At 44.7% G+C, this 144,179-nt stretch overlaps 2 long non-coding RNA genes and 1 pseudogene across 4 annotated transcripts; 2 read left to right on the top strand and 1 right to left on the bottom strand.

Moving 5' to 3' along the window:
- Positions 1-31,380: 31,380 nt before the first annotated feature.
- LOC134359690 (uncharacterized) lies at positions 31,381-76,993 on the bottom strand. Its single transcript, XR_010021174.1, has 4 exons — positions 76,732-76,993; positions 71,111-71,194; positions 56,928-57,111; positions 31,381-31,971 (listed from the first exon to the last, which is right to left on the bottom strand). It is a non-coding gene; the product is annotated as an uncharacterized LOC134359690 (long non-coding RNA).
- A 107-nt stretch (positions 76,994-77,100) lies between these two features.
- On the top strand, positions 77,101-123,634 carry LOC134359689 (uncharacterized). 3 transcript variants are annotated; one of them, XR_010021173.1, is made up of 4 exons: positions 77,101-77,330; positions 102,299-102,511; positions 121,703-121,750; positions 122,170-123,634. It is a non-coding gene; the product is annotated as an uncharacterized LOC134359689 (long non-coding RNA). The 3 variants fall into 3 exon arrangements; XR_010021171.1 differs by having other exon boundaries at positions 77,113-77,315; XR_010021172.1 differs by having other exon boundaries at positions 77,281-77,350.
- Positions 123,635-142,280: 18,646 nt separating this feature from the next.
- LOC134359688 (P2Y purinoceptor 4-like) lies at positions 142,281-143,260 on the top strand (annotated as a pseudogene).
- Positions 143,261-144,179: the final 919 nt, after the last annotated feature.

Here is a 144,179-nt window from a genome sequence, read left to right as displayed (position 1 = left end):
TCTCTGCCAAGCGCTTTGACCCTGCTCCGGCTGCCAAGCAACAGGCAAAGCCGAGGATTCGGGGCCTTCCCCTCCGGAGATTTTGGATCACACAGTAGCAGCAGCAGCGAAAGAGGCATTTCAAAAGTTTCACCAGATGTTCCTCCGTGCTCTCACATCTGCCTCCATCAAATCAGGACTGTGCACGGCATCCTACTTGACAAATAACAGATATTCATCATCAGAGTGGCCGCGCGCGCTGAGTCGCACCACCATCTTTTCCTCTCCTCTATTTTCTATGTACATTAACAACTTCGATGTTTATGGAGGAGAATGGTTAGTAAATCTGTAGATTACACAACAGCTGTCAATGTTGCGGATGATGAGGAGGGTTGTCTCAGGCTACAGGAAGTTATCGATCAGTTGGCTTACTGGGCTGAGAAAAGGCAGATGGAATATAATGTTGACAGGTGCCAGGTGATATACATTGAGAGTAGAATATTCATGATGAATGGGCAGACTCTCAGGAGTATTGAGGAAGAGACATATCTTTGTCTAAAGATCCCTGAAAGTGACAACGTAGAATTTTTGTTCCAGCTTCATAATCCATTGGCATGCCCATTCCTGGAACATTGCATAGTTTTGCTTGTTACTGTGTAGAAAGGACACTGCTACTCTGGAGAGGGTGGGGCAGAGGTTCAGAGGATATTGCCTCCAATCGATTGCCTTAGTCATGGGGAGAGACTGGAGAGGCTAATTCCATCCTCCCTGGAGTAGGGGAGACTGAACGGTAACCTGTCTGAGATTACAAAGAGTGAGATTAAATATCATTAGTTTAATTAATTGGGCACAGTATAGTTGGCCAAAGGTCCTGTTCCTGTATGCCATGTTCTATAGATAGGACAAACAGCAGTAATCCCTACCCTTTGGCAGAAGTGTCTGTAATCAATGTATAGATGTTTAGGATAGGCCACATGTAACTTTGGGAGATTTAAGCGGAAGTGCTTTTATCCCAAAGGTGGCCGGTGTTTGGGATTAGGATTAAGGTGCTGGGGAGTAGGTACAGAGGAGATGTCAGGGGTAAGTTTTTTACCCAGAGAGTGGTGAGTGCGTGGAATGGGCTGCCGGCAATGCTGGTGGAGGGGGATACGATAGGGTCTTTTAAGAGGCATTTAGATAGGTACATGGAGCTTAGTGAAATAGAGGGCTATAGGTAAGCTGAGTAATTTCTAAGATAGGGGCGTTCGGCACAACTTTGTGGGCCGAAGAGCCTGTATTGTACTGTAGGTTTTCTCTGTTTTTAAGTTTCTATTAGTATAGGTGGGTAGTGATAGTCAGTATGGACAGGGAGGGCTGTAGGACCTGCTGCTGTGCTGGGTTGGGTTCCTGCAGTGTGGGATACACTGTTGGAGAGGCTGGTACTTCCACAACATTCAGGGAGCACCTGGGTGAGCACTTGAACTGTCAAGGCACAGGGGGCAAGTGCCAAGACCTGGTTAGTGAACCTAGTGGAGGGAGGTATCATGGACTTGGTGTACTTGACTGTACTAACCCCTCCACAATACTGACTTCTCCAGCGTGCATTTATTTGCTCCAGATTCCAGCTTCTGCAGTCACTTGCGTGTCCATTTCACAACATTATGTCAGCTATTACTCTGAGCTTTCCGGGCAAAAAATTTTAAGTTTTAGATTTTATCCCCTGACAGAAGTGAAAAAAGTTTGCGGGAGCATGGACCCGATGGGCTGAACGGCCTCTTCCCATGCTTTGTGACTCCATACGGGTGTTCTGCTCTGTTTCTGAAATTCACTTCCTTTGAACGAAAGGGATCAAATTGGAAAGGCAGGACACACGTCCCTGTTGCTGCTACTACTATATGTAGAATAGCTATTGCTACAAAATGGTTAAACTTCCCGGAATCATCTCTGAAAATTTCTGTATCATTAGTATTAGTCCGAATGGTCTACAGGTTTTGGGCCAGTCCCTCTTCTCTATCTTGAGGAGGCTGTGACATTTGCAACCCCCTAGATCTCTGGCATCAACTCCTTCTCCACCCAGGATTGGAAGATTTTCACCAAGCTCACTCCCTGAGGTGTAAGGTGTCTCCTCTCTGCATTGGACTACTGCCACTAAGGACAGACAAGCTTCTCTGTCATCTGCCTGCACACGCCCTTCATCCTTATCTCAGGTACTATCCTTCTCCTCTTCCTTCTGTCCATTTCCTTCCTTTCCTCTTTTCCCTTCACCTCCTCTCCCCATTTCTGTCCCTCACTCAAAATTGTTCTTCCCCTCTACTCTCCCCTTCTCCTTTCTCCTCTCGCCACCCTTCCTCCTTTCCACCCATCATCAGGCATACCTTCCCTCCTTTTACCTTCTTCTCCCAATCGTCCTCCTCCCCATCACGCCTCACCTTTCTTCCCTTCCATGCTTCATCTTTCATCATATTCTTCAGCCATTCCTCCTTGCTTCTCCTCTCCATCCCTCCCCCCTCCCCTCCCCTTCCCCTCTCCTTTCCTCCACTCCTCTCCTCCCCCCTCCCCTCTTCCACATCTGGCCTCTGTACTCCATGTCCAACCACCCAGTTAGAGGTGGCATCCATGGTTGCATTATTCACTCTGAGAACCAAAACAAAACCAGTCCTGATCCCAAACTGAGTCAAATATTATCAAGACTAAGTAAGAGATTCAGGTTTCCCTGTCCGCAAATCGTCAAGAACAATCAACGATGTAGGGTTTTGGGGGCTGTGTAGGAGGGAAAGGTTAGACTGATTGTGGAGTAGGTTTACATAGTCCAGCACATTGTGGGCTGAAGATCCCATATTGTGCTTTACTGTTCTAAGTTTTGTGTTCTGTGTTCAATGTGGCCTTTATAACAAGAAGCCTAGAACCAGAAGATGTGGGATCTGTGTGTATGACCTGCATAAGGTGTACTGCATTCATCTCTGGGCAGGATGTCTTAAGGGTATTTTGGGTTTTGCAAAATATCCTTTTGGATTGCGGCATGGATTTACCAGATACATGCACTGTGAAGGTGAAACTGTAGTTGGTCAGAGAATCGGATAGCCCCTTGTTCATGCTGCTCAGTGAACCCACCTGTACTAATCCCAATTACACACTATAGGTCCGTAGCCTTGGATGATGCCCCAGGTCCTATCTCCAGTGATTTACGTGCTTGTCTAGATGCTGTGGGAGACCCTACCTCCACCTACCCTCTAAACCTCCTACCCTGCACCTTTAAAGATGCCCTTTTGTCTCAGACACCCCCCCCACCCCGATGGGAAAAAGATTTGACCCATCTACCCCATTTTGTACAACCCAACCTTCACATTAGAGGATACAGAGGAAGCTTATACAGCCTCTCCTTTTTGCTGGAAGGAAGGAAAGAATGCAACAATTCTTTATGCTGCAGAAGGTAGTGGTTTGAAATAACATTGACATTCAATGTTGGATCAGTCATTAATATCGGAATAGATTTTCATTAAGCAAAGAAATTAGGGATATCTGGCAAAGGTGGGTTCAGGAAAATAGGTCATAGGTCAGCCATGATCTCACTGAATGGTGGAATGGGATCAAAGGGCAAGAAGGGCTCCTCCTTTCCTGAAATCCTAAAATTCCTAAAATTAAACAAAGTGATCCCACAGCTTCCTGAGTTTTCAGCAGTGACTGCCTCTGTACTGAAGCTTTTTGCTGTTTGGACAAACCCTTGGGCACTTATTGATAAGGTCCCAAAAACAATCCCAATAAGTCACTGATGAAGAGCGGTCTGGCCATTGGTAATATTACAGCCAGACTCCACAAGAATGGAAGTCACATGAACTTTGGTGTAACGCTGGGAAAGGATGTTGATACTTATCAGGGAGCAGTTGGTTGTGTGTGGCTCTGAGGAATGGGTCAGAATGTTATCCAATCTGCAGTAGCAGCTGTTTCCGTTCACTCCACCCTATTCTTCTGTTGATCCTTTTTCTAATAAATTGCTGATTCCTGTAGCCCGTTCTGGAGAGGAAAAAGGAACCTGTGTTTTAAGGTTAATCTGCCAAGGCCTGTGCAAATGGAAACAGACACTCAGACGGTCTTCCTGTAGCAGCTACACTGATTAGACATTTGCCAATTCTTCACATTCCAGAGTGAGACAACAGCAAACTTCGTACGCCTTTGGGAGTTACAGCTTTCCTTGTTTTGCAGTGTTAAGAAACGCAAAAATATATGATGTTCCTTTTCTCTTAAGTTAGGACTTCTTTGAGGATGGTTGACGTAGGATAGTTTGAGATCAGTGGGACATGCTTTCAAGGTGTAGATTTTGAACTTTCTCTGCCTTCCGCTGCCCTGTCACGGCTTGGCATCAGGTCTTGTTTCTGGTTCACTTCTGCAAAATTAGGGACATGAAGCACACACAAACCTTGGCGGCTGCATAGGCTGGACCTCATCACCTTGCACAGATAATGGGACTGTTCCTAGAGTCAGAAATGGGAAAGGTTAGTCCTGAACAACATTTCAGGTTAGACCTCCCTGCAGGACAGAAGGCATGTGGGCATGTTCGCATAAAAACATTCTCATAACTGACAATGTAATAAGAGGGAGAAGCAGAGCGGAGGAAAGTGAAATGATCAGAAATTGTTTGTATATTAACACAGTTTTTGCCCTAGCATAGAAACAGACAATACACCACTGAGTCTGATACATACCAGCCTCCTGCTCACCAACACCACCCCCCACCCCCCGACCCCAGCACACCTCTTCACCTAATGCATCTGTATATCCTTGTAATTCTTTCTTACTCAAGTACATACCTGGTTCGCCTAGGATGTATTTGTGCTACTGGCCTCCACACTTGTCAGTGGAAGTGAATTTCATATTCTGCCTGCCTCCCTGAGTAATTTCTCCTGACTTTTGTTCAATTCCGGTATTCTCCTAAAACATTTTCTCTCGACCTCTTCTGTCCCTCTCGCAATGTGGTGTTTCACTCATGTTCATCATGATTCAGCCAAGGTTCAGTACAGGATTAAAATCCGTTCTTTACTGTTTAACCCTACCCATATAAAGATTACTTTTTTAAAATTTATTTTTTATTGAAGTTCATCATCAAACAAAACCTTCCTTAAGATGCATTTCAGATACTGTACATATATATCATATATTTGTCACAAATCTCCACATAATATTTATCTGAGGTATACACTTATAGAAAGGAAAGGAAAGAAAGAACAATTGAAAGAAGAAAACTATGTACAAAGTAGGGAGTGATCTTTTTTTTTACAACATATTCAATGTCTTGTTTTTAATGGCTTCATTAAGCAGCATCATGTCCATGACCTGGTGATACCACAACCATAGCTCCTTTTGTGCTTCAGACCAGTTGGATACAGCCAACAAGCTTCAATCAGAACGATTAATTTGTAGTTTCTCAACTATTCCTTTCAAAATACAACACCTCGCGGCTACCTTACATTGAATCATTCCCAAATGCGCATTGATCCTGTTTCCTGTTATTTTGCTCCCACCGGTGCCATCCACAAATTTGGAAGTGAATCTGTTGAACACTGAATCCATGTCATTGCTGTAAGTCAGGAGCAATGTTTGTCCTGGCACCAATCCCTGTGGAAAAAGTTTTCCACCGTTTGCCATTCTATGTGACAACCTGAAACCTCAGCACTCTATTTTCTGCTCACTACTGTCTCTGAAGTGTCTGTTCCTGTCCCTTGACTCCATTTGAACTTAGACGAGCGCCCACCTTTATAAAACTTAATCCATTCTGTAATGTGCAGTACTGCCTTAGCCAGGGTAACACTGCATTCTGCTGTAGGGTGAGGTTAGTGGTCTGAACAGCTTATCCCTTTATGAAACAAATATCAGAAACAAGTTATTATTCCGAATGCTAAATATAGCCAAGCACCTGGCAATATGACTTACACTATAGATGGTTTATTTTATTTTTAACCTGTAGTTTTATAACATAACACTAGTTTGTAATTTCCATAATATTCTGTGAAAATTCAAATAACTCTCAGCACTTTTGAGTCTTCGCCGTTGACATCTGTCTAGCTCCCCCTGCAGCTGGAAATGAATTTGATGCTGGTTTCACCCCCGATGTTTCCTCAAATCCGGCTCCCCAAGATAAATGACGCATATTTATAACATCACAGCAATAATGTGCTACAGGAGACTGGAATCCAGCATCAGTTATCAAGCCCAACAGAGCGCCCCAAGCTATTCCAAGCAACTCATCTGGCAGGGAACTCTAGACAACTGGAAGCAAAAAGTCGACCAGACTTCAGTCAGACGGGATCAATGGAAATGGTTACTAGGTGTGAGATACAGTACAGAACAGGTGGTTCAGGCCCAAATAGCCACGCTGCCCAGTTACCCATTAATTTAACTACAGGACAATTTACAATGACCAATTACCCTTCTAACTGGTGCGTCTTTGGAATGCGGGAGGAAACAGAGCACCTGAAGGAACCCACGCATTCCCGAGGAGGACGTGAAAACTCCTCGCAGACAGCGTTGAATTGAACCCCAAACTTCGACGCCCTGAGTTGTGCTAACTGCTGTGCTATTATGACGTGAAAGAGTTGGTTGACCTGCCCAAATTTGCATCTGTTTCACTCATGATATCGAAATATTTGGTAAATGCAGACAATCAATGATCATGAACGTAAGATTCTGCGGATGCTGGAAACCTAGAGCAGCGCACACACACACACACACACACACACACACACACACACAATATTGAACGAACTGTTGAAGAGTCTCTGGCCAAAGCGCTGACTGTTCGTTCTCCTCCAAAGACGCTGCCCGACTTACTATATTCCTCCGGCAATGGGACACGGAACAGGCCCTTTGGCGCACAATGTTGTGCTGAAACAATTAAATTAGTAATCAAATGGTTAACTAATCTCTTCTGCTTACACAATGTCAATATCCTTCCATTGTCCTCACATTTATCTGCATATCTAAGTGCCTCTTAGAAGTCCCTAATGCATCAATCTCTGCCACCACCCCACGCACCCACCACTCTATGTAAAAAAACTTCCACTTCACCTCTCCTTTGAAGTTAACCCCTCTCACCTTAAATGCATGCCCTCTAGTATTAGGTATTTCAAAGTTCAAAGTAAACTTTATTATCAAAGTATATATATTTCACCATATATAACCCAGAGTTTCATTTTCCTGTGGGCAAATCTATAGAATAGTAACCATAACAGGATCAATGAAAGATCAACCAAAGTACGGAAGACAACAAACTGTGCTAATGCAAATATAAATAAATAGCAATAAACAATGAGAACACAAAATAATGAGATAAAGTCCTTAAAGTGAGAGTATTGGTTGTGGAAAACGTTTCAATGATGGGCAATTGAGTGTAGTTATCCTCTTTTATTCAAGAGCCTGATGGTTGAGGGGTAGTAACTATTCTTGAACCTTGGAACCTTGTCTGTCCACTTTATCAATGCCTCATAATCTTATAAAGCTCCATCAGACCTTCGCTTAGCCTCCATCACTCCAGTAAAATCAACACAAGTTTGTCCAAACTCTCATTATAGCACGTGGTGTCTAATCCAGGCAACATCCTGGTAAATGCTTTCTGCACCCTCTACAAAGCCTTGACGTCCTTCCTATAATGGGGACACCAGAACTGTATATAATACTCAAAATGAAGCGTAACTAGAGTTCTATAAAGCTGCAACATAACTTACTGACCTTTGAACTCAATGCCTCGACTAATAAGGCAGGCATGCTAGTTGACTTCTTATCAACCTGTGTAGCCACCTTCAGGGAGCTATGAACTTGGAGCCTAAGATCCCTCATGTCTTTACACTTGACCTACTAAAGTGCAACCTTCACGTTTTGCTGGGTTAAACTCCACCTACCATTTCTCTGCCTGTATCTGCAACTGATCTATATCCCGTTGCATTCTCTGCCAGTCCTCTACAGTATGGATAACACATTAACCTCGTCTCTTGCCTCTCTCAATAACCTGGGGTATATCCCATCAGCCCCTGGGAACATCTACCTCAATGCTCTTTAAGAGACCCATCACTACCTCCTCCTTTACCTCAAAATGCTTTATCATATCAATACACTCAGCACTCCTATCCTCCACTTCCTTCTCCTTGATAAATACTGATGTAAAATACTCTTAAGGACCTGACCCACATCTTCTGCATCCAAGCAAATGTTACCACTTTAGTTTTGAGTAGTCCTAACTTCTCCCTAGTTATCCTCTTGCTCTTGAGGTATGTATGGACTGCCTTGGGATTCTCTTTAATCCTACTTGCCAGGGCTTTTCATGGCCCCTTGCGGCTTTCCTAATTCCCTCCTTGAGTTCTTTTCTGGCTTCTTTATAATCCTCAAGGGCTCTGTTTGATTCTAGCTTCTGAGGCTTGACACACTTTTCCTTTTACTTTGTGACTAAATTCATCACCTCCCTCACCATCCAAGGTTCCCTTATCTTATCCTTTCCCTTCCTGCTTACTGGAACATACCTGTCCTGTACCCCGTCCTGTGAGTCTGTGGGGTCATATACTGTGTCCATCACTCCTGGCGTGGCCTCCTTATGTCGGTGAGGCCCGACGTAGTTTGGGAGATCATTTTGCCTAGCACCTATGCTCTGTCCGCCAGAAGAAGGTGGGATCTCCCAGTGGCCACCCATTTTAATTCCACTTCCCATTCCCATTCCAATATGTCAATCCACTGCCTCCTCTACTGCCGCAATGTGGCCACAATCAAGTTGGAGGAACAACACCTTATATTCCGTCTGGATAGTCTCCAACCTGATGGTATGAACATTGATTTCTCCAATTCTGGCGATGTCTCCCCCCCCCCACCTTCACCATTCCCATCCCCTTTTCCCTCTCTCACCTTATCGCCTTCCCTGCCCATTGCCTCCCTCTGGTTCTCCTCCCCCCTTTTCTTTTTCCCAAGACCTTCTGTCCTCCCCTCTTAGATTCCCCCTTCTTCAGCCCTGTATCTCTTTAACCAATCAATTTCCCAGCTCTTTACTCCATCCCTCCCCCTCCTGGTTTCACCAGTCAGCTTGTGTTTCTCTCTCCTCTCCCCCACCTTTTACACCTACTCCTCATCTTTTTATCATCAGTCCTCTCGAAGGGTCTTGGCCTGAAATCTCGGCCTGTACTTTTTTCCATAGATGCTGTCTGGCCTGCTGAGCTCCTCCTGCATTTTTGTGGGGGTTGCTTGGATTTCCAGCATCTGCAGATTCTCTCTTGTTTATGACAACAACCTTATTGTTTTTACACCTTTCCTTAATCTGCTGCATTTCTGTTCCTGAATGTCCCGGTGGCTACTGTGTGGGGAGAGGGGAGGGGGGAGGCTGTAGCACAATCCCATCAGAGTGATATAAATTCAGTGGACGAGCCCTCCATTACATTCTCTCAGAGTACAGCTGTGATATTGTCCCTGGTTAGCAGTGCAACCCCCACCCTGCCACCCCCACCTCTTCTACCTCCCTCTCTATCTTTTCGAAAACATTAAAACCCTGGGACATTAAGCATCAGTCCGTCTCAACCATGTCTCTGTAATGGCCACAACATCATAATTCCATGTACTGATCCATGCTCTAAATTTATCACTTTTACCCATAATACTCCTAGCATTAAAATACACATACTACAAAGTATCTGACACTTCTTTTCTATTATTTTGCTCCTGTCTGTTTTTACTGGCCCTGGCACCTACCTTCCTCGCCATCCCTCCATTTTCTGACCCAGTGCTCTGGCTCCCATGCCCCTGTCAAACGAACTTAGTGTGCCTGTTCACCAATGGTCATGGCCCAGAAACGTTTGATGGCTGGGAAGCTGTGAGACTTCCTGTGACTCAGCAGGACCCATGTGCAGTGGACATGGCCATTGAATGCAGCTCTCACCCCCCACCCCATGCTGCACCAGTGGTGTATGGCAAGGGTGAAGGCTCTTCAGTCTATCCATTCCCATGCTAACCCAAATGTATGATCAAGCTAATCTTCTTGACCCACATCCCTCTCAATTCTTGCCATCTATATCCTGCTCTCATACTCATTGAGAAAAATGTATATCATGGTCTGCATGGACACACGTGTGCTGAAGGGACTTTTTCCATGCTTAAACATACTTCTTACCCGAGTCAAATGTATCTGCTTCAACTATTTCCTTTGACAGCTAGTCCTTATATCTACCTCCCTGCTGTATTAAAAAGTTGTTTCTCAGGTCCTTATTAAACCCTTCACCTTTTTTTTAGATTATGAGAACACTCAGTCCTCTTTTATTGTCATTTAGAAATGCATACATGCATTAAGAAATGATACAGTGTTTCTCCAGAGTGATATCACAGAAAACAAGACAGACCAAAGACTAACACTGACAGAACCGCATAATTATAACATATAGCTACAGCAGTGCAAAGCAATACCATAATTTGATAAAGAACAGACCACAGGCACAGTAAAAAAAGTCTCAAAGTCCCGAGTCGATCGACTCCCGAGTCCCCGATAGCAGGCGTCAAAAGGGAGAAACTCCCTGCCATATACCTCCAGGCACTGTCAACTTGCCGATGCCTTGGAAGGAGCCGACCCCAGCCGACCCTGAGTCCATCCGTCCGAAAACTCTGAGCTTCTGAGCAGCCCCTCTGATACAGCCTCCTGAGCGCCATCCTCTGCCGAGCGCCTTTGACCTCGCCCCGGCCGCTGAAACAAGCAAAGCCGAGGATTTCGGAGCCTTCAGCTCCGGAGATTACGGTTACCACACAGTAGCAGCAGCAGCAAAGCAGTCATTTCAGAAGTCTTCCAGATGTTCTGCTGTGCTCTCACGTCCGTCTCCATCAAATCAGAATTGTGCACGGTCCCCTACCTGACAGATAACAGATATTCATCACCGAAGTGGCTGCGCGCGCTGTCGTCGCGCTGTTCTTCTCCCCCCTCCTGGAACGTTAAAAACCTTAAAACTATGTCCTATAGTTTTCGATTCCCCAACCTTGGATAAAAGACCAGTCACCTGTTAAGGAGTATTCTGAAATTATGTGAATATAACAAATATGAATTCAAATAAGAATCAGGCTTCAGTAGTGCTTGGAAATGTAAATAAGTTTAGAAAGTTTGCAATTAGCCTTCAGTTTTGCTTTGTAAATTGCAAGCAGTAAATTGAAGTTAAAGGCACAGACTGCTCCACAGACTAAGAGATTGCATATGCAAGAGCCAAACATTAAAACAATGGGTTTGTGTTAATTAGCTTGCATCAGACCAGGCAAAATCTGCAGAGGCTAGAACCCCAAAGCAATACACACAAAATGCTGGAGGAACTCAGCAGGTCAGGCAGTGTCTATGGAAAAGAGTAAACAGTTGATGTTTTGGGCTGAGACCCTTCGTCAGGACTGAAATAGGGAGAAGTCAGAGTAAGAATGTGGGGGGAGGGGAGGAAGAGGTGAAAGGTGAAACTGGGAGGGGGGAGGGAGTGAAGTAAAGAGCTAGAAAGTTGATTGGTGAAAGAGACAAAGGGCTGGAGAAAAGGGATTCTGATAGGAGAGGGCAGAAAACCATGGAAGAGAGGGAAGGACAGGAGCACCAGGGGGAGGGGATGGTCAGGTAAGGAGATAAGTTGAGAGAGGGAAACAGGAATGGAGAATGGTGAAGGAGAGGAGGAGGGCAATTACTGGAAGCTGGAGGAATTGATGTTCCTCCGTCCTGAGCGTGGTCTCATTGCGACAGTAGAGGAGGCCGTGGATTAACATGTCTTTACGGGAATGGGAAGTGGAATTGAAATGGATGAATACCAGGTGATCCTGTTTTTTCTGGTGGATGGAGTGAAGGTGCTCAGTGAAGCTGTCTCCCAATCTATGTCAGGTCTCACTGATATACAGCAGGCTACACTGAGAGCACTGCGTATAGTAGATGACCCAACAGACTCACAGGTGAAGTGTGAACATGGCTAGGATGTGACTTTGAGTGCAAGCTGGCAGACTAGATGGATATTGTCACTAGCATATTAAATATGGTCACAGGTATAAACAATCAATAGTTTGTTTTGTACTCAGAGACAGACCTGACAACATTAATTTTGGGTATCTGGCTCTCTGTCATCAAAAGGATTTAGAATATTTGTTTGAAGACAACAAATCTCAAGGCTGTGTATACATACTTTGATAATAAATGTACTTTGAACTTCTAATTAGTTTCTCCTAAAGGTTTTTGGATCTTCAAAGGTGTCATATCAATTACAATCTATCTCACAGGAACCATTTGCCAAACTGAAGTAAACAATGTCACTGTAACTACTGAAGTTATATTGGATCACCGACTGTGACCTTTGATCTGAAAGGTATAAACATGTGATGTACCTTTGGGTCTGTGAGACTCTACTCAGAGAGTCTCCAGAATGATGCCTGCTTGCTATGGTGAATAAAGACTTTTATATCAACAGCTTCAGTGTCTCTCTGGTGACTTTGATCACAGTCACAACACCAGCCAACCATACCTTCATGCTTTTATATACCTCTGAGATCACCTCTCCAATGTTCTAAGGAGTAAAGGCCTAGTCTATCTAACCTCTCCCCATAACTCAGACCCTTGAGTTCTGGCAAAATTCTTGTAAGTTTATTTCGTACTCTTTCCAGTTTGACGTCATCGGTCATATAATATAGTGAGCAAAACTGAATGCGATACTCTTAGTCTTGTACAAAGGCAGCATAACCTCACAATTTCTATATTCAGTGCCCTGACTGATAAAGGCCAGCGTGCCAAGCACCTTCACTGCCCTAGTTACCCGTGACTCCGCTTTAAGGAGCTGCGTAATGTAAGGTCCCTGTTTTATAACAGTACGCAGGGCTCTTAGGTTAACTGCAAAAGTCCAACCTTGATATGTCCTTCCAAAATATATCACTTTGCACTTATTGCAATTAGATTTCATTTGCCATTCCTTTGCCCATCTACCTAGTTATAAAGTCATTGAGCAATACAGAATGGATACAGGTCTTTGGTTCAGCCAGTCCATGCCAACAACATTGTCCGCCAAGATAGTGCCAATTTCCTGTGTTTGGCCCATATCACTTGAAGCCTCTTGTTCCTCACCCCATTACCCCATGCACCCATCCAAAAGCTTCTTAAAAGAACAAGATTTACAAGGCAGAGCTTCGCAGCAGTTTCTCCGAGTCGTGCTGTGACCAACCAACGCGAGGGAGTGCGTAAGAAGAGCTAACTTTTCAATCAGGTCCACGACCAAGGTTTAAAAGGCAGAGCTTCTCTGAGTTATGCTGTGACCAATCGACGAGAGGGACTCATTAGAAAGGGTGAAGAAGCACAATGCAGGTGCAAGCAGAGCAGCCATTCGTCTGAGCGTGCCGGTCTTTAGAGTGGCAGAGGGTCATCAGGCTCGGGCGAGGTAAACCTTGCTTTCTTTGATTATTGCTCATCCGTCCGGGCAGAGTAGTGCAGTGAGGGTGGCTCCGGGGGCAGCGTTTTGTACTGTGTGTGGGACGTGGGAAGTCTGAGAGGCCTGCAGTCTCCCGACAAACACATCTGCACCAGGTGTGTAGGCTTCCACAAATCAAGTGAAGAGAGGCGGCTTATGTTTAACAAAACCTATAAATCATTTAACACACATCAAAGTTGCTGGTGAACGCAGCAGGCCAGGCAGCATCTATAGGAAGAGGTACAGTCGACGTTTCAGGCCGAGACCCTTCGTTAGGACTAACTGAAGGAAGAGTGAGTAAGAGATTTGAAAGTGGGAGGGGGAGGGGGAGATCCAAAATGATAGGAGAAGACAGGAGGGGGAGGGATAGAGCCAAGAGCTGGACAGGTGATTGGCAAAGGGGATACAAGAGGATCATGGGACAGAGATCCGGGGAGAAAGACAAGAGGGGGGGAACCCAGAGGATGGGCAAGAGGTATATTCAGAGGGACAGAGGGAGAAAAAGGAGAGTGAGAGAAAGAATGTGTGTATAAAAATAAATAACGGATGGGGTACGAGGGGGAGGTGAGTCATTAGCGGAAGTTAGAGAAGTCAATGTTCATGCCATCAGGTTGGAGGCTACCCAGACGGAATATAAGGTGTTGTTCCTCCAACTTGAGTGTGGTTTCATCTTTACAGTAGAGGAGGCCGTGGATAGACATGTCAGAATGGGAATGGGATGTGGAATTAAAATGTGTGGCCACTGGGAGATCCTGCTTTCTCTGGCGGACAGAGCGTAGGTTTTCAGCAAAGCGGTCTCCCAGTCTGCGTCGGGTCTCGCCAATATATAGAAGGCCACATCGGGAGCACCGGACGCAGTATATCACCCCAGCCGACTCACAGGTGAAGTGTCGTTGTTTGCGTCTATAAATCATTTTATTGAACTCCAAAACATACACAACAAAAGCGCGTTAAAAACCTTTTCTCATAACAACGTCAGCACACCAGACCAGACTCTTAAAACGAAACCCCAACTCAATATCGATGGTTGTGAATTGTGTACATTTCTCTCAGTTATGTTACCCTACACACCCCTCTGGAATTCACTAAAAGCAGCACTGGAGGCCTGTCTAGAGCTCTGACGAGTCACCCAGCTCTGGTCCCGTGTTCCATGGGTCGAGGAACCACAGGTGCCTCTGGCTCGTCCAGCGATGCATTGACACGTATGCCACACCGGCCGCGGACGACTGCAGGTCCTCCTTGGGAGCTGTTCCGAGCCCCAGCAGGACCCTTGGGTGCTGATCATGCCAGGTGCATTAGCGAAGGGCTACACGAGCTGGATCATGTCAGGGAAGTCCTCAGGGCGACCTTTAAGGAGCGGTGAAACAGCTCGCGTAGGCCATTGGACTGTGGGTGATATACCATTGTCAAACCATCACTTAGGGGCTTCAAAAGGTGCCAGTGGCAGCAGAACATGGTTAATTTCTGCCTGCTAATATTCCACACAGGCTCCAATCCAATCACGCACGTCCTTTCAAAGGCCGTGCCACACAAACTTTAGTGCAACCAGTTTCTGTGAGGCCTTCCAACCCGGACGTGGGAGGCCGTGTATGGAGTTGAAAACAGTCTGTCTCCAGTTTGCGGGCACGATGGGGTGAGGGAGACCAGTTGAGACATCGCACAGGAGAACTTCCCCGAACTTAATGTCAGCCAACCACAGGCCCGTGACTGCTGTTCAGTAAGCCTGGACCTCTGGGTCAGTAGCTTGGCCAGCTGCCATGCCAGTATAGTCACACGCACGACACGCTGGAGGAACTCAGCAGGTGGGGCAGCATCCGTGGAAATGAACCTGTGGATGCTGCCTGACCTGCTGAGTTCCTCCAGCATGTTGCTTTGACCCCAGCATCTGCAGAGAATTTTGTGTTTATGCTGGTATAGTCAATCCCTATTTGGGAAGAGAAGATGGCTGCACGATGCCTCTTCTGTGAATGATTTCAGTATTTGTAAGTAGGAGGCCGTGCACAATTCCGATTTGTTGGAGACAGACGTGAGAAGCATGGAGGAATATCTGGAATAACTTCTGAAATGTCCAGTTCGCTGCTGCTGCTACTGTGGGATCGAGAATCTCCAGAGGGGAAGGCCCCAAATCCTCGGCTTTGCCTATTGCCTGTTGCCGGGGCCGGGGTCGAAGCGCTCGGCAGAGATGGTGATCGGTGCTCGGTGTCGGAGGGCTGGTCGGAGGCTCGAAGTTTTCGGACAGGCTCAGAGTTGGACTGTGGTCGGGTGCTTCCAGGATGCTGCATCGGCAAGTTTGCAGCGCTGGAAGCTCATGGCAGGGAGAGTTTTCTTCCTTCTACCGTCTGTGTGTGATTTCGAGAGACTTTCAGACTCTTTTTTACCGTGCCCATGGTCTGTTCTCTATCAAATTACGGTATTGCTTGCACTGTTGTAACTATATATTATAAAAATGTGCTTTTTTGTCAGTTTTTCAGTCTTGGTCTGTTTTGTGTTTCAGTGATATCACACTGGAGGAACATTGTATCATTTCTTAATGCATGCATTACTAAATGACAATAAAAGAGGACTGTGTGTCCTCATAATCTAATCTAATCTAATCTATGTGTGAGGTCTCAATGGCTGGCCGAGAGATACGATCAGCCATGGCATTATTTTTCCCCTCGATATGTTGTTTACCTGTTGTGAACTCGGATATGTAGGTCAGTTGGCACTGCAGCTGTGCAGACCAAGGGTCTGATGTTTTGGCCGTTGCGTGCACAAGCGATTTGTGGTCAATGAATGCTGTGAAATGGTGACCCTCTAGAAGAAAGCAAAAGTGGAGGACAGCCAGATAGAGCTGGAGAAGGTCACGGTCAAACGTGGTGCACTTGCTTTGGGGGATGGAGCTGCCGATTGAAGAAGTCCAGCAGCTACTATTTGCCTCTGAGGTGACAGTAACCACCACCTGGGCAGCAACCACCATTGCAGTTAGGGGCCATACGGAGGGGTGAAGCCCAGGGGCTGTTCAGCTGGGTCTTTCCATGTCCGAAAACTCAGCCTTTGCAGTTGCCAGCTTTTTCTGGGTCCAGTCTATGTGCACGGGCATGGACTGGCGGGCTAGTTGTGAGAAGGTACTGCCCAACCCCATGTTTTGTGAGGGTAGTGTAGAATGTGGCCTTGGCAAGGGTTGGGAATTTGCTCAGCAGTTGAGTAAACTCGCATGCGGTTGTGCGCAGGCTTGCAGAGTCGTTGTGGGGAACTTACTGGGGAAGCAGGGTTAACGACCCGAAGTCCTTGATATCCGCAAGCTGGCAGTTCTTAAGATCAGCTGACAGTCCTTGGGCACACAGACAATTTGCATCGAGCACAGCACTAACCACCTTGGCCAGGACGAAGTGCCACGTGTAACGTTGCCAACTGACACAGAGCGTCACCTGTCGTGTCCCGTAAGTCTGGATCTTGCTGCCCTCGGCTGCCTCCAGCGAGGTTTTGTCCCACTTTGCCTTCTCATCACTAGGTGATGCTGGCAGCATCCTCACTTGAGCACCTATGTGTCCCACAGGAAACGTCGCGCTAAAAGGGTGCCCGTCATGAACAGTAGACGTCCCTGGCAGCTGGAACCCGCGGCGTTCACAGACCTCTGATGTTCTGAGGTGCTGGCACTGTCGGAGCTGCAAGGCAGTCAGTACTTCCTAGCGTTCGTACCAGAGCGAGCATGGAAGTACAGGCACAGCGTTGTCTGTTTTGCAGCTGCGGGCGTCCTTATGTTGGGGCCTTGCTGACCAGGCTTGTTGAGGTCGGGAAAGGAGGAGGAATGATGTATCGCTGCCTGGCTAGCAGCCATTTTAGCAAGCTCCCCATAGTCCTTCACAGGTGCATTAGTGAAGGGCTACGTGAGCTGGATCAGACATGATCAGACATTTGGAGCATGAAGAGTTCTTTAAAAATAAAACAATGATGGTGATTTCCCCGGAGAGACAGCATAGCTTCGAAGGCCTAGCATCACCTAGACTGGGTAAGAAGAGCAATGGTGTCGTCTGCTCAGATTCCGATAGTCCAAAAGTCTGTAAAAGGTGAGTTTTCAGCGATTGTTATGTATCGTGTTCAGGTGGGTGTTCAAGCAGACTCGACCCTCTCGCAGCCATGGAGATGCTGAGCGATGCTACCACCTAGAAATACTTGGTGTTGTCGGCAGAGATTTCTCACTGGGCGAACAAGGTCTCTCAGCTTGTATGAACCAAGCAATGGCAGTTTGCTCCCAGAACTCTGGCAGTTTCAAAGTGACCACATTGACGAACATATTCAATAACTCCGGAATTGTCTTAGAGCATCAGGGTCACCAATGTAGGTTCTCGCAAATAAAATGAAGCGAGATGCTTTATGTTTAACGAAACACATTTTTATTGAACTTCGTAAACACGAGGAATCTGCAGATGCTGGAAATTCAAGCAACACACATCAAAGTTGCTGGTGAAACACATGGCATCACGGAAGAGGCTAACTTCCGCTAATGCCCCACCTCCCCCTCGTACCCCATCCGTTATTTATTTATATACACACATTCTTTCTCTCTCTCTCCTTTTTCTCCCTCTGTCCCTCTGTCTATACCTGTTGCCCATCCTCTGGGTTTTTTCCCCCCTCCCCCCTTTCCTTCTCCCTGGGCCTCTTGTCTCATGATGCTCTCGTATCCCTTTTGCCAATCAACTGTCCAGCTCTTGGCTCCATCCCTCCCCCTCCTGTCTTCTCCTAACATTTTGGATCTCCCCTCCCCCTCCCACTTTCAAATCTCTTACTAGCTCTTCCTTCAGTTAGTCCTGACGAAGGGTCTCGGCCTGAAACGTCGACTGTACCTCTTCCTAGAGATGCTGCCTGGCCTGCTGCGTTCACCAGCAACTTTGATGTGTGTTTATTGAACTTCAACACCTACACAACAAAAGCATGCTAAAAAACCTTTTACGCAATAACGTCATCACGTCAGACCAGCCTCTTAAAGTAAAACCCTCAACTCTGTGTCGGTGGTTGTGAATTATGTACATTTCTCCCAATTTTGTTACTCTACAGGTGCACCGAGCTGCAGCTCCTGAGAGAAGGTATTAAGGAACTGGCGCTGCAGCTCGATGACCTCCGATTCATATGGGAGAATGAGGAGGTGATAAACAGGGAGGTCGTCAGCCCTAGGTTGCAGGCAACAGGTATGCTGGTGACTGTCAGGAGAAGGAAGGGAAATGCACAGCCAGTGCAGAGTACACCTGTGGCCTTTCCCCTCATTAATGTATACAACTTTAGATACTGTTGAGGGGGACAACCTGCGAGGGGGTTACTACAGTGACCCAGAGTCTGGTGCTGTGGCTCAGAAGAGCAGAGGTGAAAAGAATTGCAGTGTTGATTGGAGATTCTGTAGTCAGGGAAACAGAGATGAGATTCTGTGGGTGTGACAGAGACCTCTGGATGGTATGTTGCCTCCCAGGTGCCAGGGTCAGCGATGTCTCACATCGGGTCCAGGGCATTCTCAAGGGCAAGGGTGAGCATGCAGAAGTCTTGGTGTATATTGGCATCAATGACATACGTAGACAAGGTGAGGAGTTCCTGAAGACAGATTTCAGGGAGCTAGGTAGCAAGGTGAAAAACAGGACCTCCAGGGTAGTAATCTCTGGATTGGTGCCTGTTGTAGCGTGGATGAAATCACCAGAGAGACAGAGTCACTGGTAGGTACAAAGCAGCTTCTTTATTCGACACAACAAGGTACAGCAGGCATCATACGGATGGAGACGCTTTCAGTAGAAAGGTCTGCTAGCCCAATGTGGGCTCGATATTGATATGCTAAACACAAAGGCAATCGCTACTTGAAAAGTTATAGACAATGCATAGACAATGCTTCCTTTTGAAGCTACATACAAAACATCACACCTCCTGACTTCATCCTTTCCTTCCGATGCCAACATGTCTGGGTTGGTATCCACAGCCTTTAGGAATGCAAGTTAAATCCACAATACATTTATTTGGCATTTTACGTGCTAACATAGAAGACAATTAATATTCATAAAGTATAGATAATACTGTCTTCGAAACTACAGGATCTGGTCAAACTACGGCGCCAGAAGCATCTTGTATTCACACCTTTTTAGGAAGCGCATTGTTGTGACTCAATCCATAGTACTTTGTCAAATAGAAGTCTGGTAGCCAAAGTCATTTAAGTGTAAAGGAATTACCTACCCAAAAAACTCACTCTAACAGTGCCTATGCCACGAGCCAGTGAGGGTAGGAACAGGATGATTTGGCAGGTAAATGTCTGGCTGAGGAACTGGTACAGGGGGCAGGAATTTAAATTTATGGATCATTGGGATCTCTTCGGGGGAAGGTACAAAAGGGATGGGTTACACCTGAACCCGAGGGTGCCCAATGTCCTTGTGAGCATGTTTTTTTAGAGTTGATCAGGAGGAGTTAAATTAATTTGGTGGGGGGTGGGAACCAGCGATAGTGCTGAGGATGAGGTAGTTGGTTTACAAACAAAGGTAATGTGTAGTGAGACTCCCAGCAAGGAGAGGCTGATGATAGGGCAAAATTGCAGTCAGCAGGATGAGTTACAATGTAAAAGGTGGACAGTCGAAAAGGGTGAATACAGGACTGAAGGTGTTGTATTTGAATGCGCAGTATAGGGAACAAGGTAGATGAATTTGTAGCACAGTTACAGATTGGCATGTATGATGTTGTAGGCATCACCGAATCATGGCTGAAAGAAGATTATAACTGGGAGCTTAATGTCCAAGGATAAACATTGCACTGAAGGGCAGGCAGGTAGGCAGAGGTCTTGGTGTGGCTCTGTTGGTAAAAAACTAAATCAAATCATTAGAAAGAGGTTCCCTTGGGAAAGGGAACTTAACCTCACATTACCTACAGAGAAATGGGAAAAATTTTTTCAATTAGTTGATTCTTCCTCTACATGTGCTAAACATGCGTTGATACAGTTTAAAGCAGTCCATAGGACTCATATGTCTAAGGATAAATGAGCTCATTATTATTCTCATATAAATCCTATATGTGACAGATGCCATTCTGAGATAGCCTCATTAACTCATATGTTTTGGTCATGTCCTTTGTTGAAGGAATATTGGAAAGATATTTTTGATATTATTTCAACTGTTTTGGATATTTGATTTACAACCTCACCCTATTACTGCAATTTTTGGTCTACCAACGATAGAACAAACTCATTTGACCTCTTCATCTTGTCGGATGATTGCATTCATTACATTAATGGCTAGAAGATCCATATTATTAAATTGGAAAGAGATTAATCCTCCTGCTACATTTCAATGGTTCTCTCAAACTATGTCATGTTTAAATTTAGAAAAAATTAGAAGTGTCATTTATGATCCTTCTATTAAATTCGAGAGACTTGGAGGTCATTTATTCAATACTTTCATATGATGTAGTTTGACCCTTTCCAAATCTATTCTGCTACTTTTAAATATATGGAGAGAGGAGCGGAGTTAATGGCACCATTGGTTCTATCTGATGTAACATAATAGCCCATTTCTTCTTTTTCTTTTTTTTAGGTTAGTTAATTAGTTTGATTTAGATTAGGGTTTTTTTTCTTATTGGGGTATATTTTTTTTCTTTTTTCTTTTTCCAGAGTATTTTTGTATTTTTTTTCTATATACTATTATATTTGTACTCTGTAAGATTTTGGGAGGTTAATAGCTGTGTATTAACTGTGTTTATATCCATATATACTAATTATTAACAATGTAATCCCAATAACTTTGTATCAATTTTTGTAATGTTTGAGATTTTGATATTAGTAAAAAGATTGAGAAAGAAGGAAAGAGGTGACATGGAGTCAGAAGGTGTTGAATCACCATGGATAGAGCTAAGGTACTACAAGGGTAAAACCACTCCGATGGGAGTTAGAGTAATGAGGATGTGGTCTACAAATTACAATGGGAGATAGAAAATGCATGACAAAAGGGCAATGTTACAAAAGTCACTGGGGATTTCAATATGTAGATAGATTGGGAAAATCAGGTTGGTGCTGGATCCCAAGAGGGGGGATTTCTAGAGTGTTTATGTCATAGCTTTTCCTATAACCATATAACCATATGACAATTACAGCACAGAAACAGGCCATCTTGGCCCTTCTAGTCCGTGCCAAACGCCTACTCTCACCTAGTCCCACTGACCTGCACTCAGCCCATAACCCTCCATTCCTTTCCTGTCCATATAGCTATCCAATTTAACTTTAAATGACAATATCGAACCTGCCTCAACCACTACTACTGGAAGCTCCTTCCACACAGCTACCACTCTCTGAGTAAAGAATCTCCCCCTCATGTTACCCCTAAACTTTTGCCCTTTAACTCTCAACTCATGTCCTCTTGTTTGAATCTCCCCTAATCTCAATGGAAAAAGCCAATCCACGTCAACTCTATCTATCCCCCTCATAATTTTAAATACCTCTATCAAGTCCCTTCTCAACCTTCTACGCTCCAAAGAATATATTTTTTCTTTTTTTTTCTTTTTCCAGGATATTTTTGTATTTTTTTTCTATATACTATTATATTTGTACTCTGTAAGATTTTGGGAGGCGAATACCTGTGTATACCTGGTATACCTGTGTATACCTGTACACAGGTATACACAACCCAACCTGTTCAACCTTTCTCTGTAACTTAGGAGATGAAACCCAGGTAGCGTTCTAGTAAATCTTCTCTGTACTCTCTCAATTTTGTTGACATCTTTCCTATAATTCGGTGACCAGAACTGTACACAATACTCTAAATTTGGCCTTACCAATGCCTTGTACAATTTTAACATTACATCCCAACTCCTAGACTCAATGCTCTGTTTTATAAAGGCCAGTATACCAAAAGCTTTCTTCACCACCCTATCCACATGAGATTCCACCTTCAGGGAACTATGCACTATTATTCCTAGATCCCTCTGTTCTACTGCATTCTTCAATGCCCTACCATTTACCATGTATGTCCTATTTTGATTAGTCCTACCAAAATGTAGCACCTCACATTTATCAGCATTAAACTCCATCTGTCGTCTTTCAGCTCACTCTTCTAACTGGCCTAAATCTCTCTGCAAGCTTTGAAAACCTACTTCTTATCCACAACTCCACCTATCTTAGTATCATCTGCATACTTACTCATCCAATTTGCCACTCCATCATCCAGATCATTAATGTATATGACAAACAACATTGGACCCAGTACAGATCCCTGAGGCACACCACTAGTCACCGGCCTCCAATCTGACAAACAGTTATCCACCACAACTCTCTGGCGTCTCCCATCCAGCCACTGCTGAATCCATTTTACTACTGCAATATTAATATCTAACGATTGAACCTTTCTAACCAACCTTCTGTGTAGAACCTTGTCATAGGCCTTACTGAAGTCCATATAGACAACATCCACCACTTTACCCTCATCAACTTTCCTAGTAACCTCTTCAAAAGATTCAATAAGATTTGTCAAACATGACTTTCCACACACAAATCCATGTTAACTGTTCCTAATTAGACTCTGTCTATCCAGATAATTATACATACCATCTCTAAGAATACTTTCCATCAATTTACCCACCACTGACGTCAAACTCACAGGCCGATAATTGCTAGGTTTACTCATAGAACCTTTTTTAAACAATGGAACCACATGAGCAATACGCCAATCCTCCGGCACCATCCCCGTTTCTGATGACATTTGAAATATTTCTGTCAGAGCCCCTGCTATTTCCACACTAACTTCCCTCAAGGTCCTAGGGGATATCCTGTCAGAACCCGGAGACTTATCCACTTTTATATTCCTTAAAGGCGCCAATACTTGCTTTTCTTTAATCATCTTAGTTTCCATAACTTCCCGATCTGTTTCCCTTACCTTACATAATTCAATATCCTTCTCCTTAGTGAATACCGAAGAGAAGAAATTGTTTAAAATCTCCTCCATCTCTTTTGGCTCCACACATAGCTGTCCACTCTGATTCTCTAAGGGACCAATTTTATCCTTCACTATCCTTTTACTATTAATATAACTGTAGCAACCCTTTGGATTTATTTTCAGAGCAACTGGTGGTTGAGCCCACTAGGGGATCTGCTATTGTGGAACGGGTGTTGTGCAATGAATGCTGAATTGATTAGACAGCTTAAGGTAAAATAACCTTACCTTAAGTGATCATAATATGATCGAATTCACCATGAAATCTGAGAAGGAGAAGCTCAAGTCAGATGTATCATTATTACAGTGGAGTAAAGAGAATTACAGAGGCATGAGAGAGGAGTTAGCCAAAATTGATTGGAAAAGAACACTGCAGGGATGACGGCAGAGCAGCAATGGCTGGAATTTCAGGAAGCAATTTGGACGGCACAGGATATATACATCCCAAGGAGGAAGAAGTATTCTAAAGGAAAGATGACACAATTGTAGCAGCAAGAGAAGTCAAAGCCAACATAAAAGCCAAAGAAAGGGCATATAATAGAGTAAATGTTAGTGGGAAGTTACAGGACTGGGAAGCTTTTAAAAACCAGTAGAAGGCAGCAAAAAAAGTCATAAGAAGGTAAAGATGGAATATGAAAGTAAGCTAGCCAATAATATTGAAGAAGATACCAAAAGTTTCTTCTAATACATAAAGTGTAAAAGAGAGGTAAGGATGGATATTGGACTCCTGGAAATTTATGCTGGAGAGGCAGTACTGGACGCATTGGAGTAGTGGACGAACTGAATTAGTATCTTGCATCAGTCTTTCCTATGGAAAACATTAGCAGTATTGTGGAAGTTCCAAAGTGTCAGGGGTCAGAAGTGTGTGAAATTGCCATCACTAGGGAGAAGATTCTTGGGAAAATGAAAGATCTGAAGATAGATAAGTCACCTGGACCAGATGGTGTACTCCCCAGGGTTCTGAAAGAGGCGGCTGAAGAGATTGTGAAGGCATTACTAACGCTTTTTCAAAAATCACTAGATTCTAGAATGGTTCTGGAAGACTGGAAAATTGCAAACGTCACTCCACTCTACAAGAAGGGACAGAGGCAGAAGAAAGGAAATTATCGGCCAGTAAGTCTGACACCAGTGGTTAGGAAGATGTTGGATATGGTTTGGGGTACTTGGAGGCACATGATAAAAAGTCAGCATGGCTTCCTCAAGAGAAAATCTTGCTTAACAAATTAATTGGAATTCTTTGAAGAAATAACAAGCAGGATAGACAAAGGAGAATTAGTTGATGTTGTGCACTTGGATAGTCAGAAGGCCTTTGACAAGGTGCCAGATATGAGGCTGATTAACAAGTCCAGGGTATTACAGGAAAGATACTATGATGGGACTGCTGCTTTTTACTTTATATGTCAATGACTTGGATGATGAAATTGATGGTTTTATTTTAAAGTTTGTGGATGATATGAGGATAGGTGGAGGAGCAGGTAGTTCTGAGGAAGTAGAGAGGCTACAGGGGTATTTAGACAGTTTAGGAGAATGGGCAAAGAAGTGACAGATAGAATACAGCTTCAGGGTGTACGGTCATGCACTTTGGTAGAGGAAATAAAAGGGTAAACTATTTGAAAAATGGAGAGAAATTTCAAAAATCTGAGTCACGAAGTGCAGGATTTCATAAAGGTTAATTTGCTGGTTGAGTCTATGGGGAGGAAGGCAAATGCAATGTTAGTATTAATAGGATGTAATGTAAAGCACTGGTGATTCCTCACTTGGAGTATTGTGAGCAGTTTTGGTTTCCTTATCTTAGAAAGAATGTGCTGTCACCGAGAGGATTCAAAGGAGGTTCACATAATGATTCCAGGATTGAACGGCTTGTCACATGAAGAGCATTTGATGACTCTGGGCCTGTACTCGCTGGAATTCAGAAGAATGAGAGGTAATTTAATTGCAAACGGCCTTGATAGAGTGGATGTGGAGACGATGTTTCCTGTGGTGGGAGAGTCTAGGACTACAGGACACAGCCTCAGAATAGAGGGGTGTCCTTTTAGAATGGAGATGAGGAGGAATTCCTTTAGCCAGAGAGTGGTAAATCTATGGAATTCGTTGCCGTAGGCAGCTGTGGAGGCCAAGTCTTTATGTATACTTACAGCATAGGCTGATAGATTCTTGATTAGTCAGGGCATGAAGGGATAATGGACTACCCATGATGAAATGGCACAGCGGACTCAATGGATCATATGGCCTAATTCTGCTCCTATACTGTATGTTATGGTCTTCTGGTACTATTGTACTTGCCTCAGCCACATCATCTATCAACTCTTTCTATATACCGTCTGCGTGAAAAAATATTCTCTCAGTTCCCGTTTAAATCTTTCTCCTTCTTGCCCTAAACCTGTGCCCATAGCTTTGGACACCTCTACCCAGAGGAAAAGACTGTTACTATCCACCTTGACTATGTCTATAATTTTAAATACTTCTGTCAGGTCTCTCTTCTTTCTCCCATGTTCCAAGGGATAAAGAACTAGCCTCTCTCTATAATTCAGGCCCTCTAGTCCTGGCAACATCCTTGTAAATCTTTTCTGCACTCTTTCCAGTTTAAATGATAAAGTTTTAAGGGAATTGGGGGATTGTCAGATTCCTGTAAATAATGGTTAAGGTTGAGCCTGTGTATTCTGGTTTGAGAATGGCTGCAGTTTGAGCAGCTGTTGTCCCCTGACTTTTCACACTTTTTGGTTTCGTGTTTGAATTTCAACTTTGGGTTAAGTACCAACTATGTCTGTAACTGCAGTATGTTTGAATAATGCCTCACTTCTGCTTCTTTGGAGCAAGATAAGGATTAAAGCTCACACAGACCCACAAAAGGCATCCCCTAGTTTTCAAACATTTTGGTTTCGACAAAAGGTGGTTGCTGATGGAGATAAGGCAGGACATTACTTTCTTAATTTTGGTAGAATCTCTTATCTAAATTATTAAGATCTGTTCTATTTGAGTAGCTGGAATATCCGTTGATCTGACTGTTCTTATGTATTGAGATGTTAAAGGATCAATCTGTCCAGCTAACGTGCAAATGCTGAGTGTCCAGACAAGGACATGCAGGATGTGAGAATTAATTTTACTCTGTTCTCTGTTTACCTCTGCCTGATGTGATTAAGTATTCTTTGTCAAGTACGTTTACTTCTGGTTTAGGTGATTAAGTGGCCTTTGTCTTGGACTATCACTGTTGCTAGGCTTTCGTGACAAGAATGACATAAAAAACTGTATCTCTGTGTTTCGACAGAGAGACTTCCGTGGCTGACTCTCTGTGAGTGCAGAAGGAGGGGGTCCTCTCTCGTAGCTTGCTACTAATAAAGGTGGAAAGGTATCAACTGTGGTACTTGTTTCATTACACCGTTGACAAGGTCACTCTTCATTCTCCCATGTTCCAAGGAATAAAGAACTAGCCTCTCTCTATAACTCTAGTCCTGGCAACATCCTTGTAAATCTTTTCTGCACTCTTTCCAGTTTAACCACATCTTTGTTATAACAGGATGAGCAAAACTGTACACAGCATTCCAAGGGCAGCCTCAACAATGACTCATACAACTGTAAGATAATATCAGAACTCCTAGACTCATGTCGTGATTGATAAAGGCCAGCAGGCTAAATGTCTTTTTCACCACCCTGTCTACCTGGGATGCTGCTTTCAAGAGCAATGCAAGTGTACACCAAGGCCCTTCTCCCTAGTGCCCTACCATTCATGATAGAAGCCCTACACCGGTTCGACTTTCCAAAGTGCATCAGCTTGAACTTTTCTGTGTTGAAATCCATTTGTGAACCCTTGGCCCACTTCCCTAACTGATCAATACCCTCCTGCAATCTACAATAACACAACAACCTTCTTCATTATCAACAACACTTCATAATTTTGTGCATCTACAAACTTTCAGATCAAGCCTTGTGCACTCACATCCAAGTCATTTATATAAGTGATGAATAACAAAGGTCCCATCAATGATCCCTGTGGCGTGGCACGAGTTACAGGCCATTATTCTGAGAAAAAACTTTGAACTACCACCCTCCGCTTTCTACTTCAAAGCCAATTTAGAATCCATCGAACCAGCTCTCCCTGGATTCCAGGGACCTAACCTTAAAGACAAGCTTACTATGTGGTACCTTGTCGAAGCCCTTGCTAAAGTTCAAACAGACACCATCGACTGCTCTACACTCATATACTGTATCTTTTTGGTTATCTCTTCAATGAGCTCTAAAAGATTCATCAAACACAACTTCCCAAGCATAAAAGCACACTGACTCCTCTCTTTCAGACTCAGTCTATCCAAACGCTGGTAAATTCTGTCCTTCATCATTCCCTTCTGCAACGTGCCACTACGGATATCAGGCTGATGGCCAGTAGTTCCCTGGCTTACCATTGCTATTATTCTTAAACAACAGAATGTCTTTAGTCACCTTCCAGTATACAGTGCCTAATGATTACAGGTGATCAAGATCCCAATTCCTGATACTTCTCTTCACTGTCTACGACACTGCCCATAGTGGTTAAACTCTTTCTTGTTTGAGACGGTCTTTGCAACCACTTTTCTGGTGCAGGTGTTACCTGCCCCAATGCTGTCTAGCTTTTGCTACGTACTGTAACAGTCAGGTTAATTTGCCAAGGAGTTAGACAATAGACAATAGGTGCAGGAGTAGGCCATTCAGCCCTTCGAGCCAGCACCAACATTCACTGCGATCATGGCTGATCATCCACAATCAGTATCCTTTTCCTGCCTTCTCCCCATATCCCTTCACTTCGCTATCTTTAAGAGCTCTATCTAACTCTTTTTTGAAAGAATCCAGAGAATTGGCCTCCACTGCCTTCTGAGGCAGAGCATTCCACAGATCCACAACTCTCTGTGTGAAAAAGTTTTTCCTCAACTCCGTTCTAAATGGCCTACCCCTTATTCTTAAACTGTGGCCTCTGGTTCTGGACTCCTCCAACATCGGGAACATGTTTCCTGCCTCTAGCGTGTCCTTTCCCTTAATAATCTTATATGTTTCAATCAGATCCCCTCTCATCTTTCTAAATTCCAGTGTATACAAGCCCAGTCACTCCAATCTTTCAACATATGACAGTCCCACCATCCCTGGAATTAACCTCGTGAGCCTATGCTGCACTCCCTCAATAGCTAGAATGTCTTTCCTCAAAATTGGAGACCAAAACTGTACACAATATTCCAAGCGTGGTCTCACCAGGGCCCTGTACAACTGCAGAAGGACCTCTTTGCTCCTATACTCAATTCCCCTTGTTATGAAGGCCAACATGCCATTAGCTTTCTTCACCGCCTGCTGTACCTGCATGCTTACTTTCAGTGACTGATGAACAAGGACACCTAGATCTTGTTGTACTTCCCCTTTTCCTAACTTGACACCATTCTGCCTTCCTGTTCTTGCCACCAAAGTGGATAACCTCACATTTGTCCACATTAAACTGCATCTGCCATGCATCTGCCCACTCATCCAACCTGTCCAAGTCACCCTGCATTCTCATAACATCCTCTTCACATTTCACACTGCCACCCAGCTTTGCATCATCTGCAAATTTGCTAATGTTACTTTTAATCCCTTCATTTAAATCATTAATGTATATTGTAAATAGCTGTGGTCCCAGCACCGAGCCTTGCGGTACCCCACTGGTCACTACCTGCCATTCTGAAAAGGACCCATTAATCCCTACTCTTTGTTTCCTGTCTGCCAACCAATTTTCTATCTGTGTCAGTACCCTACCCCCAATACCATTTGCTCTAATTTTGCACACTAACCTCCTAAGTGGAACTTTATCAAAGGCTTTCTGAAAGTCCAGGTACACTACATCCACTGGCTTTCCCATGTCCATTTTCATAGTTACATTCTCAAAAAATTCCAGAAGATTAGTCAAGCATGATTTCCCCTTAGTAAATCCATGCTGACTCAGACCTATCCTGCCACTGCTATCCAAATATGCCGCTATTACATCTTTTATAATTGATTCCAGCATCTTCCCCACCACTGATGTCAGACTAACTGGTCTATAATCGCCTGTTTTCTCTCTCCTTCCTTTCTTAAAAGGTGGGATAACATTAGCTACCCTCCAATCCGCAGGAACTGATCCTGAATCTATAGAACATTGGAAAATGATTACCAATGTGTCCACGATTTCTAGAGCCACCTCCTTAAGTACCCAGGGATGCAGACCATCAGGCCCTGGGGATATATCAACCTTCAGTCCCATCAGTTTACCCAACACCATTTTGTGCCTAATGCGAATTTCCTTCAGTTCCTCTGTTACCCTAGGTCCTCTGGCCACTATCCAGGCTACTGTTTGGGGGCCTGTAGATAACTCCCATCAGGGTCTTTTTGCCCTTACAGTTTCCCAGTCCAATCCATACTGACTCTACATCTCCTGATTCTATGTCCCCTCTCGCAAGTGACTGAATTTCATTCCTCACCAACAGAGCCACCCCACCCCCTCTACCCATCAGTCTGTCCTTTGGATAGGATGTATATCCCTGAGTTGTCAGTAGACCTGAAGGTTATGAAGGAATATCTTCACTTGCCACTTTCCAACAATACTCAGGTTTGATATTAGCCCAGTCAAAATCATGACCCCATTTACCATTCACTCCCTCCACACTGGTACACCTTGGGGGCAGTCTAAAATTTACACTGCAGCAACTTCCCAAGACAGAAGCTCCCAAAGCTCCATCCTCTATCGCCCAGAAGAACAAGGACAACAAATGCATGGGAACTATCTCTCCATTCTCACACTCACTAGTTTCCTGCCCAGCAACCGCTCTGTGGAGGGACCACAGTGGTTCACGATGATGGTTCACCAGGACCTCCTCAAGGACAACTAAGGATGGGCAAAAGATGATGGTCCTGCTGTCAGTGACGTATTCCACAAAAAGGAAGGTCAAAATGTTGTAAAGATGATGTCGCACTCTGGAGGCACCGTTCTGTAACACCAGCTACTCATTTACAAGGTCTAACCATCTCTTTTTTTTCAACATTGCCATCTGATATGTCTTTCACAGTCATTGTACATTGCTGCATTGTCGCTGAGCTTAACAAAACCAGACTAACACTGTTTTTGCTGCTTCTCGTGGAAGTGGATCCTGGCCAATGATTCTGTGGAGAGTACTGCCGAGACCTTGTATTTTAACTTTTTTGGTTTATTTTGTACACTGTCTAAAAAGCTAACATCCTCTTGGATCACCCACAAAAGTTTATGAATTGAGAAAAAGTACTTTAAAACCAGTGAAATGCCATGGGACCTGTGTAGTTCTTTTTGAAGCACTGGGAAGCAGACAAAAACTTTTCCCTCCAACAGACACACAGGACAGCTAGTCAAGCCATAGGAACTAACTGGGTGGAAAACGTCTTTAGGTGTGATTTATGGATGGGGCATGCAACAAAAGTTCCAACTTCATTGCTTAGTGAATATCATAGTTTTAATGGAATTGATAGAAGTCAATCGCCATCTGCAGGCGCCTCAATGAACTACAGACAGGAAGGTGACCGATTGCTTGGACAGAGTTTTCACAGTTCCTGAAAAGTGACCCAGAGGCTGCAATCATCTAAAGATAAATATCACCCACCTCTGAGTACATACAGATACATCATCATATGCTCCTTTACACTCCAACAATAACACAGAACTTGTCAGAACTTGTGTTCAATTCTGGACACCACACCTTAGGAAAGATGGAACACAGAAGATGACACAGGAACTGGTCCGTGATGTTGTGCTGAACTAATGAAGCTAATTATTTAATTTCTTCTGTTTATATCTCTCCATTTTGCACATTCATGTACCTATCTCAGAGCCTTTTAAACACCTCTATCATACCTGCATCTACAACCACCCCTGGCAGCAAATTCCAGGCACCCACCATCTTCTGTGTTAAAGACAAATACCCTACACATCTCCTTTGAATTCCGCCCCCCCCCCCCGCCACCCTTCACCTTAAATGCAGGACATTTGGTGTAGATATTTCAGCTCTGGGAAAAAGAGGCCAGCTGTCAATACTTCTCATAATCTTATTTGAGTTGAGTTTATTACCATATACAATGATACATGTCATGTGATCGGCAACAATGAATATATGGAGTCAGGATTTATAAACGAACAAGCCTTTATTAAACCCTGATAAACAATGAAAAAAAACCAAACAAAAACCCTAACTGGAAGTAAACTGCTATGCGGCCATTCATTAAACTGCTACTCAGTATTAGCTCTTAAAGCAATAAATGCGAAACCAGTTCTTAAAGCGATAAATTTAAACATAGTTCTTCGCACGGTGAATTTTAAAGTCCAAGAGATTTATATAGTCAATTAGGAGAGACTTCTATAAAGTTACGAATTCCTCGAAGACATGACGTCACTGCCACTCCCAGCCGGATCCTGCCTTGTCCACAGGATTCACGACGACGGAAATAAAACGGTTTTAAAGGCACTGACCTTTCCCTCCTGGATACTGCACAGCCTTTTCTGCTGCCTTTTTAGAAGAGGCTATCTCATGCAGATCACTCTTTCTTGAATGAATTCAATAATGGTCGATCCTTTCCAAACCTGTCGAATGTCTCCTTCAGGGTCCCGTCTTCACTCTCCAATGTTACTGAAAAGATACATTGACAAACCTGGCAGCAATTGGTCAAACTGCCGGCCCAGACTTCTGTACCTTACAATAGAACATAAAACTCCATTTAAAATCAAAACTGCATCATAATGCAAATACGCAGCGCAGTGGAGTATCTCGTTGACATTCTAACTGGAAAACTAACTGCGTCATCAGGGGTCTTCCCTTTTATACCTGTGGTGAACATGTCATCACGTGACCTCACATCAGCGGGAAAATTACATCAGGTGACCTCCAAAAGACCATTACATCATTCTCACAAGAAAGTCACAAGATCTCCATGAGGTATGTAACATACATTTATGAAAAACCTACTTGCAGCAACATCACACTAGCATCAGATAAACGACATTCACAAGGAAAACATAAATTAAGCAATTTTTACAAGAGAAAAAGCACAAATAGAACAGAACGAAGTCTATGTTAATGCAAAGTGATCAGAGTACTCTTAATGTTGTGAAACCATAGTGGTGGTTCGAGTTGTGCAGGTTGGTTCGAGAACTGAATGTTCGAAGAGAAGTAAATGTTCTTGAAAATGTTGTGTGGGACTTTGGGCCTTAACCATATTTTCTTCCAAGTCATTTAAAAGTGTGACAAACTGCAGGGGCCTGAGCACAGATCCCTACAGAACGTTACAAGTCGTGGACCTCCAGCCAGAATAAATTCTATCAAACACTACATTCTATCTTCTACAGGCAAGCCAATTCTGAATACCCACAGCCAAGTCACCGTGGATCCCATGCATCTTAATCTTCTGGATGAGCATCCCATGATGGATCTTGTCTAAGCAGCTTACTAAAATCCTTTGAAACAATATCCACAGCTCTATCTTCACCAGTCACCTTCATCCCCTCCTCAAAAAAACTCAATCATGGCCCTGCAGAAAGCCATGCTGACTATCCCAAATTAGGCCATGGTTTTCCAAATGCCCAAAAGATCATCTCTAATGGCTTCCCTACCGCTGATGGCGAGGCTCACTGGTTTATAGTTTCCAGGCTTATCACGATTTTCTTTCCTGAACAACAGAACAAAGTTAGCTACTAGCTGTTCCTCTGGGATCTTGCCAGTGTCCAGAGAGGACACAAAAATATTGGTCAGGGCCCCAGCAATCTCGTCTCTTGACTCTCTCAGTAATCTGGGTATGTCCCATCAGGCCCTGGGTACTTATCACCTTAACATTCTTTAAGAGGCCTAACAGGACCTCCTCCTTTATCTTGAAATACTCTAGTGTACTAATATGCTCCACACTAATCTCCCTCTCTTCTACATCATTCTTCTTGGTAAATACTGTTGCAAAGTAGTCATTTAGGACTTCATCCTCCTCCTCTGCCTACAAGCACAGGTTCCTTCCTTTATCCTAGAGTGATCCTACCCTCTAGCTAATTATCCTCTTGCTTGATATATGTCTGGGGATTCTCTTTAATCCTACTTGCCAAGGACTTCTAATGCCCCCTCCCGGCTCTCGTAATTCCCTTCTTGAGCTCTTCTAGCTGGATAATTTATGCAAAAAGAAACATCTTGCAGACTGAGAGAGAGGACTTCTCTGGACTTTCATACATGGCAGCAAACCAGACACCCAGGCAGCATTAAAAATCAAGTTAACAAAGTTGAATTTATTATTATCTGCACTAGTATATGTATGCACAAATGTAATACAAAGTTCACTGCACTTCCAGCAGCATCACAGGCGCATGGTAAAATATAAGCAATATTCACAGGTAAATATAAATTAATCATAAATTATACACAATTTCTGCAAGAAAAAGCGATTAGAAGAAAACAGAGACTCCCTTTTAGTGCCAAGTGGTCAAAGTGCTCAAAGTGCCGATGTGGCCTTTTATATATTGGTGAGACCCGACGCAGACTGGGAGACCGCTTTGCTGAACACCTACGCTCTGTCCGCCAGAGAAAGCAGGATCTCCCAGTGGCCACACATTTTAATTCCACATCCCATTCTGACATGTCTATCCACGGCCTCCTCTACTGTAAAGATGAAGCCACACTCAGGTTGGAGGAACAACACCTTATATTCCGTCTGGGTAGCCTCCAACCTGATGGCATGAACATCGACTTCTCTAACTTCCGCTAAGGCCTCACCTCCCCCTCCTACCTCATCTGTTACTTATTTTTATACACACATTCCTTCTCTCACTCTCCTTTTTCTTCCTCTGTCCCTCTGAATATACCCCTTGCCCATCCTCTGGGTCCCCCCCCGCTTGTCTTTCTTCCCAGACCTCCTGTCCCATGATCCTCTCGTATCCCTTTTGCCTATCACCTGTCCAGCTCTCGGCTCTATCCCTCCCCCTCCTGTCTTCTCCTATCATTTTGCATCTCCCCCTCCCCCTCCAGCTTTCAAATCCCTTACTCACTCTTCCTTCAGTTAGTCCTGACGAAGGGTCTCGGCCTGAAACGTCGACTGCGCCTCTTCCTATAGATGCTGCTTGGCCTGCTGCGTTCACCAGCAACTTTGATGTTTAAAGTGCTCATGTTGTTGCTCTCCTGTAGCGATTAGGTATTAGGGTGGGGTGTATGGGGTGTCCGGGAGAGGTGGGGGAACATGTCGTGTCCTTTTCAAGGCGGTTAGTCCACCTTTGGTCCCCACCTGGCACTCAGCTCTCACCTGTGGCTCCCTGTACCTGCTTGCATGCGACAGCGGCCACACCCCAGGCAATGGCTTCGACAAGCCGGCTAACCAGGTGAGGGTAGCCGACGGGTCTCAAACCCTCGGTGAGATAGGGAGTTCTCTATCCCAGCATGTGAAGACAGACTCCGGCGGACTGAGCGGATGAGACCAATGGAAGGTCCAACGGTCAAGTAGGCGGTCTTTGCAAGCGTCATGGAACTTGTAGAGTAGGACAAGACACAGAAGACAGCCTAGTCCCATCTCCAGCCGTCTCGACTCTGTCTTGCCACTGGATCCAGAGGGGAATTGGGAAGAGAGAGTGAGGCTGACACTACGCAACTCTCCCTCACTTAAATCCAAATCACGCGCTACGAGGTCTTCATCGACGTTGACGATGGACGAACAACAGATATTAGGGTTGTGCGCGTTGGTTCAAGGACAGAACCGTTGAAGCATTGATGGTAGCTGTGAGAAGATGGCACGGTTTGGAAATGGAGATCTTTAATGATGGCTGATGCCTTTTTGATGCAGTGCCTCCTGTAGATACTACAAATGGTAGGAAAGAATGTGGACAGTTCAGAAATGCTATTTGCTTGCGGTTACTGTTCATAAGATTTAAAAAAAAATTGAACATTGTGTGTTCGAGAGTCTTTTTATGGGCTATTTAATTCTTTTAATTTTTTTGGGTTCCTTTTCATGGGGATGATATGGTTTTTTTTTGCACATTGGTTGTTACACAGATTTTATATATATATATATATATATGTTTTTTGGAGGTGTGTCTTTGTTTCGTGGCTGTTAGGAGATGAATCTCAAGGTTATATAATGTATACATATTTTGATAATAAATGTACTTTGAACTTTAGAACTTTGAAAGTCATTTCTAATTTCTAATTCCTAACATTTCTAATGAAGTTAGGAGCATATACATTAGTGTCAATTTTTCCGTGAAGGTCATCATAGACCCAGTACACCAAAAAGCCTGTTTCTGTGCAATGTAATGTTATGACTAATAATGAAGAGAAATTCCAAGGGAACAATCCATCATCCAGGATAAACCGATATAATTAAAGATAACATCAAACTTCAGGATCAGGCAATAATAGTGCACAGACAGGTAGCTGGTCAGAAGATTGGACTGAATATAGACAAAGTTAAATAGAAAATGTAATTCCTTTTCTCAAAAAAGGAGGGAGACAGGGATGTGAAGCTACTGATTGGTTACTTCACATCTGCCATGGGCAGCATATTTGAAGCTATTATTAAATAGATTATTAAGGCATATAGATTAATTCAAGACAATCAGAGGAAGTCACATGGATTTGCAAAAAGACCAATTTCTTCCAGTTCTTTGAAAAAGTAGCATGCACTCTGGTTGAAAGGGAAATAGCATATGCACAAATTTAAACAGAAGGTATTCTGCAAATGCTCAAAATCTTGAACAATACACACAAAGTGCTGAAGGAACCCAGCAGATCAGGCCACATCTGTGGAAGGAAATAAGCAGTCAGCGTTTCAGACCAAGACATTGACTGTTTCTGTCCCTTCCACAGAGGCTGCCCGATGTGACGAGTTTCTCCAGCATTTTGTGCATGATGTACGTATTTACATTTCTGTAAGACAGTTTGATAAGATGGCACACCAAAGGTTGTGAAAGAAGACAAAGGTTTCTCTGGGAACATAATTGCCATGGATAGAGGAATGCCTGGCTAACAGGAAACTGGAAGCAGGGAAAAGAGGTTCTTCCTTGTTTGCAAGGTAGAATAGATGTTCATAGGTGGTTATAGCATGAGAGCTTCAAAGTAGAACGTACACAAGTGATATGGACAAAGTCACTGAATGTATGATTGCCGACAACACAGAGGTAGGTATAAAACAAGTATTAAACAGTTTCAGTGAGTGGGAAAAGGTCTGAAGTAGAATGCACAAAAGAAATTCTGCAGATGCTGCAAACACTTAGCGATGCACACAAAATGCTGAAGGAACTCAGCAGGTCAGAGTCCTGACGAAGGGACTCAGCCCAAGACATCAACTTTATTTCCTTGATTAGATGCTGCCCAACCTACCACACACACAGCAAAAGAGTATAAAAGGGGAAGTTTAAAAATTGGCAGGAAGATGAAAAGAAAGCACGTTATCTGAATGGTAAGAATGCTCAGAGCAGAATCCAGGACAAGAGATTTGTTTAAAATAAGAGGTCATGAGTATTTGGAAGCCTCTTCTCAGACAAAAGAGGTAGCAGATCCTGCAAGTATTTTAAAGCCACAGATAGGGTATAATTTAAAGGGTATAATTTCAATGGGCTGAAATCAGCACTGGGATCATTCGTTGGTGACACAGCGCAAAGCTTAATAAGAACTCGGGAGCTTTTAGCTCTCTTTCAGCAGGGCCAGTAAAAATAAAGGTGGTGTATGTGGAGCAGCCATTTCTGAGCGACCATTGTTGTAGTGGGCCAGTGATCGAGTGTCCAGCCTTGGCTCAACAGGCCTGGGTAAGTGTAGGCTTGGGTAAGCACAGGCGGAGGTTCTAAGTAAGTAGATAGGAAAGTTTCGAGTAAGTTTGTTTTTTGTTAGTATATAGCTAGTGTGCTGAGAATGGATCCGGAGGTAGTGGTGTGTTCCTTGTGGAAGATGTGGGAACTTTGGGAGACCTACAGTCTCCTTCATAACTACAGTGCCGATAAAAAGTATTCACCACCACCCCCCCACCCCGGAAGTTTTCTTGTTTTATGACATTGAATCACAGTGGATTTAATTTGGCTTTTTTTGACACTGATCAACAGATAAATGCTCTTTCATGTCAAAGTGAAAACAGATCTCTACAAAGTGATCTCATCTATTCCAAATGTAGCCTCACTAGCATCTTGTCTAACTGCAACATACCATCCTAATTCAATACTCTATGCCCCAGCCGACGAAGGGCAGTGTGTCAAAAGCCTTCTTCACCACCCTATCTACATATGATGTCACTTTCAGGGAACCGTGTACTTGCACTCCTAGGTCCCTCTGTTTTACTACACTTCTCAAGCACTATCAGTCACTGTGAAAGTCCTACCCTCATCTGTGTTCCCAAAATGCCCCTATCTTCCCATGCACTTATCCAACTTAAACTGCATTTGCCATTCCTTGGCCCACTTACAAGATGCCTCTGTAAATCATATTAACCAATTGTTGGTCAATGACATCACCTATTTTAGGGCCCAGATGTACATTTATTAAACATGCCTTGTACATTCTCATCCAAGTCATTGACAAACAGCAATGGGCCTAACACCAGTGCTGGGCAACTCAATTAGTCTCAGGACTCGAACCTGACAAACAACCATCCAACATTACCCTCTGCTTCCTACCATCAAGCTAATTCTGCATCCAAGTAGCCAGGCCTCCTTGGATCTGTGTGATCTAAATTTCTGTGGCAGCCTACCCTATTTTTGCTCATGTTTGTAATGAGGTCAGGAGCTGGATGACTTTGCCAGCACTCAAACTGAGATTCTTTGAGCAGGATGTTAGGTTGTTGTTAAGCAAGTGCTGCTCGATGGCAGTATTGATTACCCCTTCCATCACTTCGCTGATCAGCGTGTGTGGGCCTACTGCAGCCGTGATCTCTGCCCTTCAATGTGCTTCTGAGGCTTGGATCACCTTCTGCTGTCATATCAAAGCACTGAAGACCTTTCGTCTGTGCTGTCTGAATCACATTTTCCAATGATCTGGGAGCACTGTCAGTGTTTTCTCATGCCTGAGGTACCAAGTACACATGGGGGTGTGTTTGGATGAAGCGGCCTCGTCTCCGGGTGTAATAGTTTGCCCATGTCCTGTACATCTTGGAAAACGCTGCTGGTTATTAAATATACTGTGCACAGCAATTCCACCAGGCCAGTGAACTGTTGGACTGCAGAGGAGATCTGCAGCTCGGGCATATGGCGCACGCCATTACCTGCTACAGACCTCCGTAAGGGACACAGTAGGAAGAGGTGCGCAAGGAAACAAAAAGAGGAAAATGTGCTGGAATTCCGGGAACGACTTAAGCCTGATTTATACTTCTGCGTCAATGCGACGTCGTAAGTACTGTGTCGCCGCAAACCCTACACAAAGCCGATGTGATTCTCTACACCAGAGCCTGCGTTGCTGCGATGCACACTTCTCCCAAAATGTAACCCTGCGTCGCAGCAATGCAGACCGCAATAGCTGTGATTGGTCCGCTTGGTAGCATCGCATTTCCTCCTACGCTGCAATAGCTTCCCACTGGGTGACTGAAGGGCAGGGAAGGAACCCTGGCTGCAATGCTTTCCATAAAGCTTTACAGACCTCCGAAATTATGGAGGACACATTCAGCTTTTACGAAAAAAGACGCTCGCTTCTTGTTTACCCCGAGAAAGACTACCATGACCATGAGGCCTTGCACAGGCAGGTGTGTGCGCATGCGTGACTTGCGCGAATTGCAGAGCGACGCAGACACACCAACGCACAAGTATAAATGCTCACAACGCGCGTAAGTAACTTGCATAGGTTATGGCGTTGAGTTAACGCAGAAGTATAAATCAGGCTTTAGGTCGAAGCCCTCCAGGCCGGCTGTCCTGTCGTTCTTACTGGCAAACCCACGTTCACTCGACGTACGTTCACTGGACTACCTGCGCTTGAGACTGAACTAGCCAGAGAACATCTGCGCACTAATTCTCACAGAAACTTGGCTTCAGGTCTCCATACCAGACACGGCCATCCAGCTGGAGGGTTTCAGCACGTTTCGGGCTGACGGGAATCCAGTGATCTCAGGCTAGACCCGCAGTGGCGGTATCTGAATTTACTTAAATAAGAACCGGTGTATGTACGTTTCAGCAGTGGCATCCCACTCTTCATCGATGATTAAGTTCACTTTTGTGAAGTGCAGACCGTTCTATATTCCGAGGGAGTTCACTGCAATTGTGTTGGTAGCTGTATATACCCCTCCCACCCCCGCTGGCGCCGGCAAGGCACTGTGTGAACACTACAGCACCGTCACTGACTGCCAAAACAAACACCCCAAAGGTATGGTCATTGTCATTGCCAGGGCCGGATTTAGTGGGGCCGGGGCCTCTGGGCCGGAGGCCCTAATGGGCCCCTGCCCACACCGTAAAATGCTGCTGTACCAAGCAAAAAAAAGGCAAGAACAAGAGCAAAGGTCGTACTGGTCTAAATATCAAAGCTGTGGACCTAGACACTGGTTTAGTACAATACGTAGGCTATACGCTTACAGGCTTTAAGAGGGAGGACAGAGAGTAATGCAGATTCTTAGTTTGAAGGACAGCATCTAAAGCACTCAAAAATTGACCTAGGCTTAGTTGGCTTAGTAAAGTTCTGAGGGAGACGAAGTATGATGTACCCAATCCTAAATCTTTATTTAGCTATTGGTGCACATACCATTGGCCTTATTTCTCGAACAATACCAAAGCATTTTTACCTCGGTATTTTGCTCAGCTATGTGTTCTGAGAAAGTAAAATGGAAATGAGAGACAAAAAGGCCAAGAAAGATGGCACTATGGCAAACTAGGAAACTTGACAATACTCCAACAATCTTTTTGAAAAATGAGATATTGCTGTGCAGTGTGGCTTGCAGAGTAAAGACCGCTTATTACTTACTAGCGCAAACACGAGGAAATCTGCAGATGCTGGAATTTCAAGCAACACACATAAAAGTTGCTGGTGAAAGCAGCAGGCCAGGCAGCACATAGGAGATGACAGGAGGGGGAGGGATGGAGCTCCCCCTCCTGTCTTCCCCTATCATTTCGGATCTCCCCCTCCACCTCCCACTTTCAAATCTCTTACTAGCTCTTCCTTCAGTTAGTCCTGACGAAGGGTCTCGGCCCGAAACGTCGACTGTACCTCTTCCCAGAGATGCTGCCTGGCCTGCTGCGTTCACCAGCAACTTTGATGTGTGTTGCTTGTTACTTACTAGATTTGTAAACAGTCAACTACCAGCTTACTGCCACAAAAACAGGAACAGCACTGACACACAAGCCTAGATATTTACAAAGTCAGATGCTTGTTTTTCAAAATTAAAGCCTAGTTCTTCTGGACTTCTTGGCAGCAAAGTCTTTGATCAGATCACTAGAATCCAGTTTCCAAACGAGATCACTTTCAAGTGACATCAGAGTATGATGATTCAGCCTGTCCTGTCCCATTGTGGATCTGAGCCTATTCTTCAATAGCCTGAGCTTGGAGAAAGATCGCTCACCACTTGCACTTGTGACAGGGAGAGTCGGGTAAAGCCTCAAAGCAACGCTTACATTTGGGAAGATGACCTGCAAGTTTTTTTCTCTGAGGAAGCATAAAAGCTCTGTTGCGGATGAAATATCTTTGCCACATTCCCTGAAATGGACAATCTCCTCCACAAAGTCTAACTCCAGGTCAGCTGAATAACTGACGTTATTTTTTGTGTTTTCTTTTCATGGTAACACGTCGAAGCTGCACCCTCTCCAACATGCTGGTAGAGAGAGTTTTATTTGGGTTTTTAGTGCTGGAAATAGTTACATCCCGACACACGGGACAGAAGCGTGGTCGCATTGTTTATTCCAGGGACCAGCTGCTTGCGCTAATGCTGGCCGGTTTAGCGAGCAGAGCGGCGGACACCCCTGCTGAAATCTGGAGGAAAACACACAGAGGATACAGAGGGGGATCACAAGGTCGAGGAAAGAGGACTGGGTTGAGACAACAGAGACTTATGGAAGTGAGGAGTTCGGTGGGTAATAAAATGGATGAGTTCATGGCGCTAGCCAGGCGTCAGAGGACATTTCGGGAGTGTAGTGTTATGTGTTTCACTAGAACAGGGCTGCACGAGGACATTCCCGATCAAAACTTTTCCATGGACGGCTTCCAGACCATTCGGGCTGACCGGAAGTGCACTGACAGCGGTAAGCGTAAAGGAGTTGGGTGCTTACTGTTCTGGTTAACAACAGATGGTGCAATCCGGGTCATATTACGATTGAGGAGCGTGTTTGCAGACTCGATATTGAACTTTTTACTGTTGGACTTCGGCCACATTCCACCGTGATACAACACTTGGCGGCACGGGAGGTCGTTCCTGCCTGTGGCCATCGAACTTGCAGCTCCTCCCGTGGAGGGTCAGACACCCTGAGCCAATAGACTGGTCCTGGACTTATTTTCCATCTGGCATAGTTGGCATTTTGTTGTTTGATTGCTTGTGGTTTTTGTATTGCTATATTTATGCTCTATTCTTGGTTGGTGCAGCTGTAACGAAACCCAATTTCCCCCAGGATCAATAAAGTATATCTATCTATCTATCTGCTTTGGAGATCAGATGCTCTCTTGCGCAGATCTTGTACAGAGAGAGAAGGGATATTGTTTAGGATGCCAAATGTGTTGTTAAGGTCATTATATGATGCAAATCTGCAATCAATTTCTGCAAGTAATCTATCCATCACGACCAAAAAAAAGTAGCTGAGAATTTTTCTCTGGCTGACAAGCCAACATCAGGTGTTGTGGATTCACCCAGAAAGGCTTTATGTTTTCTTTGTCATTGGGTGTCTTCTTTGTACATTTGTGAGACTGTTGGAGACATTTCTCATTGCCACATTCTGATTAATGTCATCTGCAAAGCTCTTTAACGAATCTTGAATATTGGCATAATTTCCGCACAATGGCTTCTGCATGTGCAACCCATCTAGTATTAGAGAGAGACTTCAGAGTTTCAATGTGCTTGTTCGCATTAGACTGGGAAGTCCTGCGGTCACTGCCTTCCACCTAGAAGTTGAACACATCCTGCACGAAGCTGAAAAAGTCAGCTGTTTCAACACAACAGTTGACACTGTTGATTCCAGCGAGATTCAATGTGTGCGCTGCACACGGAACCCATTCAGCAAGTGGATTGATTTCCTTGATGTGGGATTGTAAGCCTTTGTATGCACCAAACATATTTGCCTCATTGTCACTGCACTGCCCCCTGCAGTTGCTCATGTCAATATTCATCTCTCCCAAAACTTTGAGCACAGACTCACATAAAGCCTCCCCTGTGTAGCTCCCAATGGGTAGAAATTGTAAGAATTGCTCCTGAATGCTTTGGTCAGTTGACACATAACGTAAAATGAATGTGAGCTGATCTACGTGTGCAACATCTGTGCTTGAATCAATGCTAATAGAAAAGTATTTGGCCATTTTGACTTCACTGACGATCACTGACAGAACTCGATCGCTCATGAGCTCAATAAACTCCTCACATGTTTTAGGTGAAAGATATGTAGGGGTGCCTGATCCTGCATTTCCAAATTTCTGTGTGTGCGCCTTCAAAAACAGGTCAAACTCACTTATTGCCTCTAGAATGCCCATGTAGTTGCTGTTATCAGGCCTGCCAGATATGTCACTGGAGCCTCAGATAGCCAGCCCCCTCTTGACCAAAAACTTAACAACCGCCGCCACTCTTCTCAATAGACGCACTCTGACTCGAACTGTTTTTGCAGTTCTGTATCTGTTCTTCCGCTGTCAGACGCTAGTGTAACGTAGGTCAGTCTCAGTTTCCTGTGGTGTTCGCTATTTTCATGCTCTCCTATGCGCTCAGCGGCATGTTTCCGGTCGCTAAAGCCAGTTTCGAAGATGGACTGACAGTTACCATCACTGAAGATGCCGCATGCAAAACAAAACACACAGCCGGTGGAAGGGGAATATAACAGCCATTGTCTTGATATGTACTCACCATTTACGAGCTTGCGTTTGAAGTGAAATTTGGAGGGAAAAACGTCTCGGCTGTTTGCATACTTGTTCCGAAGCTTTGATATCCACATCTTTATTCTGGCAGGACTCTGGCCCTTTCTTAGCCCAGTACGCTCGGACTGAATCATCTAACGTTTCCTTTCCCCAGCGAGCAGGATCAGTGCTGTAAGGATCCTCAGTAGCGGTAACATTAACATTAATGGCCGCCTGACTTGGTTGTTCGGAGGCCTCTGTGGTTGGGAATCCCAAAGTCATGCTCTCTGCCTCTTCAACGTTAGCTGCTGACTGTGGCAAGGACGGTGGTCCTATGTTAACGCTGGTGCTAGCGCTAGCTGTTGAACAAGTCTCCATTTGTCCACCGGTCTCAGACTGTGACAAGAGCACAGGTACTGCTGCATCACCGAGAACAGATTAAAAAAATTCTGTCAATTTCAATGTCTTTTTTAATGTTTCTTTCTCACAGTCCACTTTTTCTTGTTTCTTTTTTCTTTTCTGTGCTCCAGTCTCGTATTTTTTGCCATGATGATAGCTACCTATTTTGGGCCCCTCTGCAGCTCGGGCTCCTGGGCTGCAGCCCAGCCGAGCCCTGCCAAAAGTCCGGCCCTGGTCGTTGCTGATTTTAATCATAAGAACCTAAAAACAGTCCTATCTAAATTCCACCAGAGTGTTGATTTTGCTACCAGAGGTGAAAATACACTAGACCTGGTTTATACTAACATACCAGATGCTTACAAAGCAGTTCTTGGCCCCACATTTGGCTCTCAGATCACTTAACTGTGATGCTAATTCCAGCATACAAACCACTGATCAAACGGCAAACCATTTCTAAAGGTGGTGGAAACCTGGTCTTAAGGTGCAATCTCAGGACTGCTTTGATAATACGAACTGGAGAATGTTCCAGGAGGCTGCTTACTGGAAACTTCCGGAAAGGAGGTCCACCGCAGTGAGCTGCTTATTGTTCGGAGTAGCTGGCCAAGGTGGTTCAGGGAAGGTGAGTCAGCCTGTTGGACCAAGAGAGTTGGGCCGAGGAAGACGAGTCAGGCTGTCAGGCCAAGGGAGGAGATAGACTGGGTTCGGAAGAGCTGACCTGGGTGCAGACCATGCTGCTGTCTGCTACTTGGAGGCACCAGAGTTGGCGTCTTTGAGTTGGCACGAGGGCGGCGTGTAGTGAAACTGTGAGTGACTGTCTTGGATGTTTCTTTTGCGATTGCAAGACCACATTGGACATTGATTGCCGCAGGCCTGCTTCCCTTGTTTGGTGGAGAGACAGGCGACGAGGCAGCAGTGTCACCTCGACTGTAGTGGAGACTCGGCCTTAAGTCGTGGGCTGGAGCTGTAGCTTGGTGTCCGGGCTCAGTTTGTTGGGTTGGGGTGGTGGCCGCTCCCTTTGGTGCTGCCCTCCAGTGTTGGATCGGTGGAATCACAGGCTGGACTGCCGAGGGCCATCAATTTGCCACTCAGGTTCTTGGACTAAAAATGCCTTTCTTAAATGTCTTTCTTTATTGTTTGGTGACAGTAAAATATAAAGTATAAAGTAAATGACTATGTTTCTTTTCTCCCCCTTTCTCGCTATTTTGAATGTGTGAGTATGCTTTTGCACCTTGGCCCCAGAGGGATGCTGTTTTGTATGGTGTGAACGATAATTAAACTTGGTTTGATTTTAATTTGATAGCAGCCACGTTATCATCAAGGAGTAAGTGGATTCTGTGACCAGCCACATAGAGACGTGTACTGAGGATGTTACTATAATGAAACACATCCAGAGGAGGGCAAATCAGAAGTCATGGCTGACTGCAGAGGTCTGTACATGGCTGAGAAATCGTGATGCTGCCTTTAGATCAGGGGATGCAACAGCTCTCAGGGAAGCAAGAACTGTGCTTTCTCACTCCATCAGGAAGGAAAAGCGGGAGCATTCCCAGAGAACTTACGGCCGCTCCTGTGATACCAGGGACACGAGGTGCATGTGGCAGGAAATTCAGAGGATTACTGGTTACAAGTCTGCCCTGCGCCTCAGTGACCAGGATGCCTCACTCCCTGATAGGTTGAATGTCTTTTACACCCAGTTTGATGCACAGAACAAAGTGCTGGCGAGGAAGGCACCCCTCCCCCCAGGGGAACAGACCCTCGGTTTGGCTGAAGCTGAGGTGAGGAAGACTTGGCCAGAGTCAACCCACACAAAGCTGTGGGGCCCAATAGTGTACCATGTTGGCTTCTGAAAGACCACACAGCTCAGCTAATGGAGTTATCAACATCTTTCTGGAAGTTCATTGTCCTCTCAGTTTTCAAGGCAGCAACCATTATTCCAATACCAAAGAAGGTGAGAGTAACCTGCCTAAATGACTATTGTCCTGTGGTATTAATATCAACCATTATGAAAAGCTTTGAGTAGCTGATCATGGACAACATTGAAGCCTTCCTCCTGGCTGCCTTTGACTCCTTCCAGTTCTCTTATCGCTCAAATCAATCTACTGATAATGCCATAGCTTCTGCCCTGTTCCACCTGGAAAATAGAGTTTCATATGCCAGACTGTGGGTTATAGACTTCAGTTTGGCACTTAACACCATCATATCCCAGAAACTGGTGGGAAAACTGTCCTCGCTGGGTCTCAACACCTCTCTCTGCAACTGGATACTGGATTTCTTAACTGAAAGGACACAGTCAGTCTGTAAGGATAGCAATGTCTCGAGTCCCTTTACGCTAAGCACTGGCGTTCCCCAAGGCTGTCAGCTCAGCCCCCTGCTCTTCACCCTGCCGATGAGCTCAGCCCCCTGCTCTTCACCCTGCCGATGAGCTCAGCCCCCTGCTCTTCACCCTGCCGATGAGCTCAGCCCCCTGCTCTTCACCTTGCCGATGAGCTCAGCCCCCTGCTCTTCACCTTGCCGATGAGTTCAGCCCCCTGCTCTTCACTCTGCCGATGAGCTCAGCCCCCTGCTCTTCACCCTGCCGATGAGCTCAGCCCCCTGCTCTTCACACTGCCGATGAGCTCAGCCCCCTGCTCGTCACCCAGCCGATGAGCTCAGCCCCCTGCTCTTCACTCTGCCGATGAGCTCAGCCCCCTGCTCTTCACCCTGCCGATGAGCTCAGCCCCCTGCTCTTCACTCTGTCGATGAGCTCAGCCCCCTGCTCTTCACCCTGCTGATGAGCTCAGCCCCCTGCTCTTCACCCTGCCGATGAGCTCAGCCCCCTGCTCTTCACTCTGCCGATGAGCTCAGCTCCCTGCTCTTCACCCTGCCGATGAGCTCAGCCCCCTGCTCTTCACCCTGCCGATGAGCTCAGCCCCCTGCTCTTCACTCTGCCGATGAGCTCAGCCCCTGCTCTTCACCCTGCCGATGAGCTCAGCCCCCTGCTCTTCACCCTGCCGATGAGTTCAGCCCCCTGCTCTTCACCCTGCCAATGAGCTCAGCCCCCTGTCCTTCACCCTGCCGATGCATGGCTGTGTCACAGGAGCTAGCTCAAACCATGTCATCAAGTTTGGACTCATCATCAACGATGACAAGACAGGGTACAGAGAGGAAGTGGAGCAGCTGGTGGGTTGGCATGAGACAAACCACCTAAGCCCGAACGTGGAGAAGACCAGAGAAATCACTGTGGACTTCAGGAAGGTGCAGATGAACCATCCCCCTCTGCGAATATATGGCTCTTCCGTAGAAAGAGTTAAGTCCCCCAAGTTCCTGGGAGTCCACATCATGGATAACCTCATCTGGTCCCTTAATATTACCTCCCTGAACAAGAAGGTACAGCAGTGCCTGCCTGCACTTCCTAAGGAGATTGGGGCAAGCGAGGCTCCCCCCGCCCACCCCCACTCCATCTTAACTGCATTTTCCAGAACCAGCACTGAGAGTGTCCTGACGAGCTGCATCTCCATCTGGTATGGGAGCAGTCGAGCATCGGACTGGAAGTCCAGAAAAAAGGACTGTGAGAGCAGCTGAGAGGATCATAGGGATCTCCCTACCTCCCATCGGAGACATTGATCAGTAGCGCTGCATATGCAGGGCCTTTAGTTTTATCAAGGATCCCACCCATCCATCCAGCATCCCCTTCGACTTTCTAACATCAGGCAGGAGACTCTAATGCATAAAAATAAGAACAGTCAGAATGGGAAACAGTTTCTTCCCCGAAGCCATTAGGTTTCTGAATTCTTTGCCGCATCGTATTCGAGGTATCACTGGTTAATCTGTCCCATACCTTTCAATATTGAATATTCAACATTCAATAGTGCTGGGAGCAAGGGAGGACCCAAATGCAAGACACAAAAACACTATGCTCGTTGCAAGGAGGAGCAAAGCAGAAGCAGGAATAACATACTGGACAAGGGCTCAGGCCTTGGACTTGGCTGGGACTAAGGGTCTGGGCTAGGACTAGGAATCATGGACCGCCAGGGCCAGGACTTGAGATTTGGAGCCTCTGGAGCCAGGACGCGGTACTTGGAGCCTCCAGGTACTGGCGAGCTCTAGACTCGGCCCGGGAACAGTAGACAGCAGCTCTTGATTCCCTCCGGCAGGTTAACTGACGGACCTGCCTCGGTGAGGAAACTTTGCAGGCTCGCTTTAGCGAGGTAACTTGACAGAGTTGCTCCGGTGAGGAAAGGCGACTTACTGGCACTCGCTTCGGGGGGAGACTAGGCTTGTTCCGGCCAGATGACACTGGTTCGCAGTACCTTTGGTGGCTTTGCAAATGCTCTCGCGCCGAACGGCTGAAAGCCGGAGCCTATAAACTGGTGGTTCAGCCGAGAGTAAATTGCCTCTAATCACCAAGCCTGAGGGACATGGGAAAACAGGAAACCAAAGAGAAACAGGGAGTCAATGGTCCGGATCATAACTCAAAGTAAATTTAAAGGGTCCCTGATCCGGACCATGATAACTAATGCACTTTAATTTGTTATTTATGCATGATTTATCGGTAGATTTTCTTCTTACCTTCCTAAGTTATCGTGTGTTATGTGTCCTACTGTGTGTTACACCCTGGTTTGGGGAAATGTCTCTTTTCTAAATACATTATACAGTTATTTATGTTATATACATGTACATAGTTAAATAACCATAAATGATTTGACTTGGTTAACTCATTCGACAGGCCTGTTCATCGACAGAGAACAACATTAACTTTTCAAAATAGATCCTCCTTTCTCCTTTCTATTCCAAGCTCTGTCCCTGGGAAGAGATGATCTTGGCAAAAAGAGGAAAGGATTCAAGGATGTCCTCCAAATCTTCTTGAAAAGAAAATGTGGTATCTGAAGTGGGGAAGGAGGATTTGAGATGGCGTTAAGCACCTTACAGCACGTGCCAAGAGTTTTTAAAAATCCGTCATTACTGGGAGAAGGAATAAACTACTCACCAACCTGCTCCACTAATCGCCTAATCGCCGATTATTCTACCAGCAGCAGAGTTCATGGGCCCCATGATCCTTATCACTCACCTCATCAACCACAGGCTGGAGTGAAAGCAGGTCATTCTGAAGCCTGGGAGATCACTGAAGATGTGATTGACAATTAGTGCAGATGAGTTTGACAATGACTGAAAACAATGCAGGTGATAGTATGAGAGAATTTGTTAGTACATCATTTAGGACAGATCAGGCTGAAAACAATCAGATTTATTCCATCGTAAGCAATGGCTGGTAGAGGGGCAGCCTTTAAAAGGAGCATGAAATTCAGTTGTCATGATGCTTTCCATTTATGAAAAATGTATTATATTTGAAATTGTTGCCTTTTGATAAAATTAAACATTAGTAGAAAAAGCGAGGTATGGCTGGTCCCGCGTCCAGACCTCCAAAACTCCCACCAACTTCTGGGGGCACACTGCTTCCAGGGTCTCGTTACCTCGTGGTGTCGAACACCTACGCTCTGTCCGCCAGAGAAAGCAGGATCTCCCAGTGGCCACACATTTTAATTCCACATCCCATTCCCATTCTGACAAGTCTTTCCACGGCCTCCTCCACTGTAAAGGTGAAGCCACACTCAGGTTGGAGGAACAACACCTCATATTCTGTCTGGGTAGCCTCCAACTTGATGGCATGAACATCAACTTCTCTAACTTCCGCTAATGCCCCACCTCCCCCTCGTACCACATCTGTTACTTATTTTTATACACACATTCTTTCTCTCACTCTCCTTTTTCTCCCTCTGTCCCTCTGACTATACCCCTTGCCCATCCTCTGGGTTCCCCCCCCCCGTCTTTCTTCCCAGACCTCCTGTCCCATGATCCTCTCATGTCCCTTTTGACAATCACCTGTCCAGCTCTTGGCTCCATCCCTCCCCCTCCTGTCTTCTCCTATCATTTTGGATCTCCCCCTCCCCCTCCCACTTTCAAATCTCTTACTAACTCTTCCTTCAGTTAGTCCTGACGAAGGGTCTCGGCCTGAAACGTCGACTGTACCTCTTCCTAGAGATGCTGCCTGGCCTGCTGAGTTCACCAGCAACTTTGATGTGTGTTGCTTGAATTTCCAGCATCTGCAGAATTCCTGTTGTTTGCGTAGAAAAAGCGAGAGTCCTTTTCAACGCATTTATTGTATATAACATGGTGTGAAGTCAGATGATGTTCCAGTAAATATATCTGGCAGATCTCCACATCGTTGTGGACAGTTACAGAGGAAAGGCACATAGTTTTCAAGGACACAAACACGAGAAAATCTGCAGATGCTGGAAATTCATGCAACACACAATGTTGGTGGAATGCAGCACGCCAGGCAGTATCTATAGGAAGAAGTACAGTCGACGTTTCGGGCCGAGACCCTTTGTCAGGACTGGCAAAGGGTCTCGGCCCGAAACGTCGACTGTACTTCTTCCTAAAGATGCTGCCTGGCCTGCTGTGTTCCACCAGCACTTTTGTGTGTGTTATTTCTCAAAGATCAGCTTGAGATTTAAACAAAAATATTCTTGGAGCTGCCACTTAGGTTTTGAACAAGCCTCAAGGCAAAGTACACTAAGTCCACAGATCTTGGAACAGTACAGCACAAGAACAGGCCCTTTATGCCAACCATATCAATGAATAAATTTCATCAGTATGTGGTGTATAGTTCTCCATTCCCTGCTTGCTCACATCTGTCTAAATACCACTTAAACTTTCCTGATTATACCTGCTTCCAGTAGCATCCCTTCCAGCCCACTCCAGGGACCCAACACTCACTGTGTAAAAAACTTGCCGTGGACAGCTCCTTTTATCCTTCCCCTTTCACCTGGCATCTCCACTCTGGGAAAAAGACACTAACTATCAATGCATCTCATAATTTCTTAAACTTCCAAAAGATCTTCCTTCAACCAAAAACATTTCAGAGAAGACAACCCAAGTTTGTCCCAACTCTCCTTACAGCATATATATCCTCCAATTGAGGAAACATCCTAGTATAAACCTGTTCTGCACCTTCTCCGAAAGCTCCATGTTCTTCCTATAATTGGGCAACCAGAACTGTACACAGTACTCCAGACGTGGTCTGTCCATAGCTGAATCATAACTTCCTGACAGTAATAAAAGTAAGCATGCCTTTTGTCTTCTTTACTGCTCTATTAACCTGTGCAGGCACTGTTAGGGAGCTATGAACTTGACCCCGAGTTACCATTGTACTTCTGAGGGTCCTGTCATTTTCCCCCTGACCTCCCAAAGTGTAAAACCTCACATTTGCCTAGAATAAACTCTATCTGCCATTGTCTCTATCTGATCTACACTCAGTGGCCACTTTATTAGGTACACCTGTACACCTGCTCGTTAATGTAAATATCTAATCAGCCAATCACGTGACAGCAACTCAATGCATTAAAGCATGCAGGCATGGTCAAGAGGTTCAGTGTTATTTTGACCAAACATCAGAATGGAGGAGGAATGTGATCTAAGTGACCTTTGATGGAGTGATTTGATTATCACAAAAGTGAACTCCTGGGATTTTCACACACAACGGTTTCTAGAATGGTGTGGAAAAGAAAACTTATAAAAAAACAATGAGCTGCAGCTCTGTGGGTGAAAGTGGTCAGGGAAGATTGGCCAGACTGGTTCAAGTTGATAGGAAGGCAAAAATAACTCAAATAATCACATACAGCAGGGGTCCCCAACCTTTTTTGCACCGCAGACCTGTTTAATATTGACAATATTCTTGCGGACTGACTGACCTGGGGGGGGGGGGTGTTCAAGTAGGGTTAAACTCACCTCAACATGTCCATTACAGTTAGGGTTGCTAACTTTCTCACTCCCAAATAAGGGACAAAAGTAGCAGTCAAATACAGGACACTTGGGTTTACCCCGAGAAAGACTACCATGACCATGAAGCCTTGCACGGGCACCTGTGTGCGCATGTGTGATGTGCGCATGTGCATACGTACCGATTTTTTTCCCACAAATTAGTTTTGGCTTAATCTTCCTGACTATACTGTACATACATTATTTCTACTTTATACAGGCTGTGTATTTATCATATCATTCCTGCTTTTACTATATGTTATGTTATTTTAGGTTTTATGTATTATTTGGTATGATTTGGTAGGTTATTTTTTGGGTCTGGGAACGCTCAAAATTTTTTCTCATATAAATTAATGGTAATTGCTTCTTCGCTTTACGCCATTTTGGCTTACGAACGGTTTCATAGGAACGCTCTGTCTTAGTGGGGAAACATGGGACAAGGGCGGTCCCGTATGGGACAAACCAATTGAGACCAACATAAGGGATGTCCTGGCAAATATGGGACAGTTGGCAACCCTATGTTCAAGTTCAACAGTGTGTGACAGGGAATGAGGAAAGGTGCAGCTGACTCGTATCGTTTCCTCGTGGCCCGGTAGCACATGCTTTGCGGCTTGGTGGTTGGGGCCGCTGAATACAGCATTACAACAGAGGTGTGCAGGAGAGCATCTCTAAATGCACAACGTTGAGCCTGGAAGTCGATGGGCTACAGCAGCAGAAGGCCATGGACATACACTCAGTGGCAAATTTATTAGGTACAGGAGATACCTTGTAAAGTGGCCATGGAGTTTATATCCTTATGTACTCTTTATTAACCTTTATCACTGTCCATAGACTCATAGAAAAGTACAGCACCGAAACATGCCCTTCATCCCGTCTAGTCCTTGCTGAACCATTTAGACTGCCTACTCTCACTGACCTGCACCGGGACCATAGCCCTCCATATCTACCCCTATCATCCATGTACCTATCCAAACTTCTCTTAAACGTTGAAATTGAGACTTGGGCAGGCAGCTTGTTCCACACTTTCAGGGCCCTCTGAGTGAAGGAAGTTTCCTCTCATGTTCCCCTTAACCTTTTCACCTTTCACCCTTAACCCATGACCTCTGGTTGTAGTCCCACCCAACCTGAGGGGAAAAAGCCTGCTTGCATTTATTCTATCTATACCCCTCATAATTTTGTATACCTCTATCAAATCTCCTCTCAATCTTCTACGTTCCAAGGAATAAAGTGCTAACCTATTCAATCTTTCCATATAACTCAGGTCCTCCAGACCTGGCAAAATCCTTGTAAATTTTCCCTGTACTCTTTCAACCTTATTTACATCTTTCCAAAACTACACACAATATTCCAAATCAGGTTTCACCAATATCTTATACAACTTCAACTTAACACCCCAACTCCTGTACTCAATATTTTGCCTTATGAAGGCCAATGTGTCAAAAGCTTTCTTAATGACTCTATCAATCTGTGACACCACTTGCAATGAATTATGGACCTGTATTCCCAGATCCTTTTGTTCTACTGCACTCCTCAGTGCCCTACCGTACACTGTGTAAAACCTAATTCCAACCGAATTGCAACACTCCACACTGTCTGCATTAAATTCCATCTGCCATTTTGTTTTTGGCGTGTGCCTGTATGCGTCCATGATGATGTCCTTTTCATGGCTTTTTTTTTATGACAGAGAGACTGTGTGGCGTGCTACACAGTATTTTTCCCTTTATTTTATGAGGTTGCATTGCCAACTCGACACTCAACCTGGCACAGATGGAAAGCGTACTCGGGAGCGGACCCGACTGTTTCGAACCCGGGAACCCCCGCTCCCTTGTCCAGCGCTGATGTCATTGCGCCACCAGCCAGCCCCCATCTGCCATTTTTCAGTCCATTTTTCCCAGCTGGTCTAGATCCCACTGCAAGCCATGATAGCCTTCCTCATGGTCCACTGCCCTCCCAACCTTGGTGTCATCCGCAAATTTGCTGATCCAGTTTACCAAATTATCATCCAGATCGTTGATATAGATGACAAACAACAATGGACCCAGCACCGAACCCTACGAAACTCCACCAGTCACAGGCCTCCAGTCAGAGAGCGAAGCACAGCAGGCCAGGCAACATCTATAGGAAGAGGTACAGTCGACGTTACAGGCCGAGACCCTTCGTCAGGACTAACTCAAAGAAGTTAGACCTGACGAAGGGTCTCGGCCCGAAACGTCGACTGTACCTCTTCCTATAGATGCTGCCTGGCCTGCTGCGTTTACCAGCAATTTTTTTGTGTGTTGCATGAAATTCCAGCATCTGCAGATTTCCTCGTGAGAGAGGGAAGCATCTGCTACCACCCTCTGGTTTCTCCCAGTGCCAATCCAATTTACTACTGCATCTTGAATGCCAAGCAATTGAACTTTCTTGACCAACCTCCCATGTGGGACCTTGTCAAATACCCGGCTAAAGTCCATGTAGACAACATCCACTGCCTTGCTGTCATCCACTTTCCTGGTAACTTCCTAAAAAGTCAAGTCAAGTCAAGTCAAATTTATTTATATAGCACATTTAAAAACAACCCACGTTGACCAAAGTGCTGTACAGATCAGAGCAGATAAGACAAATGTAGGTCCCCTACAGACAGAAACAGATGAATTGATTATGGGGAGCAAGGACATGGCAGACCAATTGAATAATTACTTTGGTTCTGTCTTCACTAAGGAGGACATAAATAATCTTCCGGAAATAGTAGGGGACAGAGGGTCCAGTGAGATGGAGGAACTGAGGGAAATACATGTTAGTAGGGAAGTGGTGTTAGGTAAATTGAAGGGATTAAAGGCAGATGAATCCCCAGGGCCAGATGGTCTGCATCCCAGAGTGCTTAAGGAAGTAGCCCAAGAAATAGTGGATGCATTAGTGATAATTTTTCAAAACTCTTTAGATTCTGGACTAGTTCCTGAGGATTGGAGGGTGGCTAATGTAACCCCACTTTTTAAAAAAGGAGGGAGAGAGAAACCAGAGAATTATAGACCGGTTAGCCTAACATCAGTGGTGGGGAAACTGCTAGAGTCAGTTATCAAAGATGTGATAACAGCACATTTGGAAAGCGGTGAAATCATCGGACAAAGTCAGCATGGATTTGTGAAAGGAAAATCATGTCTGACGAATCTCATAGAATTTTTTGAGGATGTAACTAGTAGAGTGGATAGGGGAGAACCAGTGGATGTGGTATATTTGGATTTTCAAAAGGCTTTTGACAAGGTCCCACACAGGAGATTAGTGTGCAAACTTAAAGCACACGGTATTGGGGGTAAGGTATTGATGTGGATAGAGAATTGGTTGGCAGACAGGAAGCAAAGAGTGGGAGTAAACGGGACCTTTTCAGAATGGCAGGCAGTGACTAGTGGGGTACCGCAAGGCTCAGTGCTTGGACTCCAGTTGTTTAAAATATATATTAATGACTTGGATGAGGGAATTAAATGCAGCATCTCCAAGTTTGCGGATGACACGAAGCTGGGCGGCAGTGTTAGCTGTGAAGAGGATGCTAAGAGGATGCAGGGTGACTTGGATAGGTTAGGTGAGTGGGCAAATTAATGGCAGATGCAATTTAATGTGGATAAATGTGAAGTTATCCACTTTGGTGGCAAAAACAGGAAAACAGGTTATTATCTGAATGGTGGCCGATTAGGAAAAGGGGAGGTGCAATGAGACCTGGGTGTCATTATACACCAGTCATTGAAAGTGGGCATGCAGGTACAGCAGGCGGTGAAAAAGGCGAATGGTATGCTGGCATTTATAGCAAGAGGATTCGAGTACAGGAGCAGAGAAGTACTACTGCAGTTGTACAAGGCCTTGGTGAGACCACACCTGGAGTATTGTGTGCAGTTTTGGTCACCTAATCTGAGGAAAGACATCTTTGCCATAGAGGGAGTACAAAGAAGGTTCACCAGATTGATTCCTGGGATGGCAGGACTTTTATATGATGAAAGACTGGATGAACTCGGCTTATACTCGTTGGAATTTAGAAGATTGAGGGGGGATCTGATTGAAACGTATAAAATCCTAAAGGGATTGGACAGGCTAGATGCAGGAAGATTGTTCCCGATGTTGGGGAAGTCCAGAACGAGGGGTCACAGTTTGAGGATAGAGGGGAAGCCTTTTAGGACCGAGATTAGGAAAAACTTCTTCACACAGAGAGTGGTGAATCTGTGGAATTCTCTGCCACAGCAAACTGTTGAGGCCAGTTCATTGGCTATGTTTAAGAGGGAGTTAGATATGGCCCTTGTGGCTACAGGGGTCAGGGGGTATGGAGGGAAGGTTGGTACAGGGTTCTGAGTTGGATGATCAGCCATGATCATAATAAATGGCGGTGCAGGCTCGAAGGGCCGAATGGCCTACTCCTGCACCTATTTTCTATGTTTCTATGTTTCTATGTTTTATCCTTCAATAGTGCTAACGTCTCCCTATTTATCCTCCTGTTCTTGATATGTGTATAGAAGTCTTTGGGGTACTCTTCAATCCTACTTGCCAAAGACTTCTCATGGCCCCTCCTGACTCCTAATTCCATTCCTGAGTTCAGCAATCAGTGATGACTCCATTTAATTTTAGCTTCCTAAAATACACTTTCTTTTCTTTCCTGACTAAATTCCTCAGCTCTCTCATTATCCATCCTTTCTTTATCTTGCCCTAAGGTCATCACCCTTACCCTTAATACTCTAATTTTTAAAAGGAACACATTTCAATCTAACCATTCCACTATGTCTATTACCTTGTGCCTGTCTGTCCCTCCTTACAGACTTCCTCTCAATCCCTCTATTTTCTGACCCAGTGCTCTAAGTCCTACCCCTTTGCTAAACTAGTTTAAACCCTCCTACATGGCACTAGTGAACATCCCAGCCAGAAAACTGGTTCTGCTCCAGTTAAGGTGCAATTCATAAAACCAAAATACCACAGGACATATGAGCAAAATGAGGTCATTTGGCCCTTTGAGTCTGGTCTGCCGTTCCATCATGACTACCTCTCAATCCCATTTTCCTGTCTTCTCCCTGTAACCTTTGATGTCCTTACTAACCAAGAACATATTAACCTCAAATGTAAGTATACCCGATGACAACCTCCACAGCCATCTGTGACAATGAATCCCACATATTCACCACCTTGTGGTTCCCATCACCAAACCATTCACTAGTCTGTTCTCAATTTCATCAGCTCTAACCTCCTGAACCTGCCAACCACAGACGATCATGTCAAATGCCTTCCTGAACCCCTTGATAAACTACTGATGGTATTCCCTTCATCAACGTGCTTAGTTACCTCCTCAAGAAACTCAACTAAGCTTGTGAAGCAAGTTTTCCATACAAAAACTCATGGTGACTATCATTAAATCAATTCCTGCCTTTCTAAGTGGAGCTAAATCCCATCCCTTAGAATTTTTTCCCAATAATTTCCCCACCACTGGTGTAAAGCTCATAGGCCTGTGGTTAGCCACTGATGTCCTTGAACAATTTGCTATTTACCAATCATCCAGTACTCACCTGGGCAAACAAAGATGTAAAAATGACCAGTGGTGTCCCAGCCATTGCCTGCCCGCTTAACTCCTATAACATCCTGGGATATATTTCTTCAGGCTCTAGGTATCTTTTGACTTTTATACATGCCAAGACATCATGCATCTCTTCACTTCTGAGTTAATACGTTCCAGACCATTGCCATCTCTCACTAAAAAATCACAAAAAAAATATAAATTAAACATAAATTGCAAATACTTTTTACAAGAAAGAACACAGTTAGAAAAAAGTCAATTTTAGTGCAAAGTGGTCAAAGTTGTCAAAGCTACCATACTAAAGTAGTGGTTAGGGTTTCACTACTTGGCTCAAGATTCAAATAGTTAAAGGGAAATAGCTGTTCTTGAACCTGGTGGTGTGGGACTTCAAGCCCCTGCCCAATGTCAGCTGCAAGAAGATTGCATGGCCCAGATGATGGAGATCTTTGATGACAGGTGTTGTCTCCAGCAGACACAACTCTCTTCCTCTTAATGTACAGTATATGTGGAATGTATTGGGATTCACCTAAATCTTATCCTACAGTGATTTCCTTTGGAGCACTGGAGGCTTGTGGGGTGATCTGATGGAAGATTATAAAATTACGAGAGGTGTAGATAGACTAAATAGTCAAAATCTTTCTTCCAGGGTAGAAATGTCGAATACTAGAGGGCATAGGATTACGCTAAGAGAGGGAAAGTTTATAAGGGATTTAAGAGGCAAGTTTTTTTTTTATACAGGGAGTAGGAGGTGCCTGGAACACAGTGCAAAGGGTGAACACAGATATGATAGTGGTGTTTAAGAAGTATTTAGACAGACACATGAATTGTAAGGAGTTCTTTAGTCAATCAACTCATCTGCATCCCTCGTCAAGCAGAGTTCTCTAATCTTGCCATCCTTCCCATTCACCCTCATTTCTCCTGAACCCTCACTGTATCCTTTTCAAAAGATTCTGACTTACTAGACATACTCTACCCACAAGCAGAGGTTCTCGTTACTTTCACCAGGTCCTACCTTAAATTATTGAAATTAGCCCTTCCCCATTTAGGATCCTAACCTGTGGGCTGTCCTTATCCCAATCCATAACTCTTGAAACATATAGACTTATGATCACTGATACTAAAATGCAACCCCACTGTTAATTTCACTCTTTGCCTGGCTCCATTTCCCAAGATCAAATCCAATAGAGCACATTCTTTCACAGTATGATCCACGCACTTGCTCAGAAAAACTCTCTGGGATGCACTTTACAAATTCCTCCCTATCTAATCTCTTTACTCTACTCCTCTCCATGATTTCTCTACACATCTACCCTTCTATCTCCCATTGACTGTCATGGATCCTGCAGATTAACTGTAGCAAAAAGATTCATCCTTTTCTAATTTAAACTCATCAAAATGATACCCTGAGCAAACTGACAAACCTGAAGGTAAATGTCTGCAGTTCCATTGTTATTTATACACACATTTAAAACAAGCTGGTAACTTGGGTAAACCATGTAATGGCAAAGGGAGGGGAAAGTATGCCTGGAGCTAGAAGAAGTGGGTGAGGTCCGAAACGGGGATTTTGCGTTAGCATTCACCCAGGGAAAGAAAATGGAGGATAGTGATATCACTGTTGGGTTTGCTAAGATCCAGAAGGAGATGTTTGGGCTCTTTAGAAACATTAAGCTGGATAGATCCTCAGGGCCTGATTGATCGGTGCTAGATTATAGTGATACATAAGAGAGGAGATCTCTGCAGCATTGAGAGATCTTTGTATCCTCTCTAGCCACAAGTGAAGTCCCAGAGGATGGAAGAGTAACCAATGTTTTTCTTCTGTTTAGGAGCAGCAACAGGGATAATCAAGCAAATAATAGGTGGGTGAGCCTCGCATCAGTGGTAAGGATCCTATTAGAGGTGATACCTGGTGATAAGATTTATTTGCATTTGGAAAAGCATAGACTTACTATATTAGGGAGAGTCAAGATGGCTTTCAGCAGGGGAGTCATGTCTTAATTTCAGAGCTCTTGGAGGAGATGACTGATGTGATAGGGCAGTGGCTGTTGCCTGTATACATATTAGTAAGGCATTTGCTAAGGTCCTTCACCCTGGACTGATCCAGAAGAGTAAGGTTCATGGGATGCACAGTGAATTGGTAAATTGGATTCAAAATTGTTTTGGTGGTAGAAGACACAGGGTTATGGTGGACAGGTCTCACTCTGACTGGACATTTGTGATAATTGGGCTTCCACAGAGATCAGTGCTGGGGTTTCTATTGTTTATGACATACACAGCATAAATGATTTGAAAAAAAACATTGTAAGTGAGCTGATTAGTAAACTTGTTGATGATACAAAAGTCACGCAGTCATGGGGCTCTCTTCCAGGGAAGGTGGGACCTGAACAGAAGAGACGGTTTGCGCCTGAAACTGGAAGGCAACTAATATACTATTGAGAAGGTTTGCTAGTGCTGCACGGGGTGGGGGGATTGAAACTAGAGTTGCAGGAGGATGTGAAACAGAGTGCCAGGGCAGTTAGTGGAGAGTTTGTGGAGATAGATGTTGTTAAGGCCTCAGACAAAGTCAAGAACCACAAGGTTGAGCATGGCATGACTAACGTCCTGAGCTGTGTTTATTTCAATGCAAGAAGTATTGTAGGAAATACAGATGAGCTCGGGGCAGGGAATTATGATATTGTAGCCGTTAGTGAGTCTTGGTTGCAGAAGGGGCAGGACTGGCGGCTCAGTATTACAGGGTTCCATTGTTTTCATTGTTTCAGAGTGGGAGGGATTAAAGGGGGAGGGGTGACACGACAAGTCGGGGAAAATGTCACAGCCATGCTCAGTCAGGACAGAGTGGAGAACTGGTCAAGTGAGGCACTATGGGAGGAACTAAGAAATGAAGGGATGACCACGTCAATGGGGCTATATTACAGGAACTTAGAGGAATAAATTTGCAGAGAGATCGTAGACTGTTGCAAAAATCATAAGGTTGTTATAGTAGGTAATTTTAACTTTCACATATTGACTGGGACTCCCATGCTGTAAAAGGACTAGATGGGATAGAGTTTGACAAAGGTGTCTAGGAAAGTTTCCTTCATTAGTAATTAGAAGTCCCAACCAGAGGGTGTGTAATACATGATCTGCTATTAGGGAATGAAGCAGAGCAAGTGACAAAAGCTTGTGTAGGGGAACACTTTGCATCTTGTGATCACAATGCCATTAGTTTCAAACTAAACATGCAAAAAGGTGGGTCTGGTCTGCAGGTTGAGATTCTAAATTGGATAAAGACCAATTTTTGATAGTTTCCGAAAGGATCTGGCAAGTGTGGATTAGGACAAGTTGTTTTCTTGCAAAGGTATACTTGGTAAGTTGGAGGCCTTCAAAAGTGAAATTTGGAGAGTATAAAGCTTGTATGTGCCTGTCGAAACCAAAGGTAAAGATAACAGGTGTAGGGAACGTTGGTTTTCAAAATATACTGAGGCCCTAGTTAAGAAAAAAATAGGAGGTGCATAGCAGGTAGGAACAAATAAGGGGATTATGGAGTATAAGAAATACAAAAGAAAACTAAAGAAATCAGGAGAGCTAAAAAAAGGCATGAGGTTCCCTTAGCAAACATGGTGAAGGAGAATCCTAAAAGATTCTACAGATATTTTAAGAGCAAAGGGATTGCAAGGGACAAAATTGGTCATCCGGAAGATCAGAATGGAAATCTATGTGTGGAGATGGGGGAGATCTTCAATAATTTTTTTGCATCTGTTTTTACTCAGGAGACGGACGCAGAGTCCACAGAAGTGAAGCAAAGCAGTATCAACTTCATCGACCCTATACAGATTACAGAGGAAGAGGTGTTTGCTGTCCTGACACAAATCAAGATGGATAAATCCCCAGGGCCTGACAAGGTGTTCCCTCAGATCTTGTGGGATCCAAGTGCAGAAATTGCCAGGATCCTAGCAGAGATATTTAAATCATCCTTCATGACAGGTGAGATACCAGGGGATTGGAGGATAGCCAATGTTGTTCCACTGTTCAGGAAAGACTCTAAAAATAAACCAGGAAACTATAGGCCGGTGAGCCTTTCCCGTAATGGAATTATTCTATTATTCTGAAGGACCAGATATATAAATATTTGGATAGACATGAACTAATTAGGGATAGTCAGCATAGCTTTGTGCATAGTAGGTCATGCCTAACCAATCTTATAGAGTGTTCCTCTCCTGCAGGGTCCCACAAGGTTCATCCTAGGTCCCATTCTTTTCTCTATAAACCAGGGTAGAAGGAGTCAATTTTAGAAAATCTAGGCACATTTATTTTTCCTACATTTACACACTTAGTCCAGTGGTCATGGAGCATACGGATCCCTTCTTTGTAGAAGTCAGTGATTTGGACCTCCAGAAGTGGTCCACAGCAAGGGTGTTTGATAAGTCTCGCAGCCTAAGGTAGAAGGAGATGAGTTATTAACTTCAAACTTTCTGCATTTTCACTCAAAGAGTTGAACTGCACGTGCATGTAATGGGAGCTGTATAACTCATCTCCTTCTACCTTAGGCCACAAACTTATCAATCACCCCTGCTGTGGACCACTTCTACAAAGAAGGGATCCATATGCTCCACGACCGCTGGACTAAGTGTGTAAATGTAGGAGGGGACTATGTTGAAAAATAAATGTGCTCGGTTTTTAAAAATTGACTCCTTCTACCTTAGGCCACTAACTTATCAATCACCCCTCGTATATGCTTCCCCTCGGCTAAATCATTCAAAAATACGACATTTCTTTCCACTGTTATGCTGACGACACACAGCTTTATCTCCCTCTGAAACTAAATGACCAGTCAAATCTAGTCAGCCCCATGAACTGCCTTGAGGATATAAAGTGTTGGATGGCACAAGACTCCTACAGCTGAATGAAGGCAAGTCTGAGGTTGTCCTATTTGGTCCCCCTGACTCCATCAAAGTGATTACCAACAGTCTTGGTAACCTGTCCACCCTTGTCAAACCCCATGTTAAATCCCTTGGTGTGATATTTGATTCCACCTTTAAGTTTGACAGGCAAGTTAATGCAATAGTAAAAGCCAGTTTTTTCCAGCTTCGTACTATTGCCAAAATCAAGCAGTTTCTCTCTTTCAAAGATCTCGAGAAAGTCATCCACGCCCTTATATCCTCCCACTTGGACTACTCCAACTCCCCGTATACTGGGATTAGTCAGTCGTCCCTGTCCCGTCTGCAACTGGTCCAGAATGCCACAGCCAGGCTCCTGACGGGTGCCCGGACAAGGGACCATATTACTCCTAGCCTGGCCTCTCTCCACTGGCTGCCAATATGGTTCAGAATTGATTTTAAGGTTCTTCTGTTTGTTTATAAAGCCCTAAGTGGGCTGCCCCCCTCCCCTTTTATCACAGACCTTCTGACCCTTTATTTTACTTCCAGGTCCCTCAGGTGGGCTGACTTGGGGCTCCTGGCTGTCCCGCAATCTAAACTTAAGCTCAGGTGTGACCGCGCCTTTGCTGTTGTAGCCCCTAGACTGTGGAACAGCATTCCCCTCCCTATCAGATCTGCCTCCTCCATCAACTCTTTTAAATCCAGGCTCAAAACTTACTTTTATTCACTAGTGTTTGAATCCCCCTGATGTGGCTGATTTTTGGCTTGTGCCTAAGCCCTTGTGTTGTTTCTTTTGTGCCTGTAAGCTGTTTGCCTTGTTGGTTATGTCTGTGTTTCTTGTATTTGTAATCTTTTTCTTTTCACATATCTGTAAAAGCTTTAACAGTCAGTTTTTATGTTCCCTGCCAGTTTTTTCTCATAATCTTTTTTCCCCTTCCTAATTAACCCTTTGTCCTCCTCTGCTGAACTCTGAATTTCTCCCAGTCCTCAGGTGAGCCACTTTTTCTGGCTAATTTGTATGCTTCTTCTTTGGAATTGATACTATCCCTAATTTCCCTTGTCAGCCACGGGTGCACTACCTTCCTTGATTTATTCTTTTGCCAAACTGGGATGAACAATTGTTGTAGTTCATCCATGCGATCTTTAAATTCTTGCCATTGCATATCCACCGTCAACCCTTTAAGTGTCATTTGCCAGTCTATCTTAGCTAATTCACGTCTCATACCTTCAAAGTTACCCTTCATTAAGTTCAGAACTTTTGTTTCTGAATTAACTATGTCACTCTCCATCTTAATGAAGAATTCCACCATATTATGGTCACTCTTACCCAAGGGGCCTCTCACGACAAGATTGCTAATTAACCCTTCCTCATTGCTCAATACCCAGTCTAGAATAGCCTGCTCTCTAGTTGGTTCCTCGACATGTTGGTTCAAAAAACCATCCCGCATACATTCCAAAAAATCCTCTTCCTCAGCACCCTTACCAATTTGGTTCACCCAATCTACATGTAGATTGAAGTCACCCATTATAGAGAGAATGTGTGGTTGGAGACAGAGAATGTGGGTGAGGTCTTAAATGGGTACTTTGCATCAGTACCAAGGAGAAGTCCATAGAGGATATTGTCCGTCAGCATGGCTTTGTGAGGGGCAAGTCATGTCTTACTAACATGATTGCATTATTCAAGAAGGTAACAAATGTGGTTGGTGAAGGTAGAGCTGTGGATATTCTCTACTTGGATATTAATAAGGCATTTGAGGAGGTCTGTCGTGCCAGAAGATTAAGATTCATGGATCCATAATGACTTGGCCATTTGGTTTCAGAGTTGGCTTGTCCATAGAAGAGAGAGAGAGTCGTGGTCTATGGGATTTATTCTGTCTGGAGGTCAGTGACTAGTGGTGTTTTGCAGAGACCTCTGCTGTTTTTCATATGTATACTGTAAATGACTTGAAAGAAAATATGGATGAGTGTGTTGGTATGTTTGCATGTAATACAAAGATTGCTGGTGTTGTGGATAGTGTAGAAGATTTTCACAGGTTTACAGTACGATGTAGATCAATTGCAAATATGGGTAGAGAATTGGTAGATGGAGTTTAATCTGGCCAACTGTGAGGTGTTGCAATTTGGAAGATCAACTGTAATGGGAGAGTACACAGTTAATAGCAGGTGTCTTAACATTATTGATCTACAGAAGACTTCGGAGTCCCAGTCCCAAGCTCTCTGAAAGAGACTGCATAGGTGAAGGGGTGGAAATAACAGCATATGGCAAATTTACCTTTATTATTCAAGGCACTAAGTTTAAGAGTCAAGAAGTTATTTTGTATCTTTATAAATCTCTGCTTAGACGGCATTGAGAGTATTGAATTCACATCTATTCACCCCAGGATGTTGAGGCTTTGGAGAGGGTGCAGAAGAGGTTTACCTGGATGCTGCCTGGGTTGGTGGGCGTGTGCTAACAGGAGAGGCTGGATAAACTGGGGCTGTTTTCTCTGGAGCGGTGACGGCAGAGGGGAGATCTGATTCAGGTTTATATGAGACATAGAGACGACAGCTGCTATCTTTCCCCCAGAGTCAAAATGTCTAATACATTTATTATGACATTAATTTAAGGTGATTGGGGGTAAGTTCAAAGGCAAAGTGTGTGGCAATTTTTTGTTCCCCCACAGAAAGTGATGGGTGTCTGAAATGCATTGCCAAGTGGTGGAGGCAGGTAGGACAGAAACATATATGAGACTCTTATATACTCTAGGTACATGAATGTGCAGAGAATGGAGGGATATGACATTGTGTAGGCAGAAATAATTACTTTAGTTAGGCATTCAGTTACTAGTTTAGTTAGTTTGGTATATACCGAAGGGCCTGTTCCTGTGCTGTACTGTTCTCTGTTCTATGTTTTATGATCTTTCATCGACATACTGTCACACTGGGGGGGCGGCATTGGGAGCAAGGGTGGACCCAAATGCAAGACACATCTCTTGAGGTTAATTAATTTGAGTTTATTGTTCGATACCAGGAGAGCAAAGCAGAAGCAGGAATAGCGAACTGGACAAGGACTCAAGACTACAGCTAGGCTGGGACAAGGGTCTGGGCTAGGACTCGGAATAGATCCCAGAACTAGAGGAGACGTGAAGAGGCTAGGGTATGGACTCCGAGCCAGGGGCTGGGCAGGGACCCAATACCTGGGTCTTGCCTCGTGCTCAGACCCCAGAACCAGGCATGGACATGACATGGACCAGGGAGAGGAGGAACATTGGAACACAGAGCCTCGGTCTCGGGAGAGCAGGTTAATGGGACCATGAACACATACACAGAACACAGAGCCGGGACCCCTCTTTGGGTACAGGACATAGGGCCGGGACTCACACACAGAACAGAGAGCCGGGACCCCTCCTTAGGTACAGGACATAGGGCCGGGACTCATGACCCCCCACAGGGCAACGGCAAGACGGCCTGACTTACCCCACGGAGGTGAGGACAAGACAAGAAAAGACATGACCCCCCGCAGAGCAACGGCAAGATGGCCTGACTTACCCCACGGAGGCGAGGACCAGACAAGACAAGACATGACCCCCTGTGGGGCAATGGCAAGACAGCCTGACCTACCCCACGGAGGCGAGGACAAGACAAGACCAACACAAAAGAACACCAGACTGTACCTATCTAGCTCCGGCAATAGAACTGTACCGAAGTGCAGACGAGGGCTAGGGGCGAGAGGGGCAGAGAAGGGATTCAGACAGCGGGGTAGGACAGGAATCACAGACCGCCAGGGCCAGGACTTGACTTGGTACTTGGATGCCCCCAGAGCCAGGACTTGACTTGGAACTTGGATGCCGCCAGGGCCGGGACCCGACTCGGAACTTGGATGCCGCCAGGGCCAAGACTTGACTTGGTACTTGGATGCCCCTGGAGTCAGGACTTGACTTGGAGCCTCCGGGTAGTGGCGAGCTCTCAACTCGGCCCGGGAACAATAGACAGCGGTTCTTGATTCCCTCCGGCGGGTTAACTGATGGACCCACCTCCGTAAGAAAACTTTGCAGGCTCGCTTTGGCGAGGTAACTTGACAAGGTTGCTCCGGTGAGGAAAGGCGAATTACCGGCACTTGCTTCGGGCGGAGACTAGGCTTGCTCCGGCCAGATGACATTGGCACGCCATACCTTGGTGACTTTGCAAACGCTCCCGCCTGAACAGCTGAAAGCCGGAGACTATAAACTACTGGTTCAGCCGAGAGTAAATTGCTTCTAATCACCGAGGCCAAGGGACACGGGAAAACAGGGAACCAAAGGGAAACAGGGAGTTAACAGTCCGGATCGTAACATAAACAAAGTAAATTTAAAGAGACCCTGATCTGGACCATGACACATACACTTACTGTGCAAAAGCTTTCCCCTCAGATCCCCTTTAAAATCCCTCTATTTTATCTTTACCTTGTTCTTTTGTTTTGATACCTCTACTATGGAAAAAATATTCTGGTTACTCTATTCGTGCCTCTCAAAATATATACTTCTGCGAGGTCATGCGTCAGCCTCCTTTGGTTCAGGGAAAACAATTCCTTCATATCCAATCTCTCCCCACAACTTTAGTCCTGAGCAATGGTGAATCTCCTCTCCACTCTCTACATTCAACCACATTCTTCCTTTAGAGTACTGATCAGAACTTCACATGACACTCCAGCTAAGGTCAAACCAGTGTTTGTGAAGTTGCAACATAGCCTCCTGATTAATGAAGGCAAGGATGCCAGATGCCTTCTCCCCCACCCTATCTGTCTGTGTGGCTACTTTCAGGGAGTCATAAACTACAACCCAACTGTCACCCCCTAGTGTTCCACCATTTATGGTATTAGTTCTAAATGACATCCAGACGTGTATCATCTTGTACTTTTGTTGAAAGTAAGTTCTATCTGGCAATGCTCTGCCTAACTTTCCACCTAACCTACACTAGTGGCTACTTTATTAGGTACAGGAGTGGGCTCCTTGGTGGCCTCCTGATACTGTAGCACATCCACTTCAAGGTTCTATGTGTTATGTGTTCTGAGATATCTTCTGCAAACCCATTGTGGTAATGTGTGGGGCTATTTGAGTCACTGTTGCCTTCCTAAGTTCAGCTTGGACTAGCCTGTCCGTTCTCCTCAGACCTCTCCCATTAACAAAGCATTTTTGCCTACAGAACTGCCATTCACAGGATGTTTTTTTTTGTTTTTCACACCATTCTCTCTAAACTCTAGAAACTGCTGTGTATGAAAATTACAGGAGATCAGTCAGTTTTTGAGATTCTCAGATCATCTTGTCTGGCACTAACAATCATTCCATGATCAAAATCACTTAGATCACATTTCCTCCCCAATCTGATGTCTGGTCTGAAGAACATCTGAACTTCTTGACCATGTTGGCATGCTTTTATGCATTGAGTTTCTGCCACATGATTGACTGATTAGACATTTGCATTACTGAGCAGGTGTACAGGTCTATCTAATAAAGTGGCCACTATGTATACATCCTGCTGTAACCTCAGACAACCTTCCTCACTACCCATAACTCTATCATCTTTTGTGACATCCACAAATGTACAACCATACCTCCCACATTCACATCTAAGTCATTAATATCTATCATAAACAAGAAGAGTCTCAGGTCCAGTCCCTGTGGTACACCAAAGGTCATAGCATTCCAATCAAAAAGCACCGTCCCACCACTACCCCGTCCCTCCTGTCACTAAGCTAGAGTTGGATCTAATTTGCTCGCTCTCCTTGGATCTCACGTGCCTTAACTTCCTGGCCTAGTCTGTCATTTACAACCTCACCATCTTGGAAACGCCCTTGACTCATTACTACCATCGGGGAGGAAGTACAGGAACTGAAGATGCAGAATTAACTTTTTAGGAACAGCTTCTTGCCGTTCACCATCAGCTTTTGGAATGGACAATGAACCAACTGATAAACATTACCTCACCATCTTGCTCTCTTAGTGACTATTTATTTATTTTTATAAACTTCTTATTGTAACTTATAGTAACTTTTAATGTGTTGCACTGTACTGCTGCCACAAAACAGCAAATTTCACAACATATGTTGGTGACTATAAACCTGACTCTGATTCTGATTAGTTAGCTGTGTCAGCTGAGGATTGGCAAATGGCTATCAATCCAGATAAATGTGAGATGTCACACCATGAGAGATCAAACCAGGGTAGGACTTACACATTGAATGGTAGGGCCCTAGGTAGTGTTATAGAACTGAGGGACTTCGGAGTGTAAGTGCATAGTTTGCCTAAAATGGCATCAGTACAAAGTACAAAGTACACTTATTATGTATGCTACATATGCACAACCTTGAGATTCGTCTCCTTACAGGCAGCCACAAAATAAAGAAACCTAATATAACCCACTAACAAAAAGAAAACTAGTTAAGAAGCTCTTTGGCATGCTCACCTTCATCAGTGAAGGCAATGAGTAAAGGAATTGGGAAGTTATGCTGTACTTACACAACATGTCAGCAAGGCCACACATGAAGTATCATGTACAGTTTTGGTCACCTTATTATTTATTATATAGGAAAGAATGAGTGGAGAAAAGATTTACCAGGATATTGCCTGAACAACTACAGCTGTACAGGAGGGTTTAAATGAATTTGGCAGGGGAATGGGAATTGGAGTGATGGTGCTCAGATGAGATAGTTGGTTTACAAAGGGTGTGTGTAGTGAGACTGCACGCAAAGAGAGGCTGGTGACAGGGCAAAATTGCAATTAATGGGATGAGTTGCAATATAAAGGGGTGACAAAATCAAAAAGGGTGATGAATACAGGACTGAAGATGTTATATTTGAATGCATTCACTACATGGAATAAAGTAGATGAACTTGTAGCACAGTTACAGGTTGGCATGTACAACGTTGTGGGCATCACTGAATCATGATGTATGATTCTGAACATTATAGCTGATGAAGAAGATTATAGCTGGGAGTTTAACGTCCAAAGATACACGTTGTATTGAAAGGACAGGCAGGTAGGCAGAGGGGGTGGGGTAACTCTGTTGGTAAAATTGAAATGAAATCATTATAAAGAGGTGACATAGGATTGGAAGGTGTAGAATTGTTGTGAGTAGAGCTAAGAAACTGCAAGGATGAAAAGACCCTGATGGGACATATATACAGACCTCCAAACAGCAGCAAAGATGAGGTCAGCGGGATATAGAAAATGCTGTAAAAAAGGCAATGGAGGATTTCAATATGCAAGTAGATTGGGAAAATCAGGTTAGTGTTGCATCCCAAGAGGGAGAATTTTTAGAATGGCTATGAGATGGCTTTTTAGAGCAGCTCTCCTAGTGGTAGAACTCACGAGGAGATCAGTTATTCTGGATTGGGTGTTTGCAATAAACTGGGAGGTAAAGAACCCTGTAGGGGGAGTGATTATAATATGATCGAATTCGCCCTGAAGTTTGAGAAGGAGAAGCTAAAGTCAGATCTATCAGTATTACAGTGGAGTAAAAGGAATTACAGAGGCATACGAGAGGAGTCGGCCAGCATTGATTGGAAAAGGACACTGGCAGGGATGACGGCAGAGTAGCAATGGCTGGAGTTTTTGGAAGCAATTCAGAAGGCACAGGATATATACATCCCAAAGATGAAGAAGTATTCCAAATGAAAGATGACACAAGCATGGCTAACAAGAGAAGTCAAAGCCAACATAAAAGCCAAACAGAGAGCAATAAACAGTGGGATTCTTTTAAAAACCAACAGAAAGCAACTTAAAAAGTCATAAAGAAGGAAAAGCTGGAATACGAAGGTAAGCTAGCCAATAATATTTAAGAGGATACCAGAAAATTCTTCAGATATCTAAACTGTAAAAGAGAGGAGATATTAGAGATTGGACCGTAGGAACATTATGCTGAAGCAGTAGTAATGGGGGACAAGGAAATGGCAGACAAACTGAATAAGCATTTTGCATTGATCTTCACTGTGGAATACACTAGCAGTATGCTGGAAGTTTGAGAGTGTTGGGGGGCAGAACTGAGTGAAAGTGGTTGGGAAACTGAAAGGTCTGAAGGTAGATAAGTCACTTGGACCAGATGATCTAAAATCTAAGGTTGTGAAAGAGGTGGCTGAAGAAATTAGTAATGATCTTTCAAGGATCACTAGATTCTGGCATGGTTCCGGAAGACTGGAAAATTGCAAATGTCACTCCACTATTCAAGAAGGGAGGCAGAGGGAAAGAAGTTATAGTGCTTCACTGTTCTGAATAGACAACCCTCAATTCTGAGGCTGTGCCCTCTGGTCCTAGACTCCCCCACTATAGGAAACATCCTCTCCCTGTCTGCTTTATCCAGATCTTTCAATATTGAATAGGTTGCAATGAGATCCTTCCCCCACTCATTCTTCTAAACTCGACTGAGTACAGGCCCAGGTCTATCAAGCACCTCTCATATGTTAACCCTTTAATTCCTGGGATCATTCTCATGAACTTCCTCTGGACTTTTCCAATGCCAGCACATCTTTTCTGAGGAAAACACGTCAGCAAAGTGGACTTAGCTGAGACCTACTTACAGATGGAGATGGAAGAAGATTCTAAAGTGTTTCTCGTAAACACTCATGAAGGGCTTTATTGCTATAATAGGCTAATTTCTGGAGTAGCATGGGCACCTGCACTCCAGCAAAAAGCTATGGACCAGGTACTGCAAGGCTGTCCAGGTATTCAGTGTTACCTGGATGACATCATTGTTACCAGTAAAGATGACAAGGAACATCTCCAAAATCTCAAGACAGTGTTAAGAAGTTTAGAAGATTTATGGGCTCAGAGCATCACACAAGAAGTGTGAATTCTTTAAACCAAGCATCACTTACTGCATTCACACCATTGACGTGCAAGATTTACACAGTGTGCTAAGAAAATTCAAATGGTGATGGATGCCCCAAGATCAAAGGACATGTCACAGTCGTGGCCCTTTTCAGGATTTGTCAGTTACTATAACAGGTTCACAGTCGTAGTCTTTTTAGGTCTCATCAATTGCTATAACTGGTTCCTGCCAAACCTGCCTATTGTGCTCCACCCCTTGAACTCATTTCTACAGAGCGGGAGGAAATGGCAATTGACAAAGAAGTGTGAGGTGGCTTTCAAAAAGGTAAAGGGAATGGTGACGACAGACACTGTGCTCACACATTATGATCTGCATCGTCCACTGAAACTTGCCATGTACTGCTTAGGATGCCAACGCGTCCATAGAAAGTTGTCCAGGGTTGTCACAACCACTTCCTGCAGTCCTGGAGCCAACTCCTACAACCTCCACAGATGAGGTCCCACCCAGAACCTGAGATTGTTTTCACATTCACAAGTCTCACCTGCCAAGTAGAGTGACCTTCAGTTCAGGAAAGACATGATCCTCCAAGAGTAAGAAATCCTCCACAGTGATTAAATCTTTAGGCCTGAATGGGATAAATTACAATTTACTTTGTTATGGAAATCTGTATAGTTGTTGTTTTATACAGAATATTGAGTATATTGTTGAGATACATTCTCTATCGAGAATCCTCCTCCCTACCCCCCATCCCAGTTTCACTCTGCCCCCTCCTCCAGCTGCCTATCACCTCCCTCATGGTTCCACCTCCTTCTACTACCCATTGTGCTTTCCCCTATTCCTTCTTCACCTTTCCTGTCTATCCCCTCCCCCACCCCTTTATCTTTCCCTTACTGGTTTTTCACCTGGCACCTACCAGCCTTCTCCTTCCCACCCTCCTCCCACCTTCTTTATAGGGCCCCTGCCCCTTCCCTCTTCAGTCCTGACGAAAGGTCTCGGCCCGAAACGTTGACTGTTCATTTCCACGGATGCTGCCCGACCTGCCGAGTTCCTCCAGCGTTTTGTGCGTATTTCCTAAGAAATGAACTCTTCTCACTTTAAATGCATGCCTTCTGGCATTAGACATTACAACCATATCTAAACCGCCCCCCCCCCAAAATTTTGTATACCTCTATCAAATCTCCTCTCATATAAAATCAAGGATGCAATTTAGAGGCTTTATACTACACTCTGTCTAATAATCTTCCCTCAGCCTCTGCCACTCCAGAGAAAACAACCCATGTTTGTCCAACTTCTCGTGAAGGATATGGTTTCGGGGTGCTTGGAGGCATATGATAAAATAGGTTGTAGTCAGCATGGTTTCCTTAAGGGAAAATCTTGCCTGACAAATCTGTTAGAATTCTTTGAAACCAAATGGACAAAGGAGAATCAGCGGATGTTGTGTACGTGGATTTTCAGAAGCCCTTTGACAATGTGTTGCGCAGGACACTGCTTAACAAATTAAGAACACATGGTATTACAGGAAGGCTACTAGCATTGACGGAGCATTGGTTGATCGACAGGAGGCAAAGAGTGGGAATAAAGGCAGCCTTTTCTGGTTGGCTGCCAGTTACTAGTGGTGTTCTACAACAGTCTGGGTTGGGACAGCTTCTTTTTATGTTAGATGTCAGTGATTCGGATGATGGAATCGATGGCTTTTTGGCCAGGTTTGTGGGCAATACGAAGACAGGTGGAGGGGCAGGTAGTGTTGAGGAAGCAGGGAGGCTGCAAAAGGACTTGGACAGATTAGGAGAATGAGCAAAGAAGTGGCAGAAGGGATACGGTGTTGGGATGTGTACAGTCATGCACTGTGGTAGAAGAAATAAAAGCATAGACTATTTTCTAAATGGAGAGAAAATTCAAAAGTGTGAGGTGCAAGTGGACCTGGGAGTCCTTGTGCAGGATTCCCTAAAGGTTAATTTGCAGGTTGAGTCTCTGGTGAGGGGGGCAAAGTAAAGTTAGCATCCATTTAGAGAGGGCTAGAATATAGAGTCATAGAGTGATAGAGAAGTACAGCACAGAAACAAGCCCTTTGGCCCATCTAGCCCATTTCGAAACCATTTAAACTGCGTACTCCCATCAACCTGCACCAGGACCATAGCCCTCCATATCCCTACCATCCATGTACCTATCCAAGCTTCTCTTAAACGTTGAAATCGAGCTCGCATGCACCACTTGTGTTGTCAGCTTATTCCACACTCCAATGACCCTCTGAGTGAAGAAGTTTCCCCTCATGTCCTCCTTAAACTTCTCACCTTTCACCCTTAACTCATGACCTCTGGTTGTAGCCCCACCCAACCTCAATGGAAAAAGCCTGCTTGCATTTACCCCATCTATACCGCCCCCCTCAAAAATTTTGTATACCTCTATCAAATCTCCTCTCATATAAAATCAAGGATGCAATTTAGAGGCTTTATACTACACTGGTAAGGCCTCACTTTGACATCAGGAGGCTCCACGCAACCACCAAACTTCATAGAGAGTGGGTCCTGGATCTGCAGTATGCAGATGACTGTGCTCTTGTGGCCCACACTTCGGAGGATCTTCAGACTGTCCTGGCTTTGGCAGTGAGAGTGTACAGCAGGATGGGGCTGACTGTCAATACCACCAAGACAGAATTGGTTTGCCAATGGAGTACCAGTGTCCCACCCACTCTACCTGCCTTCACTGTTGGTGATGAAAAGCTGTCAGTAGTGCCAACTTTCAAATATTTGAGGAGCATTCTCTCTGAGGATAGCGGCATTGACAACGACATCCAGAGCCACATTAAACCAGGCATCAGCTGCCTTTGGGAGAATTCGGCGTAGACTCTTTCAGAACAGGAGCCTTCGTCCCTCCACAAAGGTCACCATATACCAAGCGGTCTGTGTCACCACCTTCCTTTATAGCTGTGAAGCCTGGGTAACCTACAGCTGTCACATCAAGTCCTTGGAGCGCTTCCACATAAGCTGCCTCCAGCACATCCTGGGAATTACCTGGCGTGAGCAGATGCCTCACACTGAAATACTTGTAAAGACCAACTGCTGGAGTATTGAGGCCATGATCACCCAGCGTCAGCTGCAGTGACTGGGGCACATGATAAGGATGCCCCCATGTCGGCTACCCCGCAGAGTGTTATACGGCCAGCTTCATCATGGTCAACGCTCAGCTGGAGGGCTGAAGAAGCGCTATAAGGATCAGATGAAGAATGCTTTAAGGAGGTGCAAGATCAGACCCGAGGACCTGGAGGATGTTGCTGCTGACTGTACCAGTTGGCGACAGCTGTGCAGGGACGGGATTCATATTCTGGAGATGGAAAGAACAACCAGAAGACAGCAGAGGAGAGCCAGAAATGCAGCCATGGTTGCCACCACTACTACATATACATGTCCCACCTGCAAGAGAGCTTCTGGGTCCAGGATAGGACTGTATAGTCATCAAAGATCTCACCATTAAAGGAGTGGACGTTGTCATCGGATTTCGATGGACAACCGAAGAAGAAGACTGCACTGGTAAGGCCTCACTTGGAGTATTGTGAGCAGCTTTGCGTCCCTTATCTAAGAAAGGATGTGCTGACATCGGAGAGGGTTCAGAGGAGGTTCACAAGAATGATTCTGGGAATGAAAGGGTTACCATACAAGGACTGATGGATGGCTCTGGGCATGTACTTACTGGAATTCAGAAGCATTACAGGGAATCTCAGTGAAACCTATTGAATGTTGAAAAGTCTAGACAGAGTGGATGTGGAGAGAATGTTTCCTATGGTGGGGGAGTCTAGGACTTTAGAGCACCCTCAGAATAGAGGCGCGTCCTTTTAGAACGGAAATAAGGAATTTCTTTAGCCAGAGAGTGAATCTGTGCAACTAGCTGCCACAGGCGGCTGTGAAGGCTGTCACTGGGTATGCATAAGGCAGCGGTTGATTGATTCTTGATTAGTCAGGGTGTGAAGGGATGCCGGTAGAAGGTAAGAGATTGGGGCTGAGAGGGAAATGGATCAGCCATGCTGAAATGGTCTAGCAGACTCGATGGGCCAAATGGCCTAATTCTGCTCCTTTATCTAATTGAGTCTGTGCCCTGGTAAAATCCAAAGCCTCGACACCCCTCCTGTACTGGGGCGACTAGAACTGCACGCGTTACTCTGAGTATGGCCTAACCACGGTTTTATAAAGCTGCAACATAACTTGCTGACTGAAGTGAGATTAATAGTTTTTTGATAAACTAAGAGTTACTATGAGAAGGCAGGAGAATGGGGTTGAAAGGGGTAATAAATCAGTCTGATGGAATGGCTGAGAGAACTCAGTTGTCAGAACGGCCTAATTCTGCTCTCTATAACTTAGGCTCTTGTGATTTTGAACAGAAGCCATTCATCAGGAATAAATGAAATCGCGCTAACAGTTCTTGAGTGCCGGCTCTGAACTGATAGCAATACGCGACATCAACCGAGACTTTTTTTTCGGTGATTCCAAGAACATTTTTTAACAACCTGACCACAAAGCCCATCTGTTTGAATTACTTCAATGTTTTTAAACAATTCATTCTTTCGCTGGCAATGTTAAAAAGCTATTGTGTGAACATCTCTTTATAGCAGTACCGAGTTTGCTACATTAACTGCATTAACATCCGTGCGTTCTGCTAAATTCGCACAAGTTACAGAGGTGTGAAGAGAGCCGACCATTCCCGTGATCGGAGCTACATTTGCCGGATGTATCTGGACGACGAGCTGCCCGTGGCTCACGGGAGCGCGGGGTCTGCGGAGGAAGGCTGCCGCTGGGTGAGTCATGCGGAGGCGTGAAGGCGATTTCCAGAGCAACGACTCCGTTTTCCGCGGTCAACTCGGCGAAATGTTCGGAACTCCTCACATGAACATCATGAGTTTCATCAAACAGAGCCGCAGGCGCCCAGTGGAAAAATACGAGACGCGAGGTTGCGGTCGCTGGCATTCCGGCTATGTATGAGATTTCGTCCTAATCTGACTATTATTGTACCATCATCTATCTCAGGGGTCGTCAACCTTTTTGCCTCTGTGGGCCGGATCGCGTATTAATGAGCAGACAGTAGGCCAGATAAATGCCATAAAAAACTTGAAATATGGGAACTATCCATTTAAATACATATAGTTATATTTTGCCTCAAATTAATGAATAACACATGCTAGAAAATCATTTGTGCTTAACCAAGGATGCCAATTAGTAATCACAGAACTCAGTTTAGTTTTTCTGTCCCACCATTGCTGGTGCCCTATCAGCTGTGATGCCAATTAGCTTCGACACATTGAGTTTCATTTCTGACATCATTTTCAGCAAGGCTTCAAAAATGTCTGCCCCAGTAACCTTATCCTTCATAGGAATTAACTGAATAAACTCTTCAAAAATTTGAAAAGTTGAGGTCACTCCTGGCACAAACACTGCAAGTTGAGCAGTGTCTCTCAAGTCTGTGCTCTCATCAAGCGCAACTGAAATAAATGCAATTCGTTGCAGGCATCCCTTAAACAGCTTTTAACATCTGCTGACATTTCTTCAACTCGCTGTGTGATCGTTCTTGCTGACAGGCTGATAGATGCAAATAAAGATTTCTTTTCAGGACAAACAATACCCACCACTGCCGGTAAGCATTCTTTGACAAACTCTCCATCTGTAAAAGGCTTCATCTTTTCTGCAATACATTTTGAGACTTTGTAGCTGGCACGGGTATTTCCTTCATTATCACTGCTTTTTCGGCACTCAGCGTCTACCTTCCTGCGTTTTGCATTCATTGCTATTGGAATTTTTTCCTTTGATTTTATTTCGAAACGCGAGTTATTCTACAAGTATCGTAGCACATGTGAATATCTGAATATCTAGCGTGGATTTCTTGTTAAAACGCAGTGACGCTGTTTCTGTTCACAAACTTGAACGATCCCATCTGAAAACCTGCGTGTGCACGGAGAGTATCTAATACATATTAATCAGGTAGTCTGCCTTCCCGTCACTCGTGTATACCAGTGCTTGGTTTGGAACAAACCGAACCTGGGGCCAGTGTAACGAAACGCCATGCATGTCCATCAGTGTGGTCGCGTGAAACACTCAGAAAAGGAAAAATCGCCCGCGGGCCGGATAAGCATAGTGTCCCAATATTTACTCGCGGGCCGGTCAAAATACCTTCACCTACCCCTGATCTATGTCCACCAAGCGTAGAGCAGTTGTGACTGATACTGTCGGAACTTTGTCCCTGAGCCTCGCTTCACTCTCCCTGACTCACCTCTCCAACTCTAGAGTATCGCATTCCCGATGGTCAGGGAAAGGAGCCCAGACTCTCACTGTACACCCCGAACCGTGAGGATACGGATCGATCCCATTCCCTGGGTGACGTGCGGGACAATGAAGCGCCGTGAGGCGCGCAGGGATAGTTCGGTCCGTGTGCAACATCAGCACCGTCCACATCTCTACCGTGTAACTCCGGTAACGTCTCTACCGTCCACATCTGTCCTGTGTAACATTTGCACTTTTCAACACCTGCGCGGTGAAACATTCTTACACTAACAGTATCCGCACCAAGCAACTTCTGCATCGTTCGGCCCCTTGTGTCTGGAGGAGACTCGCTTTCGAAGACTGAATCGGCCTCCCGCTGCTCGCCTTTAGCGTCGCTCACACCCGCACCGTATAACGGGGTTGCAATTGGTCCCTCCGCATCAGCAGAAATCTCCACCTTCGCTGCTGCGGAATCGCCTGGACCTCGAGGGCTCGCGTCGCGCAGTATGGGAACATTTGGTGCAGTATAATTAACGCAAGTCCGAGCATGTCTTGTTCTTAATCGTATTCGCATGCCTCCGTGGGATGTTTAAATCTCCTTCTGTAAAGTGTTTCGGATAATAATTGCCGAGTCCGCGCCCGTTTATATGGGAAAGGTATTCCGGCAGCGGAGCTCGGAGTAGATTTAGAATAGCAATGGTGTCCGTACTGCGAAGCCTGAGGAGCTATCTCCACTGCTGGGGGCCGGGGCTTGTTCGTCGTTCTCGGCTGTCTCTGCGATTTAGCTAGTTTATAAAGACCCCTCACCCTGAGCTCCCGGCGGCACCATTCAGAGAGGATGCGGCGGCGGCGGCGGCGCTCCACCCTCACTGTGGGTGACCCGCCGGCTCACTTTGTGTTTTATTGTTTCACTGTTTGATGTTATACACTAAATGAAATCGATTCCCGTCACGTCAGTGGCTTTGACCGCGGATGCTGGAAATTGGAGGGACTCAGCATTTGCGATTGGCGGGGGTGGGGTGTGGAGTGTGACGGACAGTCGGCGTTGCGGGTCAGGCTGATGCTGCCTGGCCCGCTGCGATCCTCCGGCAGCCCGATCTTTGCGCTCACTAATCCTCGGCGAACTCATACCGGCGTGACCGCCGTCTCGATGCGCGTCGTTCACACCGAATCTAGTTTCTGGGGTATCCGATCCATCCTCACGGAGGGACTGGCACGGGGCTCCCATCAACGAAATCAGTTCTATCAGATCGAAAGATCCCACTAATCTACTTTCCCTGCAAGTTTCCACCTTAAAAAAGCTTGTATCCGAAAGCCGGAGAGTGAGCAATTAATTTCAGCTTTTGATCGCAATTACTGGAAATTATAAACATGAGTGGGTGTTGGGAAGTCCTTTGCCAAAGTGCCTGATGGCAGGAAGATTGGATCCTGTGGATCCAGGGTGAGACAGCGGATTGGATTCATAATCGATTCAGTGGGAGAAAGCAGAGAGTGATGGTCAAGGGTGTTTCTGGGACTGGAGACCTGCTTCGACTGGTGTGACACAGGGGGCAGTGCGGGACATCTGTTGTTTGTAATTTGTATAAATAATTTGGATTTGAATGCAATAGGCATGATTAGTAAGTTTGTGGATGATACTGACATTGATGGTTTTGTAGAAGGTAATGGAAAAGTACAATGATCCGCTTAGTACATGAGCTGAGGACCCGGTAAATCACTATCAATCCATATAAATGTGAGGTATTGTATTTTGGGAGGTGAAACCAGACTAGGACTTATTCAGTGAATGAGAGGCCCCTAGGGAGTGTTATAGAACAGAAGAAACTAGGAGAGCAAGTGCACGTTTCACGGAGAGCGGTGTCACAGGTAGATATGGGGTTGCCCCGTACCATTCAGCTCGTTCTTCTAATATACAGTGACAGACTGCATCAAGCTCAGAATGGATCAAATTATAAACACATTCATTAGTCGCAAGGGAAAATCCACTTCAATAAATTAAGTCGTTTGCAGCTTCAATCTTACAGCTCAAACCTGATAATTTTTATACACTAACAAGAGTCCGGTAATTCATCCTTAATTGCATTCCTTCCTTATCTGCATCTGTCTTAAATGAGTCATGTTTGTCTTTAATTAGCCTCTTTTGAGGCTTCTCCCCCCCCCCTCCGCCCCCAACAGCTATGTCCTGTTTTTCTCTGTTGGCAAAACACTCCCTGCCATAAAATACACACTCTGCTTTAAAACACACACACCCTTCTTGCAAGACTTCTATCCAAACAAATCAACAAACCAGCAGTGCGACAGAGCACTTTGGGATCACACAGGTTCCATTTTGTCATGTTACATTTAACAAAAGTCATGAATTCATGAAGACCTCAGGGTTACAGATATATTTCAACAGGGTGAAGAGCGAAGAAGGGATAAGGCACACTGGTCTTCATCAGCTGAGTACAGGAAGTTATGTTGTAGTTATATAAAATATTAGTGAGGCTGTATTTGGAGTACTGTAAGCAGTCTTATGGGAACACTTAGTTATAGGAAAGATACTATTAAACTAGAAAGGGTGCAGAAAAGATTTACCAGGACCTTGCCTGACTCTGGGGCCCGAGTTACAAGCAGGGATTTCACAGGCTAGGATTTTATTCCTGGAACTTAAGAGATTCAGGGGAACCCTAATACAAGAAAACACAATAAGAACAAACCAAACCCATTTAGTGTCAAGTGTTCATTGTGTTGCTGTACCGAGGTAATGATTAAGTTTGTGCGGGTTGCTTCAAGGACTGAATGATTGAAGGGAAGTAGCTGTTCTTGAACCAGATGGTGTGGGATTTCAGGCTTCTGTACCTCCTGCTCGAAGGTAGCTGTGAGAAGGTGGCATGGCCTGGATGTTGGGGATCATTGATGATGGATGTTGCCTTTCTTGAGGCTGTGCCTCCTGTAGATAATACCCCTGGTGGCGAGGGATGTGCCCATGATGCGTGGGCAAAGTCAACTACTCTCAGCAGCTTCTTACATTCCTGCACGTTCAGATTGCTAAACCAGACCATGGTATAACCAGACAGGGTACTTTCAATCGTACATCTGTACAACCTTGTCGGAGTGTTTGGTAACAAAGCAAACCTCCTTAACATCGAAAGAAAGTAAAGACTTCAGTGCACATTTGTTATGATTGCATTTATGTGCTGGGCTGAGGACAGGTCATCCAATATGCCAACACCCAAGGACTTAAAGCTGCTGACCCTGTCTACCATTGATCCACAACATAGACTGGTGCATGTTTGTCTTCCTTCCCATTCCTGAAGTCAATAATCAGCTCTTTAGTTTTGCTGATGTTAAGCAAGAGGGTGTTCTTGTGGCAGTCTGAGGCAGGCATATTGGCAAGTGCTTAAAAGCCATCTGGATAAGTAGTAGAAGTATACAGTGCTATGAGACTAGCTCACTGGGCAACACAGTTGGCATGGGCCATTTGGGCCAAAGGGCCTGGTTCCATGGTTTCTGTGTCTCTATGAAGCAATGACATTTGGATGTATGGACAGACTGAGAACCAGTTATTTGTGGAGCGCGGGGACTGAAATCAGATATATCAGAGGAACTTTATACTAGTCATTCCTTAGACAATGCTCAGAAAACCACAGGTAGTCCTGACCGCCACATCAAGAAAAGAGTCTGTAGACTCTGGATCTGTCATAAGGGGGGCACTGGGAGCCAACCCAAATGCAAGACACAGACACTGAAGTACTAGGAACAGGACAGGTCTAGAGACTAGAGTTAGGGATGTGACTGGATGCAGACTAGGAGCTGGGACAAGAACACAGACTTGGGCTAGGACATTGGCTAGGCAAGCAGGACCTGGACGAGGACCTAGGAACTAGGAGCCTGGACAAGGACTCCGAGCCAGAGACTGGACAAGGACTCCAAGCCAGAGACTGGACAAGGACCCAGAACCTGGGTCTTAACTTGGGCTCGGACCTCGGAATTAGGTGAGGACATGACGTGGCTACAGGACTGGACATGGCTTGGGTACCTCGTGGCTTGGGTTCCTCGAGGCTTGGGTTCGGACTCCGAGCCAGTGACTGGACAAGGACCCAGAAACAAGGACACAGTAAGGCTCCGGTCTTGCTCTGGCGGTAGAACTTGACAGTGGTACAGGTCAGGACGCAGGCAAGGTTGCAGGCCAAGGCTTCAGGCAGAGGTAGCAGGTGAGGCTTCAGGAGGAAGGTGAAGGGAAGGAAAGGGAACAGTCCAGCAACTGAAGCTGAACCCAGGAGCAGTTTATGTAGTCAGACCAAGATGAGAATCATGTGCCTCAATTAAGGCACACACACTACAAGGGAAAACCGGAAAACCTGGAATGAGGTTTGATGGACTGGACCGTGAACCAGAATGCGGACTTAATGGACCAGACCACGACAGGATCAATGTGAATGAAGTTGCAAAGATGTTGCCAAAGCTTTTGTTCCAGGAAGGAAGAGCAGAACAGACCCCTTGCTCTGTGAACAAAAGATTGGAGAGATAGTGCAATCACACAAAGTTTCCTACAGTGTCTCCGCTTGTGGGGAAGAATAAATGTTGGGGTCATCAGTATAAGATTTCAACAATGCTTCATTTCGTTTAAGAGAAGTGCGAGTCCTGGCCAAGTGAACAGGTAGAGGTGAAATGTGTGGGAGCATAGAATGATTACATTTATGAGAGAAACATACGGTGGTCATGTTTATGAAGTCATGTTTCCCATGACCTTTGTTCCCATTGGAAAAACAGAAAATGCTGGAAGCACTCAGCAGGTCAGGCAACACCCATGGAAGAAGAAACACAATCTTTCAGATGAGCTACCTGAGAAAGAGAGAAGTGTCTGGGTGGCTCAAAATGTGAAACCAAGAGTGAAAGTGTGTGGCCAGTGGGATAAGGTGCTAATGTTCAGCAGAACAGGCTTTACACAGAAAGGGAAAGAACAAGATTCTGATGTAGATAGGAGGAAAGATTGTGTTATCTGAATGTAGAGAATTTGACAGTTCCAGAAAGTTACAACATGCTCAGACGGAAGATGAAAACAGGAGACATAATATACAATGAAGAAAGTCATCAAAAATTGCAGAGGGATCTTGATCAGCTGAATCTGTGGACCAAGACGTGTCAAAAGGATTTCAATTCAGATAAGGGCAAGATATTGAATCACAAACAAAAGAAAATCTGCAGATGCTGGAAATCCAAGTAATACACACAAGATGCTGGAGGAACTCAGCCGTCCAGGCAGCATCTATAGAAAAGAATAAACAGTCAACATTTTGGGGTGAGACCCTTCATCAGGAGATATTGAATGTTGGGAATGTTGGGAAGTCAAACGAGGGGAGAGTTATGGAACAGAGGGATCTAGGAGTACAGGTACATGGTTCTCTGAATGTGCAGTCACAGGTAGACAAGGTGGTGAAGAAGGCTTTTTGGCTTGAGTATAAAAGTTGGGATATTATGTTGCAGTTGTGTAAGATGTTGGTGAAGCTGCTATTGAAGTTACATGCACAGTTCAGTCCTGTTGTAACATCAATAAACTGAAAAGAGTGAGAAGAACATCTATGAGTACATTGCCAGGACTCGAGGGCCTAAGTTATAGGGAAAAAGTTAGGAAGGCCGGGACTTTATTCATTGAGGGAAGGCCTTATAAAGGTATATAGAATCATGAGGAAATGTCAGGGATAAGGAGGGCACAGTTTTGAGGTGGGACAATACAGCTTTAAAAGGGACCCAAAGGGCAACATCTTGTGCCCTCCAATTTTTGATTTCAAACTTCCAGTATCTGCAGTTAAAAAAAAATCATTTAATTAGTATTAGTTTTGGCATTGCTCTTATTCTAGAGTTGAGATGGGGACACTTCAACTCATGACATTTCACCCCTTTTCTGATGGTATCTTTATACAGAACTGGCACTGGAATTGGTTTATAAGTGTCACATGTACTGAAGTACAGTGAAATGTTTATCTTGCATACTGTTCGTACAGATCAATTCATTACACAGTGCATTGGGGCAGTATAAGATAAAACAATAATAGAATGTAGAATAAAGTGAAGCAGCTTCAGAGAAAGTGCTGTGCAGGGAACAATGAGGTAAAAATCAGAACAAAGCAGAGTGTGAGGTCAAGAGTCCACCTTGTACTAGGGAACCATGCAATAGTCATAAAACAGCAGGGTAGAAGCTGTCCTTGAGCTTGGTTGTACATGCTCTCTGGCTTTTGTATTATCTGTCTGATCAGAGAAGGGAGAACAAAGGGAGAGAAATAGTGTTTTCCAAGAAAAAAGCTGAATCCATGGCATTCTATATGTAAAGAACATGGCTGGAGTAAAGAGTAGGACCGATTAGGAATAGAAGAAGAAATATATGCCTGGGGTTGGAGGAAGCCCCTAATGAATACTTTGCTTCAGTATTTGCCAGTGAGAGGGACCTTGATGATTATGAGGACAGCGTCAAATAGACTGATATAATGTGTAAGCGTCATGAAAGAGGATGTGCTGGAGCTTCAAAAAAACTTTATGATAGGTAAATCCCCAGGCCGGACAGGATATAGCCCAGATTGCTACAGGAAGCAGGGGAGGAGAATGCTGCACCTTTGGCGATAACCTTCACATCCTCACTGGCCACAGAAGTAGTATCAGATGATTGGAGGGTGGTAAATGTTACTCCTTTGTTCAAGAAACGGAGTAGGGATAACTCGAAGAATTATAGACCTATTTCAGTGGTGGGCAAATTATTGGAGAAGATTCTTAGAGACAGGATTTATGAGCATTTGCGGAAGCATAGTCTGATTTGGGATACTCAGCTTTGTCAGGGGTAAGTCATACCTCAAGAGCATGATTAAATTATTTGGGGATGTGAGAGAGCACATTGATGAAGGTAGAGAAGTGGATGCACTGTATATGGATTTTAGTAAGGCATTTGAGAAGGTTCCCCATGCTAGGCTCATTCAGACAGTCAGGAGCTATGGGATCCAGGCAATCCTGACTGTGGGAATTCAGAATTGGCTTGCCCATACAAGGCATAGAGTGGTGGTAGGTGGGGCGTATTATGCCTGGAGTCTGGTGGCTAGTGGCGTTAGACCGTAAGACTATTAAGACATAGGAGAAGAATTAGGCCGTTCAGCCCATTGAGTCTGCTCCACCATCATAACTGACTTATTATCCCTCTCAACCCCGTTCTCTTGTATTCGATGCACTGACTAATCAAGAACCTATCAACCACTGCTTTAAATACAGCAGATTCTGGTTAATCGGGATCAGTATATTTTGGCCCAATTAAGTGGCTACCCCAATTAGCCGAAGTTTCATGGAAATAGCTAAAAAGATATAAAAAGACAAACTAAGTAACAAATTATGTATTAAAATGAAATACAGAACAAATTAGAACACTATCAATACTACTACAGTATGATAAAACTGTGTATTAATACTTAATCAACAGAGGAATTAATCCGCATTGTATTCTTTTAACTGTAAGTGAACAGAATCAACCCAAACACCTAGTGCAGATAATGGACTGCATTCATATAATGCTGTCAAAGATTGCATCCTCCAAATAATTCATTTTCATTGTAACGTTCAGGATGATTGTTAATACCTTCAAATTTGTTGTCCCTAACTTGTTGAAGTTGTGAAATCATTTCATTTTCTCTCTGGCACCTTCAAATCATTAGAAAGGGATGACATAGGATCGGAAGGTGTAGAGTCTCTTTGGGTTGAGTTAAGAAATGCCAAGGATAAAAGGACCCAAATGGCAGTTGTATACAGGCCTCCAAACAGCAGCTGGGATGTGGATTACAGATTACAGCAGGAGACAGAAAAATCATGTCAGAAGGGCAATGTCATGATAATCATTGGAGATTTTAACATTAAAAGGATTGGGAAAACCAGGCCAGTACTGGACCTCAAAAGAGAGAATTTGTAGAGTGTCTAAGGGATCACTTCTTAGAACAGCTTGGGGATCAGGTGTTGTGCAATGATCCAGAGGTGATAAGAGGGTTTAAGGTTAAGGAACCTTTAGGGAACAGCGATCATAATATGATTGAGTTCACTTTGAAATTTGAGAAGGAGAAACTAAATTCCAATGTGTCGGTATTTCAGTGGAATAAAGGAAATTACAATGGCATGAGAGGGGAACTGGCCAAAGTTGACCGGAAAGAGACATTAACAGGAAGAACAGCAGAGCAGCAATGGCTGGAGTTTCTGTGAAAAATGAAGGAGGTGCAAGACAGATACATTCCAAATTAGAAGAAATTTTCGAATGAAAGAAGAACACTACCATGGCTGACAAGTGAAGTCAGAGCTAAAGTAAAAGCAAAAGAGAGGGCATACAAGGAAGCCAAAGCTAGAGGGAAGATAGAGGATTGGGAAGCTTTTAAAAACTTGCAGAAGGAAACTAAGAAGGTCATTAGGAAGGAAAAGATGAATTATGAACGGAAGCTGGTGACTGATATTAAAAAAGATACTAAAAGCTTTTTAAGTATATAAAGAGTAAAAGAGATTTGAGGGTAGATATAGGACCAATAGAAAATGACACTGGAGATATTGTAATGAGAGGCATAGAGATGGCAGAGGAACTGAATGTATATTTTGCATCAGTCTTCACAGTGGAAGGCATCTGCAGTATACCAGACATTCAAGAGTGTCAGGGAAGTGAAGTATGTGCAGTGAAAATTACGAATGAGAAGGTGCTCAGGAAGCTTAATGGTCAGAGGGTGGATAAATCTCCTGGACCTGATGGAATGCACCCTCGGGTTCTGAAGGAAGTAGCTGGAGAGCTACAATGATCTTTCAAGAATCGACAGATTCTGGCATTGTACCAAATGACTGGAAAATTGCAAATGTTACTCTGCTATTTAAGAAGGGTGGGAGGCAGCAGAAAGGAAACTATCAACCTGTTAGCCTGACATCAGTGGTTGGGAAGATGTTGGAATCGATTGTTAGGGATGAGATTACAGAGTACCTGGAGGCACATGACAAGATTGGCCAAAGCCAGCATGGTTTCCTAAAAGGAAAATCCTGCCTGACTAACATACTGCAATTTTTTGAGGAAATTACAAGCAAGGTAGACAAAGGAGATGCAGTAGCCATGGTGTACTTGGATTTTCAGAAGGCCTTTGTCAAAGTGCTGCACATGAGGCTGCTTAGTAAGATGAGAGCCCATGGAATTACAGCGAAGTTACTAGCATGGGTGGAACATTGGCTGATCGGCAGAAAACAGAGAGTGAGAATAAAGGGATCCTATTCTGGCTGGCTGCCGGTTACCAGTGGAGTTCCACAGGGACTGGTGTTGGGACCGCTGCTTTTTATGATGTATGTCAATGATCTGGACTATGGGATTAATAGATTTGTAGCTAAATTTGCTGATGATACAAAGATAGGTGGAGGAGCAGGTAGTGTTGAGGAAACAGAGAGCCTGCAGAGAAACTTAGATAGTTTAAGGGAATCGGCAAAGAAGTGGCAAATGAAATACAATATTGGAAAATGTATGGTCGTGCACTTTGGTGGAAGAAATAAATGGGCAGACTATTATTTAGATGGAAGGAGTATTCAAAATGCAGAGATGCAAAGGGGCTTGGGAGTCCTTGTGCAGGATACCCTAAAGGTTAACCTCCAGGTTGAGTCGGTGGTGAAGAAGGCGAATGCAATGTTGGCATTCATTTTTAGAGGTATAGAATATAAGAACAGGGATGATGTGATGCTGAGGGTCTATAAGACACTTGTGAGAACATACTTGGAGTATTGTGTGTAGTTTTGGGGTCCTTATTTTAGAAAGGATATACTGACATTGGAGAGGTCTCTAAGAAAATTCACGAGAATGGATTCCAGGAATGAAAAGGTTACTGTATGAGGAACATCTGGCAGCTCTTGGGCTGTATTCCCTGGAGTTCAGGAGAATGAGGGTGTATCTCATAGAAACATTCCAAATGTTAAAAGGCCTGAACAGATGAGATATGGCAAAGTTATTTCCCATGGTGGGTATTCTAGAACAAGAAGGCAAGACTTCAGGATTGAAGGATGTCCATTTAGAACAGAGATGTGTAGAAATGACTTTAGTCAGGGGCTGATAAATCTGTGGAATTTGTTGCCATGAGCAGCTGTGGAGGCCAAGTCATTGGGTGCATTTAAGGTAGAGATAGATAGGTTCTTGATTAGCCAGGGCATCAGAGGGTATGGGGAGAAGACAGGGGAGTGGGGATGACAGGGAGAATTGGATCAGCCCATGATTGAATGGTGGAGCAGACTCGATGGGCTGAATAGCCTACTTCTGCTCCTATATCTTAAACTTGAATACCTGAAGCCGCAGTGAGCAAAACAGTTCTGAACTGTCTTACTGCTTATTTCTCGCAAATATCAGTGACAAAAAAAATCACTGCTTTTGAACACAAGTACATGCAACAGATGCTATTTTAAAATTGTTCACTCAAAGCACAGTGTCGTGTTTAACATCCATGCAAATGCAGATGACTGACACTAGTTAGAAACTGTTCGGCAACAGTCTCCTGTCCAAGTTAAGTGACTTTTGTGTCCGAAATTAATGAAGGGAATCCTGGCTATTTTCTTGATTGCTTTCAGTTCTTTAAGAGTTGTCTGAAATAAACAGCTGACTGATTAACTGATAGCCCAGTTAACCAGAATTTAAAGTATATTCAAAGACTTGGCCTCCACAGATGTCTGCAGCAATAAATTCTACAGATTCACCACCCCCTACTTAAAGAAATTGCTCCTCATCTGTGTTCTAAATGGGCATCCCTCTATTCAGAGGCCGTGCCCTCTGGTCTTAGACTCACTCGCTATAGGAAACATCCTCTCCACATCCACTCTATCTAGGCTTTTCAATATTCAGCAGGTTTCAATGAGATCTCTCCACCACCCCGTTTTTCTAAACTCCAGTGAGAACAGGGCAAGAGTCATCATACAGTACATAAATCCTTTCATTCCCAGAATCATTCTTGTGAACTTCCTCTGGACTTTCTCTAATGCCAACATATCCTTTTTTAGATAAGGAGCCCAAAACTGCTCACAATACTCCAAGTGCGGTCTGACCAATGCCCTATAAATACCAGCACTTATATTCTAGCCCTCTTGAAATGAATGCCAACATTACATTTGCCTTCCTCACCACTGGCTCAACCTGCAAGTTGACCTTTAAGGAATCCTGCATGAGGACTCCCAAGCCCACTTGCAACTCTGATTTTTGAATATTTTCCCCATTTAGAAAATAGTCTATGCTTTCCTCTTACTACTAAAGTGCATGACTATACAATTCCTGACACTGTATTCCATCTGCCACCTTTTTGCCTATTCCTCCAATCTGTCTTAGTTTTTTTAAAGACTCCTGCTTTCTCAACACTACCTGCTCCTCCACCTATCTTCATATCATCCGAAAACTTGGCCACAAAGCTATCAATTGAGTCATCTAAGTTATTAACATACAACTTGAAAACAAACAGTCCCAACACCAACTCCTGTGGAATACCACTAGTCACTGGCAGCCAGCCAGAAAAGGCCCTTTTTATTCCCCCACTTTGCCTCCTGCTGGTCAGCTAGACTTCTACCCATGCTAGTATCTTTCCTGTAATACCATGGGCTCTAATCATGTTAAGCAGCCTCATGTGTGGCACCTTGTCAAGGCTTTCTGACAATCCAAGTAAACCACATGCACTGACTCACCTTTGTCTATCCTGCCTGTTATTCCCTCAAAGAATTCCAACAGATTTATCAGGCAAGATTTCCCCTTAAGGAAACCATGCTGACTTTGGCCCATTTAATCATGTGCCTCTAAGTACCCCAAGACCTTATCCTTAATAATGGACTCCAACAATTTCCCAACCACTGAGGTCAGGCTAACACATCTATAATTTCCTTTCTTCTACCTCCTTCCCTTCTTAAAGATTAGATTAGATTAGATTGTGAGGATGCGTAGTCCTCTTTTATTGTCATTTAGTAATGCATGCATTAAGAAATGATACAATATTCCTCTGGTGTGATATCACAGAAACACAGGACAGACCAAGACTGAAAAACTAATAAAACCACATAATTATAACATATAGTTCCAACAGTGCAACAATACCATAACTTGATGAAGAACAGGCCATGGCACAGTAAAAAAGTTCAAAGTCTCTCGAATGTCCCACATCTCATGCAGATGGGAGAAGGAAGAAAACTCTCCCTGCCATGCCCAACCACAGTCCGAGTCTGGAGGGAGATTTGCAATTTTTCAGTCCTCCAGAACCATTCCAGAATCTAATGATTCTTGAAATATTACTAATACCTCCACAAACTCTCAGCTACCTCTTTCAGAACCCTGGGGTGTAGTCCATCTGGTCCAGGTGACTTATCTACCTTCAAACCTTTCAGCTTCCCAAGCACCTTCTCTTTAGTAATAGCATCTACACTCACTCCTGTCCCCTGACACTCTTGAATTTCTGGCATACTGTCAGTGTCTTCCACAGTGAAGAATGATGCAATATATTTATTAAGTTTGTCCGCCATTCCTTTGCCCCCCCATTACCACCTCTCTGACATTATTTTCCAGCGGTCAGATGTCCACTCTGAGCTCTCTTTTATTCTTCATATCTGAAAAATACTTCTAGTATTCTCTTTAAAAAATATTGGCAAACACTACCTTCATATTACCAGGCTTTCTTCCTTTCTGGATCTTTTAGTTGCCTTTGGTTGGTTAGAGTCATAGAACACTACAGTACAGAAACAGCCCCTTTGGAATACCTAGTCCGTGCTGAACCATTAATCAGGCTAGTTCCATCAACCTGCACCTGGATCATTGGCCTACATTCCCTTCCCCTTCAGGTATCTTTCCAAATTTCTATTCAATTTTGAAATCAAAGCCAAATCCATCATGTGTGCTGGCATCTCATTCCACACTCTCACCACCTCTGAGTGAAGTCATTCCCCCTCATGTTCCCCTTAAACGTTTCACCTTTCACCCTTAACCCATGACCTCTAGTTGTAGTCCCACCAAACCTCAGTGGAAAAAGCCTGCTTGCATTTATCCTATCTATACCCTTCATAATTTTGCATGCCTTGATCAAATTTCCCCTCATTCTCCTATGTTCTAGGCCAGTGGTCCCCAACCACCGGGCTGCAGACCGGTACCGGGCCACAAAGCATGTGCTACCGGGCCGCGAGGAAACAATATGATTTGGCGATATGAAACAATATGAGTCAGCTGCACCTTTCCTCATTCCCTGTCACGCCCACTGTTGAACTTGAACACCCACCCCCGCCGTCGGCCAGTCCGCAAGAATATTGTTAATATTAAACTGGTCCACGGTGCAAAAAGGTTGGGTCCCCTGTTCTAATGAATACAGTCCTAAGCTATTCAGTCTTTCCTTATAACTCAGTCCTCAGGCCCTGGCAATCTCCTTGTAAATTTTCTCCGTACTCTTTCAATCTAATTCACATCTTTCTTGTAGGTGGGTGACCAAAACTGCACACAATACTCCATATTAGGCCACACCAATGTCTTATGGAATTTCAACATAACATTCCAAATCCTGTACAGTATTCAATACATTGAATTATGAAGGCCAATTTGCCAAAAGCTGTCTTTACGACCTTACGTGAGAAAATCTGCAGATGCTGGAAATTCAAGCAACACACACAAAATGCTGGTGGAACGCAGCAGGCCAGGCAGCATCTATAGGAAGAAGTACTGTCGACGTTTTGAGCTGAGACCCTTCGTCAGGACTAACTGAAAGAAGGGATAGCAAGAAATTTGAAAGTGGGAAAATGGGAGGGGGAGGGGGGAGATCCGAAATGATAGGAGAAGACCTCCCGTCTTATCCTATCATTTCAGATCTCCCCCTCCCACTTTCAAATCTCTTACTATCTCTTCTTTCAGTTAGTCCTGATGAAGGGTCTCAGTCTGAAACATTGACTGTACTTCTTCCTATAGATGCTGCCTGGCCCTTTACGACCTTATCTATTTGTGATGCCACTTTCAAGGAATTATGGACCTGTGTTCTCAGATCCCTTTGTTTTATTGCGCTCCTCAATTCCCTACCAATCCACTGTGTATGACCCTAGTTGGTCCTCCCAAAGTGCACCACCTCACACTTGTCTGCATTAAATTCTATCTGCCAGATTTCAGCCCATTTTTCCAGCTGGTCCAGATCCCACTGCAAGCTTTGATAATCTTATTCACTGTCCACTGCCCCCTTCAAACTTGGTGTCATCTGCGAATTTGCTGATCCACTTTACCACATTATCAGCCAGATTATTTATATAGATGACAAACAACAATGGACCCAGCACTGATCCCTGCAGCACACCACTAGTCACAGGCCTCCACTCAGAGAAGCAACCCTCTACTACCACTCTCTGGCTTCTCCCACAAAGCCAATATCGAATCCAATTCACTACCTCATCTTGAATGCCAATTGATGGACCCTTCTTGAGCAACCCCCCTTGTCAAAGACATTGATAAAGTCTGTGTGGACAGCATCAACTGTCTTGCTTTCATCGACTCTCCTAGTAACTTCCTCAAAAAAAACTCCATAAGATTGGTTAGACATGATCTACCACGCACAATGCATGCTGACTAACCCTAATCCGATCCTGTCTATCCAAATACTTATATATATATGGTCCCGTAGAACATCTTCCAATACATTTCCCACTGCTACTGTCAGGCTCACCAGCCTATAATTTCCTCATTTATTTTTAGAGCCGTTCTTAAACAACAGAACAACGTTAGCTATCCTGCAATCCTCTGACACCTCACCCGTGGTTAAGGATGTTTTAATTATCTCTGCTAGAGCCTCTGCAGTTTCTGCACTGGCCTCCTGCAGGGTCTGAGGGAAAATCTTGTTACACCCTGAGGATTTATCCGCCTAAATTTGTGTCAAGACAGCAAACAGCTTCTCCTCTGTAATCTGTCCAGGGTTCATGACCTCAATGCTGTTATTTTGCCTCACTCCTATAGGCTCTGAGCCCATCTCCTGAGTGGATACAGATGTAAGATATCCATTTAGTATCTCCACCATCTCTTTAGGCTAGACTCATTGATTGTCATTCTGATCTTCCTGAAAACAACAGGGATTCTGCAGATGCTGGAAATTCAAGCAACACACATCAAAGTTGCTGGTGAACACAGCAGGCCAGGCAGCATCTCTAGGAAGAGGTACAGTCGAAGTTCAGGCCGAGACCCTTCGTCAGGACTAACTGAAGGAAGAGTTAGTAACAGATTTGAAAGTGGGAGGGGGAGGGGGAGATCCAAAACGATAGGAAAAGACAGGAGGGGGAGGGATGGAGCCAAGAGCTGGACAGGTGATTGGCAAAAGGGATATGAGAGGATCATGGGACAGGAGGTCCGGGAAGAAAGACAAGGGGGGGGGGAACCCAGAGGATGGGCAAGGGGTATAGTCAGAGGGACAGAGGGAGAAAAAGGAGAGTGAGAGAAAGAATGTGTGTATAAAAATAAATAACTGATGCGGTACGAGGGGGAGGTGGGGCATTAGTGGAAGTTTGAGAAGTCAATGTTCATGCCATCAGGTTGGAGGCTACCCAGACGGAATATAAGGTGTTGTTCCTCCAACTTGAGTGTGGTTTCATCTTTACAGTAGAGGAGGCCGTGGATAGACATGTCAGAATGGGAATGGGATGTGGAATTAAAATGTGTGGCCACTGGGAGATCCTGCTTTCTCTGGCGGACAGAGCGTAGATGTTCAGCAAAGCTGTCTCCCAGTCTGCGTCGGGTCTCACCAATATATAGAAGGCCACACCGGGAGCACCAGACGCAGTATATCACCCCAGCCGACTCACAGGTGAAGTGTCGCCTCACCTGGAAGGACTGTCTGGGGCCCTGAATGGTGGTAAGGGAGGAAGTGTAAGGGCATGTGTAGCACTTGTTCGGCTTACAAGGATAAGTGCCAGGAGGGAGATCAGTGGGGAGGGATAGGGGGGACAAATGGACAAGGGAGTCGCGTAGGGAGCGATCCCTGCGGAAAGCGGGGTGGGGGGGGGAGGGAAAGATGTGTTTAGTGGTGGGATCCCAGTGGCCACACATTTTAATTCCACATCCCGTTCCCATTCTGACATGTCTATCCACGGCTTCCTCTACTGTAAAGATGAAACCACACTCAGGTTGGAGGAACAACACCTTATATTCCATCTGGGTAGCCTCCAACCTGATGGCATGAACATTGACTTCTCTAACTTCCACTAATGCCCCAGCTCCCCCTCGTACCCCATCCGTTATTTATTTATATACACAGATTCTTTCTCTCTCTCTCCTTTTTCTCCCTCTGTCCCTCTGACTATACCCCTTGCCCATCCTCTGGGCTTCCCCCCCCCCTTTCCTTCTCCCTAAGCCTCCTGTTCCATGATCCTCTCATATCCCCTTTGCCAATCACCTGTCCAGCTCTTGGCTCCATCCTTCCCCCTCCTGTCTTCCCCTATCATTTTGGATCTCCCCCTCCCCCTCCCACTTTCAAATCTGTTACTAACTCTTCCTTCAGTTAGTCCTGACGAAGGGTCTCGGCCTGAAATGTCGACTGTACCTCTTCCTAGAGATGCTGCCTGGCCACCTGATCTTCCTGAAGACCATTTTTGTCCGTTGCTATCCTTCTGATCTTAATATATATGTAGAAACCCTGAGGACTTTTCTTCACGTTATCTGCTCGTGTAGCCTCATGCCTTTGTTTAGCCCTCCTGATTTCCTTCTTAAGGGTCCTTCTGCATTTCTTATATTCCTCAAGTACCTCATTTGTTCCTACCTGCTTATATCTGCTATGCACCTCCTTTTTTTTCTTAAACCAAGTTTTTAGAAACTTCCAAGTCCTCTCACTTCCTACTAATTTTTGCAATGTTACATGAGTCCTACTGAAGGCGTTCGATCCAAAACATTGACTGTACTCTTTTCCATAGATGCTGCCTGTCATTTCATGTATGTTGCTGGGATTTCCAGCATCTGCAGATTCTCTCTTGTTTGTGAATTTTAGATGCCGTCTCTTTTCCTGTTATGCTATCTTTGACTTCCCTTATCATCCATGGGTGCCTCATCCTCCCTTTAGAATACTTTATCATCTTTGGGATTTATCCATCCTGCACCTTCCAATTATCCCCAGAAACTCCAGCCATTGCTGGTGGTGCACTGGCATCTTTGGCTCTTTGTGATTTTTATACAGTAAGGGACTTGGATGAGAAAGTGGAAGGGTGGGTTAGTGATTTTGCTTGGTGGAGCCATGGACAGTGTGGAGAGTTGTCGTAGGTTGCAACGGGATATAGACAGGATGCAGATCTGGGATGAGAAGTGGCAGGTGGAGTGCAACCCAGAACAGTGTCAGGAAAGTCAAATTTGATGGCAAAATACAAGATTAACAGTAGGATTTTTAACAGTATGTAGGAGCAAAGGGATTTGCGGTCCATATTCAAGGATTCCCCAAAGTTGCTGCGCAAGTTGATAGGGTTGTTAAGAAGGCATATAGTGTGTTGGCCTTTGTTGAGTCAGGGGATTGAAATCAAAGACCATGAAGTAATGTTGCAACTCGATAAAACCCTGGTTAGATCACACTTGGAATATTGTGTTCAATTCTGTTCGGCTCATTAGTGGAAGGATGTGGAAGCTCCAGAGAGGGTGCAAAGGAGATTTACCAGGATGCTGCTTGGATTAGACAACATGGTTTATAAGAATAAGATCATAAGACAATAAGATACAGGAACAGAATTAGGCCATTTGGCCCATTGAATCTGCTCCACCATTTCATCATGGCTGATCCAATTTGCCTCTCAGCCCCAGTCTCCTGCCTCCTCCCCATATCTCTTCATGCCCTGACCAATCAAGAATCTACCAATCTCTGCCTTAAATATACATAAACACTTTGCCTCCACAGCTGCCTATGGCAAAGAATTCCACAGATTCACCACTCTCTGGCTGAAAAAATTTCCTTCTCATTTCCATTCTAAAAGGACTCTGCTCTATTCTGAGGCTCTCCCACCATAGGAAACATCCTCTCCACATCCACTCTATCAAGACCTTTCTCCATTCAATAGGTTTCAGTGAGGTCCCCCCTCATTCTAGTGAGTACAGGCTCAGAGCCATCAAACACTCTTCATATGACAAGCCATTCTATATTGGAATCATTTTCGTGAACCTCCTTTGAACCCTCTCCAGTTTCAATTCATCCTTTCTAAGATAAGGAGCCCAAAACTGCTCACAATACTCCAGGTGAGACCTCACCAGTGGCTTCATTAAGTCTCAACATTACTTGCTGTATATCATAGTCCTCTTGAAATGAACACCACTTTTGTCTTCCTCACCACAGACTTAACCTACAAATCAAGTTTTTGGGAATCCTGCACAAGTAGCTTCTTGCCTCAGTTTAATCTGTTATTTTCTCACCATTTAGAAATTAGTCAACTCTTTCATTTCTTCTACCAAAGTGCATGACCATACATTATATTCCATCTGCCTCTTCTTTGCCCATTCTCCGAATCAATCAAAGTCCTTCAGTAGACTCTCTACTTCCTCAAAACTACCCGCCCCTCCACCTATCTTCATATCATCTGCAAACTTTGCAACAAACCCATCAATTCCATCATCCAAGTCATTGACATATGACGTAAAAAGAATTGGTTCCAACACACACCCCTGTGGAACACTACTAATTACCGGCAGCCAGCCAGAAAAGATTCACTTTATTCTCACTCTTTGCCTCCTGCCAATCAACCACTGCTTCATCCATGCTAGTATCTTTCCATTAATACCATGGGTGTGTAGCTTGTTAAGCCTCATGTGTGGCATCTTGTCAAAGGCCTTCTCCTTTGTCTACCCTGCTTGTTATTTCTTCAAAGAATTCCGACAGATTTGTCACACAAGATTTTCCCTTGAGGAAACCATGCCCCCTTTTATCATGTGCCTCCAGGTACCCTGAGACCTCATTCTTAATAATTGACTCCAACAGCTTCTCAACCACTGAAGTCAGACCGTAGTTACCTTTCTTCTGCCTCTCTCCCTTCGTAAAGAGTGAAGTAACATTTGCAATTTTCTAGTCTCCCAGAACCATTCCAGAATCAAGTGATTCTTGAAAGGTCATTACTAATACCTCCACAATCTCTTCAGCCACCTCTTTCAGAACTTTGGAGTGTACACCATCTAGTCCAGATAACCTATCTACCTTCAGACCTTTCAGTTTCACAAGAACCTTCTCTCTAGTAATGGTAACTTTGCACACTCCATAATCCCTGACACCTGGAACTTCTACTATACTGCTAGTGTCTTCCACAATGAAGGCTGATGCAAAATACTTATTCAGTTAGTCTGCCATTTCCTCGTCCCCCATTACTACCTCTCCAGCATCATTTTCCATCGATGTCCACTTTTGCCTCTCTTTTACACTTTATGTATCTGAAGAAACTTTTGGTATCCTCTTTTATATTATTGGCTGGCTTACTTTCATATTCCATCTTTACCTTAATGACTTTTTTTGTTGCCTTTGGTTGGTTTTGAAGAGCTACCCAAACCTCTAACTTCCCACTAATTTTTGCTGTATTATATGCCCTCTTATGGCTTTTATGATGGGTTTGACTTCTCTTATCAGTCACGGTTGTGTTACCTTTCCTTTAGAATACTTCTTCCTCTTTAGGATGTATATATCCTGTGCCTTTTGAATTGCTTTTAGAACTTCCAGCAATCGCTGCTATGATTTCATCCCTGCCAGTGTTTTTTTCCAATCAATTCTGGCCAGTTCCTCTCTCATGCCTCTGTGGTTCCCTTTACTCCCCTGCAATACAGATATATCTGACTTTAGCTTCTCCTTCTCAAATTTCAGGGTGAATTTAGTCATATTATGATCACTTGCCTTTAAGGGTTCTTTTACCTTAAGCTCTGGAATCAAATCCGGCTTATTGCACAACACCCAATCCTGAAGAGCTGATCCCCTAGTGGGCTCAACCACGAGCTACTCTAAAAAGCTATCATGTAGACACTTTAGAAATTCCCCCTCCTGTAATCCAGCACCAACCTGATTTTCTCAATCTACCAGCATATTGAAATCCCCCCATGACTGTTGTAACATTGCCCTTTTGGCGTGCATTTTCCATCTCCTATTGTAATTTGTAGATCACATCCTTACTACTATTTGGTGGTCTATATACAACTGCTATCATGGTCCCTTTATTTTAGCTCTATCCACAATGATTAAACACCTTCCAACCCTATGTCACCTCTTTCTAATGACTTTATTTCATTTCTGTGCCACAGAGCAATGCCCTCTCTCTGTCTTCCTGCCTGTCCTTTCATAACATGTGTAACCTTGGACATTAAGCTCCCAGCTATAATCTTCTTTCAGCCATAATTCCGTGTTGCCTACAACATCATATATGCCAAGCTGCCACTGTGCTACAAGTTTATCTACCTTATTCCGTATACTGCGCACATCTAAATATAACTCCTTCAGTCCTTTATTCACCCTTTTTGGTTTTGTCCTTTTACATTGGAACTCATCCCGTCGATTGTAATTTTTCCCTGTCAACAGCCTGAGTCCTGAATTGCATATATTTCAATGCAAAACGTATCGCAGGAAGGGCAGATGACAGTGCTGAAGATGAGGTAGCTGATTTACAAACAGGGGCAATGTGTAATAAGGAGAGGCTGTTGATGGGGAAAAATTACAATCAACGGGATGAGTTCCAATGTAAAAGGACAAAATCAGAAAGGGTGAATAAAGGACTGGAGGTGTTATATTTAAATATGCGCAGTATACGGAATAACCTTTTGATTCCTAACTTTGACTGAAGTCTCACCAACATCTGCCTCCACAACCTCTCCACTAACTGTTCTAGCACTGTGGTTCCCATCCCCCTGCAACTCTAGTTTAAACCCCACTGTGCAGCATTAACAAAGCTTCCCGTTAGAATATTAGTCCCCCAACAGTTCAGGTGCAGATGGTCCCTTCTGTAAACATCCCATATTCCCTGGAAGAGAGTCCAAAGATCCAAAAATCTTATACCCTCCCTCTTACACCAACTCCTTAGCCATGTGTTAAACTGTATAATCTTCCTAATTCTAGCTTCACTAACATATGGCATGAGTAGCCATCCTGAGATCATAACCTTGGAGGTCCTGCCCTTCAACTTGGCACCCAATTCCCTGAACTTCCTATGCAGAACCTCGTCAGTTGTCCCACCCCTGTCATTGGTACCTACATGGACCACGACTTCTGGCTGTTCCCCCTCCCACTTAAGAATGCTGGGGACTCGAACTGAGATATTCTGGACCCTGGCACCTGGGAGTTGACATACCATCTGGGAATCTCATTCTCATACACAGAACCTCCTGTACGTTCCCCTAACTAACAAATCCTCTATCACCACAGCGTGCCTCTTCTTCCCCACTTCCCTTCTGAGTCACAGAGCCAGACTTGGTGCCAGAGACCAGACCACTGTGACTTTCCTCTGTTAGGTCAACCCTCCTGACAGTATCCAAAGTGATATACCTGTTGTTGAGGGGGTTGACTACAGGGGTATATTCCTTAACCCCTTTCCCCTTCCCGACTGTCACCCAGTTTCCTGTGCCCTGCACCTTGGGTGTAACTACCTCTCTATATGTCCTATCTATCACCCACTCAGCCTCCCGAATGATCCAGAGGTCATCCGGTTCCAGCTCCAGCCCCTTAACGTGGATTGTTAGTAGCTACAGCTGGATGTACTTCTCACAGTTGTCGTCAGGGACACCGGGGCCTCGAAGAGCTAAAGCCTCAAGATCACCACTCTGAACTGTCCACTGAGACGATGGCCACTGCACTTGCCCCTGCCTTCCTTTAATTTGCTCTTGCTAATCAATCCTTAACACCAATCAGCCAACGGTCAAAGCTCTTTCTCACTGTAGTGACCTGCTGCTGCCTTTTCTACTCGGGCAGTGAAATCCGCTTCCCTCAAAACTTCCGATGTCCGGATTGGTCGCTGGTCAAAGCTCTTTTATCAAGCCAGGGTTTTTCCTCTTTGGATGACAGGTGACTTGATAGAGGCAGACAAGATGATAGGAGACATAGATTGAGTGGATATTCCCAGAGTGGAAATAGCTGATACAATGGGCATAATTTTAAGGTGATTGGGGGTAAGTACGGGGGGATGTTAGAGGTAAGTTTTTTACACAGAGAGTGGTGAGTGTGAGGGCACCCTTCTGGGGGGGAGGGGGCAGTAGAGGCATATATGTTAGGGGTATTTAAGAAGCTCTTAGATGGGCACATGGATGATATAAAGATGGAGGGCTTTGTAGGAGAGTAAAATCAGATTGATTTTAGAGTGGGTTAAATGTCAGCATAACATTGTGGGCCGAAGGGCCTGTACTGTGCTATAATGTTCTGTGTTCTATCTTCTAACACCAAGGAATGCCTGGCAGCAGGCTCATGGGGTCATTAGTAACGGCAGTGGTCCTGGTCTGGTGGAGAGAGGGGTGAAGTCATGTGCTGGGCTGACTGTGGGAGGTGTGGATGGAAGGAAATGGTCAGAGGAAGGACTAAGGAATGCTGGAGTTGTGAGATACCAGGAATACAAAATAAAAAAGGACACTGGAAGCATATTGCCAATGGGGGAATATCTGTCAAGAACTGATTCAGTGCTGAGGTTGGTACCCTTTCATTTGAACAACGTGGAGCTGTTGAAATCACTGTTGAGTGGAGAGAGCAGTGAGCTGTCTTGTCAGGTGAAATCGCCTTCAGATGGGTTTTGTTTGGGTGTAGGAGCCCAAAAGAGGAGTCAGAAGGACAGCGGGGTGCAGAAATGAAGAGGCAAAGAGCTGTAATTTGGATAGGTACACGGATGGGAGGGGTATGGAAGGCAGGTCAATGGGACGAGGCAGTTTGGCAGAGACTAGATGGGCTGAAGGGCCTGTTTCTGTGACCCTATGATTTCAGTGTCTCGGGCAGAGGCAGATTTGTTTGTACCTGGGAGTACACGGTTCAAAGGTTTGCCTTTTATTTGTTCTGTCAATGGTGATCAGAGGCAGTGTGGATGCTGAACAACTGCATCAGTTTCCATGGAAACACCAGCATCATTTCAGCTCACTTTCACCACGGGAATTGTTCAGTAAACAAGACTTCCAGCAGCTGTACAGCCGCAGTACCATACTCAGTTCACATCCCCACACACCGTGCACACCACACACACAGTACATACTCCCATACGTACACACTCCTACACACAGTACATACACCCACACACACACCGTGCACACCACGCTCACAGTACACACTCCTCCCTCCCTCCCGTGGTAAAGTCACCCACGCACACAGTACATACTCCCATACACACACACTCACACACACAGTACATACACCCACACACACACAGTGCACACCACACTCACAGCACACACTCCCACACACAGTACACACACACAGTACACACACACAGTACACACTCCCACACACAGTACATACACCCACACACAGTACACACTCCCACACACGCACACACAGTATGCACTCCCACACACACACACAGTACGCACTCCCACACACAGTACATACACCCACATGCAGTACACACACACAGAGTACACACTCCCACACACAGTACATACACCCACATGCAGTACACACTCCCACACACGCACACACAGTATGCACTCCCACACACACACACACAGTACGCACTCCCACACACAGTACATACACCCACATGCAGTACATACACCCACACACACACAGTGCACACCACACTCACAGTACACACCCCTCCCTCCCTCCCGTGGTAAAGTCACCCACGCACACAGTACACACTCCCATACACACACACTCACACACACAGTACACACACACACACACACACACACACACACACACACACACACACAGTACACACTCCTCCCTCCCTCCCGTGGTAAAGTCACCCATGCACACAGTACACACTCCCACACACACACTCACACACACAGTACACACTCACACACACACGCACACACACTCACACACACAGTACACACTCACACACACAGTACATACACCCACACACACACAGTGCACACCACACTCACAGCACACACTCCCACACACAGTACACACACAAAGTACACACTCCCACACACACACACACGCACACACACACACACACACACACACACACTCACACACACTCACACACACACACACAGTACACACTCCCACACACGCACACACAGTATGCACTCCCACACACACACACACACACACACAGTACGCACTCCCACACACAGTACATACACCCACATGCAGTACACACACCCACACACACACAGTGCACACCACACTGACAGTACACACCCCTCCCTCCCTCCCATGGTAAAGTCACCCACGCACACAGTACACACTCCCATACATACACACTCACACACACAGTACACACTCCCACACACACACTCACACACACAGTACACACTCACACACACAGTACATACACCCACACACACACAGTGCACACCACACTCACAGCACACACTCCCACACACAGTACACACACAAAGTACACACTCCCACACACACACACACACACACACACACACACACTCACACACACACTCACACACACACACACAGTACACACTCCCACACACGCACACACAGTATGCACTCCCACACACACACACACACACACAGTACGCACTCCCACACACAGTACATACACCCACATGCAGTACACACACCCACACACACACAGTGCACACCACACTGACAGTACACACCCCTCCCTCCCTCCCATGGTAAAGTCACCCACGCACACAGTACACACTCCCATACATACACACTCACACACACAGTACACACTCCCACACACAGTACACACTCACACACACACGCACACACACTCACACACACAGTACACACTCACACACACAGTACATACACCCACACACACACAGTGCACACCACACTCACAGCACACACTCCCACACACAGTACACACACAAAGTACACACTCCCACACACACACACACACACACACACACACTCACACACACACACACAGTACACACTCCCACACACGCACACACAGTATGCACTCCCACACACACACACACACAGTACGCACTCCCACACACAGTACATACACCCACATGCAGTACACACACCCACACACACACAGTGCACACCACACTGACAGTACACACCCCTCCCTCCCTCCCATGGTAAAGTCACCCACGCACACAGTACACACCCACCTATAGATGGTACACACCCACAAACCTTCACATGGCAGCAACCAATGACACAATCATGTAGATATTTCAAAACACAGACATACAGTACTTTATTACTGGCTTGATTTGATGGAGGCTGAGATGAGTTTGCCCGTGAGTTATTGTTATTAAAGCTGGGTAATGTGAATAGAATTATGGCAGCATAGAATATTTTGTTCCCAGTTCTGTTCGTGAGGAACTTCTGTGGATCCAGGCTCCATGAGAGGCAGTGAAAGCTGTTGCTCTGATCTCCAGCAGGTTTAACGAGCATTGATCTTGTTTTCTTTTCATCTCTAATGTGATTCAGCTCAGCCGTTTGACCGCAGGTTCCAGCACCGCTCTCTCACTCGATGCCTCCCCTGTCAAATGCTACCCATTCTCACCACCCCAGGATGGAGCCGGGCGTTTTGATCTTCTTGTTGTATGTGATGATCATCCAGGAGCTGGTGTGCGGCTGGATAGAATACAAAAGGCAAGCGGCCAAGCCCAAGAAGCCAGCCCGGCCTATCTGGTGTCCACAGTGAGTAGTGGCCATAGTACAGGCTGCTTTAACAACGTTAACAGAACTGACTTGTCTGTTCTTCAAACAAAACCTCACACAATCACTGAATGTGAGAGATGGGTGTTATTTATTTATCTAGTTTAAATTGCCTGCTAGTTCTGACAGTACAGTGTGTCACGGTTTGTGATGGACTGTACACCACAGTCTCTCTTTGGGGGCTTTGCTGTTGCTGGCATGGTGGCTGGCAGGAATGCTACCCAAGTGGGAGTGGGGGGAGGGGGAGGGGAGGTTGATGCTTTTACAGCTGCTTTTGTGTGGGAGGGAGCGGGGCCTTTGGGGTTCTTGTGTGTTTTTGTCATTCATTCTTTGGGGTTTTTTCCCTTCTGTTTCGAGGATGTCTGCAGAGAGTAAGAATCTCAGGTTGTATATTCTCTGATATTAAATGCAACTATTGAACTAAGAATACCTACAGTGTCAGGTACTGGATGCACTTCAAGGCCACACAAGCAATTTACTGAATGGACTGATTGCAAGGAAGAGCATGTTTAAATGTGCACACAGTTGTATTCACAAATAGTCATCAATAATCTGTGGAAGGGAAGTGGTAAGAAGTTCCTTTTAGGACTGGTTGGCTCTCCCTCAGAAAAGTACCTGACAGTTTTTACCCATTTCCAAGTGAGGGGAGAGGTGCAGGTTTGAAGTTGCCTTTTGAAGGACGTTACCTTTCTTCATTTATGAAGAATTAATCATGTGGAGAAACATAATCGCCTTCAAGATACTGAGATATAATTGCCTCTCTCTGATATGATACGTGGGTTATGACCAAAGAAAAGATGGCTGGAGTTGCTTAGCACTTTTGTGCAAGTGGGTTTATTCAGTGTGTCAAAATAATCAAACTTTAAACAAAAAATAGAGAAAATAGATAAAAGGAAACTGCCAATATTTACAGAAAGATATCTACCTGAAAGCACAATAACAGCTCCATACTTCATTCAGTGTGAACTCCGAGCATATATATATCTCTCTCTCACCCCCCCTCTCTCTCTCTCACTCCCCCCCTCACCCCCCCCACACCCCCACCCCCCTCTCTCTCTCTCTCTCACCCTCTCTTTCTCCTACTGAGAGAGACCCCCACTTTTTTAGGCACCAGAAGATACCATTTTTAATTACCCATAAAGCTAATTTAAGACTACATGTGAATTACAGTACGATGTTGCACCTCACAATGTAGTTACAATCATATTACAAAATAAACAGAAGTATCTATCTTATATACTATATACAAACAACATATACACATTTACACATCCCCATTACTAAAGAAATGGAAATCTCCACTGTGTAAGGCAGGAGGCACCAGAAGACCAATCACTTCAGGACACATTATTAAAATATAATGGGGGGAAGACATTGAAGTGCTCAGACTCGGTGCAGAGTGACAAGGCAGTGTTTGTGTGTGTGTGTGTGAATGTGCATGCGTACTGAGTGTGTTAACGAGCGCTCTCTGTCACACTAAAACCCTTCTCTCCTGCGGCGATGGTGTTCTCCAGCCAAGGCGGTCAGCCTGCAGTAACATTTCCTTTCCCTGCTTCATGGTGGACACAGAATTTGAAGGGTTGGAGCTCCAGGTACCACTGTGTCCCTCTGGTGTTCTTTGTCTGTATCCATGTCAATACTCTGTGGTCTGTAAAGTTCAAATTTCCTGCCAAAGGGGCAGTACCGGAGGTTGTCAAGGGCCCACAGTGAATATAGAACATAGTGCATAGGAACAGGCCATTCGACCCATGATGTTGTGCTGAACCAGCTAAAAATCTAATCGAAAACACCCAAACACTAATCCCTCTTACCCACACAATGACCATATCCCTCCATCTCCCTTACATCATGTGCCTATCCAAACATCTCTCAAAAGCCTCTAATGTATTTACCTCTACCACCACACCAGGCAGCGCATTCCAGACATCCACCACTCTCTGAGTAAAAAACTTACCCCTCACAGCCCCTTTGAACCTACTCCCTCTCACCTTCAATGCATGCCCTCTGGTATTAACACTGGGAAACAGATACTCCCTGTCTATCTGTGCCTCTCATAATCTTGTAAACCTCTATCAGATCTCCCCTCAGCCTCCAGAGAAAAGAACCCAAGTTTACCTAGCCTCTCGTGATAGCTCATGCCCTCTGAACCAGGCAGCATCCTGGTAAACCTCTTCTGCACTCTTTCCAAAGCCTCAATACCCTTCCTATAGCAGGGCAACCAGAACTGTAAGCAATACTCCAGATGTGGCCTAACCAGAGTTTTATAAAGTTGCAACATAACCTCTTGACTTTTGAACTTAGTGCCTCAACTAATAAATTCAAGCATTCCATAAGCCTTCTTAACCACCTTATCGACCTGTGTAGCCAGTTTCAAGAAGCTATGATCTTGGATCCCAGGATCTCTCTGCTCAGCAACACTGTTAAGGATCTTGCCATTAATAGTGTACTGTCTCCTTGCATTTGCCCAACCAAGGTGAAGCACCTCACATTTTTCTTGGTTAAACTCCATCTGCAATTTCTCTGCCCATTTCTGCACATGATATGTTCTTTGCCAGTCTTCTACACTATCCACACCTTCACTAATCTTGGTGTCATCTGTAAATTTACTAATCCACTCATCTACATTTTCATCCAGGTCATTTATATGCATGACAAACACCAGAGGACCCAGCACAGATCCCTGCAGAACACCACTAATTACAGACCTCCAGCTCGAAGAAGTCCCTTCAACCACAACCCTCTGTCTTCTATGGTCAAGCTAGTCCTGAATCCAAATAACCAATTTTCCATGGACTCCATGAATCTCAATCTTCTGGATTAGCCTCCCCTGAGGAACTTTGCCAAATGGCTTACTAAAATCCATGTAGACAACATCCACTACCCTACCCTCTTCAATCTCCCTTGTCAGCTTGTCAAAAAACTCAATCAAGTTGGTAAGGCACAAGCTGCCACACACAAAGCCATACTGGCTCTCCCTAATTAGGCCAATTATTCATATATCCCATCCCTAAGAATTTTCTCCAGCAATTTCTCTACAACTGATGTGAAACTCACCAGTCTATAGTGCCCAGGATTTTCCCCTGTTCTCTTCAGTAGAGGTACAACATTAACCACTCACCTGCCTTCCGGGACATCGCCCGTGGCTCAGGAGGACACAAAGATACTGGTCAAAAGCTTAGCAATCTCACCTCTTGCCTTCTTCAATAACCTGGGGACTTATCCCCCTTAATACTCATGACCCCTAAATGCCTTAACATATTTATACACTCAGCACTGATATCCTGGTCCTTCATATCCTTTTCTTTGGTAAATACTGAAGTAAAGTACTCTTTAAGACCTCACTCATATTTTCTGCATTGAAGCAAATGCTTCCCCCCCCCCACCCTTTATCCTTGAGTGGTTCCACCCTCTCTCTATTTATCCTCTTACTCTCGATTTATGTTTAGAATTCCTTGCAATTCACCTTAACCCTACTTGCCAAGGACTTTTCCCGGCTTTCCTAGTTCCCTTCTTTAGTTCTTTCCTGTCCTCTTTGTACTCCTCATGTGCTTTGTTTGATCCTGACTTCCGAAGCTTTACATTTCCTTTTTTTTCTCGACTAAATTCATCACCTCTCTGGACATCCAAGGTTCTCTTACCATTCCATTCCCATTCTTCCTTCCAGCAGGAACATAATTTTCCTGTACTCTTTGATCCCTACAACTGATGTGAAACAATTGATCTTTCAACACCCTCCACATGTCTGATGTGGAGTTGCCAGAGACAAGGTTTTCCCAATTAACTCTTCTTAGTTCCTGCCTAATGCCCTCACAATTTGCCCTACTCCAATTTAAAACTCTTCCACAAAGACCATACTTATTTATAGCTATCCTGAAAGTTAAAGAGTTGTGGTCACTGTTCCCTAACTGTTCACCCACTGAAAGGTCAGTCACCTGGCCAGATTCATCACCCAACACCAGGTCCAGTACAGCCCCTCCTCTCATTAGACTGTCCACATATCGATTTAAGAAACCTTCCCGGATACACTTAATAAATTCCGCCCCACCTAAACCCCTTACACTGAGATGGTTCCAGTTTATATGTAATAAAGGCATCCGTTAGTCTTGCGAGACCGTGGATCTGCACCTGGAAAGTCTTCACTCTCCAGGATGCAGGCCTGGGCAAGGTTGTATGGAAGACCGGCAGTTGCCCATGCTGCAAGTCGCCCCTCTCCATGACACCGATGTTGTCCAAGGGAAGGGCAAGAGCCAATACAGCTTGGCACCAGTGTCGTCGCAGAGCACTATGTGGTTAAGTGCCTTTCTCAAGGACACAACACGCTGCCTTGGCTGGAGCTCGATCTCACGACCTTCAGGTCACTAGACCAACGCCTTAACCACTTGGCCACGTGCCCACACACGTATATAATAGGGAATAGGGAATTATATGAAATAGGGAAGTTGAAATCCCCCATGACACCAACCCTATTATTTATTTTTTGTCCAGACGCTCTTTTCAATGGTGGAATACCTGGTTTCCACTCTTCTCCATGTTGTCCTTGTGCCAGCATTGCTCCAGTGCCTACCAGGAAGGACTTCACTTCCTTCTTGGTGTAAGGTCGAGGACTGTTGCAGATCACTTCCACCTTGTCCATCTGTGGTTGAACCTCTCCATATCCCAACCGGTGGCCAAGGTATCTGGTTTCCTTTTTTGCCCACTCACATATTTGTAGATTGAGGGTGAGACCAACAGCATGAATATTTTTCAGGACCCTGCCCGGATGGTCCAGATGCTCTGACCATATCTGGCTGTAGACAACCATGTCATCTAGGCAGGCCACACTACAGTTCCCACAGCCTTTGTCCATCAGCTGCTGGAACGTTGCTGGTGCACACCATAGGGCATCACAGTGAATTGAAACAGACCCAGAGCTGTGTACAAGGCAGTGAGTAGCCTTTACTAAGGTCCAGTGTAGTAATATAGTTTGCCTGTCCAATCCTTTCTAGTTGGCCATCAATATAGGGCATAGAATAAGTAACAAAAAAAATGAAATGGCACTCAACTTATGGAAATCAATGCGCACCCTCAGGGTGCTCTCCCTCTTGGAGATGGTAATGAGCGGACTGGTCCACTCACTATTTGAAGGCTCGATGACTCCCAGATCCAGCATGGTCCGATCTCATTCCTCAGGGCCCCCACAAGTCGCTCTGGCACTCTGAGGCAGTGCTGGCGTACTGAACCCTGGTCGGGTCTGATCCTGATGAAATGTTTCAGGACCTTTGTCAGTCCTGGTCTCTGCTGGAACAGCTGCCAGCTTTGGTGAAAAGCACTTTGTTGGTAAATCTTCAACTTCTGGAGGAGTTCCAAGCATGTGCGGATTCCTCAGAAACACTTAGTTTCCCACGACTGGGGTAACTAGGTGCCTGTGGGCGGTCTGGGTTCTGTAGACCGTAGGACCTGCTTTATGGTTATGACAACAGAAAAGTCAACTAGGGATGACTATAATGGGTAATGGTGCACTCTTAACCACCAGGCTTTGAACCAACATTGGAATGTTCCCACAACCTATAGACTCACTTTCAAGGACTCTTCATCTCATGTTCTCACTATTTATGGCTTATTTATTTATTATTCTTATTTTTTTTCTTTTTGTATTTGTCCAGTTCGTTGTCTTTTGCACACAGTTTGGTGCAGTCTTTCATTTGGTTATTATTCTGTTTTGAATTTATTGAGAGTGCCTGCGAAGAAATGAACCTCAGGTAACATATGTGTGCTCCAATAGTAAGTTTACTTGGAAGTATAAACTTATGTGCTGATACCTATGTGAATGAGGTAGCAAGAAATAAGCATTTATCTCCTGCAAGTGAGGACAAAAGTGAGATTGAGTGGTTGCTGGAGGAGTTGAAGTTGGTCATTAAAGGTGGAGACGGGGAGGCAGTTTCCAGGGAGGTATCACAAGACAAAGGAGCAGAAGTAGGCCATTTGGCCCATCGAGTCTGCCCCGCCACTCCACCATGAGCTAGTCTATTCTCCCATCCAGTATTTGAAATGATGTTGAGGCTGGGGAGAAAGGTTGGTAGTGTGAGACTGAGAGAAACAAAGCCAGTGAAAGCACCTTTGGAACAATGACTCGAATCCGTTCAGAGAGATGGGAGAGGTTGGGAAAAGGAGGAGAGGACAGCAACAGTGAGCACTGGGCACCAGGATTACTGACTGGCTGACCCTTGGGGAATTGGGGGGGGTGGGGAGAATCAAGGGTGGGATTGAAGAGGGAGTTGGTGACGGTTGTAGGGTGCTTGATGAGTGTGAGGGCTATGCTTCCTAGAGGCGTAAGTACCAAGTGGCTAATGGTCAGGTATCCATGCGCGGACACAGCACGCATGTTCGACAAACTGTAGATGGCAGAAAACCATGACTAGGAACAGAGAGCCCAGGCTGTGTCCAGCTGAGGATATGCCCACCCACTGCTGGGGAAACATCCATGTTTCAAAGCTGGTCCCAAGAATGCGAGCACAGAGATGGTGTGGTCCCTTGTGTATTGGTCCATGGACACTTGAATCAATGACCCCAGCACGTACAGATCAGGCAGTGACCCCGGAACACATGGACTGGGCAGTCACTGACCTGTCTAAACATCTTTTAAATGTTGCTATCCTTCCCACCTCCTCTGACAGCTCATTCCATATACCTGACACTCTCTGTATGATACACCTGCTGCTCAAGTCCCATTTAAATATTTCCCCTCTCTTCTTAAACCTATTTGGGAAAAGGCCGGTGGCGACCCATCTTATCCATGGCCCACGATCTTTTGTAGCACTTAAGGTCACCCCTCATTCTCCTTCAGTGCAGGAAAACAGTCCCGGCTTATCCAGTGTCCTGAGCTCTTCCATTCTCGGTAGCGTTCACATGAATCGTCTCTGCACCCTTTCCAGCTTCATCACACACTTCTGTACAAATATTCCAAGGGTATTTATTTACTTTATTTAAACATACAGCATAGAATAGGACCACACCACCAAGCAACCCTGGTTTAACCTGAACCTAATCATGGGACAATTTACAATGACCAATTTCCCTACTGGGTAGGTCTTTGGACTGTGGGAGAAACCGGACGACCCATACGCTCCATGGGGAAGACGTACAAACTCCTTATCACTACGTTGCCGTGGCTTTCTCACCAATGTGCTTACAGTTATAACGTGACGTGTCAACCCCTGTACTCAGCGCCCCGGCCAATGAAGGTCAGTGTGCCCAGTGCCTTCTTCACCACTCTGTCTACTAGACGTGCCACTTTCAGAAAACTATAGCTCAGATGGTTCCGTTTAATATCAGAGAACGTATACAGTATACAACCTGAAATTCTTACTCTTTGCAGACATCCATGAAAAACAGAAGAGAATCCCAAAAAGAGGACCCCCAAAGTCCCCACTCCCCCCTTACCCGCACAAGCAACAGCAAAGCATCAACAACCCCATCCCCCCACCCGTTTCAGTAAAACGTGTCAGCACCCACCACCCACAAAGCAACCGCAAAGCCCCCAAAGAGAGACCATGATCTGCAGTGAGCAAAAGATATTGTTTACTCGACAGTTCGGCATGCCACAGGCTCTGTCTGTCTGTCTGTCTGTCTGTTTGTCTCTCTCACTAACAAGGGACAGAGGGGTGTCACCCACTTCACAGTGAATGGGGAGACCAACAAATAGTTGTTGCTACGATGTTACAATCTGCCACGTTGCTTCTTATTCCAAGATTCTCTGTCTCGAGAATTGGCAGCAAACTGTCTCAACGAGAGACAGAGACAGAGAGATCTCCCCATCTGAGACACTCGCTGCTGTAAAGTCCTGATATTCCTGCACCCACAACACCTCAGTCAGTGGCACCAGCTTGGAATTGGTTGTCCGCAGGGACGGCACACGTGTTCCAGGCCACTCCCGGAGAACGTTGGAAAGCAGCTGGTCAATGTGCTTCAGGAGTGGGAACTTGTCCACTGAGCAAAACACACACAGAATGCTGGAGGAACTCAGCAGGCCAGGCAGCATCTGTGGAAAAGAGTAAACAGTGGATGTTGTGGGCTGAGACCCTCCGGCAGGACTGGAGAAAAAAAGCTGAGGAATAGATTTAAAAGGTGAGGGGAGGGGAGGGAGAAACACAAGGTGAAGGGTGAAACCTGGAGGGGGAGGGATGAAGTAAAGAGCCGAGAAGTTGACTACTGAAGGAGATAGAAGGCCATGGAAGAAAGAAAAAGGGGGGTGGGGAGGAGCACCAGAGGGAGGTGATGGGTGGGCAAGGAGATAAGGTGAGAGAGGGAAAACGGGATGGGAAATGGTGAAGGGTGAGGGTGGGGGGCATTACTGGAAGTTTGAGAAGTCAATGTTCATGCCATCAGGTTGGAGGCTACCCAAAAGAATATAAGATGTTGCTCCTCCAACCTAAGTGTGGCCTCATCACAACAGTGGAGGAGGTCACGGAGGAACATATTGGAACGGGAATGGGAAGTGGAATTAAAATGGGTGGCCACTGGGAGATCCCACTTGTTCTTGCAGACGGAGTGTAGATGCTCGTTGAAGCAGTCTCCCAATCTACGTCGGGTCTCACTGATATACAGGAGGCCACGCCAGGAGCACTGGATACAGTAGATGATCCCAACAGGCTCACAGGTGAAGTGTCACCTCACCTGGACGGACTGTTTAGGACCATGAATGGTAGTGATAGAGGAGGTGTAGGGGCAGGTACAGCACTTGTTCCACTTGCAAGGATAAGCACCAGGAGGGAGGGAGGAACGAATGGACAGGGGAGTCAGGTAGAGAGTGATCACTGCGGAAAGCAGATAGCGGTGAGGGGGGTAGGGAAAGGTGTGCTTGGTGGTGGGATCCCGTTGGAGACGTTTCAGAGAATTATGTGCTGGACGCAGAGGCTGGTGGGGTGGTAGCTGAGGACAAGAGGAACCCTATCCCTGGTACGGTGGCGGGAAGATGGGGTAAGAGCAGATGTGCATGAAATGGAAGAGATATGGTTGAGGGCAGCGTTGATGGTGGAGGAAGGGAAACGCCTTTCTTTGAAAAAGGAGGACATCTCCTTTGTTCTGGAATGAAAAGCCTCATCCTGAGAGCAGATATGGCGGAACCACAGTTTGAAGGCTGTTGCAGATCACAGACCTCAACAGAACCCCAGCCACCTTGAAAAGGAAGAAAATAGAGACGTTAAAGAAAGGAATTTAAGCTGTTTCCACAGATGAGGTCAACGAAGCATCCATTTGGTGCCATCTTAGCTCTTCCCAGCTCTGTACCTGAACCCTTGGGTCTCTCTGTTCTACAACACTCCCCAGGACCCTACCATTCACTGGGAAAATCCTCATAGAGTTTAACTTCTCAAAATTTTTTTCTGAGTTTAATTGCCGCCTTTCTCAGCTGAAATACATCCTGCTCTAAACTTCAACAATCTTCTTCACTGTCCAATTTTGGTGTCACCCATCTGCTTATTGATCATGCCATCAGCGTGCTCATACCAGTCATTAATATAGATCACAAACAACAGAGGGCCCAGCACTGTTCCCAGCGGCACACCACTGGTCACACGCCAATATGAAAAGCAGCTATTCCACTGCCACTCTCTAATTTCTTCTGTCAAGCCAATTTTGTAATCTATTGACGAGCTCACGCTGGATCCTATGTTGTACAGCCTTCTAGACTGGCCTACCATGTGGGAGTTTGCCAAAAGCCTTACTAAAGTTCATGTAGATAACATCTACCACTCTGCCTTCATCAATTTCTTGGTCACTTCTTCAAGCACCTGGATCACGTTGGTGGGACACAGTTTCCCATGTTGACAGTTCCTATGCAGCCTTTCCTTTCCAGATGTTAATAGGTTGCACCTCACAAAATCCTTCCAAGTAACTTCCTCATCGCTGACTTTAGGGTCACCAGCCTGTAGTTCCTTGGCTTGACTTTATAGTCCTTCTTAAATAAAGGGTAAACTTCAACTACCCTCCAGTCTGCCTGTGTGTCATGCAGCTTATGAGGATACTGGGATCACCACCAGGGTTACCACTGTTTCTTCCTCTGTTTCACATAGTACCCTGGGGACTTAAATCAACTTTCTCATTTCCTCTTGGAACATCAATATTTTTCACTGTTATCTTCCCTGAACTCCATTGCTTCCATGATCTTCTCCACAGTATATACAGATGAGAAGTCCTGATAATGTAATTGGTGGAAATGTACGTAATTCACAACCACTGTTATTGAGATGGGGTTCACTTTCAGACGCTGGTCTGACGTGATGACGCGTTACGTGAAGTTTGGTCACCGTGCTTTTGTGTTCATGTTTTTCAGTACAATAAATGTGTTGTTCTGGTTTTTCTTAAACATAAAATGCTTCACACAGCTTTATTTGTGAAAACCTACATTGGTGACCCTGATACTCAAGGCTGATTCCAGTTATTGAACATGTCGGCCATTGCAGTCACTTTAAAACTGCCGGAGTTTTGGGAGCAAGATGCTGTTGCTTGGTTTGTACAAGCTGAGGCCCAATTTGCGCTGAGAGAAAGCACCGTTGACGACACCAAATTTATTTGTGTGGAGTCGTTGTCCAGCAACCCCATAGCTGTGAGGGTGGCTGTACCCAATGCAGCGATTCAAATCGATGAGTTTACTATACACCATCAGCATAGATTGATAGTCTCTTAAAAGCAGAGGTGGAGGAGTATGCCTCATGATCAACTCTTCTTGGTGCACAAATATATCAGTACTGACCCAATTCTGCTCACCAGACCTAGAATATCTCACAGTTAAGTGCCATCCAATTTACCTACCATGGGAGATTTCCTTGAATATTTTGGTAGTGGTATACATTCCACCTCAGGCCAATATCAATCAGGCTTTAGATGATCTGAGCAATGGGATCAACATGCATGAAACAGCACACCCTAATGCCTTCACCATCATTTTGGGAGATTTTAACCAGGCCAGTCTGAAAAATCACTAACCAATTACCATCAACAGATCACTTGCAATACCAGAGGAAACAACACACTGGACCATTGCTACACCACATCAAGAATGCCTACCGTGCTATTCCACGCCCTCACTTCGGGAAGTCTGATCACCTAGCTGTACTTCTACACCCTGAGTATAGGCAGAAACTGAAGAATGCAGCACCAGTAGTGAGGACCTAGAAGGTTTGGACAAGGGAAGCACAGGAGTGCCTACAGGACTGCTTTGAATTGGTGGACTGGACTGTATTCAGGGATTCATCTTTGAATCTGAATGAGTATACTGCAGTTGTTACTGACTTCATTAAAACCTGTGTGGACGTGTGTGTGCCCATAAAGAATTGCTGTACATTCCCAAACCAAAAGCTATGGATGAATCAAGAGGTACATCATCTGCTGAAGGCTAAATCTGCGGCATTCAAGGCTGGTGACCCAGGTCTGTACCAGAAAACCAGGTATGACTTGCAGAGGGCTATCGCAAGGGCGAAGAGACAACTTCAAATGAAATTGGAGGTGAAATCGGATGTATGACAACTCTAGGTTTTGCAAGACATTACTTCCTTCAAAGTGAAACCCAATAGCATGAATGGCAGCGATGCTTCACTACCAGATGAACTCAGCACCTTCCATGCACACTTTGAAAGGGAGAACACAACTACAGGTGTGAAGATCCCTGCTGCACCTGGTGACCCTGTGGTCTCTGTCTCCGAGGCCAATGTTAGGCCGTCTTTAAAGAGGGTGAACCCTCGCAAGGCGGAAGGTCTCGACAGAGTACTGGGTGAGGCTCTGAAAACTTGTGCCAACCAGCTGGTGGGAGTACTCAAGGACATTTTCAACCTCTCACTGCTACGGGTGGAAGTTCCCACCTGCTTCAAAAAAGCAACAATTATACCAGTGCCTAAGAAGAGTAATATGAGCTGCCTTAAATATCGCCTGGTAGCACTCACACCGACAGTGATGAAATGCTTTGAGAGATTGGTCATGACTAGACTGAACTCCTGCCTCAGCAGGGACCTGGACCAACTGCAATTTGCCTATCACCACAATAGGTTAATGGTAGATACAATCTCAATGGCCCTTCACTCAGCCTTAGACTACCTGGACAATACAAACACCTATGTCAGGATGCTGTTCATCGACTATAGCTCAGCATTTAATACCATCATTCCCACAATCCTGATTGATAAGTCACAGAATCTGGGCCTCTGTACCACCCTCTGCAAATGGATCATTGACCTCCTAACTGTAAAATCACAATCTGCATGGCTCACAACACGCTGGATGAACTCAGCAGGTAGGGCAGAGTTCCTCCAGTGTGTTGTGAGTGTTGCTTTGACCCCAGCATCTGCAGATTAGTTTGTGCTTACAATCTGCGCAGATTGGTGATAATATCTCCTCCTCGCTGATGATCAATACTGGTGCACCTCAGGGATGTGTGCTTAGCTCACTGCTCCACGCTCTCTATACCCATGACTGTGTGGCTAGGCATAGCTCAAATACCATCTGTAAATTTATTGATGATACAACCATTATTGATAGAATCTCAGATGGAGACAAGAGGGCGTACAGGAGCGAGATATACCATCTAGTGGAGTGGTGTCGCAGCAACAACCTTGCACACACGTCAGTAAGATAAGAGCTGATTGTGGACTTGAGGAAGGGTAAGACGAAGGAACACATACCAATCCTCACAGGGGGATCAGGAGTGAGCAGTTTCAAGTTCCTGGGTGTCAAGATCTCTGAGGATCTAACCTGGTCCCAACATATTGACATAGCTATAAAGAAGACAAGACAGTGTCTATACTTCATTAGAAGTTTGAAGAGATTTGGTATGTCAACAAAAATACTCAAAAACTTCTATAGATGTACTGTGGAGAGCATTCTGACAGGCTGCATCACTGTCTGGTATAAGGTTGTAAATTTAGTCGACTCCATCTTGGGTACTAGCCTACAAAGTACCCAGGACATCTTCAAGGAGCGGTGTCTCAGAAAGGCAGTGTCCATTATTAAGGACCCCCAGTGCCCAGGACATGTCCTTTTCTCACTGTTACCATCAGGTAGGAGGTACAGAAGCCTGAAGGCACACACTCAGCGATTCAGGAACAGCTTCTTCCCCTCTGCCATACGATTCCTAAATGGACATTGAACCCTTGGACATTACCTCACTTTTTTAGTATATATTATTTCTGTTTTTGCATGAATTTTAATCTATTCAATATATATATACTTTTATTTATTTATTCATTCACTCATTCATTCATTCCTCTATAATATGTATTGCATTGAACTGCTGCTGCTAAGTTAACAAATTTTACGACACATGCCGGTGATAATAAACCTGATTCTGATTCTGGTGAGGCTGCTAGAAATCCCACCGGAATACGATAACTACCGATCACTGAAACCGCACTTTTTACAGACTTTTAAACTATTAGAGTCTGAGTTGCTCTCATTGCCCGGCTTCAGTGATGTTAAGCCAGCGGAGCTGATGATCACGTGCTGACTCTCCTGGGAAATCACCATCCTTATTTTATTTCTAAAGAACTCTTCATACAGCAAATGCCAGATCAGGTTCACCCAGCACCTCACTAATGCACCTGTGAAGGATTATAAAAGGGTTGCTAAGATGGCTTATAGTCTACTCTCAGCCAGGCAGCAATCCATTATTTCTCCTCCTTTCCCTGCCTCTATAAGCCCGCTCAGCAAGGCCCCCTGTGTTTGTACTCTGCTTGCTTTGCCACAAACACTAGGAGGTGCTGACCGCCCTGCAGTTTCGAGCGTGCCAGCACATTGGGACACCAGAAATCTGCGAACACCGTTGGTTCTAGCTGCCAGGATTGTCCACTGTTCATATCGGACACTTTCAGGGCAAAGATTCCTGTGTGGCACGCGTGCACAAGTGAGTGTGCTGCCAGCATCACCGATTAATGAGAAGGCAAAGACAAAACCTTGCTGGAGGCCGCCAACGGCAGCAGAAACTAGACTTATGGGACACGATGGATGACGGTCTGCTTCAGTGACCAACATTACACACGGGACTTTGTCCTGGCTGAACTGGCTAGGCCTCTGCTTGGTGCAGATTTCCTGTGTGTCCAAGGACTGTTGGTTGATCTTAAGAATTGCGGGTTTGCGGATGTCAAGGACTTCGGGCCATTACCCTGCTTTCCCAGTAAGTTCCCCACAACGACTCTGTCAAGCCCGTGTGCCACCACATGTGAGTTTACTCGTCTGCTGGGTGAATCCCCGCAGTCCCCACTACAGTCACGAAACATGTGGTCAGGCACCACATTCCCACAACTGGCCCGCCAGGCCATGCCCACGTGTGTAGACTGGACTTAGAAAGGACTGTTTCTGACTCCATATATGGCCTCTCGTATCTGGGCCAGAAGGCTTCTCAGCAACTGGTTGCACTAAAGTTTGTCTGGCACGGCCTTGGAATTGACGTGCGTGATTGGACTGCAGCCTGTCGGGAATGCCAGTGGGCAAAAGTTAACCTTCATGTTCGGGCGCCCTTGACACCTTTTGAGGTCCCTGAGTGACGGGTTGACCATGTTAATGCAGATCTTGTTGGTCGTCTTTCCCCCCTCCCAGTTTCACACATCTCCTTACCATGGTGACCGTGCCACTAGGTGCCCAGACGTGGCCCCTCGAGCATGGATGTCGGCCGCTGACGTGGCTTGGGCGTTCATCAGTACCTGGGTTGCTCTGTTTGGCACCCCACCTGATATTTCCTCCGACTGCGGTCCCCAATTCATTTGAGACCACGGGGCTGCGATGGTCAGAACCTTGGCGTTAGGCTACACCATAACACAGTGTATCACCCCAGTCCAATGGCCTATGCAAGCGAATTCACCGATCCTTAAAGGCTGCTCTGTGGGCTTCCCTGAGCATTGGCATGATCAACTACTGTAGGTCCTACTGGGGGCTCAACACAGCTCCAAAAGAGGACCTGCAGTGACCACACCTGAGTTGGTATACAGGCAGCCATTACGAGTGCCGGGTGATTTCATTCCTGACGCTACAACCACCTGGTTGGCCTCTCAAAAGCAATCCACTTTCCTCAGTAAATTCAATTCCTTTCCACCTACTCCTACCTCTCATCGTGGCGTACAGCACTCTTGGGTTCCTGTTGACTACATTCCAGCTTGTTAGTTTTCATCTGCCATGGCACGCACCAACATCCTCCCAACCCCGCCTTACAATGGCCCGTTCTGCATTTTGGAATGGAGAGAAAAGACTTTTTATCATAGATAAGAGGGATAAATGAATGCATTTCAGTAGATCGTCTTAAAGTTTCAAGATTCAAAGATTCAAGATTCAAAAAACTTTATTGTCATTCTAACCATACATCAGCTCTGCAGGGCAGAATGAGACAGCGTTTCTCAGGGGCAGTGCAATCATAACATAACAAACGCAACACTAAATAATAAACATAACAGTAAATAGTAAAACACAACAGCCACATGTCAGTTAAAATCAGTTATAAGTGTCCAGTGCAAGTTAAAAGTGTCCAAAGCAGAGTCAGGTGGAGCAGCTATTTAGCAGTCTGACTGCCTGTGGGAGGAAGCTGTTTAGTAGCCTTGTGGTTTTAGTTTTGATGCTCCTGTAACGTTTGCCTGATGGCAGAAGAACAAACAGTTCATGGAGAGGGTGAGAGGGGTCTTTAATGATGTACCGTGTCTTCTGGAGGCATCGACTCTGAAAGAGGTCTTGGACAGAAGGTAGGGAGACCCCAATAACCTTCTCTGCTCCCCCAACCACCCTCTGCAAGGTTTTTTTGTCGACAGCACTGCAGCTGGAGTACCAGGTTGTGATGCAAAAGGTCAGCACACTCTCAACCACGCCTCTGTAGAATGTAGTTAAGATGTTGGTGGGGAGTGATGCTTGTTTAAGCTTCCTCAGAAAGTGCAATCTCTGCTGGGCCACCAACTTGGAGGATTCCGCTAGCAAGCCCCTGCCGTCACAACATGACCATGAGTGTGTCAACACACCTCTGGACGAACCAGAGGCACCTGCTGTTCCTCCACCCATGGAACACAGGACCTGAGCCGGGTGGCTCGTCTGAACTCCAGGCAGAGTCACAATGCTGGTTTTAGTGGATTCTGGGGGGGCGGTGGGGGCATGCTGTGTAGAGTAACGTAGTTGGTGGAAATGTACGTGATTCACAGGTTGGGGTTTCACTCTTCAGAGGCTGGTCTGGCGCGATGGCGCGTTAAACAAAGTTCTGTTACCTCACTTTTTGAGTTCAGGGTTTGCCGTACAATGAATCAGTTATTACAGTTTTTCTTACGCGTAAACCACCTCACGCAGTTTTATTTGCGAAAACCTACAACCTCAGCTATCTCCAGTGATCCCAAGAAAACACAGCCACATTGATCCTTGGAGACCTACGCTCTTTCTTCTGCATTTAATACACATAGGGTATTTTAGGATGCTCCTTTGCCTTATCTGCCAAGGACAGCTCATGCTCTTTTTGTGCATGTCTGTTTTTTTTTCTTAGTTGAGCTTCCACATCCCCTATACTCAAGGGAATTGTTTGATTCCAACCGCCTGTCAGAGCCTCAGTATCCCTCATCAGCCAGGGTTCCCTCATCCTGTCATCCTCGCCCTTCATTCTCACAGGGGAATGTTGGCCCTGGCCTCTGAGTGTTCTCAATATTCAAAGCCTCCCACTTGCTAGACATCCTAACAACCTCTTCCAATCGATTCTTGCAATTACCCACCTAATGCCATCAAAATTAGCCTAGCCTCAGTAAATACTTTAACTTGACGACCTGTCCTGTCACTTTGCATAACTACATCATTACAAAACTGATAGAATTATGGTCACCGGTCCCAAAATGCCCCTTCCATTGACACGTCAGCCACTTGCTCAGCCTTGTTTCCTTCCAGGAGATAGAGCTTTGCTCCCTCTGTGGTGGGGCTATCTGCATATTGCTTCGGAAAACTTTACTGGGCACACCTAACAAATTCTGCCCCAATTTCCTCATGGACTGCTTATATTAGAGCCAGAGGCTGATTAATTGTGTACTCCTGGTGAGGTCTTTGGAGGCTTCACTGTAGTGAGTGCATGCTCTGAAGTTAACCTCTTCTTGGTGATGCACTTGAACCAATGCAGTGAAGAGGTTATGAGGTTAATTATTAACTCCATATATGCAGACATTGCACAGTCTTAAAGAAAAAAAGTTGCCTTCTGACGGTGGTAGATGCTGCAGAAAAAATTCAGGCAGAGATCTGTTCCAGCTCCACTGTGAAACTGGGACAAACTTAAAGGCAAACTAAAGTCATTGCTCGTACGAGTATGTGGCAGATATGCACAGAAAAAAAATCTCTGGGATCATTGAAAAAGCTGTAAAAGAGTCCTTCTTTCAGATAAGTGAGATCAGAGGAGTCTACACCTTTAATGGTCTGGCTATCAGGTCATTCTGATCATCGAACTATTGGCAATTATTTACTTCCACCAAGGCACAGTTGTCCATCAGTTCATCTACATTTAAAGTAGAAATCCTGAAAGTTTTTGATCATGATGTTGTGTAGTCTTCACCATTTTCAAAGGAATCAATGAATGGACAAAATATTCAGATACTTGCATACTTTAGAAATCTCCCTAATATTCTGGGGGTTTGTTGCATGGTCTAAGCTACTATACAAAAGCTGACTATGATGAAATTTTTGCTTTGCAAGCTTCTTGATTCCAAAATCATACCTTAATGTGCATGGGTGTTCATATTGATTTATCATCGAAATGGACTTCAGAATAAAATACTTCTCAATTTATTCAGAAAATATGCTTGCCTTCCAGCTTTGCTCTCAATTGCACACATTTACTCCAGTCTTTCTTACAAATGTTTGAAGTGTTCTACTGCTCAGCAGTGTGCCTCTCCCCAGCGCCATTCGTAGCTTTTGAGAATTGTCTGATCTGAGTGAGTACTTTGCCAACGTGATGCCATGTAGTGGCACAGAGCCATGAATGAGTCGCTTGGAACTGATGTCTGACTGCAGGGAAGTTTGGGGGGGGGGAGGCGGGGATGTGACTCACGGTTGTCGACTTCCTTGTTGCCAATGATGGAACTTTTCCTCTTCGGCTGACCATAAAGTCTCACCCACTGTGAGACAGCATTTTTTATTTAACAAATAAACTAACATTCTCTCTCACTTGTATGAACTGAAACATATGTGTTTAAAATTAACAATGACCCTTATACACCTTCAACACCAATTCACTGATGAAAACATCTGATATCCCTCCTATATTGTCCTGGCCTCTTACATAAAGTGAAATGCTGCTATCTTCACAGTGCAGGTTAAAACCACAGCCAGGTTGTTACAATGAACAAATACAGTGGCTTATCGACACATGTCAACATGCACCAGAAGTGAGTCATTTTGTTTCTGAAGAATCTTTAACCCAGGTCTTCGTGTGTAAGCGACTTCCCCCACGTGTCGGTAAGGACGGGGAGAACTTGCAAACACCAAGCATCAGGGCATGCTGTTCTTCAAAGGAGGAAGTGCAGAGGGAATGGTTGGTCGCTGGAACCCTCTGCCAGGGGAGGTGGTACAGTCAGTTACAATCACAATGGTTAAGAGGCACTTTGACAGGCATTTAAGCAGGCACTGTATAGAAGAATTCAGTTCTAATCTGGGCTGGTGGCATTGGTGCAGACGGGTACAGATGTTGGCAAGGTTGGGATGAGCTGAGGCTCTGTTTCTATGCTGTACAAATCCATGACTCCATTAAATAATTTCTTTATCCAACATGAATCTACAGTATATGAATTAACTAAAAGTATTAGACATGAGCAGCTCAGCTTCCCCTTGGAGCGTATTCGCTATCAGGTTCAAACTGATGCAGTTTGCAGTCGTTGAGGAGCTGCTGTGTCTGAGCTCTGAGTTCATTGACCCTGGCTGCAGCCTATACTAAGACTCCCATTTGGAGGATGTAACAATACAGCTCTGGGACAGGCCCTTCAGCCCAGCTTGACTGTGCCAACCATCAGTATTTCATTACATGCTTTGTCAGTTTTCGCGGGCCTGCTGGTGCCGTTCGTTAACGCTGATGCTGCTGAGGAATGAACCTATTGACCTATTGCAAGCTGGTTGGCAAATTCCCGAAGATACAATGTATTTGTTATTCCTCGGCCAATGGAATAATTCTCGTCTGCTGCTCTAAAAGGATGAACCAAAATCTGCTTTTTCATTTCCTAGGTATTCTTCTCGTTCACATAGTGGCTCAAAGGAGTTTTTTCTAAGAATGTGAGTTCAAATTTTATGAAACAGTGCGTTGTGATCTTTGGTTTTCATGAGTAGCCTGTGTCTTTAAATTAATTTTGACTAAAATTTCTAATTTATAGTGCTTTCCTGTTTCAGAGTTCTTAAACCATACGATGGGAGGTCTGTTGTTTAAAATTGAAGACACAGTAACCACTGCATGTTGTATTAAAATATTTTTAATTTGTTTGGGCCATCAGCAGGAGGTTAACCTTTGACATTTTCACACATTTTGTCAGAATATGAGAAAAGACAATGATATTAATTTTTCTTTAAGTGGATTTGTCTACTTCTCTTATCACAACAAGACGTGGTTCCTTGCGTGGCGTGCTTTTAATCTGTAGGGTAAGATTTTGCCAGACTGCTTCTGTCAGCATAAGCATGTCTCTTCCTTGACTTGGCAGGTATGTGAAGTGTGGAAGCCCAGTACATTCCAGACCTCCGATCCATTCCACTAAACAGGAGAAACTCAGGGACTGGAAAAAGTCTGGACGCATCGTGAGAAAAGCATAAACAGGTCTGAGCATCAGTTCCCGAAGCATCTTGAGTTCTCTCATCCCCAGGAGCAACTTTCACTGCTTGTATATAGACTACCTACCACCTCCTGTGTTTGTTTTGTGAAGGAAAAAACAGCATTGAATTTTCATAATTTTGCACAAATGTATTCATAGCTTTGCACATGAAACACAATTTATTGTATTATTGATTATAAATCTGTAAGTTGCAATGAACAAATATGTTTTTTGTAAGTGTGCGAAACACAAAGTAATACCACTGTGATTAGCTGCTATCATCTCCACTGACTGGAAGTGACACTAGTACCATTTTCTGTCAGATCTTCTAGCCTCTGCATATGATGTTACAATTGTGCAGAAAGACCCAATGCTCCTGTAAAACCAGTGGCCGGGTGGGGGAAGAAGAGACAAACACAGAGCCAATGTTTCAACCAGATCTTCATACATCAGAGGGAAACATTGCAGTAGGACTCCATCAAAACAATGAACTCTTGTTTTAAGAGGTAACAAGTAACAAGGGCTCTTTCACTCCGAACACTGAAATCATGCTTTTGCTTTGAAATAGAGTATTTTTTCATTTGATTTATAAAATATTATAATCATCACTAAGTATTAGAACACATGGAGATTCAAAAAGACAGAAAAAAAATCACTGTGTTCCAGAAGAATTTAAAAATATCAAATCTGAACAAGGATCTAGTGCTTTCCCGGTGTATGTGATGAATAAATTCTTCTTGGGCTTCCAGCCAGGTTACAGGTATCAATTATGACCGATGTTTCGATGACAAACTCCGCCATCTTCGTCAGGGATGATGCGATCAAGGTGGCAGAACTTGTCATCGAAACATCGGTTATAATTGATACCAGTACCTGGCTGGAAGCCCGAGAAGGGTTTATTTGAAATATCAAATTTGTTTGGCATTTATTGCAACAAATAATATAATAATTCACATGAAATACCCACAGCCGCTGATAGAGCACACATGATCTCAATCGTTCTGAGTTCATTACACATCCGTGGGAACTACACCCATTCAAGAACAAAATAATGTGAAGAGTCATAAAACCATCCAAACAAACCTTTGTGATAAAGGCTCTAGTGCTTTGTGATATTACTTTGATGTGAATCTGGACAGTTTTGTTTTTACATAAACACTGTACATTTATTGATGCACTAAGTGATGTATAAGCTATTCCATGTGTATTTGAAAGGTCAACTCTTTGAGACCATTTGTGTTTTAATTACTAACTGTACTGATTTGATAAATAAAAGGCCAGTATAGTGTTTAAGCCAATCTATAGGTCTCTGACTGTAGAGGATTGTTTTAAAATCCAAACAATATTGGAGGTTTCATTTGTTGTCACAATAAATGAGAGAGTTTCAGGTACTCAACAACACCAAAAGAGTAACTGCCAACAAAGGGAAACTGTTGAACTTCCCCCATTTGCTTCTGTTGTGCTATTTTGCTCACTAAAGTTACATCCTGCCCTGCAAAAGATGTATGGGTATGCGCGACTGAGGAAGGAACCAAAGAAATCCCCCAAATCATTTATGGAATTTTAACCAGAAGTGGCCTGTGGAAGTTAATGTTCAAGCAGGTATTGGAGTGGTGCACTCTGAAAGGAAATATTTACAAGCTTGTAATGTTCACTTCACTAGTTTACTCATGACTACCCGGCTGGCGGATCACAGTTTGTGCAGCTTCAGAGCTGTGTGTCGGACAGTATTTAATGTGGTATATTGGATCAGCAAGTTTGCTGATGACACTAAGATTGGAGGCGTTGTGGACAGCGAGGAAGGCCTTCAAAGCTTGCAGAGGGATCCTGGACCAACTGGAAAAATGGGCCAGAAAATGGCAGATGGAATTTAATGCAGAATTTAGTGTGAGGTGTTGCATTTTGGAAGGACAAAGTAAGGTAGGACATACACAGTAAATGGTAGGGCACTGAGGAGTGCAGAGGAACAAAGGGATCTGGGAGTTCAGATACATAACTCCCTGAAAGTGGCGTCACAGGTAGACAGGGTTGTAAAGAAGGCTTTTGGCATCCTGGCATTCATAAATCAAAGTATTGAGTATAGGAGTTGGGATGTTATGGTAAGGTTGTATAAGACATTGGTGAGGTCAAATTTGGAGTATTGTGTGCAGTTCTGGTCACCTAACTATAGGAAAGATATCAGTAAGATTGAGAGAGTGCAGAGAATATTTACTAGGATATTGCCAGGTCTTCAGGAGTTGAGTTGCAGGGAAAGATTGAACAGGTTAGGACACAAAATAATCCGCAGATGCTGGGATCAAAGCAACACTCACAACACGCTGGAGGAACTCAGCAGGTCAGGCAGCATCAGTGGAAACGATGAGTCGACGTTTCCGGCCGGAACCCTTCGTCAGGACTGAAGAAAGAAAGTGGGCGAGGGTTGGAAGGAGAAGGCTGGTAGGTTCAGTTGAAAAACCAGTAATTTGAAAGACAAAGGGGCGGGGGGAGGGGAAGCAGGGAGGTGATAGGCAGGAAAGCAATGGGTAGTAGAAGGAGGAGGAACCATGAGGGAGGTGATGGGCAGCTGGGGGAGGGTGCAGAATGAAATAGGGATAGAGGAAGGGAGGGGGAGGGAATTACCGGAAGTAATTCTATCCCTGTTTGTCTTTCAAATATTCAGTGTCCAGTGTCTGATGGGATATCTCTCAGATTATTTATCAGATTTGCAAGGGATATGTCTCAGGGTTGGAAACCCCTTCCAAGAAAGAGAGAGGTTCCTTGTGCCAATACAGGACCAGGTGGTTAACACAAAAAAATGTCAAAAATACATAATATAAGACCAACAAGTTGATAAATGTAGAAACTGTCAAGAGAAACCAGAAACAATCCACGATAACCGGCCAGATATAATATTATAGGATTAACAAGCAAGAACAGATACTTAACAATATAGCCATTCCAAACACACATAACGTACAGAAATAAATAAGTGAAAAACACCAGAATTATGCTGAATTAAAAGAGGAAATTGAAAGACTATGGAACATTGTCCCAATAGTAATATCTACAACTGTTATCATCCCAAAGTCACCATACAATAGCAATAAAAATATTAGACCTAAACAGCAATATGTATGTAAATCTTTAGAAAACCCCAGTAAGAAACACCACTAGAATAGTTTGAAAGTTCCAGCAATTGAAAAATGAGTGTGCTTGGCTATGCCTGTACCTCAGGTTTTACCAGCTTGACCTAAGAAAAAAAATTTAAATACAACAATAATAATAATAAATAAATCAGCTATAAATACCGAGAACATGAGACGAAGAGTCCTTGAAAGTGAGTCCATAGGTTATGGGAACAGTTCAGTGATGGGGGCATGTGAAGTTATAATCTCTGGTTCAAGAGCCTGATGGTTGAGGGGTAATAACTGTTCTTGAACCTGGTGGTGTAAGTCCCGAGGCTCCCATACTACCTTCCTGATAGCAGCAGTGAGGAGAGACGATGACCTGGGTGATGAAGATTCCTTATGATGGATGCTGTTTTCCTGCGACAATGCTCTGTCTAAATGTGCTCATTGAGAGGGCTTAACCCATGATGTTCTGGGCCGTATCCACTACTTTTTGTGGGATTTTCTGTTCAAGGGCATTGGTGTTTCCATACCAGGCTGTGATGTAGCCAGTTAATATACTGTCCACAGCACATCTATGTCAAAGTTTCGACATCATGCTGAATCTTCACAAACTTCTATGGAAGTAGAAGAGCTGCTGTGTTTTCTTCATAACTGCACTTACATGCTAGGGTCAGGACAGGCCCTCTGAAATGATAACACTGAGAATTTTGAAGTTGATGACCCTCTCCACCTCTGATCTGCCCAATGAGGTTTGCCTCATGGACCTCCGGTTTCTTCCTCCTAAAATCAATAATCAGCTTCTTGGCCTTGCTGACATTAACTGGCCACTCAGCCATATTTTCAGTCTCCTTTCTACATGCTGATTCGCCACCACCTTTGTTCAGCTTACAATAGTAGCATCATCAGCCTTATGCACTTGTGATGATGGAGATTGTGGAGGAGCTGTTGTGGTCAATCCAAACTGACTGGGGTCTGCAAGTGAGCAAAGCAAGGATCTAATTGCACAAGGAGATATTGAGCCCAAGGTCTTGGAGATTATTGATTAGTTTTGGGGGGAATCATTGTGCTGAACGCTAAGCTATAGTCAATAAAGAGCATCCTGGTGTCTGCATTGTTGCTGTCCAGATGTTCCAAGGTTGAGTGAGGAGCCAATGAGATGGTATCTGCTGTGGATCTTTTCCTCTGGTAGGCAAATTGGAATGGATCAAAGTTGCTTCTCAGGCAGAAGTTGATATTTTTCATCACCAACCTCTCAAAACACTTCATCATTGTGGATGTAAGTGCTACTGGATAATAGTCACTGAGGTAGGTCACCATGTTCTTCTTAGGAATCGGTATAGTTGAAGCCTGCTTGAAGCATGTGGCTACCTCAAACTGCCGAAGCAAGAGGTTAAAGATCTCAGTAAATGTTCCATCCAGTTGATCAGCACAGGTCGTTAGTACTTGGCCAGGTACCCTGTCAGGACTGGATGCTTTCCGTGGGTTCACCTTCCTGATGGATGCCCTCACATCCGCCTAAGAGACTGAAGTCACAGAGTCATCAGAGGCTATGGGAGTTCATGATAGTTCCTCCGTGTTTTGACTGTCAAAGACAGCTTAGAAGACATTGAGCTCATCTGGAAGTGAAGCCCTGCCACAGCTGTCCAGCATCCTTCATTGATTCAAATTTAATCTGAAATTGCTCCTTCACCCATGAGATGGCCTTCCGGAGATTGTACCTGGACCTTTTGTAGCTTGCTTGGTCTCCAGACTTGAAGGCCTCTGATCTGGCCCTCAGCAGTTTGCGTATCTCATAGTCCGTCCAGGACTTCTGGCTGGGGAAAACTTAATGATTTTGCGGGTGCACATGCGTCTACAATTGTTTTCATATGACCTGCGACAACTGTGGTGTACTCATTCAGATCTACTGATGAGTCCTTGAACACACCACAGTCCACCAACTCAAAGCAATCCCATAGCCGCTCCTCTGCTTCCTGCGGCTACCTCTTTGGTGTCCTAACCTCTGGAGATTTCCGCTTTAGCCCCTGCCCGTATACATTTAGGAGAAGGACAGCTGGGTGATCAGATTTCCCAAACTGTGGTCTGGGTGTGGAACAGCTGACATTCCTTTGAACAGTGTAGGGACCTCTGGTGCTATATGTTTAATGCTGATGGTAATTGGACAGTGATTTCTTCAAACAAGTAGTAGTAGTCATACTTTATTGATCCCGGGGGAAACTGGTTTTCGTTACAGTTGCACCATAAATAATAAATAGTAATAGAACCATAAATAGTTAAATAGTAATATGTAAGTTATGCCAGTAAATTATGAAATAAGTCCAGGACCAGCCTATCGGCGCAGGGTGTCTGACCCTCCAAGGGAGGAGTTGTAAAGTTTGATGGCCACAGGCAGGAATGACTTCCTATGATGCTCCGTGCTGCATCTCGGTGGAATGAGTCTCTGGCTGAATGTACTCCTGTGCCCACCCAGTACATTAAGTAATGGATGGGAGACATTGACCAAGATGGCATGCAACTTAGACAGCATCCTCTTTTCAGACACCACCGTGAGAGAGTCCAGTTCCATCCCCACAACATCACTGGCCTTACGAATGAGTTTGTTGATTCTGTTGGTGTCTGCTACCCTCAGCCTGCTGCCCCAGCACACAACAGCAAGCATGATAGCACTGGCCACCACAGACTCGTAGAACATCCTCAGCATCGTCCGGCAGATGTTAAAGGACCTCAGTCTCCTCAGGAAATAGAGACGGCTCTGACCCTTCTTGTAGACAGCCTCAGTGTTCTTTGACCAGTCCAGTTTATTGTCAATTCCTATCCCCAGGTATTTTTAATCCTCCACCATGTCCACACTGACCCCCTGGTTGGAAACAGGGGTCACCGGTACCTTAGCTCTCCTCAGGTCTACCACCAGCTCCTTAGTCTTTTTCACATTAAGCTGCAAGTAATTCTGCAGGTAAAGCCTAGCTGAAGTCCCTGATTATGATATGAAATGCATCGAGGTGGACTGTTTCTTGTCTGGTGGTTGCATCATGCCGTATTTTAAACACTTTATTATATTCGGCCATTGGTGGTATATTAACTGTGGTCAGGATCGCGGAGAAGAAGCACCACATCGGAGCACCACAGAGAACTTATCATGAAACACACACTCCAACTTTTGCCTTATCCGAATCAGCAGTCTGGTCCATCCCATGTATTGAGAAGCCTTCAGGTCTGTTTGCTGTAACAGGTATACTCTATGTTCCTTGATGGTACACAGCCCAGGAGCTGATGATATACAACTGTTCATTGATGGCAATGAACACAGTATGGGCTGTAAAAAGACTGTTTATAAGAAAAAGAAACTATGTGAAAGAGCTGTTACTATATTTGGTTCAGCAGTTTTAAGCCATGATGACATCTCCACAACCAGACATGTAATCATTGTTTCATTCCTGGAAGGACACTGTACTGTAGGGGAATGAGATTTTGTCATCCAGTTAGAACTCATGATGCAACTTTCACTAATATTTATCTCAATGGCAGCTGAGTAGGATGAAATAGATTAGCAGAGTGTATATGTCCTGATGCAGGGTTCAACCTGCAACTTTGGCAATTCCTCTCCCACAGCTACTGCTTGACCCGTTGAATTCTTCCAACAGACTGCCTGTGTTCTGAATCTCAGTATCTGCAGTCTCTTGTACCTCAGGCAGAAAGCAATCCTTCCAACGTTTCTGTGGTAGAGCTAATTGTAAACTATTCTGTAAATGCAAGGCTGGAACCAGCCTTGACGTATCCAATGCTTACACAATTCAGTTGGTTTGTAAAACCACATTATAGAATTAAATAATTTTAAAAGCTTCAAAATATCTACAAATGTATTTGAGTGCATTCTTAATGATTAAGAAGATGGCTGCCCGCTTTTTATATTTAGAAGTTCGTCCATCTCAAAGATTTAACCATCTATTCCTCTCAGCAGCAATTGTTTAAAGTCTGGATTTGCCTATTCATGAACAATTTGCATTTATGTTGCACCTTTAATCCAGTTAATTCTAAGGAACTCAAAGGATTGTGAGCAACAAAATTTGGTACTAAAATTTTGGTGTGGAGAAATTAGACAGAATTTGGTTGAAAGAAAAGATGCTTAGATTAGTAGAGCAGGTTGGATGTATACAGTAATTGACTATATACAGGGCTGATTAAAACTAGACTTTAGAGAAATGCTGGAGTTGAATGAACAAAGCACTCGGATTATAGAGACTGAGGGTAGATGAGGGAATTGAAAGATTGGAAAACAAGATTGATCATTCTGAAACTAAGGTATTGTAGCCAATGTAGAACATTGAGCAAAGTCACTATTATAGGACTTTGAGGAGCGCAGTAGAAGAAAGGGACCTGGGAAAACTGATCCATAATTCCTTGAAAGTGGTATCACAGGCAGATAGGGCCATAAAGAGTGCACTTGGCACATAGGCCTTCCTAAATCAGGGCACTGAATACAGGAGTTGAGATGATATTCTGAAGTTGTACAAGATATTAGTGAAGCCAAATTTGGAGAATTATGTCCAATTCTGGTCATCTACTTACAGGAAGCTTGGAAGAGTGCAGAGGAAGTCTACAAGGATGTTGCCAGGTCCTGAGAACCCAAGTTACAGGACAAACTTTGGTTTTCCAGCCCCATCACTGATCTTCAGCTGTTGGATCTGCATATCGTACCCTGTTGTGCTCATATGCTTCAGCCACTGAATCCTCCCACAGGACTGTGAGTTCCACGATGTAGACGATTTGTAATGAATTAGACCAAAGAACCAAGTCTGGCCTAAGGCTGGTGGCAGCAATTTCCAGTGAGAAGGTGAGTTGTTTACTGACATCCACTAGCATTTTCCAGTCACGGGCCACGCTCATCTGTCCTGTTTCTGGTTTAGGATGGAGGTTAGTTGGACTTCTCTCTCCCTTCCCGACGAATGCTGCTCGTGTCAGAGCGCTAGTCATTGTTGGCGCAAGGAGTTGGTTGTTGGTCTTGGTTGCCATTGCCGCTACCCAGGCTCTTCAAGACCTGGTTGTGTATCCACGTGTATCTGTCCTGTGTGAGGCTGGTTTTGCAGCTAGCTAGGATATGCTTGAGGGTTGCCAGAATCAGGCACAGGGCACAGGTTGGGTCCTCACCAAACCACTGGTGGAGGTTTTTTTGTGAAGGAAGAAAATCATATGTAGCTCTGATGAGAAAATGAAGTCTGTTTGCTTCCATCTCCCATATGTTCTTCCAGCTGATTTTCCTCTTCTCAGTGCTTTCCCACCACACCCATTGCCTCTGCTTCACCAGGGAGACAGCCTTTGCACTTCTCTCTGATTCGTCATGTCGCCACACTTCCTGGACAACCATCTTCCTTCACTCTGGAATTGTGGCCTTATGCCAGGTGGGTCCACTTGCTGCCAGACCAAAGCTGCCCCTGCCCTGTTGCCCTTGCCCCACAATGTCTCTATGGCTGCTGTTGCTTGCTGCACTGCATCAGCTGGGGTCCATTTCTGCCCAGTTGCTAAGGTCTGTGCAGCGTTATTGATGGTCTTGTCTTGAGAGCCTTTGAGTGTCATCTGTAGACGCATCTTAGAACACTTGAATTCCTCTGCAAGGCCAATGAAAGGTAGTTCAAAGACTCCTTTACCATAGAGACTGATGCTACTGATACACTGAGGGACACCGAGTCACTTCTTTACAAACGAGCTTCTTCACGATGGTTAGTGGGACCTCAAAGACTGTGAGTGGCCACATCACCCGAGTTCACACTGTAGGCACCAGAGCTTCAGTTTTCCAGGCAGCACAGTCTTGTCGATGTTATCCAGGCCATTTGCGATGTGTTGCTTTAGTTGCTTCCCTGCTCTTTCTCTGCGAGCCTGGCATCGTACTATCTACCCAGGGTTTGACAGGCTGTTCAAACACTGTTGAAATTGGATCATCAGCGATGAAGAATTTTATGTCTTTCAGCATTCCCCTGACTTACGGAGATGCTTCGTGACTTGTTGGGTTTGATTTTCATTCTGGCCCACTTGATGTTTTCCTGCAGCTTTCCAACTAGTCGCGTGGTGGTCAGTCTTGTTCTATTGTCCATGCATGCCCTAATAACTGGGCGCATCCATTGTCTACTTAGACAGACGGAGCCATTAATTAATGCCCTATTAGGGGGAAGATGAAGTCTAGCACTTGTTCTTTCACTGCCTACCACCCATTTTGAAGCCCTGATAGTGACCTCCATGGCCATTGTGAATATAGTGCGACCTGCCATTATGCCTACTTCCAGTCTTTGCCACATTGTGGTAAAGTATACGGTTGTGAAACACAACTGTGGTCTTGGGAAAGTTCAACTTCACCAGTGTTGTGATGGGCTCTGGTATTTGGAAGAAGTCCAATACTTCCCAGAGGAGTGTATGGGGATTTGTCACATCCATAGATATGCATCTCCATCCAATGCTTTGTTCACTCCATGCTTGATCGGAAAGGTTAAGTCCCGTACCAGAGACTGAAACTGGTTAAGCCAGTAGATTACCGAGAGGACACCATACTGTTGGAAGAGCTGTGCTTGAGATGTGACATTAGACCAAGGGCTTTTTATTCTGCCAGGAAGACGTAAAATTAGTCACGGCACAATGCTGGTGAAGTCACAGTGTGGCCCCCTGTATATCGGTGAGACCGGATGTAGATTGGGAGACTGCATCGCTGAGCACATGCTTAGAAAACACATACTCAGTCCACCAGAAAAAGCAGGATCTCCCAGTCACCACCCATGTTAATTCCACTTTCCATTCCTATTCCAACATGTCAGTCCATGGCCATCTCTACTGCCATGATGAGGCCACACTCAGACTGGAGGAGCAACACCTTATATTCCATCTGGGTAGCCTCCAACCTGTGACCATGAACAGTGATTTCTCAAACTTCTAGTAATTGCCAGCCCCCTTCACCACTCCCATTCCCGTTTCCCTCCCTCACCTTATCTCCTTATTTGCCCATCACCTCCCACCGGTGCTCCTCCCCATTCCCTTTCTTCCATGGCCTTCTGCCCTCTCCTAACAGGTTCTTCAGCCCTTTCATCTCTTTATTTCTCAGCTCTTTTCTTCACCCTTCCCCCCTCCCAGTTTCACTTATCGCCCACCACCTTGTACTTCTTCCTCCTCTTCCCCGCCTCCCCACACCTTTTCACTCAGACTTCTCCCCTTCCTTCTCAGTCCTGATGACGGGTCTCGGCTGAAATGTCGACTGTACTCTTTTCCATTGATGCTGCCTGGCCTGCTGAGCTCCTCCAGAATTTTGTGTGTGTTGAATAAATGTGACAGAATGGGTTTCCTCATTTCACTGTAATGGAATAACTGATATTGAAAGTTTAAGTGAACAGGCATGGTGAGGGTAGTTTGCGATATTTGCATTTGAATGAACTTCAAAATGGGATTAATTAGGAAATTACTTTTGATTGTCATGTAAATGCAGGTGGAAACAGTACAAGCAGACAGAAACAAGGCTATAGATTTGAGATATAATATAAATAATTCAATGCATGGGCATGTTTGTATGCTTTCTTCAGAAAGGAGGAACTGCACACGGAAACTGAAATGTACAATCTGGTAAACGTGAGCAGCCTTCTTCTGGGGGAATTTGGTGTCTGCTCTGCTCAGTTCACCTCCTAGCACACGCACAACACGCTGGAGGAACTCAGCAGGTCGGGCAGCATCCGTGGAAACGAACAGTCAACGTTTCGGGCCGAGACCCTTCGTCAGGACTGAAGAGGGAGTGGGCAGGGGCCCTATAAAGAAGGTGGGGGGAGGGTGGGAAGGAGAAGGCTGGTAGGTTCCAGGTGAAATACCAGTCAGGGGAAAGATCAAGGGGTGGGGGAGGGGAAGCAGGGAGGGGATAGGCAGGAAAGGTGAAGAAGGACTGGGGGAAGCACAATGGGTAGTAGAAGGAAGTGAAACCATGAGGGAGGTGATAGGCAGCTGGAGGAGGGGGCAGAGTGAAACTGGGATGGGGGAAGTGAGGGAGGAGGGAATTACTGGAAGTTGGAGAATTCAATGTTCATGCCAAGGGGCTGGAAATTACCTCAGTTCACCTCCTTCACAGGGCTTTGAATGAACTCGCTGAGAACAGTGCGGGTGACTTGACTACAATGTTCCACGATTCACTCAGTTCAAGAACTACTCTTCTAGTTTGGGAACTGTATAAACAGTCTGCTGCTGGAGGACGACAAGGGACAGAATTCTGGGCCAGTCATCAGCTACCAGGAAATTCGACTGTGATGAAGATGAAGACACAAGAGATTCTGCAGATGCTCAAAATCTGAAACAGCACACAAACGGCTGGAGGACCACAGCAAATCAAACAGCATCAGCAGAAGTAAGTGAACCATCAACATTTTGGACCAAAGCCCTTCACCTGGACTCAGGCATTAAAGTGAGTGAACACCTTTCCAAATTTCTGCCGATCAGAAAGACCCTACAGGTCTTACAAACCTGCCTGAGTTGTTGAAGGGTTGAGATTATTGCTGTGCACCAGAAGGTATTTACAATCAGAGAGTTAACTAATTCCAGTTGCCCACCTTAGGAGAGTGTCCTTCCATGCCTTGCTTAGTTAAGTAGTAGTCATAGTCGTAGTCATAATTTATTGATCCCAGGGGGAAATTGGATTTCGTTACAGTTGCACCATAAATAATAAATAGTAATAGAAATAGTAATATAACCATAAATAGTTAAATAGTAATATGTAAATTATGCCAGTAAATTATGAAATAAATCCAGGACCAGCCTATTGGCTCAGGGTGTCTGACCCTCCAAGGGAGGAGTTGTAAAGTTTGATGGCCACAGGCAGGAATGACTTCCTATGACGCTCTGTGTTGTATCTCGGTGGAATGAGTCTCTGGCTGAACGTACTCCTGTGCCCACCCAGTACATTATGTAGTGGATGGGAAAAATTGTCCAAGATGGCATGCAACTTAGACAGCACCCTCTTTTCAGACACCACCGTGAGAGAGTCCAGTTCCATCCCCACAACATCACTGGCCTTATGAATGAGTTTGTTGATTCTGTTGGTGTCTGCTACCCTCAGCCTGCTGCCCCAGCACACAACAGCAAACATGATAGCACTGGCCACCACAGACTCGTAGAACATCCTCAGCATCGTCCGACAGATGTTAAAGGACCTCAGTCTCCTCGTCTAAATGCCATTTAACTGTTGTGTTTGTATCTGATTCCACCATCTCCTCTGCAAGTAAGCTCTAGATATCAACCATATTCAGTGTAAAAACAGACGCCTCTCAAATCCCCTTTAAAATCCTTTAAACCTATTGCCCTCTGCCTTTTGATCATTTTGAATGAAGACTTACCATTGAGGACATCTTCAAAAGGCGATACCTCACAATCTGGCACGTGCCCCGTTTCCATTACCACCATTGGGAAGGTGGCAGAGGAACCTGAAGGACCACACATTGTTTTTAGGGCAACTTCTTCCCTCTGCCACCAGATTGCTGAATGTTCTGTGATCCCACGTACACTACCTTGCTATTCCTCGTCTGCGCTATTTATTTATTGTAAATTTTAGTCATTTTTATGTCTTGCACTGTACTGCTTCCACAGAACAATAAACTTCATGACATACATCAATGGTAATAAACCTGTTTCTGATTCTGACTGATACCCCAACCATGGAAAAATGATTTGGACTATATATACCACCAGTGCCTCTCATAATTTTACATACTCTAATCAAGTCATCTCTTCACTTGTATTCCTTCCATCACTGAAAGTCAGTTGGCATGTGTCCCACGCAGAAATGACCCCCCAAAGTAAATCACCCAAGTTGCTCTAATAGCCAGCAAATGAATTAAGAGTTGATGGAAATAATTTTTGTGATGAGTTAAATGATTTCTTCAACAAGCTGTGGATAAGTATTATGGTCTAGCTTTATGTCTTTGTTTTTTTCCCCTTTTATGAAAATGGAACAGACATTGGTATAGTTATCCTTCCCTTTTACAGCAGTGGCATTGTCATCAGTGTCAGCTTTATGACAGATACTTCCTTTTTCTTATCAGTGACTGCTTCAGGGAGATAGAAGGTAGGTGAAAACTAACCATTAGACTAACTACTATCTAACTAGACACAGGAAAATGTATTTGACCTATTTGCTGAAGAAATCGATGCTTTTTATTGCGGTTATTGAAGTTAAATGTGAGACAGTTGAATATTTTGCCCACTGAATTAAATGTAAGGAGTTGCACAGAGAGACACTGTGGGGAAGATGTGAACCTGAAAGAAATAAGAACAGAGAAGGTGCATGAAAGAGAGACGTTGAATATAATGTTGAGAGAAGCGGCTGAAGAAATGGAATGATTGTGTCCGTTAGGGAATTATTCAGCAAACTGCATCTTTTAATAATTTTGCGATCAGCTAATCAACTAATTGTGGGTCTGATGAAAGGTCTTTGTCCATCTACACTAATTCCAGTTGCCCACCTTAGGATGGTGTCCGTCCATGCCTTGCTTCGTTAAGTGCCCAACTAAATGTCTTTTAAATGTTGTATCTGATTCCACCATCTCCTCTAGCATTGAGTTCTAGGTATCAACCATACTCTGTGCAAAAAAAAACTTACCTCTCAAATCTCCTTTAAAATTCCTTAAACCTGTTGCCCTCTGCCTTTTGATTATTTTTAGTGAAAACTTTGGTTGAAACTGTCCGTAACAATTTAATCGTGATACTTATATAAAGCCTAGATACTTCTTTCACTTTCAATTCAGGCAAGTGTGAGGTGTTACACTTTGAGAGGTTTAGTGTAAGAGGAAAGACACCCTTAACAGCATCGATATCTGCTCTATCCATTGAAACGACATGGTTACATACCAGTGAGTGTAAAGCTGTCACAGCACCAGTGACTTGTCTGTAAAGAGTTTGTACATTCTCCCTGTGATTGAATGAGTTTCGCCTGGTTGCTGCAGTTTTCTCCCCTAAAGAGATACGTACAGGTTGTGGGGTTAATTGGTCACACGGGTGTAATTGAGTGGTACATGCTTGTTGGGCCAGAAGAGCCTGTTACCTTGTTGTATCTCTAAATAAACAATAAATAATACAGGAGGGTTTGGGGGTCCGCATCTATAGCTTACTGAAAGTGGCTGCACAAGTGGAAAGAACAATTAAGAGAACATACAGCATGCTTGCTTTCATTGGTGGGATTACTGAGTATCAAAGAGTCAGGAAATTACCTTGCAGCTATATAACAGTTTGGTTAGGTCATATTTAGAGAGCTATGTGTGATTTTTGTCACCCCATGCCAAGAAGGATGTGGAAGCTTTGTAAAGGGTCCAGAAGAGGTCTTCTATGATGCTGCCTGGATGAGAGATTGGACAATGTTGGATTGTTTTTCCTAGAGCATTGGAGGCTGAGGGGAGATCTGATAGAAGTTTCAAAGATTCAAGATTCAAAAAACTTTATTGTCATTCTAACCGTACATCAGCACTGCAGGGCAGAATGAGACAGCGTTTCTCAGGGGCAGTGCAATCATAACATAACAAACGCAACACTAAATAATAAACATAACAATAAATAGTAAAACACAACAGCCACATGTCAGTTAAAATCAGTTATAAGTGTCCAGTGCAAGATAAAAGTGTCCAAAGCAGAGTCAGGTGGAGCAGCTATTTAGCAGTCTGACTGCCTGTGGGAGGAAGCTGTTTAGTAGCCTTGTGGTTTTAGTTTTGATGCTCCTGTAACGTTGCCTGATGGCAGAAGAACAAACAGTTCATGGAGAGGGTGAGAGGGGTCTTTATTGATGTTCCGTGTCTTCTGGAGGCATCGACTCTGAAAGAGGTCTTGGACAGAAGGTTGGGAGACCCCAATAACCTTCTCTGCTCCCCTAACCACCCTCTGCAAGGCTTTTTTGTCGACAGCACTGCAGCTGGAGTACCAGGTTATGATGCAAAAGGTCAGCACACTCTCAACCACGCCTCTGTAGAATGTAGTTAAGATGTTAGTGGGGAGTGATGCTTGTTTAAGCTTCCTCAGAAAGTGCAATCTCTGCTGGGCCCATTTCACAATCCCAGTGGTGTTCCTGGACCAGGTGAAATTGTCCGAGATCTGCACCCCAAGGAACTTGATGTTTTCCACTCTCTCCACTGTGGAGCTGCTGATGCTGAGGGGTGTGTGCTCAGGCTGAGACCGTCTGAAATCGACGATCATCTCCTTGGTTTTGGTGACATTAAGCATCAAGTTGTTATCCCTGCACCAGCTCTTTAGGTGTCTGACCTCCTCCCTGTACATAGTTTCATCATTTTTGCTGATGAGCCCCACCACTGTGGTATCGTCTGCAAATTTAATGATCAGGTTCTCCTTGAATCTGGCTGCACAGTCATGTGTTAGCAGTGTAAACAGCAATGGGCTAAGCACACAGCCTTGTGGAGATCCAGTGCTCAGTGTGATGGAGTCAGAGATGTTCCTGCCAACACGGACTGACTGTGGTCTCTCTGTCAAGAAATCCAGAATCCAGCGACACATGGCAGTGCTAAGGCCAAGCAGCGACAGTTTCTCCATTAGTTTATAAAATTATGAGTAGGAAGGTCAATGTTTATAAAATTATGGTAGGAGTTTGAGCATTAAAGGTGTGGTGGGGGGGGGAGTTTTTTTTACACAAGAATGTTGGGTGCCTGGAATGGTCTGCTGGGAAATGTGGTGGAGGCAGATATGGAAGTGGTGTTTAACAGGCTGTTAAATAAGGCATGAGTATCCAGGGAATGGAGGGATACAGATCAGCTACAGTTTGTCATGATTTCTTTTTGTTTTGTGGCAGCAGTACAGTACAAGACATAAAAATTACTGTAAGTTACTTAAATAAATAGTGCGAAAGACAACCTTGAGGTGGTGTTCATGGGTTCGGTAATCTGATGGTGGAGGTGAAGAAGCTGTTCCTAAATCATTGAGTGTGTGTCTTCAGGCTCTTGTACCTCTGCCCTGATGTAGTAATGAGAAGAGAGCATGTCCTGTACAGTGAGGCTCTTTAATGATGGGTGCTGCCTTTTTGAAGTGCCGTCTCTTAATGATGTACTCAATGGCGGGGAAGTTTGTTCTTGGGATGGAGCTGGCTGAATATACAACCGCCTGCACTCTCTCTCGATCCTGTGCACTGGAGCCTCCACAACCAGTCAGCATGCTCTCAGAATTTCAGGGACTCGAATGAAACTTGTAAGTCTTTGGTGACATACCAAATCTCCTCAAACTCCTAAAGTATAGCCACTAGCGTGCCTTCTGCATAACTACATCAATGTGTTAGGCCCAGGACAGGTCCTCTGAGATATTGATTCCTGGGAGCTTGAAGCTGCTCCCCCATTCCACCACCCACCCTTCAGTGAGAAATGGTAACCAACTTCTTGGTTTGCCAAAGTCTAAGCCCCACGAAAGTGACAAATGGCCTAATGTGTAAAATGTCGGACCCCTGAGGTTCACACCCAGCCTCCGGTGAATTGTTGGGAGAGAATAATTGGATTGGCAGCAGGTTTCATTAAATTAAAAGAAACTGGATTCTGGATATTTAGCGCTATCATAGGCGGACTTCTTGGTTGACATGGACTGATTAGGCCAAAGGGCCTGTTTACATGCCATATCACTCTATGACTCTGTTCTTAAATTCACCCTGACCTGTACCCTTGAATCCTCACTGGCTTGTGAATAGGGCACGCAATGTGCACTGTTTCTACACTGGTTTCAAGGGGATTCAGGGGACAGTCAATGAAGCTGACTTCAACAGGTTTGTCCCTGAAACACTCCATCATGTATAGTAATGCACAGTCACTATTGTACAATGGTGTGGCAATTAATTTGTCATAGAGACATACAGCCCAACTGGACCATGTCCACCAAGCTTCCCATCCAAACTAGTCCCATTTGTCTGCATTTGATCCATGACCTCCTAAACCTTTTCCATCCATGTACCTGTCCAAATGTCTTTTAAGTATTGTTAGTGTATCTGCCTCAACCACTCCTCGGGCTCCTATTAAATCTTTCCCCTCTCATCCTAAGCTTACACCATTCAGTTCCTGATTCCCCAGCCCTGGAAAAAAAACTGAATGCATTCACCCTGTCTATGCCCTTCATGATTTTATACACCTTTATACATCTCTCGACTCCTACACTCTGAGGAAAAAGGTCTCAGCGTGCCAACTTCTCCCTACCTGCAGGACTGGGAAAAACTGCGGAAAGTTGTAAACTCAGCTAGTTCCATGATGGGCACTAACTTCCACAGCAATGAGGACTCCTTCAAACATCAATGTCTCAAAAAGGCAGCATCCATCATTAAGAACCCTCTTCACCCTGGACATGCCCTCCTCTCATTGTTACCTCCAAGGAGGAGGTACAGGAGCCTGAAGACACACACTTAAATTTTCGGGAACAGCTTCTTCCCTTTTACCATCAGGTTTCTGAATGGACAATGAGCCCACGAAAGATACCTCACTATGTGTTCCTCTTTTTTTACACTACTTAATATATATGTATTGTTACGTACCCCGTAACTGGGTTGCCAAACCAGCAGAAGTGGATCACTCAGTTGGAGTCTGGAGTACTAGAACTAAGAAAGTTTTATTAAAGAAACAAGCAACACAGTAATCGAAAGGATAATAAATGCAACAGTTCAGCAATGATAACCACTCATGTGCACAGAATTAAGATAACAGCATCAATCAAGCTCTATTGTTGTCTAGGGGTAAATGACCAAATTTCCAAGTGACTCAAAGTTCAGTTCGCAGTAATCGTTGCCATGGCGATGGACAACGTGCGGGGAGAGAGACAGAATAGGAACAACTGATCATTCAGAACACTGCTTCACTCACAGACCTGCGAGATGGCTCACAAGCAACTTTTGGGCGGGTCCTTGGTGATGTCACCTGAGGTCACCGACTGTGACCCCTCCTCCAGATGCGGTCGATCCTCTGCAGTGAACCCGGCACGCAGGCAAGGGCGGACACACACCGGGTTCCCGCTGATCATACCTTTCCACCCCGGGCGTTGTCTGGTACTTCTCACCCTCTCGTGAGAGGCGCACCGCTTCCAGGGTCTCGTTACCTCGGGTGGCGTGTGTGTCCTGCCTTAGCGAACCGGTCCCTTTTTATCCCCCTGCTGGGGTATCGCCTGTCCATCACTTCAAACAGTTCAAGGTTCAAAGGGGGGAGCCGCTCCAGACAGCTCTCTCTCTCCCACGTCCCTTCATTACACATCTCCAGACGCTGCTCCATTGTTCCTTATCTCTCCTTCCCCTGAGGGCAGGTGGCAGACCAACTGCTGATGCCACTGATGCTAGCCCAGGCCAGCAAACATCTTAATTTTATGTGTATTCTCGTAACAGTATATTTACAGTTTATTATTATCATTATATATTCCACTGTACTGTTGCTGCAAAACAATGAATTTCACAATGTATGTCAGTAATATTAGACCTGATTCTGATCCTTTTTTGCTCTTTTGATTTCTTTCTTGAGTACATCCCTGCATCCCCTATATTCCTGTGGAGATTCACGTCATTCCAGTTGCCTGTAAATGACCCCTGCACCTTCGTTTTTCCGTCCAGGGTATGGATATTCCTTGTCATCTAGGGTTCCCTATTCCTATCAGCCTCGAACAGGAACCCTGCAGATCTTCAGCTCTCACTATCTCACCTTCAGAAGCCTCCCTCCTGCCTGTGGTCCCTTTTCCTTTATATAACGGGGCACTACAGTCGCAATGCTGTTACAACTCTGGGCATCAGGGTTCGGTGTTCAGTTTCAGTGTCCTCTGTAAGAAGTGTATACATCCTTCCCACGAGCACTTGGGTTCCCTCTGGGTGCTCCGGTTTCCCTCCACAGTCCAAAGGCGAACCAGTTAGTAGGTTAATTGGTCATAGTAAATTGTCTGTGATACGGCTTGGGTTAAATAGCCCGGTTGCTGGGCAGTACAGCTCACCGAGCCAGAAGGGTCTGTTCCACACTGTAACTCCAAATAAAACAACCTCCTCCAATCAACCTTTGGAAACTCCTGTCTCATACCATCAAAATTCACCTTGTCCTCACATAGACCTTAAACTCATGGACCTGTCTGTCTGTTTCCATTATTATTTTAAGATTAATAGAATGATGGTTACTGGCTCCAAGGACCCCACTGACAACTCAGTCACCTGTTCCACCCCATTACCCAAAGATAGGTCAAACTTTGTCCATCCCTGGTAAGGCCTTCTATATATTGCCGGAGGAAACGTTTCCGAATGCATTTAAAATATTCCGCCCCAACAAAGCCCTTAACAGTAAGGCTGTCCTAGTCTATGTTAGGATAGTTAAAATCCCTTTCTATGGCAACCCTTGCATCTTTCTGCAATCCTCCTGCATATTTGTTACTCCCATTCCCATTGACTCTTTGGGGTCCTGCAAAGTACAATCCCAGCAAGGTGATTGCCCCTTCCTTCTTATTTCTCAACACATAAAGCCTCACTGAATGATCTCTCAGTAATTTTATCTCAGGCTGTTGCCATGATGTTTTCTTTAATTAGAAATGCAACTTCCCCCCCCCCTTCCCTTTCCTCCACCTCTATCCCACATCCCACATAGTTGCTAGCTGCTAGCCCTACCCCTCCCTCACCCATACAATCCCAGTCTCATGGAGCTATCCATCCCTGAGTTCATCCCCCTTACCTGTAAAGCTCCTGCATTGAAATTTAATCCAGTAGATTTCCCTCGCTCCCTGCCTGCCTCATCTTTTCAACTTGCTCTTACTGACTTCTGTGTCACTGCCTCTCACTTGCCTCCCTGCTGCTGAAGATCCCACCTATTCCCACCTCTCAACCGAGGATCCTGCAACAGTTCTACCTGTTTGTGTTGATATATTGTGTACTTCACCTTTCAGTTTTCCTCCCAGGTTCACGGCCTGAGGATGGACAACTCATCCTTCACCCTTACCTACCAGGCAGTGAACAGCACCAATTCCAGGGGAGTCCCGACTGTAAGCCAGAGAATCTGGGCACTTCCATCCCAATTTTCCTAAGCTTGATCTTTTCAGCAGGTTTCATCTTGAACAGTGTCAGCCTGTGGATCTTCTGGTTTTGTATTAAGAAATGGAGTCCTGGAATGATTCTGCAGTTCAACTTGGCATTAGCTGATGTTGTTATAACGCCTGCCGCCCCATTTATAATCGCAAACTTCTCACTGTTGCACTGGCCCTTTGGAGAGTTCCTTTGTCAGCTGAAGGTCTTCTTACTGAGCACCAACATGTATGGGAGCATCTACTTCCTGGCCCTTATCAGCATTCACCGTTACATTGTTGTTGTGCACTGCACCAAGAAAACCATCTTTAAGGAAGCCAAATTCATGAAGCTGACATGTGTGGGTGTGTGGATCATTCTGTTCGTCCAAGGATTTCCATTCTTCTTTGTGCTGAGAACCACCCAGGTCAACAATTCCACGCAGTGCTTGAGCTTTCACCAGGATCAGCTGATGACACTGTACTTTGTATGGAACACGGCTATTCTGTTCATTGGCTATATCATCCCATTTTTTGCCTCGGTCATTTGCTACACTTTGCTTGCTAGCTTCATTATAAAACTGAAACCCAACCAACTTAAGAGCCAGAATATGAAGATAAAGTCCATACAAATGATAGTGATGTCCCTGGCAATTTTTATAATCTGCTTCCCACCAGTGCATGTGTCTCGAACGGTTGGCATTACACTTAAATTCTTTCATTATGAGCAGTGCCAAGTTCTGAATGTGGTGGATCTGGCTTATTACAGGTGTTTAGCACTGTCAAGCACCAACTGCTGCCTGGACCCCTTTTTATACTTCTTTTCATCCAAGAAATTTAAGGGGTCAATAAGCAATGCTATGAGTTTTACAAGGTGTTGGAACAAGCAGTGAGCTTGCTTCCAGCTTCCAGTCACTGCTTTTGAAGCAGTCGCTGACTCGAAGCATTAATTCTGTGTTTCCCTGTATAATGCTGCAAGTAAAGCATCTCCTGCTTTCCACTCCGATCTCCGATTCTGCAGAGCTTCATTTTATCGTTTATACTGCTATTTGCATTTAAGGTTCAGTCAATGTTGTACATTTTTTCTGATAGTAAGAGTTACACAGGTAATCCTATATCACTGTAAATATTATTTAAGACGTTCAAGTGTCTAGTGAGGACCCTGTCCACTGTATTTCTAGCAAAACAATTGACAATGACTCACTGAAACTCATGGAGTTGTTATTGCACGGGAGGGGGCCATTTGGTTAATAGAGTCTCTTTCAGGTCCCCTTCTCCAGCGGGTGGTCTATGCATGAATTCTCTTTGTATTGCTCTTGTAAAATGTCTTGGAGAATTTAAGTACATTCACGGCACTGTATAAATTCAGATGGTTGTTATAATTGTTTGATTTGAAGTTGTAAATGAAGTTTATCAATGTAGTAAATAATACACATGATTTTAATCAAGTATTGACTTTTATATGCATATAACTTATTATAAGTTATTATACAGTACATATGTCAGATATTCACATGAAATGTCTTATTTCTCAATATGCTCAACACTTGCCATCAGGATTTCTACTCCATAATCTGAAGGTCCAAACATTGCCACACTTTTTCCCAACAAACATTCCAGCTTTCACAGTAGAGTTGCTTCCGAAATGTTATTGGAAGATTCAAACTGATCTGTAAGTCACTGATCCCACCACACCTCAACCTCCCCCACCTCCCCCCCTGTCTCTGCACAAATGTCAATTTATCCAAACAGGTGAGGAGTGAATGCTATGTATCCCACAGTTCTCAGTACCCACAAGCGCTGAAGATCTTG

The sequence above is a fragment of the Mobula hypostoma genome, chromosome 21 (genome assembly GCF_963921235.1).
Source record: "Mobula hypostoma chromosome 21, sMobHyp1.1, whole genome shotgun sequence".
Lineage (NCBI taxonomy): Eukaryota > Metazoa > Chordata > Chondrichthyes > Myliobatiformes > Myliobatidae > Mobula > Mobula hypostoma.
This window is presented reverse-complemented; position numbering and strand designations above follow the sequence as displayed.